The sequence below is a fragment of the Sminthopsis crassicaudata genome, chromosome 2 (genome assembly GCF_048593235.1).
Source record: "Sminthopsis crassicaudata isolate SCR6 chromosome 2, ASM4859323v1, whole genome shotgun sequence".
In the NCBI taxonomy this organism is placed as follows: Eukaryota; Metazoa; Chordata; class Mammalia; order Dasyuromorphia; family Dasyuridae; genus Sminthopsis; species Sminthopsis crassicaudata.
Window position 1 is genome coordinate 513,424,698 of NC_133618.1, and position 142,274 is coordinate 513,566,971.

The window sequence follows — 142,274 nt, forward strand, 5'->3', positions numbered from 1 at the left end:
ATCAAAGGGTTGTGGCACTTTGAGAGAATCAGCTTTTTATTTCAGCTGAATTTGTTTTTGACTTTCAAGTCACTCTTCTCTTTTCGTGGTTAAATAATCAAAAAATTTTTTTCAACCATTCTTCTGGGATCAGCCCATTAAGTATTTACTGAGTTCATATTATGGGCCTAATTCTATTCTAGAAAAGGTGGGGTCACAAAGAAAGTATAAATCAGGATCTCTGCCCTCAGTGAGCTTATAATTTCATATAAGTTTACAATTGGGTAAAAACAGAAAACAAGTGAAACACAGTATTGTAATTAAATGCCAACTTGCAGACTACATATCTGTTGTGGGACTTTGAAAGAAGGAGAGCATTGGAGCTAGATTAGTTTGAGAAAGCTTCATGAGGGAAGTGGGTCGCATGAAAATATGGTGGTTTGGAAGGGAGGAAAGGGCCTTGGAGGGAGGCCCCAGAATTAGGAATGAAGGCAGCAAGAATAAATTCACAGAACAATGAAGATGCTAACTTGAATTGAGGGGGAGAGGTAGGAGAGGGGCTATGCTATAGAGGTCCTTGGAAGCTAAACTTGGGGGTTGTCTGGGTGGTTCCTGAGATCCTCCCCTGAGTTCTCATTTTATTTATTATTTAAACTGAGAATTTTAAAGAAAGATGCCTTTAGTCCTCGCAGATATCATTCTTCTGTTTAAATAGCCCAGGACCCTGGCTTACTTTCTCAGGAGCAGGTAAGGTTTTAGAATGGTAGAACTGAAAGGACCTTGGGGTTCATTCAGCACAGTGGCTTCCAAAGGGTTATCTGAGGAGCCCCAGCAGTCCCCAAGAACCTTTCAGATCTGAAAGGGCACAACTCTTTTCATAATGACACGAAGACATTTTGATTTATAATAGGGTTTTTATTGATATCACACACACAAATAAAAGGTCTTTGGGAGGATCCTCAATGATTCTTAAGAGTAGAAAGGGGTCAGAACATTTAAAAAATTTAAGAACCATTGACCTAGCCCAGTCTCCAGACAATGCAAGACTTCCCCTTCCCTCTGGCCCTAATGCCAATCCAACTCCTGCTTCACTAATGGTTAATGGCAGAGTGCTTAGCTTGGAGGCCAAGACCCTTTCCACTGGACCCCTTTTGGTTCCCATTACACCATACATATACATCAGTTTGGGGGGAGCTGTCATGCACATGTAACATCAAGAGTGACTTGGGGAGGGAGTTCAGAGTTAAGTTCTGAGTAGTCTCCAGTTTTGGTAACAGGAAGCAAATCAGCACGATCATTTGGGGAAAGGACGTCAGTCAGTTATTATTCAATGACTTCATTGAACATCCCCACTGACTTCCCTGCCTGAAACATCCCTTCCTGGTCACCAGCTGCCCCATATGTGTTGTCTCCTCCTCTTAGAATATGAAATCCTTCATGGGAAAGGCTGTCTTGCTTTTGGCATTTGTTTCTCTCATCATACTTAGTATGGCACACAGTAAATGCTTAGTAATATTTTTTTTCCACTTTTATTCATTCAAATGAAGCACAAAAACAGAAACATGAGGCTAGGCGGATCAGGGTAAGACTATCTCTGAGGCAGAGGTGGCGGGAGGATTATTTGGTGCAGTCAAACAGAGCAGGATGCCCTGGTGAACGATAAGGGTGAACATAAAATAATCACACTCTGCTGTAGACCAGAATTGGTTGGTACCGAGTGTGGGTCTATCCCTGAGTGAGCCTACCAGCAAGCTCCCAATAAAGGAACTTAGAAATTATGTGTAGAGAGTACTGCTTCTCCCCCCCCCCCATCCCTAGAGGAATCTGGGTGAGGGGTCCATCTGAACTCAATAACAAATCTTAGGGCTGAGGTAGAAGGAGAGAAAGAAGAAAGGAGAGAAAGACTTGGACATTTACAATTTATTAGAATGGGAATGTGGCTGGGAGGAAGATGACCTGGCTGAAGAAACTCTAGTTTGGTGAAAAGTGGCACTGCCAGTCTGGGGAATCACTAGCATCCCCCCTAATATCTGATATCTCTCCTCATACTTCGGGAATGTTACTGCATCTGGCTCCTTGCCCTGTGATTTTATTCCGAATAGATGCTGTACACAAACTAGTCATTGTCCAGAACCAAGTTTAGTATTAACACAAGGAGAAAGGAAGAAAACTTCCAGCTTTATGATAATCTATCACTTCTCCTTCCAGGAAACCTAGAAGCTATAGAACTTGTTTTATCAAAGATAGAATTTGCCACATAGAGGCACAAATCAGGTACCATCTCTTACTGCACATTAGCACCTATGTGCATATGGTGACAACTGGCATTAAGCTTGGAGTGCCTTTGGATCCCCACATGATCTGGTCATATTGGCGTGTAGCAGGAATGAAGTAGGAAGAATTAAAGGGAAAACTGTCCATTTTTATCCACTGCAGGGAAAGGGAAGGTAAAGGCTGAGATAGTGTTCTAGATTGACAAGACTAAGGAGAGAGAGAAAACAAAACTCTGAGACCTCAAAAAGCAGAGCATCTAAGAGAGAACTAGGCCTGATTATTCAACATCATCAATTGTCAGAGTTGGAACTATACTGGTTACATTATTAGTTGGAAGCTAGCTGACCAGCTATCTATTTGAAGAAACTTCTAACAATTAGAACTATCTGAAAAATGGATAGCCTTGAACAGTAGTGAGCTCCCTCACTAAAGGTCTTCAAGAAAAGACTGGATAACTACTTGTCAGGGATATTGTAGTCCGAGATTTCTGTTCAGGTCTAGGTTGGACTAGCTGACCTCTGAGATTCTGTGATTCTCTAGGCTCAAGTGTAGGAAGAAAACTGATCAAATGAAATTTGTTTCAAGAATTAGGCTGGTAGGTAGCCTAGTAATCAACACAAAAGCACATTAAAAAAAAAAAGAAAAAAAAAAACCTTATCATTTGTACAATTACTTCTCTCTCCCACTTAATAGTTAAGTTGGAGAAATCAGGAGGGAAATAAAACCAGCAGACATTCAGAGGAGATGGTGTCTGGAAGATGACACCAAACTCCTATGGAGGCCCCATGTCTCTCCCACAGACTTCAGTGAGCAAGCTGGCTTTTCCCATTCTCTAGTGTTGCAGGTTTGATGGATGCTTTGTTTACAAAAGCTTCTCAGATATTGACTTAGCCTGACAGGTTTCTGATTCCCAAGGTCACCCCTTCTCTTTTAGACATGGGCACTCTCCTGGCACCTTTCCAGTCTTTGGGCACCTCCTCCATTCATTTACCCCATGTATTCAAAAATAACTGCTAATGGCTCTCCAGTAACTTCAGCCAATTCCTTAAGGGCCCTTGAGAGTGGGTCATCAGGGCCAACTGACAAAACATATTCAGCTTTTAAAAATTATCTTTGACTAGTTTCCTCCATTCCTTTCCTACCACAGAATCTAAGGAAGCTAGATGGTATGCTGTCACCTTATCCTCACAAAGTCCCATTCACCATGAACACACTGTGAAATCAGGTTAACTCCTGGGCACCATGGCACAAGATGTTGGGAGGACTGGTGTGGCTTGTCAGACCGAGGAACAAGCACAGCGCACAAGCCCCACTGAGCCTCTCAGCCCCAGGATTCCTTTTCTGGGTCCAGCTCATCATTGTTGACTTCACCTGGTTGCTATGGGAACATCAGTCTCTGGTGGATGGTGAGCAGTACTTTGCAGACAAGGAGTACTGCAGGCAACCATGGTAACACCAAAAAGAACAGAGCCTTATCCTTTCCCCCTGGAGGAGTAAGGGGGGAATGGATGAGATTGGTAAGGAACAGGGTGGAGGTGGCAGCTCAGGAGCCTTAGCTCCCTGGGAGTCTTGATTCAGGTTTTTAATAGGGCCTGCAAACTTCCACAATACCATCAGGAAAACAATAACTATTGTTAACCTGACATTTAAAGATTTGCAAACTGCTTTATAGGCAGTTTATCTCATTAGAGCTTTACAGTGATCCTGTGAAGCTGATGCTACAAGTATTATCCCCAATTTACATAGGAAGAAACTGAGGTTCAGAGAAGTTAAATGATCCGCCCAGAGTCACATAGCTATTAAGTGTCTAAGGTAAAATTTGAACACTTTTTTTCTGCTATTTGGGTCCAAATCCTGAGCCCCTTTTTTTTCCTTTAAAAAGAAAAAATACTTGTGTTGTCCCCTCAGGTAGAACTCTTCCAAAATGACCTACTGGCCAGGTCTAACATCATATGCTTCATTCTTTATCTCAGGTATATTTCATTGATTGTTTTGATTAGTCATTTCATCGATTTGAGGTTGAGATCTGTTTATTAAAATTGTTTTCCTTGATTTTATTATGTATAATTTCTCTCATTCTGCATCAATTCATGCAAGCCTTCCCAAGCTTTTCTAAGTTTTTCATATATTTGTGGTTTCTTACAATGCAATTATGTCTCATTACATTCATATGCCATAATTTACTTGGCTGTGCCCCAAAACATTAGACACCCACTGTTTCCATTTTTTGCTAGCACATACGTTCCGACTTTTTTCTCCATTGCATTAGCTCTATCCTACACTGCCTCTTAAAGAGAAAAATAATTTTCTTCCAGCAACCAAAGGCTCAATATGAATACCTCTTATTGGTGCAATGTTCCAGACTAAGACAGTTATGACATCTCACCATACTCTGACATTTCATTCCCTAGTCTGAGAGATTATAGACGCCCCCCCCCCCAAAAAAAAAATTCAGCCAAGGAAGCTGTGAACTTGAGGACAGGGACTAAACTACGCTACTCAGAGCCAACCCCCTCATTTTATAGAAGCCAAAGTTTATGACTCTAATTTATAAGAAATCAAACCATTCTTCAATTGATAAATGGTCAAAGGATATGAACAGACAATTTTCAGATGATGAAACAGAAACTATTTCCACTCATATGAGTGTTCCAAATCACTATTGATCAGAGAAATGCAAATTAAGACAACTCTGAGATACCACTACATACCTGTGAGTTTGGCTATGATGATAGGAACAAATGATGAATGTTGGAGGGGATGTAGGAAACCTGGGACACTGATGCACTGTTAGAGTTGTGAAAGAATCCAACCATTCTGGAGAGCAATTTGGAATTATGCCCAAAAAGTTATCAAACTGTGCATACCCTTTGATCCAGCAGCTACTACTGGGCTTATATCCCAAGGAAATACTAAAGAGGGGAAAGGGACCTGTATGTGCCAAAATGTTTGTGGCAGCCTTTTTGTAGTGGCTAGAAACTGGAAAATGAATGGATGTCCATCAATTGGAGAATGGTTGGGTAAATTATGGTATATGAATATTATGGAATATTATTGTTCTGTAAGAAATGACCAACAGGATGAACAGAGAGGTTTGGAGAGACTTACATGAACTGATGCTGAGTGAAATGAGCAGAACCAGATCATTATACACTTCAACGATGATACTGTATGAGGATGTATTCTGATGGAAGTGGGTATCTTCAACACAGAGATCTAATTCAGTTCCAGTTGATCAATGATGGACAGAATCAGCTACACCCAGAGAAGGAACACTGGGAACTGAGTGTAAACTGTTTGCACTATTGTCTTTCTTCCCAGGTTACTTTTACCTTCTGAATTCAATTCTTCCTGTGCAACAAGAAATTCGGTTCTGCACACATATATTGTATCTAGGATATACTATAACACATTTAACATGTGTGGGATTGCCTGTCATTTAGGGGAGGGGGTAGAGGGAAGGAGGGGAAAATTCGGAACAGAAGTGAGTACAAGGGATAATGTTGTAAAAAAAAAAAAATTACCCATGCATATGTAACTGTACAAAAAAAAAAATTACAAAATTTTAGAAAAAAAAGAAGCCAAAGTTCACAAAACTAGTAAGGCTCTACAGGCTTATCAGATATCAGAGCCAAAGACAAGGACCTTTAGCTGACTAAAGCAGATTCTATAGGCATGGTGCACCAAGTTTAATACTGAGTAAATGTTTTTGTGTTGATTTCTAATATTAGTTTTCTGGATTATAATTGAAACTATACTTTTTAGTCTTGTTCGAGATGTTTTTTAGGACCTTAAATGCATCTTAACATGGCAATATTAGATTCCTAAAAGTAAGTTTAGGTCCTCAAAAACTAGTCTCCCAGCACCAGCATCATAAACAAGTCTAGAAGGCTAGGTTTAATGCAAGGGAAGTGGTGGTAGCCTAGATGTGAGTTCTGACCTTTATCACCTATTTAAATAGAGATTGAGTTTACTAGGCAATAGCAGTAGCAGACAAAGTTGGGAATGGAGTTTGGGGAGTATCTGTCTGGGGTTCTTCTGTCTTCTCTCATCAATTCTAGATGGCAGTTTGGAAAGGTGTTTAATAATCTAGAGCTGCTAGAAGAGGGCAACAAGGATAGTAAAGAGCTTTGCCATGTAAGGGTATGTTGAAGGAAACTTAATATGTTTAGCCTAGGAAAAAACTCGTGACTGGACAGATTCCTTCAAATACTTAAAGCTACCATATAGATGTACTTTAGACCATAGCAGGCAGAATCAGGATTAATGCTTGGAAATTGTCAAGAAGCAAATTTGGACTCATCAGGAAAAGCTTCCTAAATATTAAGAGCTATCCAGAAGTGAAATGGGTAGTCTCAGTAAGTAGTTCCCCTCTTCCTTTGAAGTCTTTAGGTACAGGCTAGTTAACTAGGTCACTTGTGGAGGAGACTGTAATAGAGATGACTTTTCAGGTGTGGGTTGGCCTGGAAAGCACATGAAGTCCCTTCTGACACCAAGATTCTGTACATCACATTTGTTTAGCACATCCTTCTTAAGTGCTTGATGTTTGTTGAACAAAGGACATCTCTCCTCACTGCCAGAGCCATGGTAGTGCTAAGAGCATGACAATAGAACCTGCAACAGCAATATCAACCAAGGGGATCAATCCCAGGGAAGAGAAGAAAAGAGAAGGCTAAGAGAGTAAAGGGTACATTTGGGAGTAAAGGGCTGACAGAACGGGGAAAATCCTATGTTCAGTCACAGAGGAGGCAGTAGAGTGGGCAAATGTGGTGGTGGATGAGCACCAACTAGGTGCTTTAATTCGGTATAATAAAAATACTAAACTTCCAAACTGAAAGTCCCAGCTTCTAGCTTCAATACCAGCACCAGATGCAAGACATGTCTTTCATCTCTCAACTTGTTTCCCATCTGTAAATATAAACAAAAAAAGCACAACCCACTTGGCAATATTATGAAAGCTAAAAGTACTCACATTATTTATCATAGGGAGGCCCTATTGCCCTATCCACAACCCAGCAGGCACACCAATAACGGGGATTTCTCCCTTCACCTTGTGTGGGGGGCCACCCACCCACCAATGGCTAACCCCAGAAGCAACCTGGTGATAAAGTGCTGAGTCAGAGGCAATGGCAATTGCTGTCATACACTAGATAGCAATCCTGAGTGGAGGGAGGGAAGGAAGCTCTTCTATGATGTTCTTCACCTTCAGTCTTATTCTTTCCAAACAAGGGACAATATGAAGCAAGAGTAAGGAATAACTCAAGTAGGGGTCAAATAGAGACAAGTCCCAAAAGCAGTCACAAGACAGCACTTAATATGTAAGGAGTTAAATTTACATTTAAAAAAAGGAACAGAAAAGTGATTTTTATATTAAATAAGCAATGTCCATGGCATTGTAATGAATAATAGAGCTGACTCCTATAATAGTTCTTTATAATGGATTAGAGATCAAATCAATAATGGAGGACAAACCACAGCCAGCAATTCCTAACTAAAAATAAAGCAGCCTTCTACCCACCCCCAAATCCCCAGGCCACAACCAGCTGAAGCCAGAGGTGGTGGCAATGGATTGAAAGAAGCCTGCCCCAGGGAAAAAGAGTCTGTGCTGATCTCCAATGGTGTTTCTAGAAGCCAGGCACCAAACTGCTACCATTCATTCTAGAAAGCATTTAGCAAATTGGCCTCAGGGACAAATATTACCATTGGAATTCCAAACCAAGAGCTAACAAAGAAATTGAGACACAACAGCAATTACTTGTATTTTTAGGTTGGTGACATGGGGAGTTCAAACATTCTGTTGCCATTGATTAGAAAAAGTGAATTAAGGGATTTCACAAGGCCTTGTCCCCTGACCCTTTTTGTTGGCACCTTAAAGTCCTCATGTTTTATGGAACTATCTCTGTGTATCTCCTTGAAGAAAGGTTCCCTTCCTCAAAAACTGAGGAAAAACTAATTTCTTTCAAACTATATGACTAGAGGCAACAAAGGTGTCAACTGGACCTGAAGTCAGGAAGACCCAAATTCAAATCCAGCTTCAGATACTTACTGTGTGATCCTAGGCAAATTAACTCTTACCTCTGAGCCAATTCCTTTATCTATAAAATGGAGAAAATAGCACCTACTTCTCAACATTATTAAGTTAAAATGAGATAACATTTATAAAGCACTACTTTACATTCCTTAAAGCAGTATGTAAATATTATTTGAAATTCCAAGTTTCTAAGCTATGTTCTTTTATGAATAGCAGAACTAGGAGCATCTAAAAGGATCTAGCTAAGAACATTAGCCACCATGTTAAACTGACCCTGAAAAATAGAGGCAAACTTCCATAATCCCTTTGGTTATTGTTATCAATTCACAGTGCAAGGCAGATATACCATTGACTGGCATGGTGCTGGGATCTATGGAATAAAAGGGCTTTCAGAGGTTTTCCTAGGACCAGGCAGTCTAGACATTTAAAGACATCATGGAGGGAGTGTATATCTGCCTAGGAGGTACTTAGGGAAACACAGTCACACTGCCACCTCGTGGCAGGGGAGGATCCAGCCTAGAGTGCCTGGAAAGGGATCAGATAATTACAGACTAAGAGTATTAAGGTTAGAATACAAGAACAGGAAAAGGCTTAAAAGCCTTTGGAGCTACAACGCGGATACAGATGGGGAGCCCAGCCCGGGCAAGAGCCTTTTGTCTATTTTTATTTCTTTAGAGAAAGCCAAAGGAAAAAAAAAAAAGAAAGAAAAAAGGGAAAAGAAAAAAAAAAAAAAAAACGCAATTGCGTTACAAACTTTTATCCCTAGAACCGTTTGTGGATTTGGCTCATGAGAAGTTAAAATCAGAGACAGACAGACCAACCGACAGAGACAGCAGACGTGCGGGCAGCAGCTGCCGCTACTGGGGGGCTGCCCTTTGTACAAAGTTTATATATATTTATATACACAGACACAGGGGTATAAAATCCAGTGAAAAGGGCTCAAGTGAGCCAGGGTGGGAGTAGGAAGAAGTGGCAGAGATGGGGGCAGTGCCAGCTGTGGAGGCACAGGGGAAGAGGAGGGGAATGGTTGTGCTCACTCCCCTCCCTTCCTCCCTGCCTGGGCCAAAGAGATGAAGATGGACTAGAAGGAAGAGGAGCTGTACATAGGAAGATGGAGGGCATAGGAAAGGCACCCCATATTTCACTCAACTCCTGGGGGGCCCCCCAAGGCATCCAGAATGTCTAGATGGGTAGATGTTTCATGTACCACCCAGCAAGACGCTGAGCCTACAGCAGTCCCGGCCTCAGGTTGCACCAAGCTGAGGTTATAGGCTTCACAAGGTATATACGTCCACCTCCATCTGCCAGGCCCATTTGTTGCATCCCAGAATCTATAAGGTTTTCCCCAAATTCAAAAAGCTTCTTCACCCAGAGGTCCTAAGGGATTTCCCTGGTAGGCCAAGAGGGAGGGAAAGGGGAAAAGGGTGGCACCTTCATTTGTGGCCCCCACACCCCCCAGAATGGGGGACGAGCAGAGGAAAAGAGGATGATAGATGGGAAAAGGGCAATGAAGGGCACCCAGGGAGACGATACACAGAGAGACACTTGTATTCGATGTATGTACAGATTCTGCTCCCCCAGGCTGGGGGCTTTGCTCAGCACAGAGTCCGTCCCCAGTGGGGCCATGGAGCAGCTGCTCTTCCTGGTGTCCAGTGTTGTCCCCAATCACCCCAGAGCCAATGTCCGTGCCCGCAGGCTGGCGTGGTCCGTGGCAGTGGGGAGAAGGGGGCTGTGGAGGGGCAGACACGGAGAAAGGAGGTGACGGAACCCAGAGGCACCGGGAAGCAGCGCTGGGCTCTTACCTGTAGGAAGATGAGCAAAGAGAGGTAAACTACTAACCAAAGAGAACAGAGAATAGAAATGTTTTTTAAAAACAACAAAAATGGCAAGCCTCTAAGAACTTACATAGTCTGGGGAGTAAAGAGGCTGGAGAGCTGGAAGCACTGAGAGGCAATGGCCTGGGAGGCGAGATTCAGGGCTGGACTAAGAGCTAGGCAAAGAATTGAAAGAGTCAGTGCATTGTCAGAGGCTCTTTTCTCTCCTCCCCTTCCCTCTGAACAATTAATATTCACCTGTCAGGGCTGCAGGGTTCAGGGCTCCCAAGGGAACAGCTCCATTCAGTTGCAGGGCAGCAGCCTGGGCAGCAGCAGCTGTGGTTGGGAGCTGAATACCAGAGCCTAAAGGAGTAGAGAATATAGCACCGAGTCCAAAATCTTTGATTAAAAGTTTATTCCCATATTTTGCACCCCAGAGTGGTACTCACCCTCAGCCAACTTAGCCATGAGCTGCAGCCGCCCACCAGCAGTACCCAGGTCCAGCTCCTCACCACCATCGGGGAAGGTAATATCTGTGCCACCGTCCAGTCGCTCAGTCACATGACCCACCCTCATAGGTCGCCCTGCAAGCTCAAAGCCATTCAATTGTTCCAATGCCCGCCGAGCACACTCTGAGTCAGAAAACTGCAGGGACCACCAAGACAATGTCAGTAAGCTCCTGGCCACGGACCTGAACCCACACCTTACCCCTGCCAGTTTTGACTCCCACCACCTTAAGACAGTTCCATTTAGGCCTTTATACATATTTTTCTTTCCCAAGAGACTTAACACTTGAAAGTCCCCTTTCTTATTCATGGTATTCTAAGAGAATTATATCAAATAACTGAAAGATTTGATTTTTCCAGGCCTAGAAAAGGATGACCATTCTTATGAAACTTCATCTGACAATGCTCTGGATTCAAGGTTTTCTAAACTTTTTTGTTTATTTATTTTTTATTTCTAAACTTTTTGTTTGCCATGAGGCACAGTTTGGGAAATCTATGGAACCCTTCTCAGTGATTTTAAATGTTTTTTAATATAAAAAATACATAGAACATAACAAGGAAACCAACTACATTAAAATAATTATCAAAATCTCTTAATACCAAATTCACATACGCCCGGTTAAAAACCCCCATTTTAGAGAGAAACAATAAACAAATAATGGGAGAGGATCCAAGATTTTGCATTCTCACTCAGTTCTTACAAGAAGTTCAGGGACTCAAAAGCTAGTAATCTGGGACCACCAAGAGCTATGCTATATTCTGGGATGCTATGATCTAGAACCACAATCTGGGGACAACAAACAATATAGCTAGAATTCCTAATTCTGGTTTTTATTAATTCACTGTTGTGTTGAATAAGGCTCCTCTCTTTTTTTCCCCACTCAGGACAAAAGTTACCATAATGCACGGCCACCAGCAAGCACTACTTGTTTGAGCTGTTTGGAAGGCAGCAATTTAAGGACAAACAGGTTCCAAAAAAGCCATATGACCTGAGCCATCCAGGAAATTGTGCCTGCTACTATGGAGAATTACCACACCTAGAAATCTCCAAAACCAACTGGAATATTGGATTTTTTTTTTTTTTTAATTCTAGTATTACACTCCCTAAAACATATGGAACTGCCGGGGATAGCAGGCTTCTGATTTTCTTAAGATGAGCAATTCCTAAATCATGATAAACTTCCCCATTACCTACCTTAGAGGTAGTTGCAAAGCCTAACAAAGAAAACTAACAAGTAATGTTGAGCAACCAACCAGTCAGTAGCTTGAAACTATGGGACTGGGAAAACTAAAGATCAAAAATAGGAGTCTGTTTGACTGAAAGATGAAAAATGAAACTATCAAGCATCTCACTTCTATTCCTTTTCATAATCCATCTTTGCCTTCATCAAGAACAGCAGCCTCCCTACAAGGCACTAGTCCCAACTCTGCCTTCAAATCATCTACTGTACAATAAAAGCACTATTTTCACCTGATCCTCCATTCCTCTAGAATTACTTAACAAGTGAACATGGTACTTTAAGTTTGCAATGCACTTTACATTTTATCATCTCATTCAATTCAAACCCTAGCACATAATTATCATCTCCATTTTACAAATGAGGAAACAAGCAGACAATGATTAAATAACATGCCTGAGGTCCATACAGCAAGTAAACGTCTGAAAGAGAATTTGAACTCAGGTCTTTCTGACCCTAATATTCACTGCATTGCCTCATTATTAATAACTAATGAGCAAGCTATTACTGAATGACACTAACCAGACTCTAGGATATCACAACATTAAGGCCACTGTTACAGTGTAAGAGCAAACAAAGAATTCCCAAAATTAACCAAGAGTATCAATAAACCATTTATAATCCCTAGAACAGGAGTATGACAAAGAAAATGAATTACATTTCAGAGAAATGGGCCAAATAATAGTACTACTCACGGTTAAGAATCCAAAGCCTTTAGAGCGGCCAGTATCTGGGTCCTTCATGAGGACAATGTTATCAATCTGTCGAGCAAAGAGAGAATGGTTCAGATTATGTTTGCTATGCCTCATCATTGACTCTAACCATCCAAACTGTTCCTGAGATTTGAGACAACTTCATTCCTCCCTCACAAATCACTTGTTTCTTGTCATTTTAGATCAGAGCTAAAAGTCTACTGTTTTCCCAACAAAACCTTTTCCTGATTAACCTTACTCAATCCCCATCAGCTCAAGACCAAAATTACTCCTTTTCTTTGACTTTTAAGGAATATTTCATGTGCATTTTTGAGTGTAGGTTCTACACCTAATACAACCCATTCTAAGTATCTATTTGAATGTATGAACCTTTAGTTGTAATGAAGAACACTGGCTCTTCCCACCCTTTCCAGCTCTGCTCCCTAATATCCCATGAAAGTACATACTTTGCCAAAAGGCTCAAAGATGCCCCGCAACATGTCCTCAGTGATATTGAAGTGCAGGGAGCCAACATAGAGTCGCATGGGACCACCACTGCCCTTCTGTAAGTTGTTGGCCATGGCTGCCAAGCGGTTTTTCTCAGCCTGGAAAAGAAAAATGGTCATTTCCCAAAATAGATTCTTCTCCATATTACTTCAAGTACATTTTATTGTCCTTTGCATACTCACCTGAGAGGCCTGCACAATGATGGGGACACCCAACAGCCGCTGCCCTGTTAGTCCAATTGCTAGTGGCACTGACTGGATCTCACAGAACTCCACATAGGCAATGCCCTTAGAACGACGTGAGTTCCGGTCTGAGATAATACGCACGTCACGTACCTGTATAAGACAATGGGGAAACTTAAGAATTGTAGACTCTAAAAGCCAGAAGGGTCTTCTAGCTCAATTCCTTCTTTTTACAGATGAGAAAATTAAGACTCAAACATGTTACATGACTTTCCCAGGGTCACTCAGCTAGTATCCAAGTCAGGATTTAAATCCAGGACTACCTGACACTAAGTCAGCATTTTATCTACTATACCCATGTTGAGTCTTAGATTGGGTCTACAAGAAATAGAAAGTTTTCCTATCCCTGGGTTGAGTTACACCAAAAGGGCAGGGGATGATAAGCAGTTTACCTTGCCAACAGCAGAAAAAAAATCCTCTAGATCTCGGGGCCGAATGCGGGCAGCCAGCTGCATACAGAAGACTGTGCGAGCATCACGTTCTTCTGGGCTCAGATTGTCAATAGGCTCCCTGAAGAAAAACAAGGGATTAGGGAGATTCCTATTTCCCAATTACTGCTCCCCTTAATGAAGCATATTAATTACTGAAGTAAGTGCAAACAACTTCTGGATTTCAAAATTTATCCAACTCACCGTACAGGGCTCTTCTCTCTGTAATGGGGGCTCTTGCTGTGTCCATATCTGCGCCTAAATAGTATAGTTTTTAAAACAAACAAAAGCAGATAATAAGATTATTTCACCCAAAAAAAAAAAAAAAAAAAAAAAAAAAATTTAATCCATATTGGTCCAGAGATTAGTTTCCTAATCTTTTATGGAGATTCCCAGTGTTTACTCTTTCATTCATTAGTTCTTAACATCAGTCTCTAACAATGAGTTGTCTTACTCCTCACATTGGGCTACTACCTCCAGAAGCAGGGCTGCAAAAAACACACATGCCACTCATATCTCTCTATGTTACTATTATTAAGTAATCAACTGCATAACAAAAGTTGGTACCCAGTAGCAAGGGGTGGACTCCTGTAGCGGACACGCTCCTCACGCCGGCGATCCCGGCTGCGTGACTTGCTACTGCGTCGGCGATCCCGACTGCGGCTTCGGTGACGCCTCTGACGATCCCGGCTCCGGCTCCGACTATTTCTCCGCCTATGTCGGTCCCGGTCTCGGCTGCGGCTAGAGTTGAAGATAACAACTAAATTAGAACACATCTTTCTACTAACTCTTTATGTATTAGCATCATCATCCTTTCCAAATTCCATTCCCAAGACCAGTGATTCCCTTATTTACCTGCGTTTCCGATCCTTGCTTCTGCTATGGCTGCGGCTCCTCTTCTTCCTGTGAAAGACAATAGTTTTAAATCCTCCCACAGGTATCAGAATTTTCACTCATCCCTCTAAAGTGACAAGTTCCATAATAATACACTGGGAAAACAGGGACCATTAAGATAATAGGATGAAAACTGTGGAAGATCTGGCATAAGTGCTTAATACTTGTACACCACCAGCTTATGTTTCTAAATTCCAAAGTTAGGAAACTATTTTTGTCAAAAACAAATGCTGGAACTCTGTCTTCCCAGAAATCAGCCGGAGTCAGGATCACCAAAAATCTTTATTCTTGGTCTTTTGGGGTTGAGGTCAGGGGATTAAATCTAGCAATCTCCACACCACCTTCCTCTCTTCTCCAGGAGAATGCCTCAATTTTCTCCTCCTACTCCACCCACACAAGTCACTTCCCCTTCTTTGTCCCACCAATCAAGCCAGCACAGAATAGTTGGGGAGGGTCAACCTTCAAACATGTTAATAGAGAATTGTCCAATTTATAATTAGTCTCGAGTGCTCCATTATCCAAGTGCTATTTGCTCAGTTTTAGCCCCTTTACAAACAAAAGCCTATAGTTCCAAATGAGGAATCTTCTTATTGTCATATACAAATAAAATGTGTTCACACTAGGACTGACTTGTTGAGTCCACATAGGAAAGGAAAATGGCTTAAGCCAATTACCAGTGTGCCCTTGACAGGATCACAACTGGAACCAAAGGTGTCAAGCAATCTTTAAAGTAGCTTGGATTACCACCTTCCAGGTCTGGCTGTCTCCTCAATTTGAAATAGGCAATTTATTTTCTCCTCCCCTACTTCTAAAACCCACTCCAACCAAAAAATATCTCACACTTACTTGCTTGTCTCCCCACTGGTGCTGCTTCCACTGGTGCCACCTCCTCCACTGTTGCTAGTGCTGCTGGTGCTGGTGCTGGTGCTGGTGCTGGTGCTGGTACTGGTATTGCTCGGGCTATCCTTTTTCACCTCCTTCCTTTGCTGCTCATCCTGGGGGGTTCGCCAGAAGAATGTCCCAAGAGTGCAGGCACCAAACACACAAGTTCCAATGGACAAAAAGAATAGAGGCGAACAAGGAAGAAAACCCCATGAGATCAAGTTCTCTAACCATCTCTTTGAATATAATTCCACTGAGCAATGAAGCACGAAGCACAAAGCACAAAAAAGAAACCAAGCTCAAATCTCCATAGAAAAGGTAGGTTTGACTTTAGAAATTCAGCAAGTATCTTTCTACATGTTTTTCCCAGGCATTTGTCCTCACTAATGAAAAACAAGAGATAGGACTAATGAGATCCACTGCCATTTGTTGGATAGGTCCCATGGCTTGTGAGAATAAAACCAAATTTACAACCACAATCATGTGTGCTAAAAGGAACGGCTCCTACTACCATCCTTTTGCAAAAACAACAGCAGGTAATTAATAAGAAAAGAGGAAGGAACAGTGTCATAGAAGGGTCCCACCTACAACTGGCCATTCTTCTCATTTCCAAGACTCAGATTATACCCACTTCAGAGACAGAAGCCTAAATGAAGAGCCTACAGCTTGGAGACATTACCTCTTCCTTCTTGTAGGGGGCTTCCAGCATGGCTTCAATCACTATGTCAAAGTCATCTGACGCCATCGTGTCAAAATCTAAGGAGAGGAGAGATAGATGAAGCTGATGAAGGCCAAGCCCATCTAGTAGACTCTTTTCAAGTCACTCCCTGGCCCTTGAAAAGACATTTTTTGTGATGCTACAGTTCCCTGTTTTCTTAGGGAACTATCTGTCAAACCTTGGGTTTAGTTCTGTGGCCTAAAAATCACAATTAGTCCTGATCTGTAGCTTGGATATGGAGATAAACAATCTATGTCTAAAATGAAACAGAGTTTTGTTATATGACTACAATAATCTTAATTAGCATAAACTCAAAAGAGTTTGTATAAACACTTTCCTGTGAATATATTATATATTTTATCAAAATTTCCCTTTAAAGGGGATTCACTGTCTTTTTCTTATTGTCTCAAGCAGACTTAGAAATAAACAAGAAAATTATACTAACACAAACCCAAAATTCAATAAAATAAGAAAGTAAGAGAAACAAGGACTTCCCTAAGTTCTTCCCACATACTTAGTCTTACAATACCAGTTAAAAGGGCTCTTATCAATCTATGATTTTATCAAACTATTAATCAACGATTAATGAGTAAATCTATGACTAATGATTAAACTTAATGTAATTAAGAACAGGGACCTGGTTTGTGATTTCAGTGGAATTTAATTCCAAGACTAGGAAACCATCTATATCAGTGCAAGTCAGCACTTTCTCTGTAATTTACAGAACTAGACAGTTGCCTAGGGCACTGAGAAGTTAAGTCTCACAACTAACAGACACACATCAGCCTCAAGACTTGAGCCAAGGCTGCCAGGATCCAAGGTCATTATTGTCAGGGCTGCCTGTTATACAACAAAGTGACAATAAAGAAAAAAAGCACTTTAAATAAACACGACCATTCTTGCTTGGGAAACAAGATGGACAGGGTAAAAATTTTTGCCTCTCCTCCAAACTTCCATATCTACAGCAAGAGTCTTTTGTCTGGATATCTATATGTCTGGCAAATGAAAAAAACAAAAATGCCCTAAATATACGGGGTCAGTTTTTTTTGGACAAATATGAGTACATATCTAATTCCTTTTAAAAGTTGTCACCTGCACAGCTATACATATATATATATATATACATACACACATGCACACACACACACACACACACACACACACACACACATTTACCCAATGACAACTTTTGGACAATCATTCTTACTCAAAAATTTTTTTGGAATTTCTTTTTTTGGAACTGATTTCAGAGCTTGTAACAGTATTCTAAATACCCTAAGAGAGGTAGGCAGTTATTTTTTGAGTCTTAACCAGTGACCAGGGCCTTTGTCAATGCATATTTTCGACATGTTATCATCTTTGTTACTCAACCCAAAAAAATAAGGAGAAAATACAGTGAATAAGATGAGTTTAATTGCTCCTAGTTTTAAGGCTTCTAAAAGACTTTGGAGACTTGAAGATTTTTTTTTTTTAATCAATCAAAATTCATTTGGAGCCAAAACTGGTGAATGAGATATAATACAGTTTGACACCATCTTGAGTAAAAAATATCAACCCTTCCATTTGCATACATTTTACAACCTAACATATATTTACATACACCTCAAATGATCCCTATAAGCAACAATGCCCTGAAATACATTGTCCCCATGAAGAAACTAAAACCAAGAGAAGTTTAGATTTGATTAGATCGTATACGTCTTTAAAAGTGGTGATCTAAATTCCAGTGGGAGTTCTACCACAAAGTTTATAAACTAGCCATTAAGTAAATTCCAAGAGTTCCAAAAATATTCCAAACAATGCCTAGGCACACACGTAGATTCACAAAATTAATATTTTAAGTACCTATTTTTTTATAGCACCAAGGTAAACACCACGAGATAAGTTAAAATGTAAATAAAAATAACTTACTTTAAAAGATAACCTACATTCTGATAATTTTCCTTTTTTTTTTTTTTTAAATATGTCTGGATCAGCCCCATTACTTTATGAGTTCACATCTTGCAAATATGCTTTTTGGTTTTCTGTAGTACATAAGATGTAATTCAAGAGCAGAACTATGTTGACCAATATAAATTATTTAGCTCACTGTTAGAACCAAAAAAAAAAAAAAAAAAAATCTAAAAACTAGAAATAACTTTTCGCTTCTAAAACACTAGTCACACCAGTCATTTTGAACCAAAATTCACATTTCACAAAAAACTCCTCTGTTGTATCAGTTAAGATTTTTGTCCTAAAATGTTTCTGATTTCATGACACCAGTTACTCTTTGTTCATCCAGGGCAGGAGATAGGGATAACTGCCAAAAAAAAAAAAAAAAAAAAGAGAAAAGAAAGAAAGAAATCAAATCCCCTTAAAGGGACAATCCTCTGGACAAGCAAAGTTTTCCCTTGTTCTCAGCCTAAATGAGGAATAGCTGAGTGAATCTTTGTGCACTCTTGCAACATAAATACAACTTTTGTGGAATCTCCCAATCCAAACGGGTATGTGCCAGAGTTGCACCTTTCTTTCTGACCTAAACACTGATTTACAATCTGCATAAAACTGTCAGGCTAGAAATTTCCCAAGTACTTTTTTCCACCCCACTACAAAAGAGATCACCAAAGAAGCCCCATCCAAAGACTGATTTTCCTATTACCCCCCCCCCTCCTCCTGAGAAAAATATGGGAAAAGAAGTTCCATAGCCACCGGGATGCTGGAATCTCAACCAAATGGCCTGCTCCCAGGGAGCACTCAGGCAGGCTACCATGCCCCGATGTGCTTAAGAATCACTGTCAGCCTAGTTCACCAGAATCCAACTCATGATGGAGTCTTAGGGGTGATGGAAGGGGGAACAATCTCTAGGTCTGGTCACTGCTGAGCCCTAACACATCCATACACGAGAACATAATAACAATGTGAACAAATAAGACAATAACAACAATAAAAACTGGCGGAAAGGGCTCGCTCTCCCACTCAAGTGCGGCCCGAGCCAGACTATCCACCTAGGCTTTCCCTCAGTAATCTTTATACTCTCAGCTACCAGAAATGGCCGTGCTACTTCGGGCCACATTTTAGCCCTGGGGCCTATCCAGATCTTATGCCCGGAATTCTGGGTCAGAAAAGGAGCTAAAAAACCCTGACACAAAAACACAGTAAATTCCATGCAGCGTTTTTTTTTGTTGTTGTTTTGTTTTTGGCAGAGGCGTTTCATATCGGAACCCAGGACAGAGAAAAAACAAAGGGAGAGTCCTTAATCCCCTCACCCCTCTTTCTGCGCCGTCGATGACGAAAGTCCGGCTAGGCCATGGATTGTGGCCACCTCGCCCGAGAACGGCAGCGAGGAGGAGCTAACAAAGTGTCATGGCTGCGGGGCTCTGTTATGGGAAGAGATCAAAGTCATAGGACTCTGGGGGGAGGGGGAAAGGGTGGCGCAACGCTACGGTCAAACCAAGGGGAAAGCCATGGTGGGCTCGATGCCTATAAATTATACTAGTGCCCTAAGCCTGTGTCGAGAACACCATTTCCAAACCAAAATAACAAACAAAAAATTAAAAGGTTTGCGTGGTTCTGCTTGCGACATCACTGTCTGCTTGTGACGTCAAGGGGAGGCGCCACGCGGCAACGTCACGGGCGGGTGACGTCTCGATCGGGGGTGGGGGGGAAGATTATTCAGCTTCGGGGGTCTCTCACCAGCTCCGGGTCCCCGCGGGGGGGTCCCGGGTTTCTCCGTTCCTTGAGGTGTGTAAAGGGCTTTGAGCCCAGCTCTTTCTCAGGGTCTCGGCAGAGAAAACGGCGCCGTGGCCGGAGCTGCTCTTCTTCCCGCAAGATGGCGGCAGCTCCGATGTCTTCCAGAACCTTCCCCCAATCTGCGCATGCGTTAAACCTAAGCTAGGGTGGGGTCAAACCTAGTTGTCTCGCGGCAACTCTCCATACTGTACTCTTTCATTGGCTAAAATTAAAACTATGGGTGGAGCCATTCTCCGCTGTTGCCTAGCAACCGTCAATTTTCCTATTGATTGGCTAATGTTTCTGTAGATCAGGGAGAAGGGCCTTACCTGCAACCTTTGTTGACGCCCATCGCTTCCTCATTGGCTACTGAGCCACTGGGGGAGGTGGAGAAAAAAAAAATCCGATGCCAGACGTAGTGTTGGAGTTAGGGAGACCCACATGACCGTTTCTAGTACACTGATTGGCTAGAGCAATGCATTGGGTGGAGACAGTAAGAGCGAGCTGTAGTTGTTTCTTTAGTATATTCTCTATTGATTGGCTGACGGAGTCACGTCCTTTAAATCCTTTCCCTAGTTAAATTTGTCGAGAATAAAAATCTGTCCTTTGACCTCACCTTTGGCACTTAGCGCGCATGCGTCCAAGTCCCCTGCTCGGGTCTCGGGCTCCCGAGGCTTTTTTGTAGCAAACTACTAGGCAGGTGATAGCAGTTAAAAAGGTTTAAGGACGCAGAGGATTCTTTTACCAAATCTCACTCCCACCTCCTTTCTTCACTACTTTAAAGTAACGTCCTATCCTAGTAGAATGCCGGTGCCACACTTGCTTTCAGCGCGGAGCAAGGGCACAAGTCCCTTGACCAGAAGTGAACACCTGACACCCACAGGCCCGTTTTTAGGGTTCTTTATGTCCCGCAGCTTTTACAGTTCCAAGGTCTACTTCCTATAGCAAAGAATTTGGTCGTAAGGGAACTTCTGAACGAACAAATTTCTAGTCTCTGCCTCCAAAAAATAGGAATTGGGGCAGGAGATTGGAGTAATTATCAGTGTGACCACCACAAGGCAAATGTTACAAATAATCCAATCTTCACTCAATCAATCTGTCGAAATTCGATCTTTCACAATTGATCTAAAAATACTTCAACATTAGAGTTGGACCCAAGTCTTACAAGTTTTAGTATGCACCCTTTCGTTACAGACATGGATGTAGATGAGAAACTATACATATGTTCAAACTGTCAAACAGCGTAGGATTGCTAGTTGTTTTGTTTAATTGTTTTCTTTTAAACAAATTTCTCTTGTTAGAATGGTTAGGACGGAATATATTGAGAAATGAATGTGATATAAAAACAGGTATCAAAAATAAAAATTTTTGAAGCTTAAATTTAATAGGGAACAAATATAGGTCATAATTGGGTTCAAAAAATGTTCCCAAGTACAAGATGGAGAGGGTATCAAAACAGCAATTCCTCTTCAAAAACAATGGGATCAAGCTGAATAGATTAATATAGCAGCCAAAAAACCCAAATGTGACCTGAGGTTGTACTGACAGGCACTTTCCAGAACTAAAAAAGGTGAAAGAGCCTGGATACCTACACTTGAATCATACATAGCATACGGGAGTATTACACAATGTTCTAGGTGCTTCATTTTTGTAGATTGCTTGACAACACAGTATCCAGGGAAAAGCAATGAGGATGGATAAACCTTGAGATCATGTACAATGAGAACTGGTTGAAAGAACTTGGAATATTTAAGATTGACTAGAGAAAAAATTCTGGGGAAATCAAAAACTTTCTTCAAGTATTTAAAGAATTGTTCCATGATAGAGGAAATCAATATATAATAGATGACTCTGGTATAGCACTTTAAAATTTGCAAAGCCATTTACAAACATTCTCTCATGTTCATACATTATCTTAATTGGATTCTGCAGATTCCAGAGAGCAGAATTAGGAGTGAATAAGTGAAAGAGTTGTACAGAAGTACATGTTAGGTTTAATGTAAAGAAAAACCATCTAACAAGAATCATCCAAAAAAAAGAAAATCAGTCTATCTGGAGAAGTAATGGATCTTTTCTCAATAAAAGTTTACCAATCAAAAATGCCCACTTGTCTGTCATTAAGGGGAATTATTCTTCAAGCAATAGGATGGCCTAAATGGTTTCAACCCTGAAATTCTTTCCCTGTAGGGTATGAATATAACAGCTCATCCCAACTGACAAGGCAAGGCTTAGCAAAATGTTGGCTCCAAGAGCCAAAAGGGAACACAATTCAGCTTCCTGACTATGACTTCAGGTGATTTCAGTATCAGGGTCCTGGCCTAGATATGAATGTGACTGAGTTTATATATCAGGTCCTGAGAATCAGAGGCAGGGGCAAGGGTGAGTGGGGGCAGGAAGGGCTATAACTTTGCTTTATTTGTTATTTCCTTTGACACAGAAGAACCAAGAAGAACAGAGATGGGCAGGGTTGAAAATCACTCAGTCCAGTGTCCTCAGGGTTTGTCCCAGAAAGCTCTGGAAGCTATGCCGTCCCTGTAGCTTCACATTCTGCAGAGTGTTTCCTAGCCCAGGATCTTTTATCACAGAATGGGACAGAGGGGCACTCTAATTAACTCTGCCCTCTTACCTGCCTTGTATATAAGACAGGAAAAGCAGATGAGGATACCCTGATCTGATGAATGGCAACAGTGATCCTGCCCTAGGGAATAATTATTGGTTCTTTCAGTGCTATAGGGGAACAGGGAGCTGGTTCCTGGTTCCTAGGCTTTGGGCACTAGCAGGCAGCACTAGAGGCCGATGGTATAGGAGCGACCAGTAGGGTTATGAATAGCTGAGCAGATAGGTGCCGTCACTGCCCATTCATACCACACCTTCTTGGCATTGCTGCATCGCCAGAATCGCACACAGATAGTCTGCCCTTCATGCACGGTGATGGGCTGCTGTAGGAACAGAGATACAGATGTTTGGAGAAGCTGGTCATATCACCACAATTGGGACAGGGGTCTAACAGATTTTGGGAGCAGTATCACAATGTTGGAAGGGAAATGGGAAGTACCTCCAAGGGAGATAAGTCAAGGGCAAACAGCAAATATTGGGATCAAGGGAAATGATATCCTACAGGTTTTTAAAGATGCTCACCTTTATAGGAAAGAGAATAGGAAACCAGGAGAACATTCCAGGAGAATGCGTCTCTGGACGGATACCTATGGAGATATAAGAACCAAATGAACTCAAGAGCTTCCCTTATCCTGATCACACCAAGATTGTGTTCCCTCTGCCAAAATTAAAGAGGATTTCTATAAAAGGGAAAGAATGGGCAATACCAATTCCCTTGATCACCTTCTGAAGCAAGCACAAGCAGGGGAATACTCAGATACCACACATTTGCTTCTAGCCAGAAGCACAAGCACTCACTCAGAGTGATGTCCTGATAAAGCACGGTCTCAAAGTAGCCTGCAAACCCATGCAGGACAGTGTTCACCTCTACAGGAAACTCCAATGTGCGATAACGGTTATTGTCAGTCAAAGGATCTGTCAAGAGACAAGCAGTGAGAGAATCCAAAGGAGAATCAGTGAGCTGTCAGAAAGGCAAACCTATAAAAGGAGAGAGCACATTTAACTCTCAAGAGAGGATCAAAAGGAGCCACTCAAGGACCTACCTCGATTGGGATGGCAAAAGGTAAAGCAAGGCTGGGGTTCAGCCAGCTGGTGAAAGTTGTGCAGTCGAACTACATAAGGCATCTCAAACTGGGCCTGTTTAAGAAGAGGAAAGCAGGTGCTGGAAGGGAGAACAGGGACAGTCTCCTCCTTCCCAGGAACCTGAGAGGAAAGTCTCAAGAGCCTGAGGGACACACAGAAATAAAAGGAAAGAGAACTCAACCTAACTCCCAATTTATCATATTTTCTAATGAAATATAAAACAGATGTTTAATGTGTTTAATATTTGCTGACACAATTAGTTAAAACTGTGCATGTGGAAAGGGAAGAAATCTTCTCACCTCAGGGTCCCGGTCCTTTTCTCGACATGCCCGGACTTCATTGTATAGTTTAGATGAGGAGATGGGAGCTAAGAAAGAAGTATACTCCCCTGGGATGCTCACCCCATCATCTGCAAAAACAAGAATGGCAAATGAATTTCTAGTGGAGAAGAAAATTATGTTGATGTCGTAATCCTAGATTCAAGCAGAACCTTTCATCTGAAACCCAATCCTCTTCCCGATTTCTGTGCACACACAGGTAATCCTCAATTCTCCCTCACAATTTATTGCAATACAGTCAACTGCAAAGATATCAATTGTACTTCTTTAAAATCTCTCTATCAGTTTTTCACCCCATAGTCTACTTCAGATCTTTATCATCTTTTGCCTATCACAATGGACTCCCACAATTGTTCTTCTCTCGTTTTTCTTCTCTCCAGTTCACACAGCTGCCAAATTGATATTTTTCAAGTATATCTAAATATCACTGCCTAAACTGTTATCCTCAAATCTACTTATACAATCTTAATTTTTCTGCTGACTCCATTTCCCCTAACCCGTCTTACATTTCCAAGTGACTTTCAAACATTTTAAATTAGATGTCCTGAAGATATCTTAAATTCAACATATCTAAAACTTAATTCCTTAACCTTTCACCAAAATTCCTTCCAATTTCCAAATCTATTATGGCTGAGGGCACCACCATCTTCCAAATCACTCAGGCTGCCAACTGACATAACTGACTATTCACTCTCATTATGCCCTGCTAATTTTTTGCCAAGACTTACTAATTTTATTTTTTTACCTAGTTATCTTTTACATGTACACTATTCCACCCCAAATGCTTCTCTGACATAGACACGTGGTCCAGGATTTTTATCATTTCAAATCTGTACTTTTAAAATAACCCGCTAACTGGTCTCTCTGCTACTAGGATTTCCAATTCTAGTCTACTCTTCATTCAGCTGTCAAAGTGATCTTCCTAAAGAGCAGGCCTGACAACATTACTCTGCTATTCAATAAACCCCAGTAATTTCCTATTACATCCAGAATCAAATATAAAATCCTTTATTTGGCTTTTATTAAAGCCCATAATAACCTACCCAGTCTCCCAACAATTTGTATTATCCCATATATACTATAATATAGTAAAACTGGACTCTGCTATTCCTTAAACTCTACTTGTTCTAAACATTTTTACCCCAGGAAATGAGGCCATTAAAGCCCATCTTTCTCATCTCTACCTTCTGTTCCCCTGGTTTACCTTCAAGCTCTCTAATGCTGTCGTCCTAGTGATTACCTCCTGTTATTTTCTGTGCGTAGCTTGTTTATATATTGATTTGCATATAGTTATTACCCCATTGGACTGAGAGCTTCTTGAGGGCAAGGACTGTCTTTTGTCTATATCCCCATACTTAAAGTGTGTGGCACAAAATAGATACTTAAAAAATGAGAAAAATTATTATTAATAATCAATTACTAATATGAGGGGGAGAGGATATGCAGGTTTCCCCCCCATTTCCTCAAAGTGCAGTTCTTGTGAAGGACAGGGCTGATAATGAGATTTTCAACCACAGGCAGATGACCTTCCACCCAAAACTCAATTACTTAAATGGTCTGGGTGAAGGTAGATCCTTTTGTCTAGACTTCCCAGGTAGGGTGGTCTGAGGAGAGATGAATCTCTTTATCCTAGATTGACAAGATTAAAATCACAGTATCCAGTCCCTCATTAGAATAAATCTACCTCTCATATTTATTTATTCTCTCATTAGTTGATAACCAATCAAAGTTGATCTCTGCCTATAGGGAATACCCTCTTCCAATGATACTTAACCCTGGCTGTTTTCCAGGGGTTGTCTTTGGTCTCCCAAGGGCCACAAATGTCAATTTCATTATCTGCTAACCATAATTAACAAAATTATTATAAATTACCCAAAAACTATGTCTTTAGGACTTTTCATTCATTACAAAAACATTGACTGACCTTCAAGAAGCTTCAGTGGCTCCCTCTTGCCTCTAGAATAAAACACAAACTCCTCCATTTGGCATTTAAAGACTAATCTTTCTAGTTTGGCTAGTTTAGTGTGAAAGGGAGAAACGTGAACCTAATCTGGTTGACTTGCTATAACAGACCACTCCATTTCCTATCTGTAAGCCTTTGTACAAGCTGATCTCCATGTCTGGAATGCTCTTGCCCTTCATTTCTACCTCTTGGAATTCCACCTCCCTTTCAAAGCTCAAATGACATCTCCTAAATTACTTTTTATATATTTTGTATTCACTCATGTATCTACATATTCCTCCCTAGGCCCAGTATCAGATACAAGGTCCTTGAGGGGAAGGAACTGTTTCATTGTATATCCCTGAGACCTTGACAAAGTGCCTGATAAACTATAGATAGTAATAAATGCTGAACTGAATTGTCTTCTAGTTTGCTTGCATTGGTCCTCCCACCCTGTAACCAACTTCTGCCATTCTCTGTCTTCCATCAAAAGGCACCTTTTAGGAAGTTTTGGGCTCCATCCAGGCATTCGGGTGATAGTTCATTATCTGCGAAGGAACCTAAGAGTTCACTAACAATGATGTCTGCCTTCTCGGGTGCCACCCATTCCCGCATGTCTGATGACACCACAGTCACTTGGCTGCCCCACTCTTCAAACTGCCAGTTCTCTAGCCTGTGAATAGAGAAGGCCTTATTAGCATGGTGCTGGTCCTGGTTAGGAGCATCATGCTCTTAATAGGCTGCATCAGGAGTTACTCACGTCACCACAGCATTGGGGTTCTTCTCTACAGCATACAGCTTCACTCTCCTATCAGCTTGCTTGGCAGCCCGGAGGGAAGCATTCACTAGGGGACCTCGGCCTGCACCTAAAACCATCAGTACTCTGAGAAGAAAGACAAAGATAAAAATAGAACAATAAATGGAAATAAAAAAGAATAAACAACATGAGTAGTATGGCATAGCAGTAGTACAACAGCAGCAGCAGCAATAGCAGCCTTCACATATTGCCTAATGCCTCACAGACCTTGTGATAAGCACAAATGTGCTAAACAAAATTAATCCTCTATATTGTAACACATTTAATATGTATGGGGTAGCCTGTCATCTAGGGGAGGGAGTTGAGGGAGGGAGGGGAAAATTTGGAAAAGTGAATACAAGGGATAATCTTGTAAAGGAAAAAAAAAAATTACCCATGCATATGTACTGTCGAAAAAAAATTATAATTATAAAATTTAAAAAAAAAATTAATCCTCAACAATACTGGGGATAGATGAGATCATTATCTCCACTTTATAATTGACAAAACTGAAGCAGACAAAAGTTAAATGACTTGCCTAAGATCAAAAATCTAATAAACATTCAAGGCCAAATTTGAACTCAGATATATTCCTGACTCTAGAACTTATACTCAATCCACTGTATCAACTAACAGCCTGAATTAAGAAACACTCACTGCACATTGGTGTCCTTTTCCTCTTCTGGTACACGATCCAAGAGACATTTGTAGATGGCCTGTGAAGGAGAGATATTCTAGCTTTACTTCCACTCTCATGGACATTCCCCCACTTCCACTCCCCAATCCAGACCCCACAGACCTGCTGGTACTGGGAGTATTTGATGGGATCCTTCTCAAACACTTCATAAGTTTGAGACTCCAGATTGTCCATTAGTGGCTCAAGAAGAGAAAGAGAAAATTCAAGTTAAATTAAACAGAGTCCTAGAATCTGATGACACCCCAAACTGAAGGAACATTTTATTTGTCCTTTGGATCTAGCTGGGAGAAAGGAAGCTGGGAGGACAAGTGGAAAGAGAGTTAGATTCTCTCCACACAAAATGCTTCCTTGTTCTCTATCATTCCCACAATTCCTAAATTCACACTCACCTGGAGTGGTGACTGAAGATAGTCTTCATAACCCTTGGCAAAGAGTTCATAGGCATTAGGTGGTGGACGGTTCTGGCTCAGGTATTCCAAATACTGCAGGTAAGTGCAAAATTCCTTTTCTGAGTGATGATTGGCACCAGTAATGATGAATTGTACTTCCAACTGTAAATAAGACAACATATCAAATCCAACCTCTACAGCTTCACAAGAAAGTCCCACTGTCCTAAGATTTAGAACTCTGACTCCCAAACCAAGCATCTATGTCTAATAACAGCTAGAGTAATCTACAAAAGAGTGGTCTAAGTAATTTACTTTATGAATCCTTAATCAATGCCCTTGAGTATATCATCCCCAACAATCAGCATATAGTTTAAATATATGTTTAATGTTCACTGTGCATCTCATGGTACCTTAGAATATCTTGTGCCCTTTTATTATTTCTTTCTCAAATGTATTTCTGGGTTTTAGGAGCCCAAATGTTAAAACTGGGGAGGAAGGAGGGGAAAATAATGATTCCCATGTTGGTGCTTTATGATTTAAAACCCTTGGAAATATTTCTTTTTAAGATGGTTTCCATGAAAAGTGAGCAAGTTTCCTATGTCACATTCTCCCTTTATCTCTGCACCTCAACTTTGCAAAAGTTGCTCTTTAGGGTCAAATATGAAAAAGGAATTAAGCTGTGGGGAAATGTTAAATGCCTATATAAGCAAGGTAGAGGGATCACAGGAATAATACCAGAGATGAACATTACAATTCCTCACTCGACTATATTCCCTTTATTACCTTGAGGAGACGGAAGATTAACCTCTGGTGCACTTTAGAAAGCACAGGAAATCCCTTCTTATTGGTCAGGAAGATGCTGGTTGGAAGGATGGCTGCTTTAATTGGCTCCCCAAGCCACCGGTCAATAATGTGATTAGATGGGAGGTCACAACCAACTTCAATAGCTGAGTATAGAAAGAAAGATCTACTGAAATCCAAACAAATTTTCTTTCTGACAAAGGATAGTCTATTACAATCCTGCTACATAGCAGAATGCTATAAAATAAAAGGGAACAACTGCAAAGTCTCAGCATTAGCAGTGAAGCCAATCTGAAGCTTTAAACCAAGACTATTCATATGAGGTGGGGGGGAAAGAGAATCTAGCTATGACAGCCTGCTACACTCACCCACTGCAATCCTCTTGTTGTAGTCACACAGGGTACGAAAGTTATGCCACCTGCCAGGAAGAAAACACAGCATGGAGTCTACCAATCAATGTACTCCTTCTGGTGGTCCGCCATTCCTCTCACAACTCTGCTTCCTAACCTCATGCTATAACAAGGACAAAATCACATACCACATCCATGTCTTCTCCTCCCCAGTGTATGCCTCTGTTCTTGTAAGAGGTTCATTGACAATGACATCATCTCGAATGTCTTCTGCTGCCATCAAGGGAACACGTATCCAGAACTGCAAGGAAAGAAACTACCTCTCTATCCAGAAAAATCTTCCTTGATTAAAATGAAATTGATCCTAAACCAGTGTTTAACCCCTCAGTGAACAACATTTTCTTAATTCCTACTTCTTCATGGAGACAAATGCTCATTTATATATTTAGATTAATATCTATTAGTCTTACTTTTCAACTCAACTCTACACTCAACTTTTTGGTAACAGTATTTATTTGATCTATCCCAATAACTGATTGGTCATCACTTTTAGGAAAATTAAGAGGAACAGTAGGGCCTTTCCATTACATTATTCTCATAAAATGGATTAAGTGCCCTGGCTTGGGAAATATTCAATACAACTCAACCACAATACAACATTGTCTATTCATCTTCTGGGCTGTCATACCATGGAAGAATGATGGCCCGTGTGAATGTGATTGGTCAGGACTCTGGCCAGATTAGTATTATCTTCTTGAGAGAGAGGTAACAGAAAAGCTGGAAGACCCAGGTATGCTCCAAAATTCAATTCCTGCAACATGGCCTGGAATAGAGACCAATACAGACAGATTAGTACATGGTGCCCAAATGACTTCTATAATAGTGGTGCAAGATGTAACTGACATCCAAGAACACAATGGTCACTGAAATTTGGGCTGCCCAAGGTGGCACATAGAGTTCTATGCTCCATATGAAGCTAAGAAACATGATCCCCCCCTGCCTGAGTTTTAGGGATGGCCACAAGGTATACATCAAGGTGCCTCACCGCTTCTGAATTCCTTCTTATCTTTTCCACTTTGGAATCCGGACGGATCCATGGTGACAGCTTTCCTACAATCAATGTATTCCAGTCTGCATCCCCCAAAGAGAAAACAAAAATTTGATGAAATATGGTTACTTTCCAACTGCTTCTCAACAACTGACCTCCGCCCTCCAGCAGACCAGGTAATGGAGCATGGAGAACAGGGCTTTTCTCATCGTGAGCAGAGAACACTGCTCTGGGACAACACTCATGGAAACAAACTTTGTATAATGGGCGTATCTTATTATTTATTTCAAGAGAATCATATCCCTAATTCAAGGAAGAAGGGGTGGCTGGGGTCTCAAAAATGGGCTGTTCATAGCCTCTAAAGATATGGGGGAGGGGCCTCGAGGAGGTTTTCCTACCCCGTCCTGACAGCAGCAGGTCAGACCGTGTGTGGGGCCCAGGACGACACTTGGCAGGCTCTTGGGTGAACTCCCTCTTGAATCGGGGGTGGAAGACGGGCATGCAGAGGAAATCAAAGCTGAGACAAAGACAGATGCCCCCACCCCACCCCCACCAGATATTATTAGCAAAATAACAGTGCCCTTAGGGCAGGCCACGTGAGGGGCCTCGCCCCACGTGGGCCAGACCAGCATGCAGTCCACGTGCCAGGGCGCACAATGTGCCTCAAAGCCCTCCAAAATTTAGTTTATGGAGAGGAAGAGAAAAAGGAAAGAAGCAGGAACTCCATATCCAGCAGCAGGGCCAGCTTCCCTTAGATTTCACCCTTGGCAGGCCCAAAGTATCCCCAGATTCCCGCACGCCTTCCCACCCAGTTCCCTGCCCCATCCCTGCGGCTGCTTGTGGTCGAGCTTCTCCACCCACCTCCCCCCCAATCTCAGAGACAGTCTGTGGTCGAGCCTCTCCACATCTCCCCCCATCCACAAGAGGAATGGTTTCTCCCAACACTGTCCCCTTCTCCCCCCCCCCGGGGCTGGGAATAGTTTCTCCCACTCCATCTCCCAGAAAGCGCGCGTCCCACCTAAGAGAGGGGAGAAAGGGAAAATGGGGCCCTCACCCTTGTTTCGCCACGGCCCCCAATGTATCAGCCACTTCTGGGACGCAGTTAAGGTCCCGCCCGCTGGACACGCGGCACCCGGGGGCCCCAACTGCCACCGCCGCCATTTTTCCCTTCACGTTGTCCGCGCCGGGACCCCTGGATAACAACAACCAATGGCAAAGCACAGAAAAAGCCGGGTTTCCCCAGTAGGCGGGAGGAGTCTCCTTAACAACCCGAGCGTCTTCTCCCACTCAGAGCTGGCGGGGTGGGCGGGGCGATGTGGGCCTCCCTGCCAATCAGGTGGTGGCGCCGTGACGAAAGACGTGAGACCTAGTGACCTACCAATAAGAGGATTCCGCTTGTGAATAGAGTCTACTTCCCGTATCGTTTAATGTAGAATATTTGAAACTGATCCAAACGAAAACTACATCCCCCATGAAGCCCTGCGGTATCCTCTTGAAGGAGTACTGCTGCAGGAGGTTTCTCGTCCTCGGGCCAGTGGCGCAATGGATAACGCGTCTGACTACGGATCAGAAGATTCCAGGTTCGACTCCTGGCTGGCTCGGTTGGAATGGATGATATTTATTGCTTTCTTTAGTTATTTTTCGGCAATAGCAATCTTTATTTCACATATGCCCCCCTGTTTTCTTCCAGTCCTTTATTATCCATTGATACATTCATTCATCTAGTCCCTCAACATAAATAACCCTGCTACACATAGGACACTTTCCTAAACTCTAAGGTAACTTCACTCTAGAGTATGCACATTTCTTGCTCTCGTGAAACAAGAGTCAAAGAAAAGGAAAAAAGTAGTAGTAATCTCACACAGATTTCTCTACCCAGAACTCTCCCAAAGATGTTGCTTCTTCAAGCAATAAAAAGAATTTACCAAGTACCTACCTGAACGCGATCTCCAGTCTTCCTCTCAGATAGCCGATTGGACATAGCGAGCTGAATGTCCTGTACATAGCTTAAATTCGATGTTTTAAAACAATTCATTATTTCGCCCAAAAAAAAATCTTTCCTGTCCCCCCCTTCCTGACTTCCCTATTACTGTTAAGAGCACCATCCTCCTCCAAATCGTCCCGCTCCCCAATATAGTGTCATTCCCAACTTCATATCCTCATCCCTCAAATACAATCGGCTGCCAAGCCCTGTCGCTTCTACCCTTACTTCTTCCCTTTTCTCTCAGGTGTCTCCTCTGACAGCGCAGCCAGCTTGGTGCAGGCCCGCATCCCTTCACACCTGGATTATTACAATAGCTGCTGGTTGGTCTCTCTACTTCCCGTCTTCCCCATTCCAATCCATCCTCCCCTCGCTGTCCAATTCATCTACCTAGAGACTCAAATGCAACCACGTCACCTCCTCCACTCAGTAAATCCCACTAGCTCCCTGTTACCTCAGGGTACTTAAGCCCTGCATCATCTGCTCCCTTCTCATATCTTCTTATATACTCTATTTACTCTTCTGTATTCCAGAGACACGAGCCTTCTCGCTCTTTCTCTTCTCAACTTCATTTTCACTGACTCTTCCCCATGCCTGCAATTTGCTACCTCCTCCCGTCTGCATCCGGGCTTCCTCCACTCTTACCTCCAGTCCCATCTTTTGTCAGAAGTCTTTCTTTGTCCCTGTTAGCTTTGTGCCTTCCCTCTGAAATTACCCCCCATTTAGCATGTGTGTGTACATACATGTATTTATGTGCATGAATATATACACTCATATAACTATACATATGTATAGTTTATAGTTATCTGCATGTTTCCTCATTAGATTGTGAACTCTTTAAAAACAGGCACTGTTGTTTGCCTTTCACGCATCTCCAGAACTTAGTATGATACCCGGAACAAGATCAGGGCTTACTAAATGCTAGTTAACTGTCTTGATCAATGCATTATCTTCCATTTATACTCTATCTTGTTTACAGATCAGGAGTAAGGCTGGCGAAAATTTCTTATGCAACCTTTATACACTTTTCTTTATTCAAGTATATTCAAATATAATAAGGTATATTCCCTATACCTTATGCTACTCAGGTAACCCTCCTAGGAGTAAAGCATCTGATAAATTACAGACCATTGGGTAAGAATGGCAGTGTGTTACATCTCCCGCTTTAAAAGACTAAGGGAAGGGCATATGAATGTCCCACGAGTAGTGGAATTTCTGGCATTTTGGTATTTGAGTGGGAGGGAAATTTTGAGATAGGAGAATCTTCCTAATACCCTTGAAATCACACCAGTAAGCAATTTCCCAGCCTGCCCACTTTGCCATATCACTGTGTTAGTTTCCAAAGCAGGGACTCAGAGGACCTTGGTTTGAATATGTCACTTTCTACTGTGTGACTTTTGTCAAGTCTCTTCACTTCTGACGGCTTCAGTTTCATTGAAATTAAATGCTAGGTCTGTAGCAGATAGAAAGTTTAGAAAGGATGCAATTAAGTCCTAGTGACACTCACAGTCTATTAGGAGATTAAGAGCCATACTCAGGAAATTTAAATACACAAAAACACTTGACAAAGTTTGCCCAGTGAAATGAGGGGATGAGCAGAGAGAAGGTTATTTCTAGCATGGAGAACAGAGGAAACTGTTTACTTGGACTTTAAAGAATAGGCAAGAATTCAACAAACAAAGGAGGAGAGAGGGTATTTCTTGTCTCGTATTGGTTCAGGCAAAACGCATGGAAATGGGATATCATAGGGCATTTTGGGTATGGGAGACAAAGAGTAATTTGGATTCATTAAAGTAACAGAATTAGATCAGATGACTACCAAAAGTCTTTAACTCTAAATTCTAATCATGACAGGAATATTAGAAGACCATTTAGTTTTATTCTCGATAAAAATAAATACCGTGTTCTATACAAAGTGTATTTTCAGCCTTATTTGTTAAATGATTGCATAAGAGACTGTAGAATTAGTCTAAAACAATACCCCTTACTATCAGCTAAACCTACAGTTCTGAGTCAGAAAGACACAGCAAAGAGCACTAGTTCCTTCCATCTTTGTTTTTTTAATTTTTTGGTGGGTTTTAAAAAAATTAATTCTCAGTTGCTCCTCCTTCTATATTTTGTTTTAAAAGGGTGAGGGGAGGAACCTTTCTTTTTCACTTGAAGAACTGTAAGGAACGTAGGACTTTGAACTCCAAAGGATGCCTGAGATAGAGAGAAACAAGGATATAATATAATGTAATGAAGAGTGCCTTTGGGAAAGAGTTTATTTTCAACTTTACAAAAATGGGTGGCGAAAATGGATGCTTCATCTCCTTCACTGAACAGACACAAAATTCAAAGTTGAAGAAAACAAACAAACAAACAAACAAACCAGCAGGAGCTTACCTAAAAAAGCATTCATTTTATGACTTCTCCAACAAGTAGACATCTGGCTTTTTCTTGGAGACCTGCAATGAGGAAGATTAGATCCACAACTTCCTGAGGCAGATCCTATTTTTGGGTAATTCCAATTGTTAAAAAGTTTTTCTTGTATTTATTGTACCTAAATTTACCTTTGTACAACCTTCCACCCAGGACATTCTTCCTTCTGGAGCTAAACAAAAGATGTTACTTTCTCTTCCATTTGACAGCCTTTTAAATAGTTGACCATAGCAATTTTGTTCCTACTAAAATCTTCTCTTCTTCAAGCTACACCTTTCCAGTTCCTTTAATCCTCATATGGTATTAAACTTAGGGTCTTTACTGGCCTGATTGCCCCCTCTAGATAATCTCCTGAATATTAATATCATTTAAAAAATGTGGCATCACTTAATGAATACAAATACTTTATATATTGTTTCATGACAGCAGAGTAAAAAGGGATTGATATTTCCCAATCCCTGAAAGTCATGGTTTTCTTAATATAGCCTGAGATCATATTCATTTCCTTGGCCACCATTTCATACTGTTGATCCACATTGCAATTGGAGTCCACTAACACTTCTTTCTAGACCTCTTTGATATCCAGTCCTGCCTCCACCATCTTGGATTTGTGAGATTAATTTTTTTTAACTCGAATGTAAGACATTCTGACAAAGATCTGTCCCTATTAAATTTCATCTTATATGATTTGACTCATTTTTCTCACCTATCAACATCCCCTAATGGATTATCTCTCTCTTGGCTTTGTGTCATCTACAAATTTGATAAACATGTATCTCTGCTCCCAAAATACAAGTCATTAATAAAAGTGTTTGATACCATAGGGCCACACACAGATCCTTTATTTATTTATTTTTTTAGTTAATCATCCTTTTACCAACATATATAGAAAATTGCTAGGGATCAAAGTCAGACTCACTAGTTTATAATCCGCAGACTCTTTTCTTTTTCCCTCTTTGAAAATCAAGGCATTTGCCTTTTCCAATTCTTCATTTTTCTTTAAAAACTCACTAAGGGGGGGCAGTTAGATGTAGCAGTGGGTAGAGCACCAGCCCTGAAGTCCGAAGGACCTGAGTTCAAATTGGAGCTCAGACACTCACCAGCTATGTGACCCTGGGCAAGTCACTTAACCCCAATTGCCTCAGCTAAAACAAACAACTCACTAAGGGTGAGTTTATATGAATGTCCCACATATCTATCAAACCAAACACCAAAGGATATGGGCCAGATGTTTTAGATCATTAAGGGAAGGTAGGAATTCCATTTGTATGAGAAACCCTAGTATAGAAATTCCCTTCATAGCTGCAGTTCCACAACTCATCAGTAAGTCAGTCTTAGAGAATTGTCTGACTGAGCTAACACATTAAATGATTCCTCTATTCACACTGTTATTGTGAGTCAAGAATTAATTTCAAATCTTTGTGATTCCAAGTCTGGCCCTATTCCTACACTACTTCTCACTCTTTACCCTATTGGACATATTTGTTCTGCCGTTTCCAGTTCAAAGATAATTGTTCATTACAAATAAAATAGAAGCAATATAAACATTAAGCTCTTCCATCTTTCTATTCCTAGTTATCATTGTCTACTCCCTCACAACAGTCCTATTTTTTTTTTTTACCATTCTCCCCAATAGTTAAAAAATTAATACTTTTTTTGTTGTTATTCTTAAGTTTTCCTTTCCATATGAAGATAGGGTTCACAGGGCCTTTAAATAGATTAATTTTTCTCAAGAGGTAGGAAGAACAAGGAAACCATGTTCCATTAAGCCAGTAGATTCCCTTTATAATAACCTCTCCTATAACCTATCCTTCTGCTGAAAGTCAAATTCTTTTTTTTTTTTTTTTTTCTGGTCTTTCTCAGGATACCAATTCTCCAATCATTCTTTTATTTTCCTTCCCTCCCCCCCCAAATTACTATTACAAATTACTATCTGAAAGCATGTTTTTTAATGTATATTTTCACTTCTACCTCTTCTACCACTTTGGCTAACCTCAATAAACTCTCTGCTTTAGCCAAACTATACTTGTCCTCCACTTCCTAAACATATCCTATGTTTTTTATGCTTGGTGCTTTCTTTTTTCCTCATACCTTGAATGTCTTCTCTCCTCCCTCACCATTCCTTGACATCTTCAATCCTGGTCTTTAATAAAAATTCCTATTCAAGTATCACCATCCTCTATGAAGCTTTCTCAATTCCTCTAATTCCATACTAGAATTTTGAAAATTTCAACACATTTTATTTTTTCTCATAATTAACTGTGTTTGTGCCTTATCCCTTCATCTAGTCAGATGCATACCAGCAGTACTATCTCTTAACTAAACTTTGTATTTTACCCAATGCTTAGAAAAATTGTAATACTTATTATGTGCTTAATAAACAAACATATGTTGCCAAATTAATGAAGTTGGAAATAATGGTTTATTGCTCCTATTACTTCTCCCATCATTTCTAATCCCTCCCTTAAAATCAAGGGAATGCTCTATTAAAAAATAAGGGCTGAATTTTTGTGGTAATAAAGAGCTGGAAGCAAAGTAGATGCCCATGGAGTAGGAGAATGGCTTAAGCAAATTGTAATACATTGATATGATGGAATATTACTATGATGTAAGGAATGATGAATATAATGAACACTGAGATGTAGAAATATTTATGTGAACTAACATGCTAAGTGTACTAATCCAGAGTCAAGAAAACAACACACTTAACTACAATATAAATGAAAAGAACAATCACAAAACAATTGTAAGTGAACATTGCAAAATTATAAAAAAGCAAGCTTAGCTCTTAAGAAGACATATGAGAAGACACTTCCACCTATATTCTTGCAGAGGTAGAGATCCACAAGGTCCACAAGTATGGGAACATTGAATAAACTGATTTTTTTTTCAGTTGTATTGATTGATTTTGCTGATTTTTTCTTTCCTTATTTTTTCTTTAAAATTATATGAGACGACTCTCTGGAAGGTATGAGTTAAATAATATAAAGAGAAACTTAGATGGTATGGAAAAATCTCAATAAAAATTATTTTTTAAAAAAGGTGACAAATCGTACTGTACAAAGCCAAGGACTATATGTAAGATGCTGGGAGAAACTAAAAAAAAAAAAAAAAAAAAAAAAAACTAAACTAAAATGACTTGTCTAAATAGTAAAAACAACAACAACAACAACAAAAAACTAATTTGTGGAAATCAGGTCTTGAATTTGGTTATTTTAATCCCAGTTCTCTCTTTACTAAGCGAACGCTGATGTTGCTTATGTTTTATATTGTACTATATCTGACAAAATAGAAAGCAAAGTCCTGTTCTGATCCTTATTTAGGATTTTTCTTTCTTTCAAAGCCTAATTTCAGTGTTAGCAACTCATCCCAAAAGCTTTCTCCAATCAGCCTGTCTTCAATGACTGCCATTTCTGAACATATGTTGCTCTTATTGCTTATGTGTAGCAGAAGCAAGCATAGCACTAATCTATCATTTAGCCTTTGCAGCGTTGTAATGCAATATGTCATATGTTTACCCATATAATAAATTTTAAAAAGATATCTTAATACCTAGTATAGAGATCTAGTAAATGCTCAATAATGATTAATGCATTCAACAAACATTTTTTAGACAGCATATCCAAGGCAGTATGGGAAATACAAAATCCCTGCCTTCAAGAAGTCTTTAATATGGGAAATAGGACACAGATATAAATAACTACAATATAAAGTGCCATGTGCTATAGTGCCTTTCGGTCTATAAAATGGAAAATATCAAGGAAATAATCAATTCTAGTATGCTTGATCAAGAAAAGCTTCCTGGAAGAAGCAACATCTAACCTAAGCATGGAAACATTAAATAGAATTGGGGGAAGTAAGGTTTGCAGGAGAATAAAGCAGTCTAGGTGAATGGAATGGTATGAGTAAAGACAAAGAAGAAGAAAATAAATCATTTGTTCTGAGCATTGGGTCTGTGTTGAGGATTGATATAAAAGAAGGCTGGAGAGGTAGACTGGAATTAGACTGTGCAGAGCCTTGAATGCCAGATTAAAGAATTAGAACTTTGAAGCTCTTTTAACCAATTCCCATCAGCACTTTCTTTTTAATATTCTTGGACATGTTCTTAGTAACCTGAGACTTATCAAATGGATAAATCAAATTCTGTGAGAAGCAGAATTCAAACCCTTAACTCTGAGACTAGCTCTCTATCCACTATGGCATGTTATGTCTCTTAAGTTCTAGACTTATTCAAAAGGCAAAGAGAAATCATTGAAAATTTTTGAGCATGAAAGTGACAGGATCAGAGTTAATATTTTGGAAAGATTTCTCTAGTAAGTGTGAAGAGATTAGAAGCAGATTTTTGGAAGCTTTTACAGTATCACTGGCATGGAGTGATGAGTCTTGCAGTAGGATAGCAGCAGCAGTGGGAATTAAAGGAAAGAGCAAGATGTAAACTACAACTTGGGAAGAAAAAAAAAAAAAAGGAAACACCTGGCAACTAATTGGATAGGAATAGATGGCATGGGTGGCTGGGAAAACAGTAGGAACATTAACAGAAATAGTTAAGTCAAAAAAGTTACCTGTTTCCTTTTGGGAAAGAAATCTAGAGAGATATTTGTTTTTGAACACTTTGAGTCTAATGTGTTTAATGGGACAAGTAGAAAAATGTTCAATAAGAAGTTAAAAATTCAGAGCTAGAATTCAGAAACGAGACTAGATAAATTTGAGTTATCTGCATACAGATGACATTAAGATTACCAAGGGAGAGAGGAAAGTGCTGAGAATAGAACGTTTAGGGAACATTTTAGGGACAAGGAAAAAGCTGAGCCAGAAAACAGAAATGGTCGAAGTGATAAAAGGTCAAAGCCTCAGAAAACAAATGTGGAGAGGCTTGAAGAGAGGTGGTCAAAGGATCACAGGATTTGTAGCTGGTGGGACCTGAGATCTTCTAGTTAAGCTCTTTCTACAGAGGTCAATGCTACAGAGGCCAAGGAAACCAAGGGTCCTCAGAAAAAGCCACTAATGACTTTCTAGGAATTCGTTTCAATGTAGAACTTTGGAGATGGAAGTCAAATTGAAGAGGGTTAAGGTAAGTGGGATAAGAAATTGAGGAAGTAATTGTTCTGGGAGAAAAGCGTGGGGCCGAAAGAATGGCTGTTAATTACGTAGGAATTCTGTTATGATCCTTCGCCCTGTGGTCTCTAAATTTTATTTTCTCTAGTGTCTCCAACCTTTACTGTTTTCATTAATAGTGAATCTTAGGCAAAGGAATAAGGCTTGTTTTTTTTTTCCCCTGAGGCAATGGGGGTTAAGTAATTTGCCCGGGATCATTAAGTGTCTGAGGGTGGATTTGAACTCAGATCCTCCTGACTTCAGTGCCAGCACTCTCGCCACTTCACCATCTAGCTGACCCGAAAAAAGGGATTTTTAAAAAATGGATTGAAATATTTTGTTTTGATACAATTCACACCCATCCTTATCCCCAATTTATTGGTTAACAGAATGGAGGGATATGCTCTTTCACTTGTGTGTATGTGATACTAATTAGTATTTACATATCTGACCAGATTTTCTTTCATTTCAATGTTGGGGGTTTTTTGCATTGTAGCCATTGTGCACATTCATTCTTTTGACTCTTTCTTTCCTAGACATCACTTTGTACTACTCCGTTTTTCTGAATTTTTTTTTGTCCTTATGACATTGTAATATTCAATCACATTCATATGCCCAATCCAATCACATTCATTTCCCAAATGTCAGGTTTGTTATCGAAAACCATGGGGCTTTAAACATGGGTGGGGAGGAGAAGGCCTTATGACTTCCTGGGGATACAGTCCTTGTGGTAGACTCTCTGAAATTTTTTTTGCATACCAATTGTTTTCCAGAATGGTTGAGCCAACTCAAAGTACCCCTCAGCAATGAATTATCACAGGAATAAGATTCATATTCAGTATTTCACATCGGGTCTATGGTGCGACTTAGACAAATCACTGCAATGATACAAGTCTTTTTTTTTTTTTTTTTCCTGAGGCTGGAGTTAAGTGACTTGCCCAGGGTGACACAGCTAGAAGTGTCTGATACCAGATTTGAACTCTGGTCCTCCTGAATTCAAGGTTGGCGCCACCTAGCTGCCCCAATGATACAAGTCTTTAGTGAAGTCTCAGAGACCAACAGGTAAAGAAGCATTTCATCTTCTTTCCTAAGCTTTTTGGAAATCAGAATGTGAAAACCCTAAATCTTGGTTTGCCAGACTGTCCTAGTCTGAAGCAAAAGGATTTTGATGTGAATTTCTATCCATCTAAATAGAAGTAAAAAGGGTTTTTTAAAATGATTTGTTTTCATTTGTGTCTTCAAATATCCAACTACCCACTCACCCAAAAGTACAAATGCTATTTTTCTATCAGTCATTATCTCTGCCCTTCTCCAAAACTCTAGAATTTACTTTCTCCATAAAGTCTTTCCTAAATCTATAAAATTCAGATCATTACAATAGTACTTCCTTCTCTCAAGATTTATGTATAAAACCTGACTTCACTTTTCCATTTACTTTGTTTCTAAGTGTCCTTGGATTTTTTTTCTCCTGAGGTTTCTTTTCTGTCTCCCAGTGATAGATTACAAACTCCATGAAGGTAGAAATTCTCTTTTATTTTTTTAATTGTAACTTCACAACATACATGTGTAATGAGTGTTTGATTCATAAATGATGATTGTTATAAAACTTAGCAGAAACATCTATTTTTGAGTTTCCATTTCCAGACTTTGGTTTCTAATTTTCCAGGTAATATAGTGACATTTTGCCTTTAATTCCCAACACATTATATTTGTGATCTTGATTAAAAACCTTCCAGCTTCACTTCCTTCTCACTGCTATTATAAGGAGCCAGCCAATACTTGACCTTACCTAGATAGTAATTTGGGTTTGATATATTCTTCTGAATGAGAGTGCTCTTTACTGCTCTATCCTGGTTCTCCGAAAAACAGGGCCCATTTTCTGTTAGGTACTTGTCCTTTGCTATTCTGATTCAGTTCTTGAGGTTAATCTTATCCCATACCTATTGGCTCTACAGACACAATCAGTAGCATACCCTATTTATAATACATACAGTAAAATTAGAAAAAGGCTTGCACTGTTGCTTCTTTTTCAGTAACATCAGTTGATCAGATTTTTTTTTGTTTTTTAAAGAAATGGTTGTATTAAGCAATGGTTCCTACAATCCTTGGAGATGGGTAGGGAGTAGTTCTATTCGCATTTCAATGATTTAGTTTCGTAAAAGCAAAAATCTGCTTTTACGCCTAGTTATACAATCTTCATAATAAAATACTTCAAGATTTCATATAGGAAGATTAATTTTTTCTCTTTCCTACTCTTAAATCTCTCCACAATTGTCAAAACATCTTCCTTACCACCACAGGACAAGTACCCTTTTTTTTTTTTTTTTGAAAGCTGTCACCTTTTTATTTTCTATAATTATTCTAAACCTATGACACTTTAAGTGTGAGGAACTTTCCAGAAGGAAATTTAGTCCTAACCCACGTAGATGGTAATAAGCAACTACTTTGTAATTTATACTGAGAGCTGTCTGGGACACAAATAGTAATAGACCTGGGTACCTACATAACAAGTATGTGTCAAAGTTGGGATTTGAACCAAATTAGTACAAACTCAAAAGTCAGCTAGTTCTTTATTCACTATTTTACACTACCTCTTTTCCATCTTAGCCCCAAAGAAATTACTAGTAGCTCAGGAAACCATATTATCATTTTATTTAGGGAATAATTGGGCAAAAGGCAGGACTGGTTTTCTTAAGAGGCCACAAAATGTGCAAATCTGTTCTTAAGAGGAGGCAAGGACAGGACAGAAACTAGGAGAATGTCTTGTCCATTAGAGTTCTTACTGTATGAGTGGTGTCTCATCCCCCCCTTTGAGAAATGAAAGGCAATACTTGTATAGGAGAAACAGGATATGAACAATGTATGCCACTGAGGCAAAAAGATCCCAGTCCTTAATTTCTGCAAAACTCAATGGTAAGACTTATTAAACTCCTGAAGAGCCCAGCGCTTGTTCTCAGTTGCCTGTTTCAAATGGGTGTACTCCTTCACCAGCTTGTCAAACTCTTCACCTAGCACCTCATAAGTGCTCAAGACCTGGCGTGATTTCTCCATGTCTTGCTCCTGTAGGCGAATGGCCCCCTCCAGACTATCTCTAAGATGAGAAAGGAAAGGAAAAATAGGAGAGATGTAGCATCTGAGAAAACACATACCAAATGGAAAAAAGAAAACATGGCATGCCAAATGCTTATCACTCACCTAATGAGGCGATGAACTTCTACCTTCTCAGCTGTGTAAGTGTCTGACAAAATCTGTAGCTCCTCCATTCTGATGGAAAGAAAGTAACCAAGCAGATCAAAATCAATGACAGCAGCCAATCTAGGAATAGGACAGACAACCTAAATAAAATAGCTCAACTGCCCAGTTTCAGTGCATGAATTGAGCAGAGATAGCATATAGAGCTTCACTCTGGACTCCTATAAAATTTAGCTCCTGGTAAAATATCCATTTTGGAAAAGATTCAAAAGATTTAATGAAGGTGAATGCTCTGGGCAATACAAAGGATAATATTATCTGACACTTATTGAATGCTTACCACATTGCTAGGCACAATGGTGGGCAAAAATACAAAGAAAAAAGCTGATGTGGAATTAGAATTTTTTAGGGCCTTGGTTCTAAAGATTTACCTTAGCTTCAGAATCATGGCACTACACTTGATCTCCAAGTACTGTGCATTAATCTGATCCAGCTCTGATTGTGTTTTTAGCCGGTGTTCCTGAAGAAGTCTCTGTAGCAGTGAAAGACATCTAAGGAGTACCTGAGGCACCATGAATATAAAATAAGTGATTGCTTAATTAGTGAAAAATAAAATGCAAAGTGAAATAAAAAATGTTCTCCTAAAGCTTCACATGAAGGCCAAAGGCATGCTGGGGGTAGAAATAAGGAAAAGACTTTCACAAGTTGTTGTTATAGGAAACAGACAATATACATACATACCTGAGAATAGGTGGAACTTTGCTTTTCAAGTAGTACTGTTTGTTCCTTCTGCTGTTTCTTAGCATTCTGGTTTTCCTGCTTCTCACTTGTCAGCACATCTGCCAGCTGCCATACCTTTGCTGCTTTCAATGTTTCACTATCAGAATCTGGGGAAAAAGAAAAAAGAACAAAGTCAGAGAAAGAAGATTCCTAAGAGTGAATTCTCTATTCTTCTGGTACCAGGGTTTTGAGCACTTTGTAATGGAACCTCTTCTCCTGCCCTAGAGATAACTCTACAAGCTCTTCCTTCCAGGTGGTTTCCTATTCAGTTTACAAAGGTTCCCTTTCCTACATCTTTAACTGGAGATTCAGGATTTGGGGCCTCTGTGGGTGCCTTTTTGATCCTGACTTTCCCTTTCCATGCTTACTATAGCCTTCTAGGAAAATAATACCCAAGGAAGGAGTATATAGAAGAAGACAGAATGCTTTCTGCTAGGAAAACTGGAAGAATTCTATACTCTTTATTACAAAGAATAAAGTGGAGAAACAGTCTTTCCAAAACTTTCTCACTTTTGCCCCTGATTTCAGAAGAGGAGCATGTCAATTTATTTTCTAAAGGATGATGATGGGACATAAGGGGACCACGATGAAGAGGAAGCAGAGATTAAGAGCTCACCTGAACTGGGATCATGGTAGCAGAGCAGAGTGAAACATTTCTTCTTCAGCTGTTCCTCAATTTTTGGCTGCAGACACTCCCTCATTCTCACAAAATCCTACCAATTCAGAAACAAAAGAGACATGAATGTAATATCAAAACTATGGAAATTCACACAAAATAACTTGTACAACAGGAGTATCTTATTTGACTTTAGCTTCAGCCTCACCCCCACCTGACCTCTGAAGGGGGCATCAGTTCTAGCAAGTCTGACTTCTCCAGGCCCAGCAAAGGTGGCTTCTCTTTCTTTTGGCTTGGATCCAAAAGTCGAGTCAGTTCAGTCACTAGTAATCTCTGTTCAAGGGATTCATGAAACTAAAAAGAAATAGAAGTTTTCTCATTCATTCTCATAAACCAGTTCTCTACATAGTCTTCAAGCCTGGGAACATGTCCACTTCAGACAATCCTCATGGCTCCTCTTAGGCTTTCTTTTCAAGTTTTTGGGATCTCCCATCTTCCCCCCAAATTCCATATTCCACTTGTCTTCTCTGATTAATCTCATTAACTACATTCTCCCTGCCTTGGCTTGATCACACATCCCTGGAAAATATCTCCTTAAGGCTAACCTCTCCTCATCTTTCTTAATTCAAACAATACCTTCTTATCCTCTGGGGTGAGATTTGTGTCCTGTGTCTTTACATAATAGTCTACAAGCATTTCTTGTATAAGTCTCTGCAGAATCTCTGACCTTAGCCATGCTGTCTTTTGCAGTCGGACCTCCTTCCATGCCTGAAGGAACAGAGATCATGCTAGGATGATGCCCTCTGGGTATTGTGGCATTTTTTCCCTTCTCCATCCCTTCTCCTTTAGTCCTTACCTCAGCTTGCTCTTCTGCAAGGGTAGTGCTTAAACCACTCTCATCCATGTACTGAGAGAGACTTAGCAGGAGCTTGCTAAAATGAGGGTTCTGCAAGAGGTCTTCTTCAGTCAGGTTACAGGGTGGCAGCTGTTTGCTGCATACTTAATGGTAGATCCACCCCAGGGAAATAAGTAAAATATGCATCATTGGTTAAGTTATGACTTTGCCTTCCGCAGTATCATATTAACTTGATTTAATAAGACAGACACTTAGACATTCTCATCATTTTTTAAAAAGGGGGGTTAGAAATGGGAACAAGTTTTAAAATTCTACTGGAATGATATTAACTAATACTTGAGGTAATACTCCTAGGATGGTGCCAAGGCACTAAAAATGACTTATGTTAAAAGAGATTGAAAAGAAAGCTATAAAAAAAAAGGATGCTTAATAAAGGATTATAGGATGAATCATCAAAGGAAGAAAGTTAAAAGATCTTACAGAAAATGGAAATGAAATTGAGGATTACACACAGTATTAAAAATAAATAAAAGTCAAAAAGATCATCATATGACCCAACATTCTTCTTCATATGGGAATAAATGGTGTTCCTGAAGTATTTTAAATGACAAATTTTTACTGTATTTGCAATTAAAAATTCTTTTAATTTAAAATAACAAAAAAAAAGTTTAGTCATTAAATCCCCACTTCGGTGAACACATTTAAGTAATTCATATTGGTGCTGCAGAACTGTGGTTCTGGTATACTATGTCTTTATTATGCAAGAATGTAAGAAGATACTGAAATTCTAATTTTCTGAATGTTCAATACTTAAGATTCTTTTTTTTTTAATAACATTATCCCTTGTATTCATTTTTCCAAATTTTCCCCTCCCTCCCTCTGCATGTAATACTTAAAATTCTTGTATTCACAAAGAACACATACCTATATTATGCCTGTGAGATCTCTTGTTTTATTCCTATTCAGCTAATAACTGCACTAAGTTTTCTTGCATGGCCATATTCAGAATTTTCTTGTGGCAAAGGGAGTAGTTCAGGACAAGCTCTACTCCTTTTTCTTAGGTAGCTGCCTGAAGAGAGCTTCAACCATTCCTTCTGGAAATATCCTTTAATTCTTCTCAAATTCTAGTTTCCCTCAAAATTACTATAAACACTGAGGTATTTCTGTTATAGCTGACAATTCTCATGAGCACAGAAATCTAGAAGCTAGAAAAATGTCCCCTGAATAATCATAACTCTTTGCAAATAATTAGCTTTACCTTGCTGGAGTAATTCCATACCCTCTCCAGGTAAGCAATAATCTCCTGATGCCATCTTTTTCGTGGGACTTCCACCTGTTTAAAGCAACAGAAAATAAAGGAATGAAATGAATTCAATACATTTCATTCCATAAGTTTAGAAGACCAAGAATGACCTTTGAAGAAAAGGAATGCTTCATGCATACTAGAAACCAAGTTCTTGTATAATTTTCTCTATATGCTGACTAGCAAATGACATAAACTTTCCATAGTGAGTCCTTTAATTGTTCCACTTACTTTCCTGAAAAAAAAAAAAAACTACTCTCAAAGAAAGTTTTCTATTTTCTCATTAAAGTCTGAATAAGTAGTGTTTTTTCCCCATTCAGTTTAAGTTAAAACTGAGTTGCCCCTTCCCAGTTATGAGTGAAATGGAGGGGGGGAGGGAAGAAACATTAAAGTCTGCTTCTTTTTCTAGTCAAATAGCCTGGCTAAATCTCAAATTCCCAAAGTCTTTTTCTGCTTCTCTAGCCATTCCTTTCATCCTGAGGACTGTAGGTATTTTCTGATCATTAACTCTAGAGTTGTCCTCTGGAGTGACAAAACACCCCAAACTCAAAAAATAACAACTGGTTTTCACATAACAGCCTTAGTAAAAGGTACCTGGAGGAAAAAGCAAAACAAGACCGGCAGTAGGTCAGTGCACTCACAGTAACAAAAAGGTATAGTTAATGTTGCTCAGACATGAGCTGTCAGCACTTTGACAGAATATCAAGTGCAAGACTAACAATTACATCACCACCAGACACAGAGCTTGGACTAGAAACTTGGGATTTTCTTCCTTGACAGTTATTTTCCATTCCTTTGATCTCTCCCCCTTTCTTTTGTTAAAAAAATTAAATGTATTTAGCTCACCCAGTGACAACTGAACTTCAAAAGGTTATCATAATTTAGTACTACTTGGTGTTCCCCCAAAGAGTTTGCTTCACTTGGTATTTATTAGTTATATAAAAATAGCCATTCATTTGTTTTGTGGTATAGCCTAGAAGACTTAAATGAAGAGGAGAGATTTTAGGATTTAATTTGTAGCTTTACTGTTTATTCTGTATGTAAACTGAAGAGAAATACTAATCTGTTTCATAATTTTTCTACCTAGGATAATTATTCTTTTAAATATTCATGAAGCCCTTTGGATAAAAGCCACAATTATTAATAACTAATTTTCAAATGGTAATTATTCTTGTTAAATGTAATGGTTAATACTAAACTACTCCAGGGCAGCTAGGTGGCGCAGTGGATAGAGCACCAGCCCTGAATTCCGACCCGAGTTCAAATCTGATCTCAGACAGTTAACACTTCCTGTTTGTGTGATCCTGGGCAAGTCACTTAACCCCAGCCTCAGGAAAAAGCAAAAAGAAATTTTAAAAATGTTAAATTACTCCAAGGACTGAGATTTTGAAAACTATTTTGAAAAAATGCCCATTTTTTTCATTGACTTAACTTTGCTAGACTGACGCACACACGTATAGTTTGCTGTCCAGTCTAAGCTCAGGCCTCTGCAGATTGACCTGGGAAGCCTACAAGAAGCCAGGGTCACCTGCAGGCTCAGAAGAGGCTTTCACTCAGGCCGCACTTCAGTGGAAAGCTTTTAACACTGGTTGACAAAGAGCGGGTCAACAAGGACCTCTGAAGTAAGGACTAAGCTAAACCCTCCTGCTTCCCCTGTGGTCCAGCTGACTGATGTTTGGGAAGGGGAGGGTACTTTTCTTTACCTGGCTTAACTCTGTAAATGCTATAGGGAATGGTTAACAGTGCCTCCGATCCCGGCAATAAGCCTGTGCACCTGCAGAACATAAACAAGTTAGACGCAGCCTCAGAGGCCAAGGGGCTTGTTTAAACGTTCAGACTCGGGCGTCTTTCAAATTCTTAGCGCTGCCTTTGCACGCTGCACGCAAAGTCAAATGGATTTTACAGCTATTTCGCAAGAGGAGACCCAGTCAGGGCCGCCGCAAGAACCAAAATGCGCCGTGAGCATCCGGCCTCTACCTGGCTTCCGCTCAAAGACTAGAGATGCGCCGGGAGTCACGCCAGGGATGACCGCGGGGGGCCGATCCCACCTGGGGCGCGCACGGAGCTGGTGCTGAGCGCGCGCAGCTCCCCGCCACACCGGGCCGTAAGGGCGGGGGAGCCACTGTGAGCGCGCAGCTCGCTAGTGGGATGGGTCCCAGGCTCGAGGACGCGCTGCTCGGGGCGCGCAAAGCGCGACGCGCGATCGACCCAACGCCAGAGAGAATGGCGCGCGCAAAGCAGGGGGAAAACCGTTCTGCTCCGTTCCGCTCCCGCGTCGCCGATTCCCCACCCCCATCCACCACTTCCCTCGGGGAACCCAGCCCCGGTCTTGGAGGCAGGAGTATGACAGGAGTGTCCTCTCACTAGAGGCCTGCCACAGTCTTATGGACCATTTCTCCCCCCCCAAATGCTTTCAAACACACCTCAAAAGCAAAATCCTGCGGCCGCGCCGCTGAGGCGACGAAAGGGGCCGGTTAGGGAAGGCGGTGGCTGCCCCAAGTCCCTCCCACGCCCTCCAATGTACCCCAGGGGCCAGACCGGAACTGTCCTCCAGGAACCCGAGTAGGGAGGGTAAAGTGGGAAAACAGAAAGCCTCCCACCCCGCCACGCCCTTCCAACCACGCTAGGCCCGAAGGAGGCCCACGGAGAGAAGAGAGGAAGCGCGAGCCGCCTACACCCAAGGCGGGAAATCCCCGCCGCCCCACGCAGGCTCCGCCCTCCGGGCCCTGGCCACGCCCTCTTTCAGGCGCGGTATAAAAAGGGGCTGCCGCCGACTCTCACCACCGCTACTTGGAGTATTATTGTGTCGCTATTTATCGTGTGCTTTAACCTGGTCATTCTGGTTCGTTTTACGGAGTAGGAAATTGGGCCCCATGCCCGAGAGAACGGTATTGAATTTAGGATAAAAGGATGAGAAAGCAAAATCTATTTACAAAATTAGTGTAGAGCCTTAGGAACGTGATTTGAAGTGTTTCCTCACCTGAAAAATCTTTAAATTTATAAAGCACCTACTATGTGTCAGGCACCGTGCTAAGGGCTGAAGATAGAAAAAGAGACAAAAGATAGTAAGCTCCAGGAGGAAAGGGACTATCTAAAGGAAGGAGCTGTGTTCTTAATGAGGTCCTTTTCAATGCTAAAATAATTGCTTCACTTTAATGAAAGGGCCACTGTAGCTTGGAAATTAAATAGCCTGAACAAGTAACCAAAGTCTTAAGTAGCAGGCAGGCCTGAAGATAAGCTTAAATTTAGGGAGAAAAGTCTAGTTGTCTCCCTACTTCCTGCTTAAGACTTTTCATCCTTCTGTTCCTCTCCTTTTCATCTCTCACTTTTAATCCATTGTATTTTTTCTTCAAAGTAGGTTGTATAGTCAGAGTTGAATTATTCTTTTGCAGTTGTTGGGAAAATATTGTCTGCCCTAACAAAAATAAATCAAGTCTCTTTGCATCTGAGAATAAGCTGATAGCCTGAGGTGATCTGGAAAGAATCTTTATAATGCAAAACTGGTTGGGAGAAGGGTCACCTTTCCCAGATTTTCTCAGGATTTTGTTAAAGGTAAAGTATGAATTATTTGGGACAAGCAATACTTTTGATATAGTTTCATCCTGTAAAGAAGCTCTTTGAGAGGAGAGATTGTGTCATTCTTTGTCTTTGTAGTCCTATCATCTAGCACTGTGCCTGGCACATAGGTGCTTTAACAAATGATTGACAGCAACTGTCAGTATAGCTGGTTTGGCTGATTTAGAATGGGTGAACTTGACCAAGTGAAACTGGATTGAGCTGATTTCACCAACTTTAATTACTTCTGTCAGATTTTCTGCCGTACACCTATTTCATTGCTTTAATTCTAAAAACTGTACTTCTTAAAAAGCATACTTCAATGATTTTTAGAGATACTGTAATAACTCTCAAATTTTGGAAGGTTCTCCTCTCCCTGCACTGCTGTGCTTCCCATTAAAAACTAGCCAGTCAAGGCAATCAGATAGTGCAGTGGATAGAGCACCACTCCTAGATTCAGAAGGGCCTGATTTCAAGCCCAGCCCCAGACACTTAATATTTACCAGCACTTAAACCCCAATGCCTGGCAAATAAAAAAAATCAGCTAATCAATTCAGGGTTACAGAGCTGTAGAAAGAGGGCAGGGCCACTGGGAGCCCCTCAAGAGGAAAAGGAGGTACTCAGAGCGTCTTTTTACCTTTGAGAACTATACAATACAAAATAAAGACTACTGTACTAAAGATTAGAAAAGATAATTTTTGCTGATGAAATCTACTTTTTCATCTACTTAAACCATCAGAAAAAGAAATCCAAATAAACTTTTAAATTTTGAATGTCTACATCATCCTGTAAAACATCGACTCAAAAATATTTGGGGGATTATTATTATTATCATTATTTATTTATTTATTTTTTGCTTTCCAATGGTGCTGGAATCCTTGTCTTCATTTAAGGAATAATGAACTCTGATCAAATATGTTGATATAGAAGTAGCTAGGTGGTGCAATGGATAGAGTAATGGGGGTGAACCCTGAAACTGTCCAAACTCTCCTCTGGAAGAGACCCAAGGGAGGATGACATAAACTGAGCTCTTTTGGGGAGACTCTCAAACCCTGGGAAAAGCATACCTTTCCCAGACAAGCCCTTCCCCAAGTTAAGTGGTTTCATTCAATGGGAGCTCTTAGTCAATCACCCTCTTGTGGGGGGCCCGAAACTGTACCCCCTTCAAAGAGTTCCCAGATCCTGAGAAAAACCTTCAGATTTCCAGTTAAGTGATTTTATTCAATTGGAGATCTCTGTCTGATAATCCTCTGTTGATTAGCCCAGACATCTCCCAGCCCCAGACCAACATTTACCCATATAATCAAGGTCTGTTAACCCACCTTTGCCAAATTCCTAATTAGGAGTTTTGACCGCTTAGAAAGCTTCCTTCTTAGTGAACAATAAATCCCCCTTTTGCCATACAGATTTCAAGTTTGCTATTCGAATTGGACTTGCACCTACCAAAGGAGATTTCCCACACCAATCCTCACACCTCTTCACTACCACTAACTTCATCATTTGCACCTCATCAAGAGTACTGGACTTGGAATTAGAAAAATCTGAAATACTTTCTCATTCAAATCCCCTGGAGAAGTCAATTATTCTTTCAAAGCCTCAGTCTCCTTATCTGTAAAATGGAGATAACACCTATCTCATGGGGTTGTTGTGAGAATCTACTGGGATAAACATGTAAAGCTCTACTGAATAAATGTTAGCAATTATTACTGAGAAGAGAAATCATTCTGAAATTATAGAAATTCTCAAATGTATTTGGCATACTGAAACATGCCATACATCATTAAAGGTTAAAACATTTAAGAGATAAACATGCTTCTGTAGCTTGCCCAATTTAAACCTCATTGAAAACATGTAGGCTATGATGAAAGCTAGACTCAGAGACTGTCAACGTTATATATATATATATATATATATATATATATATATATATATATATATATATATATATATATATATATATATATATATATATATATAATTTTTTTTTTCCCTGAGGCCGGGGTTAAGTGACTTGCCCAGGGTCACACAGCTAGGAAGTGTTAAGTGTCTGAGACCACATCTGAACTCGGGTCCTCCTGAATTCAAGGCTGGTGCTCTATCCACTGCGCCACCTAGCTGCTCCATCAACGTTATATTTAATATCCATTGTGATAAAAATATAGTTTCAGGATGAATAAAAGAATATCTGTCAAAATCTTGTGAACTCAGTGCCAAATTACATAAAGTAAATGATGACAATAAAAACTTAAATTTTGTAAGATATAAAAAGTTGTAAGATTTGTTTGTATGTCAATTTCCCCCCCCAGTTATTTCACATAGCACTGGATACCAGGTAGATTAATAGTAAGATCAGATACAAAATTCCTATGGTTTCAATTATTTTGTCATTAAAAAAAATCTCTCATATTTTAGTAATAAATATTTTAATACTTAAAAATTGTGTGCCCTTCACAATATTACAACAGGATATTATTAAACACAAGGCAAAAATTTCCCATGAGAAAGTCCATCCCCAAGTAACAAAAATGCTTTGGTAACCAGTGTACCAGTCAAGATTGGCCTTTTTTATTAAGATTTTTCACCCTCTCAGATCTTTCAAGTTTCATAAAACAAGTTGTGGGACACCTCTTTAGAATTGATCCAATTGAAATATATGAATTATAAACAAGTTAGAAGACAGAGTAATAGCAAGTCAATTTAATGCTGTACAGGAGTCATGATGAAGTTAACAGGAAGAAATCAGTACTCCCATTTATTGAATTCAGCAGTTATTTCTTGAGCACCTGACTTTGAGCAAAGATAAATAAGTCCAGGAGATTTTAAAGTAGTAGGAGATAAGATCTCTCTACAAACAATTATAAAAAAAATGCATGAAAAAGTTACAGATCCTTTTAAGAACAAATTTAACTATTCAACATTCTTTTCTCTCTACCTTATGCCTTATGTTCTTTATCCTATCAAAGATCTTGACACAGCTAAGCCTCAGCTTTGGACTGCTGATCCAACATGTGCATTTCAACCTTTATTCCTATTCAGATATAGTTTAGTTCACCATTTCCTCACCCCCCCAGTCTTTGCCTCACATTTTAGTGGAAAAAAAAAATTCCCTCTTCTCCCCTTCTCATCTTTCATTACCTAGATGCCGTCTGCCATTTTCTCCACCTTCATTCCTGTCTTACATGAAGAGATGACCCTTCAATAGCCCAAATTTACTTACTCATCTTTGATCTCTTCCTATTTACCATCTGCTTTTCCCTACAGCCTACAATAATTTCCATGTCACCACCTTTCAACTCTATTAATTCTATATCCTTCTTTTTGTAGTCTTAACAAGACCAAAAACAATTTAGGTGCCAATACCTTTCTTCTCATCCAACAGTTTAGTTTCCAACCCCTTAAACTGAACTTGTTCCCTCCAAAGCTAATAATGATCACTTAATTGCCTTTTCACAATCCTCACCTTCTTGGACTCATTGTAGCCTTTGGCACAATCACTTTCTCCTGGGTACCATCTTTAGTCTAGATTTCCATGAGAATATTATTCTGCCACTTGTTGTGGATTTTACTTTCCTAACATCTCATATGTGTATCTTTATCTGAAACTTCCACCACACTATCATCTCATACCTAGACCATAACTAAAGCCTCTAGTTTGGTCTCCCAGTTTCATCTCTAATCTACTCTTCTACTTCTTTGAACAAATTAATCTTCCTAAAGCTTGAGACAGACTTTGTCACCCTGACAAATTCCATTGACTCCCTAACCCCTCCAGGATCAACTATAAAATTCTTTCTTTGGTATTCAAAGTGCCTTTCACAACCAGATCTCTTCCAAGCCTTCCAGTCTTCTTACAATTTACCTCTGCATAATTTATATTAGCTTCTTCTGTTCACACAAGACATGCCATCTCCTGACTCCATTAGTTCTCCCCCAAGCCTGAAATTCTCTCCCTCTTCATCTCTACTTCCTAGCTTCCCCATGATTCCAAACCTCCTTCAAGTTGCAGATAAAATCCTACTTTCTTCAAGAAACCTTCCTCATTTCCTTAATGCAGGTGCCTTTCCTCTCTTGATTATCTACAATTTATTCTGAAAAATCTTATTTTTACATAGTTGTTTTCATGTTGTTTCCCTTCTTAAGGGACTGTTTTGCCTTTTTTTCTGTATCCTCACCTTTAGCATAGTTGCTGTTAATAAATATTTATTGACTAAACAAAATGATTCTCTTTTTCTCTCTCTGTGAATCTGTGAGTCTATGAGTGGGTGTTATCTTCACAGAGGAGGTATTTAAGCTAGAATTTCAAAATGCAGAGATGTGTAGGGAATGCTATTCTGAGTAAAACAAAGAAGTTGGAGAATATGGCATCTGTTTGAAAATAGTGAATCTTGCTGGTTAAATTTACTGTTAACTAGTTACAACCCTATTTCCTCATTTTTATTTTATTTTATTTTTTTGTCCTACTATGTCAATCCCCAATGCAACCCCAGATTATTTCTACCTTCTGTTCCCTTGCTGAATGACATCGAAAGAAAACATGCAACCATTTTGACTAGGTATTCTCCAGATTTGAGTTATCTAATCTCAACTGGATGCTCACTGAAGCAAGACAATTCTTCCACCCCTCTTTGATTCTTTTTTTTTTTGGGAGGGAGGACAATCAGGGTTAAGTGACTTGCCCAGGGTCATATAGCCAATAAGTGACTAAGGGAAATTGGAACTCAAATTCTCCTGACTCCAGAGTCAGTGTCCTTTCCACTGTGCCACCTAGTTTGCTTCTCTAATTGATTCTTTATCACACTCCTTACAGGAACTATTTCATAGTTCTAACTTCAATCTTCTTCCTACTCATTCACTTTAAGTTCTCTCTCTGCATCTCAAAACCTCTTAACATCATTTCCACTTGTTCTCTACTTTAATCTGATTAAGAGAAGGGCTCCCACCAAGGCTAGGATCTCTATGTGTATCCACTTGATCACATTCTCTTTCTGTATCTTCTGACAGATTTCTTCCTTTTCTTCTCCCCCATCATTCTTTCCTTAAATCTTAATCTCTGTCTATTGGCTCATTCTCTACTATCTATAAACTTACCCTCTCAGAGTCCAAGACAGTTACGATTTTAAATTGCAGACAAGTTGCTGATAAGTAGTTTCAACATTGATAAAATCACAGATCCAGACTAACAAAAAAAAAAAAAAAAAAAAAAAAAACCCATAATACCTGAAATTAAGCATATCACAAGATTGTGAAGAAAGTGATAAATTGTGTATCACTAAGTAAAAATGAGCAATTATTATGAAGGACTCAAAAGAATATTTCAGTGTCAATGAAAGGGAGGTCATCAGTAGAATGCCACCAATCTCTGTTCCTTGGTCTGATTCTATTCAATATTTTTATCAATGACTCATGATAACATACTTGTTGAAACTGTAGGCATAAAACTGAGAGGGATAGTTAATATATTGTATAATCAAATTTGGATCTAAAAAAAAGGTCTTAAGTCACTTGGAGTGGAAGATTGAAGTAGATAAGATGAAACAATTGGGATAAATATTGTTTTCCACTTGAGTTCCAAAAAAATCAATTTACAAATACAGAATGGGAGAGATATGGTTAGTGTTAGAGGTGGACCTAATGGCAACTCTCTTAATTAAAATTTGATTTGGGGATGAAATGTACTCACATTGTCACCAAACAATTAGCAAAAAGATTTATTTTGCCCTAATATTCCAAGGTTATACACAAAGATACAGAAGCAGTTTCAATTTTAGTAAAGGTAGCCTGCTTCCGTCCCTAATGTAAATTCATTGGGTTTGGCTCGTCATGTGATCTCAGGTATCCACTAAATCTAAGAGGCTCAGACTCTATCTGAGTAGGATATTTTATGTCCTTAGGTGACCAGGAAGCTACATACGAGGGAAGTTGGGGCCAATCAGGTCCAGGGATATTTTTGTCTCCTTTTAGGGAAACATCCCTGTAGTAGTAGAGGGAAGGTAGAATTTGTGGGGAGATGCTGGTACATGTTAGTACTAGTAAGTACTAGAAAGTAATTTATATATTTAAAAAAAAAAAAAGACCTGGAGATTTTTATGTACCACAAATTCAGTATTGGCTTGATGTAGATCTGTTTTAAAAGTCAAAAAAAGCTAAGGCTGATTAGGTTGCACTATAGAAGTATTTAGACCTGGAGGGGCAGGGTGTTTCTATTTTATTCAGCTCTCTCTAGTCAGAACACATCTGCAGTAATTATTTCTTATTCTGAGAATCACATATATCTGATGAGCTGGAGCCCATACAACAGTAGGCCAATGAAGCCTAAAACCCATGCCATCTATTAAAAGAACTAGGAGAGTTTAGGTTGTTTAGCCTGGAGAAAAGAAAATATAGTAGAGAAGGATATTATAGCAATAATTTTCGAATGTTTGAAGAGTAGCCATGTAAAATAATAGCCAGATTTGCAAAGCACTCTATATTTGATCCTCAAGAGGTCCGGTGAAATAGATACTATTATCTTTATTTGTAAAATGAGGCAACTGAGAGTCAAAGAGATTAAGAAACTTATCCAGGATAACAGTAAGTAGATAAGACAGCATTCAAACTCAGGGTCTTCCTCACCCTATGTCCAAGGCTCTTTTCACCATTCCACCTAGTTGCTCACTAAGGAGAAATTAAGACTTATTCTACTTACTCATGTGAGAGCAGAAGTAAGAGGAGTGTTTAGAAAATACATAGAAACAGAGTTTGAGGTAAAGAAAACTTTCTTTATAAATAGAGTTTTCTACAAAGGTTATGTGCGGTTTTGGGGTGTAGTGAGTACTCTGTAGATCTTCAAGTGGGAAAAAAAAATAATACTCTTTGGATAGTTGTGAAGAGGATTAATCATTTGAGCATTGGTTGGCTGATTTAGAATCACAGATTCTCAGTTGGAAGAGCCCAGAGTCAGTCCAGTCAGACATGTCCTTGAACAGGATTCTCCTTTACAATATCCCTGACAAGCACTCATTCAGTCTGTGCTTATAAACCACTAGCAATGGGCAAAACACTGCCCTCCAAGGCACTCCATTCTACTTTTTATGACTGTTAGGAAGTTTTTCTTTATAGCAAGTTTAGGTTTAAACCTGCCTCTCAGTAAATTCTATCCATTGTTACTAGTTCTGCTCTTTGGGTTTAAGAACAAATTGAATCAATCTCTTTTCTATAATCCTTTAAACTGCAACTTTGATGTTCTTTCTGCCTCCCAAGGAAGATCTCTCACTATGAGTCACCTGATGTTCCTAATAAGGAAAGGAGTAGCAATAGGAGCTGGACCTGTAATTTCATTGTTATAGGGAGCTTCCAGATGAGGAAATTCATCTAGTTTGCACATCAGGAACTATTTCACAATTTACAGTTTTTGAGTTATATTCTTAGGGAATATAAGATTAAATGTCTTGTCCAGGACTACAGAGCTAGTACTTATCAGGGACAGGACTTAAATCCAGTACTTTCTGACTTTAAATACAGCTATCTATACTATACTGACATATGGAATTTCTACCAACCTGATTTTAAATTTGTTTATGAAAAGCTCACATTTGTGTGGCACTACATAGTATTTTCTTCATAAACATTTTTGAGGTCAGTGGTATAAGAATCATGACTCCTATTTTGTTGAGGAAGAAACTGAGACACAAAGAAATAGTCCTTTGTCTAATAGCACATAACTAACACGCCAAAAGATAAACCAAAACCAACAAGAGGAAGGGGAAATTTGGAACACAAGTTTTTTCAAGGGCCAGTGTTGAGAAATTATCCATGAATATGTTTGCAAAATAAAAAAGCTATAATAATAAAAATAAAAAATAAAATCAATAACAAAAATAATCCAGGTCCCCTGACAGAAAAGAAGATGGAAAAAAGAAGAAAAGGGCGACAGGTATAGCAGTGGGCACAGCACCAGCCCTGAAGTCAGAAGGACCTAAGTTCAAATTTGATTCCAGACACTTAACACCACCTTCCTAGCTGTGTGACCTTGGGGAAGTCACTTAACCTCAATTGCCTCAGCAAAAAACAAATAAAAGGGAAGAGGGGTAAGAGAAGAGGTAGGAGGGGGTAGGGAAGGGTGAGGGGAAGAAGAAAAAGAAAGGAGAGAAAAAAAAGTCTATGTTGTTCATAGCAAGTTTTATTTTCATTCCATAGATAAATTTATTAATTTTATTTATTTATTTTCTGAGGCAGTTGGGGTTAAGTGACTTGCCCAGGGTCACACAGCTAGGAAGTATTAACTGTCTGAGGTCAAATTTGAACTCAGGTCCTCCTGACTTCTGGGCTGGTGCTCTATCCACTGCGACACCTCGCTGCCTCAAATTTATTAACCTTAAATCTTTTTCTTTATCATATTTTCCATCTTCTGATTCTTGCTCTAAACTACCAACCTTCAGGACATTTTCTTTCTTCAAAGCTCAGTGCCTAGCTCAGTTTTTCTTTCCCTCCCCAACTTCTTTTCTCACATCAGTGGTACTTTAGCATATATTGACACTCCATAAAACCAGGCTTCTTAAACTTTTTTCTACTCATGACCCCTTTTGGTTCAAGACATTTTTACTAGATTCCTTCTTGAATCTGAGCCAATTTGTTTCTGGCATCATTCATGTATGTGCAATACAAAGTTTGCTTGTTGTATGTTCAGAACCAAAACTGGAGTGAAGTTGATACAATGCAGGCAAATGCTGCCAGAAGCCCCTCAGATTCATTACACATCTGAATTTAAATTAATTTTTGATCATTGCATTTGAAAATCTTTTACTGTTGCCAAATTTTTCATGACTCCACACATTCAGTTACATGACTCCATATGGGATCTTGATTCACAGTTTAAGCTGCTTTGCCATAGCACATCCTTATACCCCAGTGCCTCAACTTACTCATTTCCCATAATGTACTCTTCCATTTCACCTTGGCCACACACAAGAATGGACATACCCTTGATCTTGCCATTACCCATGAATGTACAACTCTTCATATTCATGAACTTAGAAATTTCCTTATTTGATCACAGTCTATTGTCATTCCCTTTTCCTCATTCTCCAAACTTTGTTCCTTCATCTTCATTGTAACCTATAATCTGGGGGTCATCACCAATTGTCCTGACCTATGTCTTGTGGTTTCTAAGAGCTGGAAGAGAGAATGAGGCTGATAACTTTGCATTATTTGCCTCACTTACATCCAATTTACTAGCAAGTCAAGACATAACAAAACAAAACAAAGTCATTGGTCCTCTGTAAAAATGAAGTACAAAGGACAACCTGTAATCTAATCTAGACCTCTCAGCTCTCTCCCAGGTCATCATCCCTGCACTAGTTATACACTCTCTCCTCCCTTTCCCATCATGACCCCTTGTAAACCAGTTCAAAACGTCATTGTCCTCATTCTTTTGAGTTCCTTGTTTCTTATGATATTGCTGATACTGCCCTCCCAAGCTTCAGGCTTGGATCACTCCCTCTGTCAGCTCCCTTTGCTCCTACATACATTCTGCTGAATAAAAATGGAGAAAATCATGCATGAGACCATGCTGAGTAGGTACATTACAGATTTATGTTACTTAACCCCAACTGTTCTGTCCTTGCTGCAAGGCAGTTCTTTAACCCTTGCCAATCACACTCCTTATTACAGCAGCTCTTCCAAAGCTTCTTATCCTTCCTTAAATACCTCATGCCTTCTTCTTCTCCACCCTTTCAGCTGGATATCATGCTTCATATTTCACTGAAAAAACTGAGGCCTTCCAGGATCAAATATAAGATCTTCTGTTTGGTATTCAAAGAACTTCACAGGCTAGCTCCCTCTTACTTTTTCAGTCTTTGTGTACTTTGCTGCCCACCTCTCTCCATGCTCTCTGGGATCCAATGACACTGAGCCTCATCAGAATATATGCCCTCTCCCTGTACCTGGAATATTCTCCCTCCTCATTTCTTGCTCTTGGCTTTCCCAGCTTCCTCCAAGTGACAACTAAAATCTCATCTGCAAGAAATCCCTTACGTCTTTTTTTCTTTATTATCTCAAATTTATCCTGTATGTGTTTGTACATGCAGTTTATCTCATTAGACTGAACTCTTTGAGAACAGGGACTATCTTTTGCCTTTCTAACTCCAGCACTTAGCACAATGTAGAATATAGTAGATGCTTAATAAATGCTTATTGACTGACTGACTGCTGATGTAGCTGTGAATTGATCCAACTTTTCTGAAAAGTAATTTGGTTGTATTAGATAAAAACCACTAAATTTCATTGCTTTTGACATAATGATCCACATTACCAGGCATAGCCTATGGAAGCTAAAAGATAGAAAGTAAGGTACCATGTATATGAAAATAGTAATAACTAGGATTTTAGTAGTAGCAAAAAATACTCTTACAAATTGCATGTGAAGGTAATAAAAATAATGAATATGAGGAATTCAAAGAAACATGAGAAGGCCTAAATTGTTACAATACAAAGGAAGCAGAACCAGGAAAATATATGTAATTACTACAACATTGTATTTTCCCACACCATTAAAAGATTGCTGAACCTCTAGTTAATTTCATGAGCACTCTTGACAATTAACAATGAAATAGACACTATAGATGTAGAATGTTGCAGACACTATAGATGTAGAATGTTGCATGCAATGTGAGACAATGTGTCTTTACTGGTCAGGTTTCCTTAACTTTTTCCTAGATTGAAGACAAGATCAGAAGGGAAGAAATAAGCTGGGAAAACAGTTTTACATTCAAAGCTTATGAAAAAGGCCTCATTTCTAAAATATATAAAGAATTGACTCAAACTTATAAGAATTGAAGCTGTTCTTCAATTGATAAATGGTCAAAAGATAAATACAATTTTCAGATGAAGAAATTGAAACTATTTCTAGTTATATGAAAGAGTGTTCCAAATCACTATCGATCAGAGAAATGCAAATTAAGACAACCCTGAGATACCACTACATATATCTCAGATTGGCTAAGATGACAGGAAAAGACAAGGATTAATGTTGGAGGGGATGTGGGAAAATTGGGACATTGATGGTCCACTGTTGGTGGAATTGTGAATGGATCCAACTATTCTGGAGAGCAATCTGGAATTAGGCTCAAAAAGTTATCAAACTCTGCATACCATTTGATCCAGCAGTGTTACTACTGGGCTTATATCCCAAAGAGATCTTAAAGGAGAGAAAGGGACCCCACATGTGCAAAAATGTTTGTGCCAGCCTTTTGTGTAGTGGCCAGAAACTGGAAACTGAGTGGATGCCCATCAATTGGAGAATGGTTGGGTAAATTGTGGTATATGAATGTTATGGAATATTCTTGTTCTGTGAGAAATGATCAGGAGCATGATTTTAGAGAGCTCTGGAGAGAGTTACATGAACTGATGAGTAGAACCAGGAGATCATTATACATATCAACAACAAGATTATGCAATGATCAATTTTGATGGACATGGGTCTCTTCAATAATGAGATGATTCAAATCAGTTCAGTCATAAAGAGAGCCATCTACACTCAGAGAGAGGACTGTGGGAACTAAGGGTGGTTCACTACATAGCATTTTTACTCTTGTTTGCTTGCATTTTATTTTGCTTCTTTTTTTTAACTGGTTTGACTGGATTTTTTTTTAATGTGGCACAATAATTGTTATAAATATGTATGCATATATTGGATTTAGCATATACTTCTACCATGTTTAATGTGTATTGGACTACTTGCCATCTAGGGCAAGGCATGGGGGAAGGTGGGGAGGAAATTGGAACACAAGGTTTTGCAAGTGCTAATGTTGAAGAACTGTCCATGCATATGTTTTGAAAAATAAAAAACTTTAATAAAAAAAATCATGGCAGTTAAAAAAAAACAAAAAAAAAACCTTTTTCCTATATTACAAGGTAGAGCTTGAAATGATTGTACTATATGTATATAACAGGTAAACTTCCCTGCTTGCTTCTACCCGATGCTAGTACTCCTTACTGACCACTAAGCAGAAGAGCTAATGACTTAGTAGACTTTTAAAAAGGGATTGATTATACCCTTGAGTCTCTTTTCTTTTTATGTTGTTGATAGTGTCATGTAACTCTTGAGTCTTCCTATGAAGGCAGCAGGTTATTTGTTCTTAAACCCAAGTTATAGCCTATATTTTACAGGAAGCCTTAGCTTATAATTCCAGTATCTTCCTTTTGTTAATTATTTCCTTTTTATCCTGTATGTAACTTGTTTGTATATTTGTTTTCATATTGTCTCCTACATTATATTGCAAGTTTCTTGATAGACTGTCTTTTCCCTATTTTTGTATCTTCAGTGCTTAGTATAGTGCCCTGGCAAATAGTAGGAGTTTAATAAATACTTACTGATTGATAATTTATGGGAACTAGAGCTTAGACAAACAACTTGATCCTAGGCTCCTGCTGCTTCTCATCCTTTATATATATATATATATTTTTTTTTTTTGCCTAATCTTAGGTAACTAAACACAGATCTTGAGAAGCTTGAAGTAACATTATGAATTAAATTGTAAATTTAGAAATTCTGAGTTTTTAACTCAGTGTTGGCTGTAATCAGAAGGAATACCCTGAAATAGCTGTAGGATTTATTTTATTTTTTATTTTTTAATAATAGTTTTTATTTACCAGATATTTGCATGGGTAATTTTACAATGTTGACAATTGCCAAAACTTTTTTTCCCCAATTTTTCCCCTCCTTCCCTCCCCTCCCAGATGGCAGGTCGACCAATATATGTTAAATATGTTAGATTATAAATTAAATATAATATATGTATACATGACCAAACAGTTGTTTTGCTGAGCAAAAAGAATCGGACTTTGAAATAGTGTACATTTAATAGCTGTAGGATTTTAGAGCAGTGACTGTAGTATTAGAGTACAGGGCCTAGATGAAATATAAAATACCTAGTGAATAATTTTGGCAAATGGTTTATGTTTTGAATAAATTCATAGTTTAATTATTACTGAGGTTTTTTTTTTTTTTTTGTAAAATTTAAATTCAAACTTGTGAGAATCTTTTGTGTTGAGCATTTCTTTCATGTTTAGGAAATAAATCCTCCATCCCCCAACCTTGATTTATACTTTACATTGAGTATCTTTCTGATTCCCCAATTCAGAAAACTCTAGACAAAAACCAAGAGTTAAACTTTAAGTAAATCCTTACTCTCTCTTACTCCATATATATACAACAAATATATATGGAACTGATAGTTGTTTGTTTCTAAAATCATATTTATATCTATCCATCTCTATTTTAATCTCCACTCATAGCCACAAACCTATTTCAAGCCCTAGTTCTTCTAAATTATTGCTTGGTCTCATCAGTAGTTATAATCATTAGGGTTTTATTAAGTATCAATAAAACTTTAAAATATAGAAAAGGGGAATGGGTGAAGAAAGGAAATGGGAGAAATGTTGATTTTGACAATGATGATAATTACCTATGCCTAGATTTTGGTACCTCTGATCTATAGTCTCTCCTCAGTGAAAATATAGAACAACAAAACATTCTCACACATTTGAATAAAGAATGAGGTACTAAACTCTTAAGATAACCCTACCTTCAGGAGTCACATGGTACTCTGGACAAAGCAAAAATAGTAAAGTAAGAAAAGCCAAAACTAACAAGAAAATCCTTTCTTGTTCTTTAAAACTTGAGATTGTAACTAAGAAGACACCTCCTCCATAAATCCTTTACTAATATTAGGATTGAGGCAATGAACTCTCCCAAGCTCATCCTGTCTAGACTTGTGACTCTCATGATTGCTCCTACACTTACCACCTAAAGGTATGCACTTCGCCCTTTCCTGGTACATGATGTTGATACATTAATTGATGTTCAGTGATTTTTTTTTTTTTAAGGTTGGCTGCTTGATCTTTGTCTCTGCTGTCTACCAGTGTCTATTCACCTTATCTTGCACAATGCTAACGCAAAATACAAGTACTTATTAAATAGTTTGAGGGTGATGATAAAGGCTAAGGGTATGTTCAGAATGCTTATGATCCTACATTTGCCCCAACCTTCCTCTCCCACCAATATTTAGCACCCTCAGCTCCCTTCCTAGGTAATATCTAGCTCTCATTTTTCTTATCCCCTACTCCATCCAACAATTAAAGGATAATCACATTTTTATATATAGTTGTGAAAGCCTCTCAGCTACTAGGCAATCTGGGATAATGGTAAGGGCAATGGTTCTGGAACTTGGAACTTGGAACTTGGAACTTTGAGCAAGTCTTCTAGTCACCTTGGACCTCTAGCTCTTCATTTAGAATGAAAGATTTGATCTAAAATGCTTCTAAATTCCCTTTAGGTCTATGAGCCATATGGTCCCATATATTTTTCTCCAAATGACTTCTTTTAAACAGCATCCCTAGATTTAGGATATAGCTAGACCCACACAAATTACAACCTTAGCAAAGGCCTGCTGAAAGCAGAACACTGAGAGACTTTACCATAGTTTTGAATTTGATAATAAATATAATTTGAGTGCCAGAAGACTTTGCTTAACTATTTGGACTGTTACATTCCTACATCATATTTTCCTGAAAGTTAGGGGGGAAAAAAAAAAAGAGTTAAGACCAGTTGTGAATGTTTAAGGCATCGATAGACACTCTGATACTCTTTCCCTGAAGAAACACACCAAAGAATGTTTCAAGACAATTATTTGGTTGCTTTTAAGGAGTCATCTTGTTCATTATTCCTGATAATAATAGAAACTTTGAAGAGATGAGTTCCTACCATGAAGACTTGGATTTAGATAATTGTGTACAAAGCTAGGACATTAGAGATTGAAGATTTAGTATTCTACTTGCTACTAGTTTTAGAAAAATGTTTCAAAATCTCTGTAGAGAAGTGGCAAACCATGTTATAGTCCAACATATTGGTTTAAAAAAATAATGTTATAGGCAAAATTTAGTAATTCTAGAACTATTTTAGAGTGAGTTCATAGAAAAATAACATATTTAGATGCCCGAAGTCCAATGATTTATTCTACTAGAAAAATTCCCTGCCCAAAGTAAATATAGGACTTAAGAAAAAACAAAATAGTTGGAGAAAATGTTTAATCAACCTACAGCCTCAAATACCAAATTCAGACTGTCCATGAAATGATATTGAATATAATTATTCAACACCTCCTAGAGATTTTTAAAAATACACCCTTGCGAGTTCAAATATGGAAACTTTTGTCATCAAAGAAGCTAGAATGAATTGGATTTCACTTTAATAAACTACTGTGAACAAATAAGCGAGATTGGTAGAAAATACTAGCTTAGAGAGTCAGTTTAGCAGTGGGACATATTGAAACAATTTCTGTAAAAGAATAATGGTATTGAAAAGATTGTTTTTGAAGAGGGAAAGATTGGTATTACCCTGTAGAGCTAAAGATGAACAAGGGATATAATACTTGTTATAAATGGAACAAATGAATATGCTGCTATCATAAAAACATCATAAATTTTTGGCTTAGGATCTGATTTTTTTTAATTTTTCAATAATAAAAATTTGCTTTTTCTCCCTCCCACCTCCCATTTCTCATCCCCACCTTGAAAAACAAATTCTCATATTAGCCATGTCCAAAAAAAAAAAAAAAAAAAAAAAAAAATCTGTGCTCTGAGTTCATCACTTTTCCATCAACAGATAGGTAGCATGTTTCCTCATGATTCTTTTGAAATCTTGGTTAGTCTAATTACATTGATTAGAATTCCCTAGTCTTCTAAAGTTTGTATTATACTGTTATCATATAAATTATTCTCCTTGTTCAGTTCAACTTAAATTGCATCAGGTCATATAAATTTTTTCAAATAAAGTTTCTCTGAAATTATTCCTTTCATTTCTCATAGCATAACAGTATTCCATTATATTCACATACCAAAACTTAATCTGCCATTTGATGGGTACTCCTGCAAGCTTGCAACCCTTTGCCACTGCAAAATAGCTTTTTATGTTTCAACTCCTGTGTTTGCACATCAAAGTTTCCATGCAGCTTTGATTTTTTTTTTATCAGAAATACTTGGAATCCTTTATTAAAGGTCCATTTTTTTCCTTTGTAAGATTACTTAGTTTTTCTCAGAAGTTATTCTTGACTACAAGCAGTGTCCTTTGTCTTCTAGACAATCTTATTCCAAGCTTTCTACTCCTTAATAATAGTACCTTCTAAATCTTGTGATACTGACTGTGGCTTTGTGGTACTTGAATTCTTTGTCTTGGAAGCTCTGGATTTTGGCTATAAAATTCCTTAGATTTTTCCTTTTGTAATTTAGTTTCAAGAGTTAATAGATGGAATAATTTTCAGAGAGTTTGTTGCTTGGGTAAAGCTGTGTTTTTTTGGAATTTTTTGGAAGCATTGCTTATGTTTTGGAGTCATTCTCTTCTAGATTTGTGTCTTGATCCTCTCTGTTACTATAATGATTTTTTAAAATGATGATATATTCTTTTTTTGTTGTTGCTTTTTTGGTTTATTCTTGCAGACTAATTCCTAACTTTAAACTTAATGGTAGGCCAAGCTTTGAGTACTTCTGGAAGAAATGGCTATTGCAAATTTTGGGGGGTATTACATATTGTTATGCTCAGAAACAGCTCGGGTTGAGGATCTACAAGTTTTTAATGTTCACAAAATGGTATGGTTTAGGACAAAGTCTGATTGCTATCCTTCTAGTCTGCAAATTCCTGACCTGGATTTGCATCTTAGCAACATACCTATGGACTTGCACTGGTTTCCAGTAGATTGCTGCTGGACTAAATTATTATCAGTGAGCTGAAAAGTTCTGCTGCTTCAGAGTAAAGGTTCCCTTTTGTCTGGAATTCTTGCTCTAGTTATTCCAACGTGGTTTTTAGATGGCTCCAGGGAACTGACATCTTCCTCAACTCTTGGGATTAGAGCATACAACAGTTGTTTTTTCCTTTTGAACTTGCTTCTTGGTCAGTACATAATCTAGGACCCATTATTTTTCCTTACCTGGGATCAGCACCCTAGGTGATACAGGTCCCCAATTTAGTTGATTCTGAATTTCTGACACAAAATTAGGTAGCAAGTGACAGAGAAGCCAAATGTTCCCTGTTTCTGTGCTCTGCACAAGGTTAGACCCCCTTTGTGCTTTGCCTTTGACCTCACAGTGTCTCCTTGCACTGTTATTCTTGAATAGTCCTGGATCTGTATACCTTTCTATCTATCTGTCCCCTATGCTGACCTGTGCTAGAAAACAGAATCGCCGATTTTTTTTTCCCTTGAATTTCCAAATCAGGACATAGGTATGGTATGCTTTTAAATCTGGATTGTGCTTTAGAACTTGACTATGTTTCTTTTGACTATCTCAGGACTGATTTTGGCAGATGACAGAAAAAAGGAAAGAAGTTGCCTGAGCTCTACTCAATTTCTTTTGACAGCTTTAAATCACACATCACAATGAATCCTGGAGCAAAAGAACCCACAAAAGGACAAGGTGAAACCATTTTCCAGGCCAAGGTAACTTAGAAGGACTGCAGGAAAGATAAGAGCACCAGCCCTGAAGTCAGGAGGACTTGAGTTCAAATTTGACCTCAGACACTTAACACCTCCTGGCGTGTGACCCTGGGCAAGTCACTTAACCCCAATTGCCTCAGCAAAAAAAAAAAGAAAGAATTATTGGATTACTTGAAAGCTATGATCCAAAAAGAGTCTCTTTCAATAAATTTATCAAGGAAATAGAACCAAAGAGTAAAATAGTCATTGAAAAAATCCACCAATCTCTTGCTGAAAGAGATTTTAAAACAAAAACTCTCAGGAATATTACAGACAAATTCCAGAACTCTCAGAACAAGAAGAAAATACTGCAAGCAACCAGAAACAAACAAATCAAATATAAAGGGTGTCATTCAGGATAATAAAGAATTGGAGGACTTGGGATATTCCAGAAGGCAAAGATACAACCAAGAATCAATCATTCAGCAATATTCAGCATAATCTTTCAGGAGAAAGAAAAAACAAAACAAAACAAAACAAAACAGACATTCAGTGAATAAGGGTACTTTCAAAGCTTCCTGAGGAAAAGACAAAAGCAAAACAGAAAATTTTATTTTCAAGTATAATACTCAAGAAAAGCATAAAAATGTAAATGGAAAAGAAAAAACACAAATTTTCAATAAGGTTAGTGTTTATATCTTTATATGGGAAAATGAGACGTGTACCTTTTAAGAACTTAGAACATTTATTAGGATCTCTAATAGACTAGTTAGAAGGAGTATATGTAAACTGAGGGTGCAGGTTTAACTTGATTTTGATGGGATAACATTAAAAAAAAGGGATGAGAAAGAAGATCACATTGGGAGAAGAGAAAATAGAGGGGCAGAATGGGGTAAATTATAGTTCATGAAGAGGAGAGAAAGACCTGTTACAATGGAAGAAACAAGGGAGTGGGGTGAGGACTACTTGAACCTTACTCTAATCAGATTTAGCTCAAAGAGGGAAGAACACACACTTAAATTGGGCACAAAAAAAATCTATTTTACCCTATAGGGAAGGAAGGAGGAGAGGAGAGGGGACAAGAAATAGGGGAGGTGATGATACAATGTAGGGTAGATCAAGGGAGCTAATAGTCAAAAGGAACTAATTTTGATTCCTACCCAGATTACACATGAGTGTTTTTCTCTGTTTACACTAGCACATTTATATAGTATTTTATGTTTTTGCAAAGTGATTTCCTCACAATTATGTGAGGTAAGTTGTATAAATATTCATAGAATCTCAGTTAATAGGATTCTCAGAATCTCATTAAAAGTCTTCTAGTTCAACTCAACCCTTAACTGAGTAGGAATCTTTTCTACAAGAACAAATGGTGCTAGTCATCTCTGAACACCCAGTAGAAAATATAAGGATTAGCCTTAACTGGGGAAGGGCCAACCCTTTTTTAGAAGCTGACGTGAATGTGGGGGTCAATGAAAATATGCACGAAATGAAGGAATTTCTGATGAATTGCCTTGAATTTTCTCAGTAAAAAAGAAAGTAAAACTATCTTCTGAGAAACTGGGGTCCAGTAGGAATGCTGCTTGGGGATAGATAATTAGGAGTGGCTACTGAATAGAGACTGATTAAAAGTCAACCAGAGAAGAATAAAATAATTTCTATGCAATAGACCCCATGCAGGGTGAACACTCCTGTGGATAACTAGAATGGTAGAGATCATAGGATCACAATATCATAGATTTAGAATTATAAGGAATTTAAGAAGGGTTCATCTTGTTTAACACCTTCATTTTATAGATGAAAAAACTGTAACCAAAAAGGGGAAAGATCTAACTCAGAGAAGTCAAGGTTGATGAAACAGGGTGACCAAAGTATCCAAGAGATCTTCAATTTGATGATTTAAGGACCCAAATATGAGATCAGTGTGGGATTGGAAGATTTTTATGTTAAGGATATTTTCAACAATCCCATTTAGTAAATCCTTTCAGTAGTAAACTCAGACCTGATTATTTGAAGTTACTGGTGAATGGTAGATGGTCTCTTACCATTTTCTTCCTTAATGTGGGTTTCAAATCTATATTACCTATTTTTGTTTCATATTTTCCTCTCTGAACATCACTCTCTTTGGTAGAGAAGATAAAAGAAAATAACAGTTGAGTGGTTTTTTTCTTCTTTTATTATTTTTTATGCCATCAACCCCAAGCAGTAGTATTATGCCCTAATTCCAATAAATTTTGGATGAAAAATGCCATCTGTATACCTAAAGAGAACTATGAAGATGAAATGCAGATTGAAGCACACTATTTTCATCTTTTTTTCCCCTTTGGCTCTGATTTTTCTCTCCAATATGACTTATATGAAAATGTATTAAAAATGAATGTACATAATCTATAAAAATAAAATAAATGCTAAAAAAAAGTCATATTCTCTTTGATTTTCATATTAATGCCAACATACTTAAAAAACAACAACAACAACAACCACCTTGTGTTATTCTTAGCATTCCTGGAAAACCTATCGTGATCTAATATTTATCAGTGTTCTTTTTTTTTTTTTTTGTATCCTTTAAATTTTAATTTATATATTCATCTATCTATAGACTGCATCCTTCTTAGGAAAACTTAAATTCTTTGAGGGAAGTGGTTGATTCTCATTTAAGTTTGTAACTCCAACAACAGGTAGAATAGTGCCTTGGGCAGCTAGGAAGCACGGTGGATAGAATGCCAGGCTTGGAGTAGGGAAGACAATTTAAAAATGGCTTCAGACATTTCCTAACTGTGTGTTCTTGGGCAAGTCACTTAACCTCTGCTAGTTCTCAAATTTCCTCATTTATAAAATGAGGATAACAATAGCACTTATCTCACGGGGAATTGTGAGATACTATTTGTAAAGTTCCCGGGGAATTGGTAGATCTTGTATAAATGCTTATTCTCTTCCCTTCCTTGCATAAAGGATTGCTTCTTGTTTTTAGCTTGGATTCAACATAAACTTTAGCTGATTCTGGACTTTTGCATTCCAATATTTTCCAGATAAGACCATGCTACTCTTTTGTATCCATCCTCAGTTGTCTGTCTATGCTTTCATCAATTGTACATATCTTGTAAACATCTGAATTGTCTGATGAGTTCCCTATGTAGTTACATCAGTCTCTTCAGACAGCTCCCCCTTTTCTTCCTCATTGGAATCATTTATATTTGTGTCATCAGAATTTAGTTCTCGAGAATTTTTCATCCATTTTAATCTGACTTCTCCTGTAGGATTTAGGCAGTGGAATTCAATCTGTTCTTTTTGTTAATTCTGAAATCTGTTCTCCTAAAGTTTGTCAGAAAAACCCTACCATTTCCTTTCTTATCTATCATGAACTCTGTCTCACCCTGGAAGATCCTTTTGTCCCAGTGGTCCCTTCCTCCAACTGATGACTTTCTCCCAGAACCTTCATTGTAAGAAAATACCCAGATTAACCAGCTCTTTTCGAGGCTTTACCAGGTTAGGAGACTTGTCCAAAGTCATGCATATAATAAAAGCAGAGCCCAGGCTCAAATCTGAGACTTCTAAGACCATATCAATGGCTCTTCCCATTATCTTTTTATCACTTCCATTGTGGTTTCAATATATCTCAGGTCGGTATAACAAATTAAATGGGAGCTTTGCAAAAGCTACAAGACAATTCACAAAAACCATCAGATGACACAGAAAAAGTTTAAAAACTCAAAAATTCATAAAATATATGTATAGAATTGTTATATCATCAACATATTTCATCTTTTAATTCCATAATAATTCAGACTTCTCTAATACAAAGGGAGGGCTAAAAGTTTTTACTCAAAGTTTCCAAATTGCAAGGGCCCTATACCTCTAACCACTATGAGGTGGAAAGGATAACTGAACTCTGATGTTTCTCTAAAGAATATAATCAGGACTGAGAAACGCGTGTGAAAAATGCTGAAAAGTTGCATTTCCACAGTGTTGCAAGCTTTGAGGTAGTGTGGGATTGGGATAGTGGGTATCACTGATCTAGAGGTTTTCAGAAAGTAAGAGGTTAAGGAAGATTAGGATTCACAGAACAATTAAGTGATCAATAGAAGCCTTGAGCAAACAAGAAATTGGGGGGGGGGCTATTGGGGGAGGCTAGAAGGCACAGGTGGATTCAGCCAATCAGAAAGAGTTTTGTGGTTTTCAGAAAACCACAAACTTAAGATCATCCAGCCCAAACTGGTTGGGGTCACTGACCTGACTTGACCAAATCACTATAGCTGCCTGCTTAATAGATTAATTGAATATTAAACAACACACCCCAGAGGAGGAGTTTTCTGCCATTTTTGAACATGGCATGTATGAGGGGGGGAACATGTTTTATACATTTTAAGGGGAAACATGTAGTGGGAGTATCAGAAAGACTGCAACCTAGATAAAACAGACCAATCGAGGGCTGCATCACACCAGCAAGTATAAAGGTTCCCCCATTTCTATACTCAGTGCTCCCCCTTTCCCTAAGAGGAATGAGGGTCCTGCCTGCTTCTGGCCAGAAACGTTAAGATGATTCCTTAAGATTCTTCTTTAATAATTTTTCCTTGATATCTGATTTTCAGCATCAAGAGTATTATTTTTAACATATATAAACTAAAGAACAATCTTCATTTAACCTTAGTGACCAACTGAAGTATGTATGTTGGTTTTGTTTAAATGCTTACGATAAGACACCCTAGAAGTAAGCAAAAGCCTAGAAAAATGATTAACAATTTAGCAAATCCCCAAGATCTCATTTGTCCAAAAGGATTTATATATAAAACTATAGTAGCAGAATAAATTAGACACATTTCCTCTGGGTTTCCCTTAGCTTCATACCTTGCAAAGATGAACACAGACATAGGTCATTTTGAAACATAAGGTGTTTTTCTAAGGGGACATCATCTTAAGTGTTTGGGGTTTTTTGTTTTGTTTTTCAATTTTGATTGCTCAGAATCAGCTGCCTCAGTGGAGGAATGTCTAGATAGGGAGCCAACCATAAATAATGCTCAGAGAAATAGAAAGTAATGAATTCAAAATCATTTCAACACCCTGCCAGGCTCTGTATCCCTCTTACATTTTAGGTCTGTCCATTATTTCACACTTACAATCGTGCTCCTTATGGTTATTCTCAAATTCTTGTGGAAATTTCTCTCCCTAACTAAACTGCAAGTTAGTCAAGGGTGGGTCCCATGTTTTCTACTTCTTTTGCTTCCCAAGATGGTGATTGCCAAATATATATTAACTGACAGAGAACATTGGAGGACATGACAGTTTTTGATGCTAAATTTTGTCTCTTAACTACCAATCATCTCAATTCATTTTTCATTACAAAAAAAGTATTTAATTCTATTTCGATATGTCCTTTCCTATCTTCATGAATTCATGCCCGGAAGTAGATAGCTAATTTTTGCACCCAGGGCAAGAGTGAGATCATGGGGTCTTGCCAGATTGCTGGGGAGGAAATGGACTCAGGAAAGACTACTCTAATGGTTATTCAGGTGGAAGTTGGGTTAGCGGAGAAATTTGATGGCAATCTGAAGTGAGGCCATACTTGCCTTTTCTTCCCTTTCCCAGCTTACCACCCTCCCAAAGACAGCCTCAACTTGGGAAATGTTTCCTTCCTATAGTGGCTGGGAAATTTAGAGAGCACTGACAGCATCCTCCACCCACCCTATTTTAATTATCTCCTTTTCCTTTCTCCCAGTGGGAGGCTCAAGGCATCCGTCCAGCTACTCACACTTCAGATGATTGCCACTAATGTTCTGCCCTTGGAACAAAACCCTAGATAAAGAAAACCAAAAAAGATATAGACTCTGCTCTAAAGGAGTTTACTATCTGATATGAAGAATAAAAACTTTAGAGCAGGGTCTATCTTTTTGGGCGCATTTGCCTAGTACAATACTTGTTTAATCCTTTTGATGGGAACAATTAAATCTTTGAGAATTTCTCTGGTTAATTTTCAATTTTCATTAATCAGAATCTTCAGAGCTAACATTCAATGTTCCTAACATCCTAACTAATGTATCCCTCATTGAGTATTTCTCATCTCCTCTTGCCCATATAGATATCCTTCCTGGGTGAACGAACCTTTTAAATTGTCATAGTCTTTTTTTTTTTTTTTTTTCCTTCCCAGACTTTCCAAAAACCAGGTTTTATCACAATCTCCAAGTGGAATTCACAGATGCTTTCCTCTCTCCTTTTATCCTGAGTTAAATAAGAGACTTGCAAAAGCCCAAAAGTATAGACTAATTCAAACCCATCCTTCCATTTTGTTTCTTATTCTAGAGGAGAGAAATGGAGTATTTAGTGACTTCTCTCCCATCTCCCTTTCTCCTGTTCCCCACTAGCTAGCAGGTTTGCAACTGATAATCTCTTCCCCAAAACTATGTATCTCTTCCTGCTTCTTTTAATAATCTGTTCAGTTATGTCTGACTCTTTGCAACCCTGTATGAGATACTGGAGTGATTTGCCATTTCCTTCTCCAGTGGATTAAAGCAGAGGTTAGGTGATAAAGCTAGTAAGTGTCTAAGGTCAAATTTTATGCAGGTCTTCCTGACTGCAGGTTCATCCTCTATTCACTGAGCTATCTAACTGCCTCTTTTTAATAATAGCAGCTAGCATTTATATATAGCACCTTAAGCTTTTCAAAGCACTTTACAATTATCACCTCTTAGAACTCTCACAAGATCTCAGGGAGCTTGGTGCTATTATCCCCATTTTATAGATGTGAAGACAAAGAGACAGGTAGTGGTTAAGTGACTTCTAACTCCAGGTCCAGTGTTCTATCCACCCTGACTTCTTTTCACCCTCTTTATTCAATCCTATTGGTTTTCTCTACTTCATCTCCATTTCTCATTTCCTTTTTCCATAGCCCATTTCAGATGAGGAAACGGAAGGAAATTTGATAGAATATAAGCTCAAGTGTGCCATGGCTGTCAAAAAAGGTAATATGATTTTGGGTCACACTAAGAAACACAGTTTAACAAGGTGATGGTACTATTATATTCTGCCTTGGTCATATATATATATATATATATATATATATATATATATATATACACATTATACATGAGCGTTTATAATATATAGTTTATAATATAAACTGTTGCTTTATATTCAGGTTTGGGGCCAGATTTTAGGAAAGAAGCTAAGTTGGGGAGCAGAGAGAAAGCAAGCAAGATGGTAAAGGACCCCAAGTTCATTCCATGACTCAGTTGCACTAACTGGGGATGTTTAGTTTAGAAAAAGATTTTGGAAGGGACCCCATATGTGCGAAAATGCTTGTGGCCCTTTTTATAGTGACAAGAAACTGGAAACTGAGTGGATGCCCATCAGTTGGATAATGGCTGAATAAACTATGATATATGAATGTTATGGAATATTATTGTTCTGTAAGAAATGACCAGCAGGATGATTTCAGAGAGGCCTGGAGAGACTTATATGAACTGATGCTGGGTGAAGTGAGCAGAACCAGATCATTATATACTGCAACAATTCTGATAGACATGGCTCTCTTCAACAATGAGACAATTCAATAATTCCCATGATCTTATGAAGAGATCCATCTACATCCAGAGAGAGGACTATGGGAACTGAGTGTGCATCACAATTTTTGTGCAGCAAGATAATTGTGTAAATATACATGCCTATATTGGACTTGCATATAAATTGTCCTTGCATATTTTGAAAATAAAAGCTTCAAAGCAAAAAGAGAAAAGGGGCAGGTAGTGATTATCCCCTTCAGGAGGACCTGAGTTCAAATATGACCTCAGACACTTACTTCCTAGCTGTGTGCCCCTGGGCAAGTCACTTAACCCCAATTGCCTCAGGGAGGAAACAAAAGAAAATAAAGCTTCAATTAAAAAAAAAAAAAAAAAAAGAAAGAACAAATTTGGGTGAGGACTTATGACAACTGATTCCAAGTATCTGAAGGGTTTTCACTAGAAGAGGGATTAGCCTTGCTGCTTTGATCCAGAAGGCACAACTAAGAGCCACAATTGGCAGAAGTTGCAGAGACACAGACTCAATGTCAGGAAAAACTTCCCAGCAATGAGAGCTCTTGTAAAACTGGACTCTTCTCTGGCAGTTTTTAAGCAAAGGCTGGATGAATGAGGTGTGTCGTAGCTGGAACTGTTTGGGGAATGAGTCGGCCCAGAAGGTCAGCTCTAAAATTCTGTTAGTCCTCTACCAAGAGATTCTGCATGCCTAGAATAGCATCAGCTTCCGCCTCACGCCAAAGTGTCCAGCCATTTTTATAAGTTGTTACCTTTTCATCTCCTTGATATCACTAGGTGATGGAAAAGAGCAATTCATTGTCAATGTATCAAAGTTCTTGATCAATCTGGGAAAAAAGCATCACTAAGATCTCTTCTCTGATAGAAATCCCAGGAACAGAAGCAAGGTACCAACCAGCTATTGTAGGAATCTTGTGTTTGTCTGCTTCCGAGAGCCACATTTTTGTCTTCTGGATGTACTCGCGTGGCAAGCTGACCAGACAGGACCTATTTTGTGTTCTGGTCAGCCTCCCATGCTTTCCCGTGTTACAATAGAGCTAATGAGGACAAGAGACCTCCTAGCAACCAAGGGAAAGGACAGGCATGGGACTGCAGGAAACGTCGGGAAACCGTCAGCAGTGACGCATCTGTGACTGCTTCTCTGCCTCAGGCTGCCCTTCATTTGGCTCTCTGGCCCAGATGTGCCAACCTGTCTTCTTTGCTCAAGAAGGATAGAGGACCAAGTTAGAGGCAAGGATATAGAACTAGAGAATGGTCTGACTGGGAAAAGAAGGCACAAAGGTCAGCATAGCGCCCTGGAAAGCCAAACTCTTCCTTGTCAGGGAATGGACTGCTTAGGGCCAGAAAAGATTAAAGAGAGACATAGGAAACCAAAAATGAAGAGACAGGAGAAAAGACTGAGAGAGTAAGAAATTGTGAATCTATCTTTTAGCCTGCCTCATGTCAAAAGCTGTTAAGCCAGTGTCTCTAAGCCATGAGTCTTTTTTTGTTTGTTTTTATTCTTATTTTTCAGTTAACAAAAGACACAGAACAGATCTTAATTTGATGCATTTCCAAAAAGTGCATTTTGCCCATCCTGCCACTTCTTGGAGCGTGGAGTTTTAGGGCAAGAAGAGGAAAAAATGAAATTGAAAGAATCATCTAAAAAATATAAACAGCCTCTTTGAAAGGTGATAAGATTTGTGTCCCAGTTGCCTAGGGGAAAGACAGGGCCTCTTTATTGTTGGGCACAGAAGACTTGTTCTCCAAGCCTGGAGGTCCCTGGCACTCATGACCATACAGTCAAGCTTGTTGCCCTCTCATTCCCAGTCATTGAAAAAAATCCTTACCAACGGTGTCCCTCCCCCTCCTTAATCCCTTGTTCAGCTGGCCTGGGTGTCTTGAGTTTGGGGAAACATGCGGTTTTTAGCTGGAGAGTCATCATTCTGAGAGTGAATCACGACTAAGTGGAGGCCAGGTCTCAAAGTGCTTGCTTCCCTGTGGCTCCCTGGAACCCAGGCCAGGGTCTGGGGTAGGGTACCAGTGTATGTAGGCCTGGGTTTGTGAATCATCAGTAGAGTGACAGTCACTGGCGATGGGAGACCATGAGACGGATGAGAGGGCACAGGAGCACAAGGGCAGGTATCAGGCTTTCTGGGACAGCAGTTTACGGGGCTTAACTACCAGCCACCCTGACATGTCTTCATCGGGCGGTTTCCCTAAGTCCCCCAGCCTTTGGAGGGGGAATCAAGGAGCAGATAAATCCGTGCCTCCCAGCTCCCCAGAGCCTGCACCATGGACTCCCTGAGAACAGGCAGGGGCTGGCACCAACATCAAACCTTACAGGGGCAATGCCAGGAGGCATAAAGTCCCATAATCTGAGAACTTTCTTCTCTTCCACTGGCTAAGAGGTTTACTGTGTCCCCTGGCTGGCCCTGTAGCTTTGGGGGTGGGAACACAGGTCCCACTCCCCTTTCCCCCAGGAGCAGTTAACACCCCGCTCAAGGGACTAAGGTAAGAGTCTGAGCCCTTAGCAGGTCTTTGCTTTCTCCTAGTTTTTCTGAACAGGAATTCTGCTTGGGTTTTGCAGGTACATCCACAAGGGAAACTGGGAAGCTCTGAAGGAAGCAGCGTGTGCAGGGACATGACTGTGTGTGTAGTTGTTAATCTGTCATACTGTTGTTCTCAGACCTGACAGGGGGACTAATTCTTGGCTCTGAGGTTCTGTAGTTTAGTTGTCACTGCATGAGAATTCTTCTAGTACTGAGAAAGGTCCCTCTCCAACCCAAATAGGGGCCATCCTCTCTGGGGCTTTACATCTCCAGTTATCCTCCACCTGCCCTGCGGAGCACCCACCTGCCCTGCCTTCTTTCCTGTATCCCTCACTTCCACCCCAGTGGGCTCTCCACTGCCCGCTGCCCGGGAGGGGTCTGACTGCTGGAGTTTGGGAGCCAGAAGGAACTGATGGAAGTGGCAGCTCAGACGTAGTTGGCAGTGCCCTGGTGAGCATTGATCCTCTGCATGTGGCAGGAATGGCAGAGCAGGTGTCCATCCAGGGGGAAGCAGCAGCAGCCTTCCTCATCACTCAGCTGCATCCGACAGTCCTGGGGAACAAGGGCAGAGGTCACGTCTGTCCAGGAGACTCGGTTCCCAGTGATCCCCAGAGCTCCCAAGCTCTCATCCATCCCCAGGGAGTGAGGCTTTGTGACTTCTCAGATTCAGCCTGGGGCAGTGCTCCCGCTGGACACCAGGTGTCGCTGCAGCAGCAGAAATGCTGGGGTGGGTATCTCCCTGGAGCTGAGTCTCCCTCCCCCATTACTCCAGAGGGCGGAGGGGGGGGGAGGGGGTGTCAGAAAAACAAGGAAGAAGCCTGGGCTGTTAGAGTCCTGGTGATGAGCTCCTGGGTCTGACCCGAGTTCATGTCCAAACTCAGTACTGGCTGTTGTGCCTTTGGAGAAATACTCTACCTGTCCAAGACTCAGTTTCCTCATCTATAAAATGGGGATTAAGCAACTGTACTTATTCCACCTAGCTTGTTGAGGGGGACTCTACACTCTCCCCAAGTCATTTTGCTGTTTCCCCCACCCCGCACTCACCTCGCAGTGATAGCATTCAAAATGGTAATCTCGGTCCATGGATATCACCCTCACAATCTCCTCGCAGCCCTGAAACAAAAGGCAACCCCCCCAACCACACAGGTAGGAATGAGGCTATTGGGCCCACCCACCCATACACAGCTACACAGACTGTGAGGTCACACAAGTGCTGGCTGCCCTCAGCACTGTGAGGTGCAACACACCTGGGGGGCTGCTGCACCCCCACCCCCACCTTGGGGTCTGCCCCCTCTGGCACCCTGAGACTGCCCCCTCAGACAGTCCTGCCTTGCCTACACCAGGAAGACTGAGGAAGGGGAGACAAAAAGGCAGCTCAGCCTGAAGGGGAGGAGCAAGAGAACCCCTGCCATGGGTCCGAATTTCTCTAGGAGTTTTCTTGTTTGTGACTCAATTCTTTCTGTGCCACATGGCATCTAAGATCTGAGTTCAAGAACGCTCTCCTCCCAGGCCTCTTCCTGAACCTACTTCAGTTTGGCCAGATCAAGGTTTCTGTGACATATTCCCTCATAAAGAGGGAAGGGGGTGTTAGCTGAAACAGTTTCCAGGAAAGAAAACATTTATAAGTGAGTGTTTTGTGCTTTTAAATATGAAATGCAAAGCTACCAAGGAATCACCATGAAGTCTTTCTGATTCCACCGAATGAGGGCTTGCAGAAGATGTTTGGGGTCTGGGGAGAGGAGATGGAGGGAGATAGCCTAAGTAAGAGGCCTTTTTAAACACTGACATTAGCTCTACCTACGTGTTGCACATAAACCCAGACATACTGACCTCAGATGGGAGGATGGGTTGGCCACAAGCAGCACATTTTGGGGCATAATTTCTGGAATAGATAAGGTAGAGGCAAGTTCAAATTGGAAGCACATCTTCGGCCTCCGAGAACCGATCCTAAATCAGTCCCTGGTTCTGTCTCCCCCAGCTTCCCACATAGAACTCACTTGTGATAGTCGGTGACACAGTACACCTGGTTGGAGAAGTCCACAGTGAAAGGTACGCCATCCAAACACTTGTTGCAGACAATACAGCGGAAGCAGCCTGGGTGATAAGACTTTCCCATTGCCTGCAGGATCTGACTCAGTGGTGGGAGGAGGGGAAAGGAATGTATTAGTGTGGATGTGAGCCCAGTTTTATACCATTCCATCCTACCAGTTACCAGCTTCCTTTAGCTGCAGTCTTCAATACTTTCCCTCTAGTTCTTCCCTAACCTCTTCTGTTTGTTCCCATAAGCATTTGTTAAGGATCAGCACCGTGCCCTTCTCTCTCTTTCTCACATACACACACAGTAAAGCACAGTGGAAAGATATGATAAAAGTCATAGAATATGAAGCTTGAATGAGATCCTTATAAACCACCAGATTCAATATCCTCATTTTACAGAAGAAGAAACTAAGGTTTAGAAAGATTCATTTAGTGACTTGTCCAAGATCCCAGAAGTCTCCTGATTGTCATCTTAGTGTGCTTTTCATTATACTACAGGATTGAGTTTTTAAAATAAATTTCTGAGTTGTATCTTTTTTTTTTTTTTTTTTTTTTTTTTAAACAATTTTTATTTATTTAGCAAGGCAACTGGAGTTGAATGACTTGCCCAGGATCATGGAGCTAGTAACTGTTACGGGTCAGAGGCTGTATCTGATCTCAGGTCTTCCTGACTGCAGGACTAGTGCTCTAACCACTGCATCACCTCAAACCCAGGAATTATTCTTAAGCTTCTCCCTTGAAAAGCTAACTTTGTGTTACCTGAATGTGTTTTACACCTCTACAAGATTTATAATGTAAAATGTCAAAGAACAGGGAAAGAGTACCAGACACCAGGAAGAGCACTTTTGCACATAATAGGAGTTTAATAAGTTTGCTAAGTAAATGACCTCAAAGAATTTATAAAGTTTTCATATATATAGAAACCCTACAGAATGTTAGGAAATCAAATTTGCATATTATGTTGCAAAGACTACAAAGCCACCAGAGATTAGGGAAGGAAAAATCAGTGTGAGTTGAGGTTAGAGAAGGTTTCATAGAGGAAAGGTCTCGATTTACACCAGGAAGAATGGAGTTGGACATAAGGGCTGGAAAAAGAGGAGAGAAAAGGGGAAGTTATTGCAGATGGGAAGAAACAGGTCCAAAGATGCACATAGTGTACCTTCAGAGTCCAAGAAAAAGATAAGCCTAAAAAAGATCATGTTTTCATATTGAAGAATAGGGAAAGATAAGATTAGATAAAGTCTGGTCAAGTCCTGGAGGATTTTTAAGGACCATGCAAAAGGTAACTATGATAGGCTTTGGAGAATTGGAGTGAAATGGAAATTAGTTTTTAGAACTACAAAGGACCTTAGAGGCCAGCTATTCATTTTGCAGACAAGGAAATTAAGTAGTAGAGGGGTTCAGTGGTTTGCCTCCAGTCACAGCTAGTAAGTATCAGAGCAGGATTTGAATCTAGGTCCTTTGATTCCCAATCCAACATTTTTTTCCATTGTACCACATTGAATTACAGGAAAGTTTATACTGTCTGCACCATGACTTTCCATGTTATCCCTGACTCTTCAGTCTCCCTTTGCCCTTGATTCTATCTTGCCTCCTCCTAAAATATTCTAGGGGCAGCTAGGTGGCACAGTGGATAGAGCACTAGCCCTGAATTCAGGAGGACCCGAGTTCAAATCTGGTCTCAGACACTTAACACTTCCTAGCTGTGTGACCCTGGGCAAGTCACTTAAGGCCAGCCTCAGGAAAAAAGAAAAACAAAACAACAACAAAAAAAAAATTCTACCTGTAACGGCTTACTCTTCAGTTAAATTTTCCTTACCTTCTCCAAGATCAAGTGCCCACAGACACAACATTTTTCTGCCGCTTCCTGGAACCCTGAAAACTAGAAGAGTGGGAGCAGGAGGGGGGGAGAAAGAGAAAAGGCTGTCATCAAACCAAAACTGATGTGAGCACAAGGTGAAAGGGACTTAATGAAGGGAACCCCTTTCATGGGCAAAGAGGAAGGGATGCCAGTGGGGGCTAATTCTAGGTACAATGAATTAAAAAAAACAGTCCAGACTCACCAAGTAATCCTCCTCACAGTAGACAGAGCCATTGACACTGTAGAAGGCTTTGCATCGAAGTGTCCTCCCTGGAGTTCAATGAGAACAGAGGTAAGGGGGAATGGAAAGTTACTCTACAATCCCAACTTTCCTCAGGACCCAAAAGGCATCTACAACTACCTCTCCCAGAAAACAAAGAAAAAGACTTTCAGTCTTTTACTCCCTCCCCCACAGCTATAACCCATATATTTCATGATCTAATTTTTAGTTGCCTTGCTAGGCTCAAGCAAAGCCACCGACCCAACTCCTAAACCAACAAAAACAGCATTATCCCTTTCCCTTCCACGAAATCCCACTCTTCCCTCAGTCCACTTCTCACCTATGCTCCCTAAAGATATCCAGATGGCATATCTAAATACAGCAAAAAAGACCGAGGGTCGGAAAGGCATGAGTTCAAATCCAGTCTCTGTGTGACCCTTGTCAAATCACTTAACCTGTTTGTCTAGGAATCCTGTGTGTAAAATGGGGACGACCTCATCGACTTTCCCAGGACTGTTGTGAGGATCAAATAACAGGAGGCCTGTGAAATGCTTAACACAGTGCCCTGCACACAGCAAGTGCTTAATAAAGTGCTTGCTTCCCTTCTTCCCTTGGTCAATACCAGACTCTTTGAACAATCCCTTCTTGAAATCTCTCCCAACCCTCGCTTTCTTGGGCAGCAGCATCACCATGTCAGCTCGAGATACTTTTAAAAGTACCTATAGCACTTTATACTGTGTTGGGAGTTGTATAAAAAAGAATGACAAAGTTCTCATCTTCTGCTCCCGTGAATAGCTCGGTCCAGTGCCCATCCCCTTAGTTAACTCTCTCCTGGGGCTGTTGGAGGATCCAGGGATACTGGAAGCAGGACAAAATGCTTTGGCAGCAAAGCAGAGAGTTCCTGATATCCTGGGCAGTGCCCTTGATCTCAGCAACCTCAGTTTCCCTGGAGATCAGGTACAGCCCCAGGAGGCGCCCGGAACTCGCATGATTTCCTTTAGCTCCATCAGCTTCCCAGGGGTGGGGGAAAATGGGGGGAAGGGGGCTAAGACAACTGAGAGACCCGAAAGCAATAATGAGCATATTTTTTGTTGTCTTCCCATTAGTTTCCATTCATAGGTCATTGTAAAAACATCTGAAAATTAAAGAGAAAAACAAAGGGGGACGAGAGTTGCAGGCAAAAGTACAAGCTGAAAATAAGCTACAGTCTGAAAAAGAACTGAGAGTCAAATGGGAGAAGAAAGGGAGAAGAAAAAAGAGGGGAAAAAAGAGGGGGAGTCAGAGCATCAGACAGACAGAGATAGGAGATTAAAGGTTTAGCAAAGGAATCAGAATAGGAGACCAGCAGTGGAGGGGGTGGCGAGGGAGGGCCGGGGGAGTCAGTGCCGCCAGGGAGCCCCTGCATAGCCTCCTGAGCTAACAGTGGGCATTCCTGCAGCGTGATGTCATCAGCTTGGCACGGCCCAGTGGCCTGCGCTCCAGAGAGGTGGCTGAACTCTGACCAGCCAAGAGAAAACCCCTCTCCCCGCTCCCCCACAGCTCCCCATTCCCCAGGCCCGCCCCCTCCCCTTCCACATTCCTGTCTTTCACCGTCGCCCCAGGCAACTTGGCTGCCCAAGACTAAACCCCACCAAGCACAGGGCTGCAGGCCTGGACCCAGAGCTCAGAGCCCAGGGCCCAGAGCCTAGGCTATGCAGGCAGGGAACACAACAGAGAAAGAGGGAGGGAGGGAGGGAAGAAGAGAAAAGGAGACAGACATGAGAAAGGAGGGAAAAGAAAAGGAGGATGGCTGCCTGAAGGAGAGGGGGGAACAGCAGGAAAGGAATGGAGGGAAGGGGAAGCAAACCACCTGATGCAGTGAAAGAACAGAAAAAGAGAGAGAAATAAGGAAGACCTGCAGCAGAAGAAAAAGAACCAGTGCTAGATATTTGGTGGCTGCCCCAAACGCTTTCCACAGAGAAATTCACTGCTCAGAAGCTCTCCTCCATGCCCTGCCCCAGATGCTGCCATTCCTTCTGAGACCCTGCTACCTGCCCGGTCCATACTTGTTGGGGGGAGGGCTTCACTCACCACAAGAACAGCAAACAAAGCACTGGGTATGATACAGACTGTCCAGGGCCTGGCAGGCATTGCTTTGCCCATAGATGCCCTTGTTACACTTTATACATGTGCCTGTGAGGAGAAGGGAAAAGACAAGTCGTTACCCCAGCATCCTTTCTCCTCTGATATTCAAATAACAGGCCCTTCTCCCCTTTCCTCTACCTGTTGGACAAAGGGAAAGACTTGAGAGAAAAGGGGGGGAATTAATTTTACAGGTTCTTCTTCCTGGGAAAGAGGGCAGAAAGTCCTGCAAACGCTGAGGAAAAGCAGAGCCTGCCACGCGCGCGAGGACTATTCGCTTATTAAATACATCGCTGAGTTTTGACATGCCCAGCCCTGGCTAAGCTTCACGAGAAGAGACAGAGAGATCTTCAAGGAGTACTGTCAGCCTCCTTGGGAAGAAAAGGCCGAGATGTAAGACAACTCCATACAATGCCGGTACATACAGTGGAGGGTACCGACAAGATGGTGAACTCTTGGGACAATTCAGAAGGGCTGGAGCAGAAGAGCAGGGAAGGTTCCAGCAAGCATTTGAGGCATAAGTTGTCTCCTAATAGTTTATCCGGGTCTCAGTTTCCTCATTTGTAAAATAACCAGTTGTGTCCAAGGCCTCTCATATTCTTCAGGGTGGGTAGAATTTTTTTGGCTAAGGAGGAGGGCACAAAGGCTGGAAGACAAGAAGCGGCATGGTGGGTAGGTGGGGTAGACTGTGAGATATGCCTGTGTGCTTCGGAGAAGGAAAAGATTAGGGAGTAGTAGAAAGCAGGGCTGGAAAGTCAGGATGGGGCTAAGTTTACAGAGACCTCCCTGCCTTTTTCCATTTTCTTTTTTCGGATGAGAAAAAGGGGTCGAATTGCCTGCAGCCTCCTGGGCATGGGGGAAATCTTATTCTAGTTCTTTCTCACCCATGTCCCATCTCCATGCCAAGCCTATGGAAAGCCTAGGGCCCCCCACCCCCTTCAGAGTCAGCCCTAGGAAGAGACCAGCTCTGAATGGGACCTGGGCCTGCTCCTCCCCCTGTGATGTGGCGTGCTCCTGCCCAAGCACAGTCCTGCGACCTGCAAGTTGAGGCCCATCCCAGCCCGAGCCCAGAGGCTTGGGAGCCTCGTGCTGCAGCTGCAGCAACTGATGGGCCTGGACCTGTTTTGCCTCCACCCTATAGCAGCTGGGCAAGGATACAGCTAGGGAAAAATGGGCCAGGACCAGCTATGGGGGAGAGGGGGGCTCCTCCATAGGGGTGATCTTACAAGGTGTGTGGGGAAGGGGGGAATGGGGGTCCTCAGGGGGGAAAGTAGATCAAATGCCCAGTGTAAAGAGAGAGATGAGCCACAGCCTCAGGGCTCTGAATACCTCCCTCCCCGTCATACCAGTGCAGCCATGCCTCAAGGGGCCATGTGTCAGAGCCACCTCACCAGGAAGCCTGGGAGATTATGGGAAAACAGGGAGTGCACTCAGGCTTGTTCACTTCTCTAGGCATCGCACTCCTAACCCACCGCTACCCACCCCTCAGTCCTTTCAGACTCATCACATCCTTTCTGGGTTCTTCCATAATTTTCTAGGATCTTTCTACCTCACATCCACCTTCCCTGGGCCCCAAAAGCAATACCCCAAGAGGCCCTGCCAGGTGATTTCTGCCTGCTTGCTGTACAGCACTCTGCAGATCAGGAATCAGATCCTTTGCTTTCCTCTCAGCCCTGGCTTGGAGTGGGGGCTGGGGATGAACTCTGTAATGCCCTCCAAGCCAGCTAGGCTTCAAGTTATCCCTGGAACCCTTCTCTGGATCTCTTTCCCCCTGTGGTGGTAGAACCCTCATAGTTCTAATTGGGGCTGGGGGCGGGTGGAGAGAGCTTTGGGTCAATGACAATGGAGGGCAGGTGAGAAGAGAAAAAGACCGAATTCACTGGACCAAGAATAAAACCTTTAAGAAAAATTGCTAGGGGACAAACCTCGAAGTAGATAAGAATGCAAGCAAATCATATGCAAATTCAAGGATTCAACATCTGAATGTGATCCCCGGGCCAGGGTCTAACTGGTTTAGGCGTTTGCTAGCAAGGTCTAACGTTTTCTAGTAGCATCCTCCACGCAAGTGTTTTTCTTAGCAGTAGACAAGCTCCTTGAGGACAGGTTCCACACTAGTGGGTTTTTCCTCAGCTACGCAGAACATAGTCACAATCAATACCTATTTGCTAAATTAAACTGGACGGAAAATCTTGAAGGAAACTAATGGGTCCCCTAAGCACTTGGGAAGTCTAGGGGCTCAGGCTCAGCCCTGGGGATGGGGGCGGAAGGTGGAGAATGGAGACCTTCTGGTCTTCGGGTCCAGCTGCAAATAGAGAGCAGTACCCAGGGTCACTGCCAAGCTAGTAGTTGCTAGCAGTCACTCCAGGTCGCTCCCTCAAGGATGAAGGTGTAACCGTCCTAGGCAGCAGTCCCCGAGGTTCTCTGCTCTTGCCCTGACCTCTGCAAGGTGGGGACAGATGGGGGGAAGTATGTATGAAGCTGGCACTGCCAGGGCTACTTACTAGTAAATGCTTCAAGTCTGAAAGCAGGCTGGGTGGGGTGGGGCAGGCACCTGGGTCCCCGTTCCCTCCCCCAGGCACTCCCTCCAGCTTCCCTGGCTCCATTTCCCCGACGGGCCGCGAGGCGTGTGCGGAGGAAGGCACCCCCCCCTCCCGATCCGCCCCGCCTTGCGGGCACCTGGAGCGGGCCGGGCAGGAGCCAGCACGCAGCCTGCCCTCCCCACCCCCACCCCCCCTGCATTCCCCGCATTCCTGCGGGCGGAGACAGGGGATGGGGTGGGGGCAAGGCGGGCAGGCGCCTGCTCGGGCACGGCCTGAAAAAGGGGAACCAGGATGGAGGGGGTGGAGGTGTCCGTCTACCCCACTCCTGCCCGCTTTCCCCGAAGCGCCTCGGGCGGCCTAGAGTCCGCGGTGCGACCGCTCGGCGGGTGGGGGTGGAGGGGGCTCACTGGATGACCTGGGGACCTGGAGATGTAAAGACTTCTGGTCCATCAGAAACGGGACTAAGGAAGAGGCCTCTGCGCCCCACTGCCAGTCTCTTCAGCTTACTCGGGAGACTCAGCCCCCCTCCCCGTGCTGGCCCTGGGGCACCTCATCCCTCCAACCCCAGCGCAGCCTCCCCCGCCCTCACTCACCGAAGTAATCCTCCTTAGACTCCGGTTCCCGAGCCCGACCCCGGCCTGCCTCCAGGGGGAAGGGGCCAGGCGGCTCTTCAGGCCCCGAGGATTCGAGAGCGGGGGGCTCCCCGTGGGCGCCTGCTTCCCGCCCTCCGGTTCCCACGGCGAGCCGCAGCAACGCTGCTAGCTCCTCCGGGTAGCGGACGCCCGCCGCGCAGTCCCCGTAGCCGGTCACAGAATGCCGTCCAGGCTGCGCCCCGCGCCTCTCTAAGGGCCCAGCCGCTCCTATGCCGGCCCCGGCCAGGGCCCCGGGACTGCCGAGGGCCGGCGGGTACGAGTGACGGCTTTCTTGAAAGCCAAAGCCGGTGGGTCGGTGAGCGCAAAGCCGGTCTAAAGCAGCGTGGAGGTCGGGGTAGGCGGAGGGAACCCCTCCCGAAGGGAAGCCTGCGGGAGCGCCTGCGAAGGGAGGGCCGAAGGAGCCCGGCCCGGTGGGCAGGGGGCTGCCGTGGCGCTGGTCGTAGCCCATGCTGATGCCGCTGGTTCGGTTGCTGCAGGGCCGGCTGCCCCCCGCTCCGCAGCTCCCCGCCCCGTCCAGGAGGAGACTGCCTCGGGGGCTGGACGGCTTGCTGGCGTCGCTGGCCGAGCTGCTGGCGAAGCTGGAGCGCGGGCTTAAGGCAGGGGCCAGTGACTCCAGGCGCAAGTCGGGGAGCAGCGACTGGGGCAGAGGCAAGGCCCGGGGCTGGGGCGCCCCGCCGGGGAAGGGGACTTCGTAGCGCGGCGCCTCAAAGGAGTAGCGTCGGATCCGCTCAGCCTCCAGGGGGCCTGGCTCGCGGGTAGCTTCCAGCGGTTCATCCCCAGGTTCTCCGAGAGTTCCCCGGCTCCCCGGCTTCCTGGGGCCCCCGGACCCGCTCGATCGCCCCTTTCCGGGAGAAGGGGTTCCATCGGACCCCGACCGGCTTGACTCCCCTTTTCTGCGGCCAAACTTGGCGCTGCCGGAGTCGGAGAGCTTCAGCTTTTCCAGCAGGCGGCTAGCTTTCTCTCCCAGGCGCTCCATGCCCTCGGGTCCGAGGCTTCGAGCCCCCTCCTAGCCCCGGCCCCTGACTGGGTTTGGGCTGCTTCCCCTCTCCCTGGCCACGGAATCCAGATCCCCGGGAGCACTGGACCGGCACGGGGGCTCAGCTGGCGGCCCGGGTGCCCGGCGCCCAGGAGCCCACAGCATCCCCCAGGGAGAGGGGTACAGCTCCCTGACCCATCAGGGAGTAATCGGGGTTGGGGGAAATCTAAGCCCGCAGCTGTTCTATCCGCCAGTCTATCTGTTCATCAGTCTGCGGGCTGGTCCTGCCTCCCCCAGCTCCCGGATCCCTTTGGCCCCCGCCCCCCTAGCTACACCCCCCTCCCCTTCAGCTTCCACACTTAAGCACCGACTCGAACTTCTCTCCTAAACTTTTGTCTGCCCGGCCGGATCTACTTTCATAGAAGGGCGGAGCGCGGTGTGTCCGTAGGAAGGGAAAGAGGTGGGGGTATCAGCGCAGGAATCCTTGGTTCACGCTTTCTGAGAGAAGGGAGATGGGTTAACTCTCTCTTAGGGACGTAGTGAAGGCTTTGATAGAGGAGACGGGAGAGATGGGACAGTTAATGAGTCATTAGTGCACCTCCTCTGACGCAGTTGAGGAAAGAGTGGACGGGGCCAGTGGGAGGACTCTTTGTTTGCAGTTGGAATGCGCGGAGGGGCACGGTGGAAGCCAAGGATGAGGAGTGAAAGCGACTAGAGAGAAGAGGCATGTCCTGCATGTAACATGGTCACTTTGTTCCTAGAGTGAAGACGGTGAGATGGGAAAACAGAGGGAACTGGAACAGAAAAAGCAGAAACAGGAGAGCTCCCAGAGATACAAAAAGGAGGGATAAGAGACACAGGCAAGATAGACGTATAAAAGAAGGAAATGAGGGTCTGCTCTCTAAGAAAAAGGCCAGGTGAGAGAGCCAGACGCACAGGAACAGATGCATCTGCGGAAGGAATAGAAAGGATGAGGCAGCTGTGGGAAAGAGTTTGGCTCTGGAGCCAAGGAGCCTGGTTCTCATTTTGGCTCTGCCACATGGTACCTGTGCATCATTGAACAAAGCACTTAATCTCTCTGGGTTCTTTATCTTTAGAATGATGGGATTGGACTGGAGCAAGTTGGAAGGTGTTCTTTTTCAGCCCTAAATCTATTACTGTTAGATGGCGCAGTGGATAGATAGAGTGCCGTATTGGAAGGAGGACCAGAGTTCAAATTCAGACTTGGATACTTAAACACTTCCTAGTATCGAGACATGAGAAATGAGGGGTGAGAGATACCCTAAGAAGAGATTATTATGGGAGTTTCCTTTGTGAATGGGAGGGTGGGTTTGCTCTCAAAGGTCGGGAGGGGTTGAGATTTAGGGTTTTTCCAACCCAGGTCCATCCCCTCAAAGATAAGGGGGACTCAGTTCCTATTACATCACTAGTTTTGTGATCCTGGGTAAGTCACTAAGCCCAATTACCTCACATATTTAAAAATTACTAACAATAAATAAATCTAAGACATATAGTCAACATATCCATATATATTAAATTATATATAGTCAACAAGCACTCAGAGGATGTGAGCTCTTTTATGTGTGCATGCATGCACACACTCTCTCCAAATGGAGAGAGATGGGAAAAGGAAAGTAGCCACAGAAAGGAGCAAAAAGGGAGAGTGGAGGCAGGTGGAGGCAGATGCAGTCGAAACATACCCCACCTGGTGTTTAGAAATGGAATTTCTTAAGACATTTTCAGGTTGTTGTGTCGGGAAGAGCAATCAGAAGCAGGATACCATTTTAGATAGCCCATAGCAGATTGCCAATAAAGAATAAAAATGACCCAGGTGAAGGAAAGTGATCAAAATGGACATAAAGGAGGAATAACCAGATTAGCAGGTCCAGAAGTGAGGAGAAAAGGTAATAATAGCCAAGGATGAATATACCTAACTGGATATTAGCCAGTGGTTTCTTCCAGAATTATTTTTAAATTAGCATATTAGAAGGTGGAGGAAAGGATATATGGAGGGCTGATTTATTTGCAATTGATATTAAATGACTATGCAAATTATACACAGGTACCAGAATATGATTCCTGTCAACATTTTGGGTACTTTTTTATTATAGTACAGTTAAATAGCCCCAGGGAATGGAGAAGGAAAATTGTCTGATAACTTCCTTTTTAGGCAATTAATTTGTTATAACCTAATCCTACTAAATAACCTGTCTCCTTCCTCTTGTAGTCTCTTGTTAGACCTCCTATTTCCTTGGTCAGATTTTGGGATATTTCCCTGAGCTTGGTGGTACTTTAATAACAGAAAATAAGTGGTGGTCAGGAAGGGTCTGAGACTTGAGAATCAGGACAGGAAACTGGGAGGGCTAACCAATTAAGTGTTCTAACCCTAACCCTAACCCATTCAGTTTTAACCCATGTCATCTAAAGTTTAAACTATTCCGAGAGCAGTTTTGGAGTGAAGAAAATGTGGGATTAAATCCTGCCTATGGTCCAGTGTAGTAGGACATACCTGTAATCCTTGCTTTGGGGGAGCTTGACTTTGTTGGATCCCTGGAGATCAGAAAATAGCTCTAAGCTGCTGTGAGCTAGGGCAGTATGGGGTGCCCACTAAGTCAAGCACCAGTATAGTGAGACCCCATGACCAAGGAGGCACCAGGCTGCCTAAGAAGGGGCAAACTGACCCAGGTTAGAAACAGCTAGTCAAAGTTCTAGAGGATAAGTGATGGGAGCAATATGAGAGTGACCACTACAGCTCTAATCTGGGAGAGACAGGAAGACTTAATCTCCAAAAATAAAATGATTGAGATGTGCACAAATGGTAGGCAATCAGAGTAAGAAACATAGATAGGAATAAATCTTGTGGTGAATATTAACAAATGACTGGCCTGAGAAGTAGCAAAGATTTTCTGAATGAGGCTACTCACATTTTTCAGTCTAGGGGATGCAGCAAAATGTATCAAAAAGAGGGCTGAGCTTTGAATCAAAAGATCTGGGTTCTATTGTGAGTTTTGCCTTTTATTAGTTCTCTAAACTTGGTCGTGGAGCTGTTCCTAATCTCTTTGAACCAGTTTCCTCATCTGTAAAATAGAAATGATGATACTTATGTACCTTAATGAGTGGTTATAGCATGAGATCCAAATGAAAGCATATGGATGCACTTTGTCGTAGCTATATGATCCCCTATGAGCTATCAGGAGTTAAACTGCCTTGAACTAGTCTGGGACTTTTACATTGCAAAGATATCCTCACCCCAGAAAGCTTGAATGACAGATCATGGAACACGTTTCTGGAAATTATAAGGAGTAGTAGTAGCCACTCATGTAGTGTGGGAAACCCTAGTTGCCCTATAGAAGAAGCAAGACTGTTTTTTTCAATCACAGATGTGATTTTGCCCACCAGGGTGGCGGCATTAGCCTGGGCTGACCCCTATCTTGCTCCCACGACAGAACAAGACCAGGGGAACCAGTGCTGTTCTTCAGAATTAGAGGTGAAATCAAAAAAGAGAAACTCAGAGAAGCTTAGACAAGTAACAAAAAGGCCTCTTGTTTTGTGGACCCATCACATTCCTGTTTAGAAACCTCCCTCCCTTCCTTCCTTTCTCTCCTGTTGCCTCACCCTTATCTCAATTTCCGGGCACTGTTTATCAAAAAAAAAAAAAAAAAAAAAAAAAAGGCATTTTCGTGCTTGCCCTTTCCAAGTATTACTTTTTTCATTCAATATAAATTTTTCTCATCATTTTGTCCCATATACCACCCTCACCCCCATCCCCATCTGCTGTCCACTTTATCCAATGAGCAGTTCCCACTTTCATTAGAGATGAAGGATGAATTTGCAAAAATCTCTTTCTCAAAAGGAGGGAATATCCAGTTAACCTAGGAATCCCAATTACCCCAATTCCAGGGAATAAGGATTGGTAGGAGCCAGAATTTTTTCTTTTGGTCATAGTGCTCATTCATCCTTTTCTACTTTGATTTCAATGAATGAGTTCAAGTCAGGGCAAAAGGTTTTGTGGGATTGGTCAAAAGGTGAAGAAACAGGTGCATCTTCATCCCCGCCTTCTTCTTCTTCTTCTTCTTCCTGGAAGTTGGGATTATAGAGTTCTGGGGGAAGAAGCTGAGCCTCAGCAGAAGGCAGTCGTTCTGAAGGAGGCCCATATATTCGGTTGGCTTTGGTGCCATGCTTAGAATTGGCGTCCAGGTGGTAACAAAGTTGAGTGAGGCGCTGAGCCCTGAATCGAGGGGGGCGGGCCACCCAAACCCCTGGCTCATTAAGACTGTCCTCCTCATCCGACATTAGTTCCTCGGTCACATCCTTCCACAGGCGCTGTTCCTCTGCTCCAAAGTGCCTCATGATACTGGATCGGTTAGCAAAGAGCTACACAGGATCATGGGACAGAAGTTAGAATGGGAGACAAGAATGTGGATGAAATTTTAGGAAATATCAAGGGGAACAAGAAATTCTGGGAAAGAATGAGTGAGATCTGTGTGAAAGACTGAACTGGAAGAAGAAGACACTTAAAGAAAGTTTTAGAAAGTAATACCTCCTGTTTTGTCTACCAGAGGCTCTGAGCCTTTTCTGTAGCATAGAGGCTCTGGCCAATAGGGCCCAATCCTCAGATCATTTTTAGAGGGGGAAGCTTTACCCTCCTTCTCTCCTAGTGGCTCTTAGCCTTATTTTTCCTGGGCCTCAGCCCTATTCCCAGTTCCTTTTCCCTCTAACTCCACAGTATAGTAGTATCAGGGGTTTGGCACCCAGAATGGAGAACATGGGGACTTCTTACCCGGTATCGGCGACTTCTTAATTTCTTCTCCTCTTTCTCCTTCAGGCCCTTAAAGGGGTTCAGGGAGTTTCGGTACTCACGTCTTTTGGTGAGGAAGTAGGCTACACAAGCCCCTACAATGAGAGAAGAGAAGAAGTTCCTGAAGATCTCTGAGTTAGAATATATACAAGATCCTTTAGAAGCTGTATTCCTCAAATGGCCAAAGTTAGTATGTACTTATTCCTTTTTTATCTGGCCTTTCTCCTTCATCACAACTATGCCTATGCCCCTGGGCTAGCCACTTGCTGCATGCTGCTAGTGGGAGCCCTAAGAAGAAAAAAGATTTACAAGCCACCCTTTGGCAGAATTTTCTGATTCATAAGCCTGGGGTATTAGCTGCAGGTGAAGAAGAGAAGAAACAAAGAGGTAAAAGTCTGGATTGCTGTCTAGAATCTGTAAAATGAGGGACTTGGACTGGACATCTTCACTAATCCCTCTCAGCTTTAAATCTTTGATCCTCTGATCCTGTGACAAAGGGTCAGACCTCTGCCAGAGGACTTTCTGATTATTTCCTCTGTATTACTCCCCCACCCCCAACTTTGATTTCTGCCCTATACAAAATTACGTTTGGTGCTCTTCTGGCTCTTCCACCTCCTAATGTCACTTTCACTTCTGAGAAAGGGTGATAAATAGACATTTGGGAGCTAATTGTGTGAGCCTAGGTGGGAAGAGGGTAAAAGGAAACCTAATTCCTGACATCATTCTAATACCAAAGCTACCAGCTCATATCTTAGCTATGCTCCTCTGCTGCCTCCAGGAGTGGTAAACAGAGGGGTCAGAGATGGAGATTTCCCCAAGCTTCCTTTACCTTTTAATTCCTTATCAGTGTAATTGTGGGGACTGGTCACCAGCTCCTGCTTGAGTTTCTCTAGGAGGAATTTCACCACTGAAATGTTCCAAGAGGACTTGATACTGCCACATTTAAAAAAAAAAAAAAAAGTAAGTTTTCAGTGTATGCTGGATAAAGCAAACAACCCAGTCCTCAATGGACATCAAAGTAATTTCTTTTAGGCCTCCAAGGGATCCATGGATTCCAAATGGACATTTTTATACAGGACTTTCTACTTTCTTCACCTTCCTGTTAGGGAGTAGTGGTCCCAATCCTTCAGACTTTCTTCACTCCTCCTTTCCTATCTGTCCCCCTCCCCCACCAGATTTACTTTAGAAGAGTTACCTCTTCCTGGTGCCATCTATTTAGAAGGAACTCACCTTTCTGACCCATTAAACCTCTTGTCATTTGTTATGTGATTATGTACATTGTGGACCAATTTCTAGAAATGAGAAAAAATAGAATCACAACAAGTATGGTGAATATTAACATGTAAAATGCTTTACAAATCCTAAAGCACTATGTAAATGTTAGCTATTATTAGCTGATATTGTTGGTAATATAATTAATATGTTACTATCCACTCAGGGAAGACCACTTTAAGACTGGCCTCCTTCTGGGTCTTCTGTATGAACCTTACTGCAGCTTTAGTATTATTTATTACATAGGTGTCCTTTCTTGGTAGGAAAACCTCTCTGGTCCAAAGTTTCCAATTGAGATTTTTTTTTCCTAACTGGAGAGAGGATAGGGAAGGAAAAAAGGAATCAGCTAGAGCTCCCAAATCACCTCTCAGGTATTGTTACCCCAAGCCTAAATCCGAGAACCTTGAGTTATATGGGAACTCCGAGACTATTTGATTCAAACTCCTCCTCTCTCTCCTCATACCCCTTTTATAACACTCTTAACATCCAGCCCCTGCTTGAAAACTTTTAGTGAGGGATCTCACTATTGTTCAACTTGGTAATAATAATAATAATAGCTAGTATTTATTAAATGCCTACTGTGTCAGGCACTGTGCTATTAATTTATAAATATTATTTCATGTGATCCTCACAACACACCTGGGAGGTAGATGCTGTTAGTATCCGAATTTTACAACTGAGGAAACAAGCAAACAAACACTTGCCCAAAGTCACACAGCTAGTAAGTATATGGGGCCAGATAGGAATTTGGACCTTTCTGACTCCATTTCCATTCTCTGCTTTGCCACATAGCTTCCTGGCTACAAGTTCAATGTAGGGGCTGGATGTGTGAATGTCTTAAACACACACACACACACAATTTCAATATAATTGATTTCCTTTGTAAATTCTCTATATTTTCATTATGTATTTAAAAATATAACTCTGAAAGGGGAGCCAAGGCATCACCAGAATGCTAACGGGTCCAGGAGCCACTGTTATATCATAACTTTAATGCTCTCCTATACTGTTTTCTTTCCACCATACACATTAATGCATTTCTGAGTCCCTTTGCTCCTTAATTCAGTCAGGAATAATAGTTGTATTAGGTCAGAAACTCACATGGAAGAGACTAAACATATCTGACCTTGGCAGGAAAGACCCTGAAAGTTCACTGATTTTTGTCCCCACCAAGTGCAGAGTTGCGATTCCAAAGGAACAGAAACCCTAAGTAACTTCATCTGAAGTGTAAGACCATGTTCTAATGCCCCATTTGAGAGAAGTGGTAAAAATAAGAGTCACAGATAATTGAAGGGTTGAAAAATAGGTTTTCTGAGAAAAAGCAAATGACACTAAAATTAAGCCTAAAGGAGTATTTCCTGGGGATTTAGAGATGGGAGGTGGAGAATGTGGGAGAATGGATTTTTACTGCCATAAGAATTTAAGGTAGACATAAAGGAGAGAGGTAAAGGCTAGGATTTCTCCATTAAGGAAGAGACCATAATGACAAGGGTTTAGAAGCCACTCCCACTACCAGGTAGAGGATCCAGGATCCTGGCAATAGGAGCAGAGCAATAGAAGGGTACCAGTTGAACTAGGAACTGACTTCTCTTGTGTCTAGCTAATTTAAGATATCTTTACTAACCTATAACCAGCTGCTAATCTAGAGGACATTCAAGTGGATAATCCTTCCCCCTTTGGGGTTTGAGACTTTTTTTTTTTTTTTTTTTTTGCTGAGGCAGTTGGGGGTAAGTGACTTGCCCAGGGTCACACAGCCAGGAAGTGTTAAGTGTCTGACCGGTCCTCCTGACTTCTGGGCTGGTGCTCTCTCCACTTCGCCACTTAGCTGCCCCTTGAGACCATTTTTTAGGAGGAAGCTCTGAAAGACCTGCTTCAAAAAAAAATTCTTTAAGAGTCTCCTAAAGCTGATAGGCATTTCTGAAGCTGAGGTTCCCCTTTTGGAGTTACTTCAGGTCTAAATAAGCCTGTGTGGGCCCTTCCTGAGCAATGGCGATATTCTGAGAAGCCCTGGCACCTACCCAGAGCTACCACGTAAATCTGCAGACCAATTCCAGTGAATTCTTGGAGAGTACCAACTAGCCATAATCCCATGAGGAATATTATCCTGCCAGGGACATATAAGATCATTGAAAAAGGTGGTATAATTTGCTGCCCTTTCAGATCAATCCATCTACTCCCTGCCCTTTCAGGTTTAAGGAGAATCATTCAGCCCACTCACAGAGAGCACCAGATCCCGCTTGCGCCTGGAATTCTTCTGCCCCCCACCCCTGGCCCTGCCAGGAGAAGCTGCGAACCCCAAGGATAATCTCAGCTCCCCAGTCCCAGCAGGGACTGACTCCTCCAAGGCGCTGTCCAAGGCAGCTGCAGCACTGAGCACATCCTCCGGGCGGGGCGGGGGCAGCTTGGTCCCGTTCTCCAAGCTAGTCTCCGAGGATGCCCGCTGGATGGCCAGTTGTGTGGCTGGAGAGAGCTGCTTGGCATAAGCAGGGACTAGCACCCGCTGCACCGCCCCCTCAGAGGCCACGTAGTCATCCAGCTAAGAACAGAAAAACACAGCTTGTTAGATAGACAGGCCCAGAGCAAGAGGGTCGGGGAGGGGAGGGATGGGCAGGGAGCTGGGTTCATCACCTGTCATTCCCCGGTCAAGGATAATGAACATACAGTGTAATGGAGGAGACCTTGGCACAGAGAAACCTCACAGGGCTGGCTTCTCCTGGGACTTCAGTAGAAGCAGGTTGGCAAATGCCTTTTGTGTGTTCAGGGTCTCTCCTGTTACATGGTTGTCATATGACCGATTATATGGATGGAGTACATTTTAGAGTATTTACTTGTACTTACTCATTTGTGAATGGTTGCTCTTGAGCACAAGAATGCATTTAGGTTTTGTCTAGAGGGTGGGGTGGTAGGAGACAGAGACTAAGCAGGAGAGGAGGGAGCAAGAGAAGACAGAAACAGACAGGGAAAAATAAGATGAACGAGACAGAAAAAGGGAGGGCTAGAGACAGAAATCTCTGGAGGAGATATACACTGAACTGCGCTGAAGCTGTTTGAATGTTCTCTCTTGCCCTCCATTCTCACTGTTAGGCCAGCATTGTGTTCTCACCTGGATCCTGACCTGGCAGCACCTGAATGTCATTGCCTTGACATCCATTTAACTAGCCTGTGCTCTCACTCAAGGACATACAGAACCGGGAGGGAGGCAGGGGGAAGGAGAAAGGAGGAAGGAGAAAGGAGGGGAGTTTTCTGCAGCCAAGAAAACAAAACAGTGAAAGTGAGGGGAAAAAAGCACAGAAAGAAGCGGGGGAGGAGGCTGAGATTTATAGACCTGTGAGCTGCTTTCTGCGCTGTGAAATCTAATTCCATCCTGTCGGCTTGGAAGCCTTCCCTGCCTGAAAGAAAACACACAGCTTGGGGCACTGCCTGGTCTGGCCCCCTCCCATCTTCCCACCTCCCCACCTCCCTGATTCTCCCAGCTCAGTCCCTCACTATCTTCCCACTTTATTGGTGGTCATGATCAGGCTCAGGTAACTGACCATTACCCATAATTCCATACTTAGGACAAAGCTGTGACCAGGGAGCTGGCCAGTGGCAGTGTGATGCAGGAGGGGATGAAGAGAGTTTATATATTCATTTCTCAGAACCAGCAGATGGTCTGGGAGTTCCATTCTTCCCATCTAGCCTGTATATTTTGTTCCTTCACCCTCACTCATTATTGAATGTATAAGCTGAGAATGGACAGAGAGGAGAACAGTTTTATGTATCTCTTCTCTCAGTACAATAAGGTGACATTTCTTTTTTTTTTTTTTTTTTCCCTTTACCTAGGCCAGATTTACCAATATATAACTATGAGCAGTGGAGAAGGAAAAAAGAAATCTGGACCAATCTCCCTCCCCCCCTTCCATGTTTCTTTCTTTAGGTCATTAAACTATCCTTCCCTTCTCTCTTCCTATACCTGTTGATGATTCCCACTGTCTCCTCATCTCTTTTCCTCAATATTTCCTTTTCTTTTCCAATTCTACTTCTACCTGTCCTCCCTCAATCCCTCTCTTCTTCCCATCTAAATTTTTCTCTCCATTTTTCTAATGTCTTCACTATTTCCTTTTACTTAACTCTCATCTATTTTCAACTTTCCCCATTTCCTCATTCTGTCTTCCTTTAACATGTACTTCTCCCTCTCCTTTTTCTATCTTCCCTCCCCAGCTCTGTCTCCCTCTCCTCTTCTTTACATCCCCCTCTCTCAACTGAACTCTTGGCAAGCAGAGGGCCCGTGATAAAATATGAATGAGCCGTCTGTGCATGGCAGGCACTCTCGCCAGGAAAGGCAGAGCCTATGGAGCAGCAGAGACAGCTGCTGAGGAGAATGTGCCATGTGGAGCTATTGAGAGGGAGGGAAGGACACCCTCATCACCATGCACACACCAAAAATGCCTCCTGCCAAAGCCATCATGGTTCAGGAAGAAGAAAGAGCTCTAGGGATGACTTTCTCTGGGAGTAAGGGAAACTTGATACTGTTCTCAGTTCTATTGCAGTCACAACCAGAAGAAAGGTTTGGGATTAGAAAAAAGAGAAAGAAGGAATGAGAGAAATGAGGCATGGAAAGTGTGCAGGGGAATTATGATATCGTCCCTTCCCTCGTTGCCATACATACAGGATTGAGCAGTGGGGCAACCTCACTGGAAGTCAGAGCACAGCCAGGAAGCCGAATGTCCCTCTGGGTGGACGGGAAGCCCAGGTGTCCAGTCCCAATAGCAGAGGCTGCTCCCAGTTGCCTTAGCTCCTCAATCACCACCTGCACGCCGCTGCCCACACTGTCACACTCCTCTTCGACTGCAGAGAGTGACTTGCAGGCTTCTCCAGGACTCCCCTTGAGAGACCCTGGCTCCTCAGGTGGGGTACCATGGGCCCCATCTGACCCGCCCTCATCAGTGGAAGGGCCTTTCTCCTGTCTCAGCTCGCCCACCTCCTCCTGGAGCCGCTTCAGCAGCTCATTGTTGGCTTTTGCCAGGCTCAGGGCAGCTTCAGCCAATCCCACGGCCTTGTCTACCCGCTGATAGATGATGTGCAGGAGCTGCTCCGAGTTCTGCACGGCAAGGCCGTGCCCTGTCACAGTGATTGGGGTGCAGGGCTGGGGGTCAGCTCCTGAAGGCCCTGTGTGGCCGCCGTTTGGCTCACTCTTACAGGCACAACAGCAGCACTTGGCTTCGTTGCCATTGGGTGGGGAAAACAAGATGGTGGCACTGAAGGACATGTCTGCCTGGGTCAGCAAAGCTTCTTTGGATTCACACCAGTAGGGCTTTACAGAGTGCGTGCAGGGCCAGACCTGGCAGTTTCCCAGGGCTGAGAACAAGCATTGGACTCTGGAGAGGCTCCCTCTTTTCCCTTAGGGGCAGCCAGCAGGAGATCTGTGAAGAAAGCTGGTAAGGAGGCCCATGGCGGGAGAGCGCTCCCCCCAGCCCTCTGCCAGCTGTCCGTGGCCACCTCCCTAAGCCCCGGCGGCCTGCACTTGGGCCACTTTACAACTTCAGAGCCCACTACGGTGCATCATAGTCACGGATTACTATGAGGATAAATGGCTTGCAGGAACTTTTCTGATGAATTCACTTTTCAGAAGATGAGAGAGATTCTTCCTGGACCCAGTCATGGAAGACTGCCAAAAAACCTGACTACAGAATAGAAAAGAGGATCCACCATCATCTGAAAAATTGGAAGATTAAGGAAAAAAATATAGGACTGTCTCTTTACTATCATCACTATAATAACAGCCGTAATACCTCCTATAGCTATGGTTCCATTCTTTAAATAGTTCAAAATGCTTCACAAAGGTTATTTTATCTTCACAGTCCTGGCTGTAAGACACATTTTCCCCAAATCCAGATAAATGAGGCAAAAAGAAATTAAGTGTCTTTTGAAGGTCATTGCTTGGCCAACAGAAATCTGGTTTTGTTACTCAATCCAGAACATTCTTTCCCAACCTTAAACCTTAAAATGATTAATAAATGTTCATTACTTGTATTAATTATTATTCTTATTATTACTGTTTATTACTGCTTCCTATTTACATGGAAAGTCAGGAACATTACCCCCTTTATAAATATTACAGGTATATTTAGCCATTAAAAGAATACTCAGATTTTACTAAAGGAGTTCCATAGACATATACTGTTTCTCATGTCATAAAAAGCATATCATGCTATTTTTTTTTTTCAGGAATGGAGATGTGAAGATAGCAAAAGAATGAAATGAGGAACTGGTTAAAGAGACAGCATTGTCTTATGAGCCCTGAGCACTTGGCTTTTTTTTTTTTTTAAATTACTTTTACTTTTTCCTCCAAACCTTTCAAAAGTGATTTGATGAGACAAAAATCTAGACAACCAAAGCAGAATTTGTGCATCTTAAGCAAGGCTTGAAAATCACACCCACTGCATGTCACTGTTTCTATCTAGAAGCTTCTCTATATCTTGGAATTCTTCCTTATTCTGCCAGTTGTTCACACTTCCCATTGCTACCACCAAAAACATGTATTTAATATTTACTTTTTTTGCATACATGTGCTTCTCTTCCCATCCCTCCTCCCTCTCTCCCACAGTGAAAGGAAGTTCCTTGAAGGCAAGGAGTTTCTTCATTTTTATGTATTTGTAGCTCTAGTAGCTAGCACATAATATGAGCTTGATGAATACTGGTTGAATTGAATTGAATTACCATTTACCAAAGGCTTGGATTCTTCATTGAAACACATGCAGCATGATTTATCACAAAACTAATAAAAATATGTCATGAGGAAAAAACTTTTCAGGAAGTTAAAATGAAGTAAGTAGCACCAAGAAAACAATACACACAGTAACTACAACATTGTAATTGGAAAGAACAACCAGGCACCAAAAAAATCAAAAGTAAATGTAACCAAATTATCAAGATCAAGTGGGATTTGAATAAAAGAGATATGAGAAGGCAGACCCATCCTACCCCTTTGTGGAGATGTCACACATTGCATATGTTTTCAGACTTTTTCAATATATCGATCAGTTGTGCTAACTTTTTTTTTCATCTCCAATAAATACTATGTTATATGGGATGACTTTGGAATAGGGAATGGGAAGAATACATGTGATTCTACAGCAATGTAAGAAACAGAAAGTATAAACAAAACTTATTTTTAAAAAGCAGAACATATGCATTTTTAAAAAATATTTTTAAAAAGGTCTATCCTTCTTGCCCATGTATGTTATATCTAGATAGCTGTCTATTTTTCCTACCATTAATTCCAGCACCACAGAGAACTAATGTTCATGAATTCCTCAATCCCAATATCAATCCTTGCTGGAGGAAGGGGCAATATCAGTTTCCTTCTTTCACACAATCCTTGACCCCTCTGAAAAAAGACTAATATATTATCAAAAAATCATATTATAGTCTTTTAATTATGGTACTTAACTAGTTAAACCTCTCCCTCAAACCCCCCAAAATCCCAGGCCCATGACTGGGAAAACTTCAAAGAACATTATAAATATTATTGTTTTCTATATGATACTGGGTTATAGTTAAGAAAAAAATCCTACCTGAACCCAGTGAGAAACTCAGTGAACTAAATGAGAAAAATTTAAGCAGGTTTAGAATTTCCTCCAGAGATATATTTTTATCTTATTCTTGTTAATTTTATCATAAAATCACAATTAAAAGCACACAAGACAATTTGGCTCATATTTGGTAGATGTAGTTTTCTAGAATCCACAAACCCATCTCTGAAACAGCCAACATATCTATGCCTCTGAGGTACTGAAATTTAATTTGATGACTCCTTTTAATTACATTTGGTTATTAAAGAATAGCTTTTAATTTGCTCTTTTCTACCTCCATATCAAAAAAAAAAAAAAAAAAAAAAAAAAAAAAAAAAACAGCCTCTGCACATTTGAAAGAGCTTACCCCAAATCCAGTACAGTTTCCTTTGTCATTAAAGTCTGTTAGGATTTTACTAGGTGCTAAGTCTGATACTTAACAATTCTCTAGTTCAGAGTTCACACCTTTAGAAGGAGTTTATACCTTTAGACTTGTGAATCTGCTGGACTTGCAAATCCAAGGGAATTCTTCTCCTCTAAAGAAGTATCGTTGTTTAGTCCCCATATAATTCTTTTGCAAGTCTCATTGGCATTCTCCATTGCCAGATGTCTGGTCATTATTTCTGTAGCTGCATTTTCCAAGTGGTTCTTGTGATAACAGTTTGCAGACATCCCACAAAATCCGCAAAAGGTTCATTGAGACCTTGCTCTATTTTAGTGAAAGCCTCCCCTCAATCTTTCTGTCCAGGGAGGGAACCCCAAGCTTTTATTGCAGCCTTAGAAATTTACACATACACTGTTATGGGATAATAAATCTGTTCTGAATTCTCTCCATACTGACTTTCACCTGGTAGTTAGTCAAAAGTGATTTGTATATTAATTCCTGTTCTCTTGGGGGCAGGTTTCTTGGGAAGCTTCAGGTAAGGCAGCCTTCCTTTCAGTTCAGTTCCAGTAATCTCCAAAATGCAGCCAGGAGTTAAAAGTCCTCTTATATTGTGTCCTTCAAAGTCTTGAATCTTTTCCTGTCAGAATATCTCCAGCCAGCTTCAGTCTCTAGCTCCCTCTGAATCTAAAGCCTCCACCCAGCACGAAAGTGATCCAATCCAGAGACTCTTCTTCCAGACTGACCCTCCCCACTGAGTCTTGGCTCCTTTTATCCTCCCAGAGAATGGGCTTGTGGGAACTCCTTAAGGGGCCAATGAGCTAACTCCTTTAAAGGTGTGAACTCTGAACTAGAGAATTGTTAAATATCAGACAACCGACTTAGCACCTTGTAAAATCCTAACAAAAGTCATTGAAAGATTCAACTAAATCTAAAACAAAAGATTAAAGTAAAATTAAAACTAAAGGTTAAAACAGAATTATATGATTTTTTTGGTCAGTTTCTATAATAGTCATTGTTATCTTTTTCCTACTAAATAACTTCTTTCCACTATTCTCTCGGGATTTTTATGACATATACTATGACAAGAGAAACCCCTTGAACACAAATGCTATGAGAAAAAAAAAACTGCATTTTGGGAGAGTAAAGGGTGGCTTCAAAATGCTGTGTTGGCTGTGTACAGCCTTGATAGAACTAGGAATTAAAATTCAATCAACTCAGACTACCACGTGGCTCCTAGTTTCCAGCTGGCTTCATGGGCTGTCAACCCCCTTTGTGGTCCCAACCTGACAGTTGTAACATCTGGTGATTCTGCTTCTTACCCCAGAGTATTTCTAGCTTTTCCAGTATTGTCCCTCCAGTTCTTGCCCTCAGTAACAGTGGCCTTCCTTACCTCCCTATCTTACAGCACTTCTCCCACTCTTGATCCCCATAAATTCTTCTCTCTTCTGGTTCTGCATCTTGAGTTGAGTTCACCCTTTGAATTTCTCATGGTCATTTTAACTGTCTTCCTCGCCTATTGAAGGTAGTTTGATAATACCAACACAAACACATCTATCATATCTATCTGTCTATTTATATACATAGAGATACAAACATCTATACATATATATGTATGTATATTATATTCTCTGGGTATCCTCATTAAAGGTTGGGCAAATTAAATAACATAAGGATTGATGAATTTCTGGTCCTTTCTTACAAGACTATTACAAAGTGAGCTTCAACTCTGATGCTTCATAGAAATTGATCCTAGGATCTCAAAGACTACCCCAGGAACATAAATTCTGGAAGATCCTACTGAGTGCAAGTCCCAGTGATGGAGTACATGTTTGATCTCCAAGAATCAGCCTAGCTCAGTCTAGAGAATCTCAAAAAGTTGACCACTAGTGACTCAGGAAACCATATATTATGCCAGTTAATTATCCCCACAATGACAAAGTGTTTTGACATAGGGGATTAGGAATTATGACCTGTATTGGTGGAGTGATACATTAAGCAATGGATCCACTGAAGAACTAAGAAAGGAAAGGTGTATATATACATAGTGGCATATTGACTGGATTTTTCAACAAGCATTTAAAAAGTACCTTGAGTATTAAGGAAATAGAAAACAAAGTTTCACTCAAGGTTATCTTTTGTAATTGTGAAAATTTTAGATGGATACTTTATAAGTGCATGTAGGCAGATAAATAGATAGATTGATCAATCTGGTTTTGCTAGGTAATTGTGAAAGAATGAAATGGGCAGATAAGTAAGATAGAATAAGAAGGTGGAACACCTTAAACTTGAATATAATCTAATAAGTCAATAGGCCATCCTTGTGGGTTTTTTGAGCTAGGAGATGTAGTAAAAACTATTTTAGGAAGATTAATCTTGTAGCAATTCAAAGAATGAAATAAGAGAAAGATGCTGGAGACCAGAAAAATAGCTAGTCAATGACTGCAAGTAATTTAGATAGAGGTGGCAAGGCACTAGATTTGGGCACATGTGAAAGATCTGGATTTAATGAAATAAGGATCAACAGAGACATTATGGGAAAAGAAATGGTGGAATTTGGTGATTTTAGGACATTGGAGAAGAGGATAAGAAAAGGCAGGAATAAAAATAGAAGAAGGCAAGACAGCTTCAAGACTGAGAGCCAGGACAGGAGAAAGTCATGTCATTGACAGAAATGAACAAATGCTAGTGTTCTAGAGAGTATAGTGTTCTATACATTCTGCCTTTATATTTTGTTTTAAGTGATAACAAGATGTTCAAGGGGATATATATGCTACAGACAGTTATGGATAAAAGACTAATAACAAGTGACAGATCAGAATTAGAGATGTAGTTCTGAAATCAATTCAATAAACATTTACAAATCACCTATTGTATGTGCTAAATGTTATAGGATATAAAGATGAAGAAAATATCCTAGAAAGTTTATAATCTGATAGGGGAGAAACGGCACATAGACTAGTAACTATAATACAAAATATAAGAATAAAGTGTCTATTGTGGAAGAGGAAGGAATTTGTGACTAAAGGAGAACTAGAGATCATTATTGATCATAAAATAGAAAATTTTGATTACATCAAATTAAACAGCTTTTGTACAAACAAAACTAATGCAAACAAGATTAGAAGGGAAGTAACAAATTGGGACAACATTTTTACAGTTAAAGGTTCTGAAATATTTCCAAAATATATAGAGAATTGACTCTAATTTATAAGAAATCAAGCCATTCTCCAATTGATAAATGGTCAAAGGATATGAACAGACAATTTTCAGATGATGAAATTGAAACTATTTCCACTTATATGAAAGGGTGTTCCAAATCACTATTGATCAGAGAAATGTAAATTAAGACAACTCTGAGATACCACTACACACCTGTCAGATTGGATAAGATGACAGGAACAAATAATGATGAATGTTGGAGGGGCTGTGGGAAAACTGGGACACTGATGCATTGTTGGTGGAGTTGTGAAACAATCCAACCATTCTGGAGAGCAATCTGGAATTATGCCCAAAAAGTTATCAAACTGTGCATACCCTTTGACCCAGCAGTGATACTACTGGGCTTATATCCCAAGGAAATACTAAAGAAGGGAAAGGGACCTGTATGTGCCAAAATGCTCGTGGCAGTCCTTTTTGTAGTGGCTAGAAACTGGAAAATGTATGGATGCCCACCAATTGGAGAATGCTTGGGTAAATTATGGTATATGAAGGTTATAGAATATTATTGTTCTGTAAGAAATGACTAACAGGATGAATACAGAGAGGCTTAGAGAGACTTACATCAACTGATGCTGAGTGAAATGAGCAGAAGTAGGAGATCATTATACAACAACAATACTATATAAGGATGTATTCTGATGGAAGTGGATATCTTCAACATAGAGAAGAGCTAATCCAATTCCAACTGATCAGTGATGGACAGAATCAGCTACATCCAGAAAAGGAACACTGGGAAATGAGTGTAAACTGTGAGCATTTTTTGTTTTTCTCCCCAGGTTATTTTTACCTTCCAAATCCAATTCTTCCTTTGCAACAACAACAAAATTCGGTTCTGTACATATATATTGTACCTAGGATATACTATAACATATTTAATATGTATGGGAATGCCTGCCATCTAGGGGAGGGGGTGGAAGGAAGGAAGGGAAAAATTCGGAACAGAAAGGAGTACAAGGGATAATGTTGTAAAAAATTACCTATGCATATGTACTGTCAAAAAATGTTATAATTATAACATTAATAAAAAAAGTCTAAGAGTGGGTTAAGAGCTATGAGAGGTTTTTCTGTTATTTATTTGTTTACAAAATAAGGTTTTACTAAAAAGCAGAAAACAAAATAGAAATTCTGGAATGAACAAGCTATTAGTCAATTAATCAATCAATATATTTGATAGTAGTGACTCCTCGACAGCACTTCAGTAGGTGTTGAGGATACATTTACAAGAGTGAGTTATTCCCAACTCTGAAGTAGCTAAGTTATATAATAGGTTCAGAGATGAATAAATACAGGATAATAAAAAATAAAATCAGTCATGGGATGGGGTTGGGGAATACTGAGACCCAACTCATCTCACTCTTTAGCCTGCTCCACAACTTCAGCAATATTTTCCTCAGCTAGAATTTAAATTCCTTTAGAGTTTATATTAAGAATACGGAATTTTCTTGTATTTTCATCTTCAGCACTTAGCACAGTACTGTGAGTAAAGAAAAAATATCAGAACATGATATTAAGGAGGTAGGACAACAAAATTTGTTGGTTGTGGTAAGAGAGAATGAACAGTTGAGGACAATTCATAGATTATAAATTTTGGAAATTGAAGAATAGTGCTGCCCTCAACAGAAATAGGAAATAATAATCACCATATTGACATCTATACAGTGCTTTAAGATTTGCAAAATACTTTACAATTATCTCAGTGTGCCACCTACACCCAGAGAAAGGACTTTGGGAATTGAGTGTGGATCATAACATAGCATTCTCACTCTTTTTGTTGTTTTTCATTTGCCTTTTGTTTTCTTATTCATTTTCTTTCCTTTTTGATCTGATCTTTCTTGTGCAGCAAGATAATTGTACAAGTATTTCCATATATTGGAGTTAACATATATTTTAACATATATAACATATATTGGATTATTTGCCATCTAGGGGAGGGAGTGGATAATTTGAAACACAAAGCTATGCGAGGATCAATATTGAAAAATTATCTATGCATATGTTTTAAAAATAAAAAGCTTTAATAATAATTTTTAGAATCACACACACACATACAAAACTAATATTATCTCATGTTATCCTCACAACATTCTTGGGAAATTGGTGTTATTAGTATAATGTTTTGCACACGTTGAGTTTTGACACATCTAAAGGAAATCCAAGTTGCAATGTCTGGTAGGCAGATAGAGACATCAAACTAGTGCTGAAGAGGGAGTTGAGGATTGGATTATGTAGATTGATTTTGGAGTCATCTGCATAGAGTAGATTAGATCGCTTAGAGCCCAGGTGAGGAACTTTTTTTTCCTGCCAAGGGCCATTTGGATATTTATAACATCATTTGAGGGCCAAAGAAAATTATCAACTTACAGAACTCAAGCAGTGGGAGGTTGTTGTACCTAGCTTTCAGCTCATCATCACCTGCAGTTGATTATACAAATAGTTTTGTGGGCCCTTCCCCATCTCTGACTTATAAAGAGAAAAAGAAAAGGTCCAGGAGAGCTTTGGGATATAACTATAAAGAGGGTAAGACATGGATAATGATTTTCAAAGAAAATGGAAAAGGATCAGTTTTCTGGGTAGGAAATGGCCCATGATAGAAAAATGTCATGAAAACTCAGGGAGAAGGGAATCAACAAAGACAAATATTGAAGAAAAATCAAGGATGAGGACTTGGATTTGGCAGAAAAGACATTGGTCTGGAGAGAGTAGTTTCCATCAAGCTTTGGAAGCTAGACAGAATTGAGTGGCAGGGTAGAAAGTGGAGACAACCTATAAACAGCTTCTTCTAATTAAACAATACAAAGGAAGAGAGCCAGTGAGTGACAGCTCAAAGGAGTAAAGTCAAATGAAGATACATATATTTTGAAAAACGGGAGAGATCTGGACATGGATGAAATTGCACCAGAGGAATCAGTAGATAAGAAATTGAATATTGAGTGTAATGTTCTCTTCTCTAAAACTGATATTTTAGCTAAGCACTGAAAGATGAATAGGATTTCAACAAGTCAAGATGGCTGGAGGGGAGTGGGAAGAAGTGAGATCAACATAGTGGATGTCAAGAACAAAAATACAGGAAGGTAGGAAAGGGCAAGAAATTTTGAGAAAAATGGTGAGAAGTCCAATTTAGTAGAAATATAGAGTATGTGAGTATAGGAGTATAGAGTAATGTCAGCTGAAAGCTGGATTGGAACCAGATTGTGAAGTACATTCAATGCTAGACTTGAAGATGTAAATTGAAACTGTGAGAACGAATGTGGTCTCCAAAAGAAAACAGCAAAAGAAGAACTGTTCTTTGAGTGACAGAAAGGTGAAAAAGAAGAATTGTGATAACAGATTTACATAGGGCCTATTATGTGCCAGGTACTGTGTTAAGCATTTACAAATATTATTTTATTTGATACTCAGAACAATTCTGTGAGGTAGGTAATATCTCCATTTTACAGTTGAGCAAACTAAGACAAACAGAGGTTAAATGACTTGCTTAGGGTATAAGTATGTAATGATTTGAACTCTGGTTTTTTTCTCACTCTTATCTACTGTGCTGTAGGAAGAGGAACTAATAAGAGAGAAAAACAATGGTGGGGGTAGGAGAAAAATGTAATGAGGTAAGTCAGTGGAGAAAAAGTCTCATGAATCAAGGGCTAATGAATGATAACAAATACAACAGAGATACTGAAATGTATTAAAATGTCTAAGGAGAGGGTCTTGAAGGCTTTACAGAGAAGTTTCTATGACGTTAAAGTGTATTCTAATGAATTTTAGAAGGAATCAATGGTAAAGAAACAGGGGCAGGAAGTATAGATGACTTATTCAACAATTATGAAAAGGGCAGAAGTTGAAAGTATTTGAAAGAGGCAGGATAATTAAAGTTAAAGAGAATTTTAGAGCTGAAAGTGATCCTAGGGATAATGTAATCTAGCTTCTTTATTTTACAGTTGAGTAATCCAATCCCAGAGAGGTTTGTTAATGATGGAATCAGTAATAGAGCTCTATTTAACAATGTCACTAATTTAAACATGGTTAAAAGCAGAAGAAAATAGAGTCAGTGAGAGAAGCTGAATAAAAACATCTGAGAGGAGATAAACATGGGATCAAGATTCCTTCAGACATAGGAAGGGATAAGATCTAATGCAAAGAAACTTGTGACTATGAATGTAACTCATGATGACCATGAGTTCTTCTTCAGATAATGGAGGTAAAGAGGAGAGGATGGATTCAGGGGCAAAGAGATAGGTTGAGATGGAAAGAGGGAGGAAAAGTTATTCTACACATTTTCTCTTCCTGGAAAAAAAATATATATACATACATACATATATATATATTATATATATATATATGGATGAAGATGCCCTTCCTTGATATGTATGCTTATTTTTATACTATATTACCAGATATTATCTTTTAATGTATCTTCTTGAATTTTTCCTTACATCTCAATACAATAAATCTAACCTAATTCCTCTTGTTTTCTATACTAAATTTAAAGGTTTTCTAGTTAATGTCATCTTTCCAATATAAGAAGGAATAGAGAAAGGACTTATGATAGCAGTGGATTAGGGAATTATTAGGGGAAGGAACTCCCTCTAGCAATGCAATCTCTATCTCCTACATTTTATCCAGCTAATTTATTTTTTAAATTTGTATGGGATCTCTATATATGTATAATAATAGCCTATATTTATATACCACTATGAGGTTTACAAAGCACTTTATAAATATTACTTCATTTGATCCTAACAGTGACATTCTAACATTCCTCCTTTGTGTGTTAAGTGCTATTATTATTTTATAGATTAGAAAACTGAAAAATTAAATGATTTCTTCATGGTCACACATGCCACAAATATCTTAAGAGAGGATTTGAATTCAGGTCTTCCTGACTCCAAGTACTGTATTCTCTCCATTCTGTCACTTCAGCATATCTATGTCAGAGTTGTTACAACATAGGAGATAGTGCTGGTTTTGGAATTGAGAAAGACCACTTCTGACAATTACCTCTTTGACAACTGGGCAAGTCACAACCTATGTGCTTCAAACAGTTCCCTACAGTCCATAATGGTTGCTATCTGCTTGCATTGGCAAGGAGAGCTCCTATACTAGGAATGGCTCCACACTGACAAACTCACCAACCTCTGTGGGCATGTGTGTGTGTGTGTGTGTGTGTGTGTGTGTGTGTGTGTGTGTGTGTTTACAGTTGAGGAAACTTAACAGAGGTTAAATGACTTGCTTAGGGTCTGTGTAAGGTATTGCCCTCTTGTCTATGGACATTTTGATTACTTAGAGGAGCAGAAAAAGCACATTTGTATAACGAAGGCTGATAAACTGTAAAGAAACTAATAAAATATAGCCTAGACATAGGTTTTGAGGACAAGGTACAGTTCCTTCTCAAATGAATGCATTGAGAGGACCTCTTTAAAGGTAGAGCAATCTCTGCATTAATAATGGCTCCAAGGATTGTGGTCCATTGATTAATTTGCATGTGATTGCTTTGAGGATTTTGAAATTTGTACCTGAGAAACTGTAATTAAGATAACCTTTTGGGGGGATATGGGAAGATTATGTAGTGACAGAAAGATGGATTTCTTGATTTACCTCATAAAATAAAGATGAGTTACAAAACAATGGAAGATTATGGGAAGCAAAAGAAGATATATGCTAAAACAGGAGAGTGAGCTCAAAACAGGGAGAACTACAAGAAGCCCAGCACAGAAGACTTAAAAGACCATTAGAGAAACTGCTTCCAACTGAGAAAGCTGACTCTTCAGTTATTTTGGAGGGAGCTGCTGAAATAGAAACATTGCTGACCCAACTGCTATCCCCATCTGAGGGCAAAATCCAACGGCTGGGTAGATGTCCTGCTTATTGCTCTCCAGTGCCATCTAGAGCCTGAGTGGGGAAAACCTTCTCAGGGTGCCTGATTGCTCAATATGATTCTACTCACTGTATGAGGAAGAAATATAAAGGAAAAGGACAACTTTTATATCTGTTTTGCTATGAGCCGCACTTTTTAGAAAGGCTTGACTTTGCTAGAAGCTACTAGCCAAAAGAGAATCTTGTGGAACAAAGAACTAGTTGAGCTTGTCTGCATTGCCCAGAATCAACTTGAGGAACTTTGCAGTTGTCTGGCTTAAGGGAACTGCTTGTTACGGGATGAGTTCAATCTTGAGATATCTTTTGATTTTAAAATGTTAACACTTTCTTAGCACCCTGCTAAGGGAGACTGTGAGCTAAAAAACTAAATTGTAATTGATTCATCTAAGCTCTTTGCTTAGAAAGTAATGGGGACTAGAAAGGGATAAAAGCAAACAAAAGGTGAAGTCCAGGGTTAAAGATATCCCAGGCATGAGTTTCCCTATTCATATGTCCCCCTCCTAAATTTCTAAATTTATACTCATTTCCTCTGCAGAACTTGTACGCATAGATGGAACATTTTAAACAAAGTTTGTGTGTTGTGACATTTTGATTCCTTTTTTTTTTTTGGACTTCTGAATAACCGTGATATCTACTATTGCTTTTGTCTTCAACTGAATAGATGTTATTATTGTTTTTGCCTTATAGTTTAGTAAATGTTTTATGTTTGAGTCAAAGTTATTAATACCGTATAAATAGGAAGTACACTAATAGAAACTCAGGAGCTAGTGTTAGGAATAGGAATGAATTCTCTACTCTTTCAAAAACACATAATTTAGTCATAGCCACATGACCATTTTGAGAGGGGATCAGCCAGGCCATCTCTCCATTTTATAAAAATATCATACATCTGCTAATGCAAGGGCAGGTTAGAGTGCATGAGAGAGCTTTTTTTATGCCACATTTGACATGGATCCTCACTGCAGAGGACCAATGGATATGCTTAGGATATATCTATATATCTATATCTATCTATCTATCTATCTATCTATGCATATATATATATACACATACACACATATATGTATATGTGTATACACACATATTTATTTAGGTATGAGGAACTAGGTGGTATGATTGATAGAGCAGTGGACCTAGAGTCAAGAAGATCTCAGTTTAAAGCTTACCTCATAAACTTACTAGCTGTGTGAATCTTATCAGGTCACTTAACCTCTCTCACCCTCAATTTTCTCATCTGTAAAATGGAAATAATAATACCGACCTCACCTACCTGTGAAGATAAAATGAGATAATATATGTCAAGTCCCTCGAAAACCTTAATTCAGTTGTTTTTCAGTCATGTGTGAATCTTTGTGACTTTAAGGTTTTCTTAGCAAAAATATTGTCAATGGGATAATTTGTCATTTCCTTTTCTAGCTCATTTTACAGATGAGAAATTAAGGCAAACAAGATTAAGTGACTTGCTGAGGGTCTATATACTGTCTATATACTATAACTGTGTAAATTCAGATTTGAATTTAGATGTCTTCCTGACTCCGGGAGAGGTATTTTGTCCACTGCACTACTTAGCTGCTATTATTAATGTATGTACATATACGTTCATGCATGGGTGTGTGTATATAAAATTTATGACATATGGCTTGTTTTAGGTAGAGAGAGCGATGTAGCATAGTCAATTCACCCACACTTTACCATCCATGGTATGTTTGTAAGACAATGGTAAGGCTAGTTATTGAGACAACGTCTGGATCCCTTAGTTAACATTTAAAATATTAATTTCTGTACTCACTGATTTTATAGATAATTTAAGAGCAATAATTCTAAGATATACTTTGTTTTAAGAAAAAAAAAAAAGAGTGAATTAAGAAAACTAATCACCCTGAAGTCATATATTTGTCTTTAGCTTAAAAGCAACGGGAAAAGATCTCCATCTACTATAATACTTTACATCTGCACAGTATTTTACAATTTTCAAGACATCTCTACATAAATTGACCCCAACTAGGTACTAACAACCCTGTTAAGAAGGTGAGATAGGGATTATTTTTCCTCTTTTATAGATGAAGAAACTGAGATTAAGTTCCAAATTAATAAAATTACAATCAGGACTGAAGGACTTCTGACTCCTATTTCAATTCTCTTTCCATGAACTTCACATAGTTCCCTAAATACGGGTAGTATTTTTTTTCTTTTTTTAAAAATTCTGGACCTGTGATTTCATCAGTGTAGTGAGCTCCCTATAGGAGACTCCCTTCACAGAGCAGCCTTAGCAACTCAATATATTTTTCAATATTTTATTTTTATATTTTCTCATAAACACTTTAGATAAAAAGAAAAACAAAAATTCATCTTTTTTAGGTGATTCAGGGTCTAACTGCCCCTAACCTTAACCATCCTTTTCCACCAGTCACATGTTTTGTATTAGAACTAAATATATCACATTCTTGGCAGCTCCCTCACTTTTTTCCCCATTTTGAGTCTGCATTTTCTGCACCAATGATTTCACCTCCAAACTATGAAAAATAAAAAGTTTTCAAGCCATGATAATATATCTCAGGTCCTTTAGTCATTCAGGGTCAAGTTGGCAATGGACTTTCTTAAATGTACCGAGAACATTTATACCTCCAGCCTTATTAAAATAAGCAAATAGGCATTGGAGTCTGCAGACTTTTTTTTGAGCTCCTGCTGCTGCTCCATTTACAGGTGCAAAATGACTCAATAGATTACACCGAGACAGCTCCGAGGGCATTTCCGGTTAGAATGGAGCCGCTAACACCCCCAGTGTCGTTGCACGACAACCTTCCCCAGTGTACAGGTGCTTAGGAATGAGTTTCTCTGTTTCTGTGCTCAGTGGTTAGCACGGTGCTGGCACGGAGTACGCACCTAATAAATGTTTAGTGGACTGAAATTATTGAAAAAAGTATTTGGGATTAGGGAAAAGACAAAGAAAATAAGAGGAGAATCGCGGTTTTGATTTGTGGAGGTTTTTGGAGAATATTTAACTGATACACTATTGGGCTCACTGCAATACAAGATTCCGCCAAAAAAAAGGAAAAATCAGGATTTGCTAAAAGTACAGTCACTCAGGATTCACTCAAGTTTGTTCTAAGAATTTTCTACCCGTGTGCCTTTTGGGGGTTTAGCACAAAACTGAAGCGCTAGTTCCCGGAGCATCGCGCAGAATACCACAGTCCCCGGGGGAGACGCGGAGAGTGTTCGAAGATTAAATAGTAGGCGCTTGACTGCAGCGAGCCCGGAGCCACCTCGGGGACGGGGAGGGACGGGCACGACGTAAGCCCTTCCGGGAAGGTCTGGCCCGGAGCCGGAGGGTCCAGAGATCCCGTTACGGCTACACACGGGGATGGAGGGCAGAACCGCCGGGCTGTGGGCCAGCGGATCCCTCGCCTAGGTCAGGCCGTTGCTAAAAGCCTCAGTTTCAGCGCCGGCCGCAAGGGACCCGGGGCAGCTCCCGTTCCCTCAGTGTTCCACGGCGTGTGCCGGGGAAAGCTGCGCGCGCACACCAACCCAGGCGCGCGCCGGCTCCGCTAGGCCAAGGAGAAGGGCTCTGGGCCCGCGCGCGCCACTAACTGCCGCCGCAGCCGGCGGCGGCTCGTGTACCTAGGCGCGCACACGGGAAAGCCCCTCCTTTTGTTTCCCTCTGGTTGGCGGTTAGGTAACTGGGAGCGAGGGAGAGGGAAAGGAAGAAGGCAGGAACGTATTCAATTGGCTGCAATTGGCAGTCACTCAACAGGCCAGGGAGGGAGGGGGGCCTCTTCAGGGAGGCGTGCGAGGACTGCGTCTTTTTCATGGCCGCTCGGCGCCATCTTGAATCGGCATGTTTGTTTACACGCTTAATTCTCTGTAACTCCCCAGACAAAGGGGAGGAGGGTCGTGGTTGGAGAACACCATTAATCATTCCTGGCGGAATGCAGTGAAATAATTTGGGTCCCTGTACGGATGCGATCGCTCAGCTCCCTAATAATTCCCCAACAAAGAGGCAAGCCTCCCCGGGAGCACAAAGAGCTCTGGGCACCGCGGGGGTCCCCTGGGAGAATCGGCTCGCCTTCAGGCAATAAAGCCTTGGGTAGAGAGGCCCCGGCGGGGGGCTCTAGTTGTCCAGAAGGAAGGCCGGGCGGCCCCCTGACTGACCACTCAAGGGACAGGCTGCAAGTGCCCGTCTGTGCAGAGCCCTCCTTTCTCACAGCTCCTTCCGCCGAGCCTTGGCAAAGCTCATGTCAGCCCTGGGCTTAATGTGGTGAGCTGACAGGCCGCGCTGAGGCCGGGGAGAGAAGGAACTGGAGACACGTGCAACCGAGTCCGCCACAAAAGAGATCCCCCGAGCGGTGACAGCAGTGATGAGAGCCACAGACAGAGGGGCTCTCCAAGCCAGTCAGGCCCAGGCTGACCCGCACTGATCTGCTTTTCAAATACTACTCAGGCAGGCCCCATGTGATGGGGGCAGTGGCAAAGAAGCCGATTTTTAAATGCTGACTTGCCCCAGGAGGCTATGGGAAAATGAAGTTTGGGAAAAGTCATACAGGTCAAATTCCATCACAAACCCTAAGGGCTTGTCCAGATTCTTGGAGGTCCTCCTTAAATTTAGTTGCATTAAACTTTAACGAGGCCATTAGTGTGGTCTTGGAAACCTTTTTCCCTTGTGATGAGATCTGACCTGTACATCTGCTTTTGCCTACTGGCTTTCCTGCAACTGTGACATCTCAATTTCTTCTCATCACCCAGAAGATACATAGTATCTCTTCTCAGGCTTGTGAATTCTCTAATTCAGGAGGTGTTTTTTACTGCTTAACTAGGAGCAGTGGCTGCTTTTTGCTTAAAAGCATTATGCCCTCTTAGTTCTAACAGTGATATGGATAAGGCTCTTGTGATACCTAGAAGGCTGGGTACATTTTCCATCTTGCCAATATTACACTGATTTGCCAGTCCCTCTTCCCAAATTCACATATTTCTCATTGGGGATATTCAACATAGGAAGAATTTTCATTCCAAAAATGTGACACCACAACTAAAGTACATTTCTCACCCCTCCCATTATGTTGCCTTGGTTCTTTCTATCCATATGAGAAATTTTTGAAAATTGGACCTGCCTGGATTATTTTCCTGAAACTTTGCCAAATGCAGAGCCTTTCAAACTAAATTCCAATCTATAAAGGACCATTTCGTCAAATCACCAGAGAGTACTTTGTTCATAACATACCACTAAACCACACATAAAGGCCAAAATATGCACAGCTGAACATTTCAAAGAAAGAAATAAAAGGAAAAAAAAAATTTTAAAGCAAAACAATTTCTTAAAGAAGGTTTTGAACCATAGATTCGATTGCTTAATTACAATTGAATCATTGGTAACCTTCCCTTTCCCCCAATTATTTACTTACTAATCAAATCCTTTAGAAAATGGAAAGAAAAGACATAACATTCACATGAAACAACATATGAAGTTCCAATTCACAGAGGGGTCTTTGTATATGAAACATACAATTTCTTAGCCCACTGAAATCCTGTTATGGTTATATACTTGGGATCATCACAACATGGACAATTGTGTATTCCTAAGTCAATCTGTAAACAGAAAACCAAAAGATGGACACTTCTGAAAATAAAATATTCTCCATGTAACACATATACACAGACTGAACACATATACATATACACAAGTACACATAACCTCAAAATGTTACTGCTCCAAAAAATCCACAGAAACAACTGTCCCAAAGAAAACACAAATGCAGCACTCCCATTCTAAGAAGCAGTTACCTCACCTTTTCCCAAAGGATAAAGGAAGGGTACCTCTCATGATATAACAATATTCCAATATTTTAAACCAGTTAACTTTGGACAATTGCCACTTAATTTTGCTGCTAGGGGACTGGGGAGTGTGTTAAGAGGCACACCAATCAGCTTTGGAAGTTAGGGAACTTCACATCTCTGCATTTGACTTCACCTGGGATGGAAACTGAGATAATTTTCCATAGACTATAAATTATATATATATTACATATGTTACATATGTAATATATATAGATAGATGCATATACACTTCAACTGAATTTTTGTCTTCCCTTTAACCAGGAAAAAAAAAAATCCTCAACCCTAAGGTGTGATAGTTTAAGAGGAAAAAATGCCTCCAAATTTGACTGCAAACAGTTGTACACGGTAGTCCTGCTTCTCTCAACTTACTGGTATATTTAAAACCTCCACCAGGAAAGAGAAGAAAGGATAAGAGAGAGGAAAAGAGAGAAAGAGAAATGGGGAGAAGAGCAAATTCCCCCTAACAACAAGTTCCTCACCCCAGCATTGGCAAAACTTTCTATTTTTTTTCTTTTAATTTTGAATACACACACACAAGATTAAGAAGGGGAAAAAATGGAAAAAGGATACCCGAAGGTCGTATGGCTCTTTGTATTCGTGTGTGTGCAAAAAGGAGGACTCGCAGAGCGCAGACCAGCAAGCCCCGCCTCACTCCGCCCCCTCTGCAGAGCCCCGATTGGATGGCGGGGCTGCGAGCCGGGGATCTCGGCCCGCGAGCACACGCACCAGCCGGGAGGGGCTTTCCCGAAGAGGGCTCCTTTAGGGGCCGTCCCAGGCTGCGTGCTGGCTGGCCCTGCCCCCTGCTGCACCGCCCCTCTTCACTCTCTGGACTCGGATATCCCCTCGACCTCCTGAAATCCATTCCCTTTTCCCCTTCAATTCTCTCACCTTAAAAACAAAAACAAAACAGAAAAAACTAATCTATTTTTCTTCATTAAAAGTAACTAGGCCTCCTCAGTCACCAACTAATCAACTGGAGCTATTCCCACTGCCAAAACACCCTAAATTGGTTGACTGGTCAAATAGAGTTATGACCAGATATTGAGTGGGAAGACCTGATGCATGTTCATATTTATTACTGATTGGATTGCATGACTCTGAGTCACCTCTGTGCTATAACATTTTAAATTATAAAAGGGAGATAATCTACTTGATCATGTTTCTTATCTAAATAGGCAATGTTGCAAATCCTCAGATGTAATGAAGGGAAGACGGCTCATGAACTTCTCTCACAATCTGTGATGGGTCTGTTTTCAGACTTCCCCACTCCTCACAATGGCTGTATCTTCTATTAAAATAAGTCCAAACTTATGCAAGTTTGGCTATGGTTTGACCTGACCCTGTCTATTCAGTTTAATTTCCTAATACTGACATACCTTAGATATATTACAGATTTGTTTCCAGAATAAAGCAAATAATTGAATAAAGTGAATCACAAATTTTGTTTCCCAGTGCCTATAAAAATTTTGTTTACATCATACTGTTGTCCGTTAAGTGTACAATAGTATTATATCTAAAAAAATAGATAACTTAATTTAAAAATACTTTATTGCAAAAAAATGCTAATCACTATCTGAGCTTCAGGGAGTCATAATCTTTTTTGCTACTGAAGGGACTGGCTCAGTGTTAACTGCTGCTCCCTGATCAGAATGGTGATAGCTGAAGGTAGATTATGGTAGCCATGACAGTTTGTTAAAATAAGACAACAGTGAAATTTGTCACATGGATTGACTCTTCCTTTCATTTGAACTCTTAAGGGCTTCTATAGATTTATTAATTGCCCAATTTCAATATTGTTGTATCTCAGGGAATAAGGAAGCCTGAGAAGAAGAGAAACCGGAAAACAGCCTTTAATAGAAGAGGCTGAACACACATTTATTGATTAGGTTCATTGTCTTATATGGGTACAGTTTGTGATATCCCAAAACAATTACAATAATAGCAACAAAGATCACTGATCATAGATCACCATAATAAGTATAATAATGATGAAAAAGTTTGAAATCTTGTAGGAATTACCAAAATGTGACATACAATATGAGCCCATGCTGTAGAAAAAATAGCATAGACTTGATCAGATACTCTTGGTCACAAACCTTCAATTTGTAAAAATGTAATATTGGTGAAGCTCAATAAAGTGAAGCCCAATAAAACAAGGAATGCCTATATGTTTTAATTCAGTGAGGATGGTCTCATTGTCTCCTTAGAAGACTCTTCCTCTATTGTACTTCTTATCAAAGTCTTATCTTAAGGTCCAGTTCATATCCTCCAGCTACTCTGACTCATAGTGAGCTATTCCTTCTTTGAACTTATATTATATATCCTATATTATAATCTATCCCTTGATTTCATTCTGATTATTTCATATGTGTTAGAGCTGCTTTTCTCAAAATATATTTATTTGATTTAATTATTTTTCATTCTCCCAAAATTCCTAACATAATACTGGGCACATATAGTAGAGTGACCAATAAATCTTTGTTGATTAAATAATCATTTTCTCAGTCCAAAATCCCAAACTGTGTCCAAAAGGTATACAAAGGAGGAAAACAAACTTCATCTTTCTATATTAGCATCCAGTCCTTCTTAGTCCAGATATGTATATATAGATAGATATAGATACATATACATATATATTTAGGATATATATTTTTATATATGTGTGTATATATTTATATATACAATATATATTTTTATATCATGAAATATCAAAGAAGCCAGAAAACTCTATCCATCTCACTCAATTAGAACTAAATGAACGTATTGCTTTTATTATTATTTTTTAATGTGACAGTAACCATAATTCATGGTAAAATCTATATAGGTCCTATTTTTTACCTGAAACAAGTGGCATTTGTATTTTCTCTGTTTCTTAAATTTGTAGACTTTCTAATTCTTTTCTGAATGATTTAGAATTTTTAAAAATCTCATAACAAATCTGGCCATGAATTGTAATATAGGCTATGTTGTGCACATTTACTTAATAAATAGCAATTAATAGTATATACCAAGATATTAGAAGTCCTAAAAATTAAGGCACAAAGAAATGTTAAGATGAAAAGAGAAAACGAAAAAAATTAAAATCAGTTATGCTTTGTTGTGCTGCTGCTCACTTGTCCTTTTTCTTGTTACAAGTTCACACACCATATACTAAGAAAAGCTTTGTCTTCGCTCTGGTGACTAAGAGAGAGAAAGTCTATAAGCTCCATTTCAAGGATTCCTAGGATGTAATTTAATTATAGTCCCATGACAGCAGAAGTCACAGTTTAAGTTTGCAAAGCTATTTCTTTTCCAAGTTTTTTTTACTCCTTTGAATCTCAAGAGTTGGACAGAACCCAAGGGGAATCTTTGGTAGAAAGTTTGAGCAATGATCTTTCATCCTAATAAGATAATGAGAATATCTTATTCCATTTTTAAAATTACTGGATTTCTGTTCCAAAGAGTCTGAGATTTTAAATGTTAAGTTTCACAGATGATTTCTTGAGTAAGAAAAAGCTGTTTAGTCAACTTTGAATAAACCAGGTTTTTTTCATTTTAAGCTGCCTCTGTTCAGTACAATCCCAAAGGACTTTCCTTTACTGTGAAATGAAATTTAGATTAAGACTAGGACTGACAGTCACTCAAAAGCAGACACTGAGAGCACTTTTGAACTTTTAGTGGAGGGGAATCCCGGAGCCTGCTGAGGATTTGCCCCAGAGACTTGGGAGAGGAAATCAGATGAGAGAATTGAGATTTGGAGAGATGGGAAAGGTCAGAGAATAGTATTCTTGTGAAGAGTATTGCAGAGAAAAGAGAGATAATGATAGATTTCTAAGGAAAGAAGAAAGGAAGGAGGATAAGAAAGGCTCTCTGCTGAGGAAAGTTGATGATAAGGACTCAAATTTCAGTAGGAGAAGATTAGGTTGAATATAATTAAGAACTTCTGACATTAAAGAGCAATTAATACTAATAACATTCAATGAAGATCTGGGAGATCTCTTTCCTTGAAGGTATTTAACAATAGGAAAGATTCCTATCCTAGATTTAAATAGTCTTTCCTGGAAGGAAGAGGATGGGTTTAAGCTTTATGATCATATCTTATCTACATTTTTGTATGGGTTCCCCATCACCTATCACAGTGTTTTGAACAACATGTGTATGTAATAAATATATGTTCTGTGAATGAATTAATTTCTTAAGGTTTTTTTCAGTTCTAGGATTCTTTAATGGTAATGTGCTAGCTACTCAAACATTATGAAGCCCCAGAAAATATCAAAATGCAAACTGATATAACAAAAGGATTTTTAAATAACTGATATTGGGCAGTGTAGCTTAATGGATAGTTGACTTCAAATTCAGGAAGACCTTGGTTCCAGTCCAACTTTGACAGATAATGGCTGTGGAATTGAACCTAAGGAAAGTCAGTTTCGATATCCTTATTGTCCCTCAAAAAGTAGGGGACAGAGAAGGTGCTTATCTGCAATGGTAGAAAAAGTTTCAGGAGGAAACCAATTATTCCATTGCATTCATGGGAGAGAGGCAAGTGTAAGTATCTTCTAATAAAGAAGGAAATTGAAGCACAAAAAAAGGAACAGCTTGCCAAAGATCAGATAGTGTGAGACTCAGAATATAGATCCCTGGCTTTCACCAAGCCTTAAAATCTCTCCTGCACATGAGGGAGAATCCAGATTCCCATTCTCCTAGTTTGTCCACCAGCTAAGATTTCTCTTCATGAAACTGTAAGAAAAAACATGCCATAAGCCACAGCCCACAGAGCTACACTCTTGAGAGCTTAGTACTTCAAAAGCTAACTTATATTTTGTATGAGGACAAGCTTGCTCCTTAAACAGCAACTGTTCAAGAGAAACATTGATGGCAGAATAGTAGCAACAGCAGAAATCCCTTTAGCAAAACCCTCACAATCTGGGTGAGGGTGTGTGTTTGTGTGTGTGTGTGTGTGTTTGTGTGTGTGTGTGTGTGTGTGTGTGTGTGTGTGTGTGTGTGTGTGTATTTAAGTGTAGTACTCATTCCTGATTCTGTGATACCATTATGTCTTCAATAATCAACAGGGATGGAGTAACACTTCCCCCAAACTTTCACAAAACAAAATTAATTTTAAATTTTTTTGAAGCATGTTCCATAACACTTGTAGGAGGCAGAAAGAACAGTGTCACAAAATCATATAGTGATAAGGGATTGCTCCAAGAAGGCTGAGAATCCCTATTAGAATTTTAAAAGCATATATGTACCAGTATCCCTGCCAAGAAAACCCCAGATAGGATCACAAAGAATTAAACTGAAAAACAACTTAAGAACAACACAAATATATATCTCTATATTGTGTAGGCATCGTGGGGGATAGAAAGGGAAGGAAACATGAATTTATTAAGTCCCTACTATATGTCAGAGACCATGCTAAATGCTTTACAAATATCTCATTTCGTAGAGAATTAGAAAATGCAACTGAGGTGCAAGTTATCTGACTAGAGAGGCAAGGTAGGTGTGCATAGAACAAAGAAGTCCTTTCTGATGTTGCAGGAAAACCACAGTAAAATAAAGTAAGAATTTGGAATATAGCTGTCACCCAGCAAAGAGGCTCAAACTCTGTCCCACATATTAGGAGGTTTTCCCCTTTGAAAAGTGCATGCAAATTTAGGGTGATGCTTAATCTGTGGTGCTCAATTTAAATGCGTCACTGCCTTCTTTTTCTTTTCTTTCTTTCTTTTTTTTTTTTTTTTTTTTTTTTTTGAGCTAAAACATCCATTTATTTAATAGCAGTAATAATTTAAAATTATAAAACTCTTTCCATTGTTGAGCATTAGAGGGCAAGGTTATAAGGACTAACAGGGGACTAGTGAGGTAGAGGATAGCTGAAGGGGGAGTGGACAGTTCCTATGTTGGATGGCAATGAAACAGCCACACTCCCCCGCCTTGCCACCTGGGAACATTGTCTATATTTCTTTTGAGAGGATTACAGAGGTGGGAAGGAGGGGTATTGGGGAGAAAAGGGAAAATGAAAAGCATCTCAAATCCACAGCCCTATGATACTGATGGCCTGGCCACTGCCATCCTTTATTTCACATGGCTGGTACCTGTTAGGATCCAGCCTCATGAAATGCAGTCAATGTGACCTAGAGGGTGGTCACCATCATTTGGCAGGAGAGAGAACTTCCCTGGAACCATCAGATGAGTTGGGGGCTGGTGGATAGAGGAGGAAGGTATCTAAAAGCCTTTGGTGTTTCCAAAGTTGGTTAAAAAAACAACTACAACCAAAACAGGGGAAAAAAAGAGATGCTGGAGGGTTAGAGGTCTTCCTTCCCCATGGCCTCTTTTTCTAAAAGGAAAATACCCTCAAGATCCAAGGAAGACTGAAGGATTACCAGCCCTTTTACACAATCCCAGTGTTTGGAACAGTTTGATGATCAGACATTTTATGCTAATACATAGGAGATAAATTGTAGTAAATGAGAGATGCATGTATCTTTCAATAGTTGGATGCTTGGAATTCTCCAAGGTTTCCTGGATAGTGATATAACTGGAGGAGGGAAGAAAAACCAGCCATATTAGAGCACAGACTATACTCCCTTAATTAACATGTTTCTTTTTTAGCTTTCACATGTTACCCCAAAGTCTGTATGTCTTGCCTCTTAAGAACACCAATAATTCTCATTCTTTTCTCTCTGGGAATGGCACAGTCATCCCAATGCTCCATCTCCAATATATCCAACTCTGATCTATATACTCCCCTTCTCCCATCACTCTATCACCCCCATGACAGAGTAGATTTGGGAAAGAGGGGAGTGGCAATGCGCCCAGGGAACAAGAAAGGTATCAGACAAGGGTTTACTTGTTAATTTCTTGTCCTCATGCCCATGAAAAAATAAATCTAGATCTAAAAATGTGAAATTACTGGATAGATGATGCTGTTTCTTTTTTTTTTTTTTTTTTTTTCCTACTATATATTTTTTTTTTATTATATATATATATTTTATAATATTATCCCTTGTATTCATTTTTCCAATTTACCCCCCCCCTCTATTCCCTCCCCCCGACGACAGGCAATACCATACATTTTACATGTGTTACAATATAGTCTAGGTACAATACATGTGTGCGAATATCATTTTCTTGTTGCACAATAAACATTAGAATCCGAAGGTACATGCAACCTGGGCAGACAGATATTAGTGCTAACAATTTTCATTCCCCTCCCAGTGTTTCTTCTCTGGGTGCAGCTACCTCTGTCCATCATTGATCAACTGGAAGTGAGTTGGATCTTCTTTATGTTGAAGATTTCCACTTCCATCAGAATACATCCCCATATAGTATTGTTGTTGAAGTGTACAGTGATCTTCTGGTTCTGCTCATTTCACTCGATGATGCTGTTTCTTACAGAATTTGACCTTTATTTTTAAAGGAAAAGGCTTCCACATACTTTATTCTGTAGATCACAGTAAGATTAAGAAAATCATTATGGGAGAGCTCAAATCTTTCCAGTTTTGGACAGTTTTGAACAGACAGTGTAGATAGAAAGGCATTCTTAGAAATGTTTGCCACTCTAACAGTGTGGGAACAGTACCGAGGAAGGCACGAGACCATCAGATAGAGCTGGGAAAATGATCTCTCTCAGGGGAAACATGTTTCACTCTATATTCGTAATTGGCTGCTTCTTTCCTGCCTATTTCAGGGTTTTCTGTCCTTCTCAGTTTCCTTTTCTGGCTGGTTCCTTTTTTGCACACAGTCCAGCTGCGTCCATCAATGTCTTCATCCATCTTTCTGTCTCTTCCATCTTCACATTTCCCTGTCCAGTCAGCTCAGTCACATACTAGGTTTCATCATTCCTGGCTCCCCCATTTTATTCTCCCTTTCTGTATCTCTTATCTCATCATTTCTTTTTTGATTTCTCTATTGCTTGATCTCTCCTACCTTATTTGTTTCCCTCCTTTTGTATCTGCTTTTCAGGTGTCCCACAGCTGGCAATAACCTTTTTTGGTTACAAAGACCATAAGCTGCTTTATTGATTGATTGTTTTTTATTTAAATTTTGCAGAGGAAAGTAAAAGGAATTTTACAAAATTAGAGTGCAAGAGAGAACACAAAAAGAAAGGAAAAGAGAAGAAAAAAGTCCAAGAACCAATGAAAAGGACAAGATGGGCCATGATAATGTTTCCTATTAAAGTAGGGCAAGTCATCAATGATTTTTACAATTCAAATGCATCATAAAGGGTTAAGCACCAGTTTTTGTTTGGCACTTAACTTGGCAGGGCAAAAGCTTCAGGGAGAATCAAGTTGGGTTAAATAAATCCAAGAAGCTGACATAGCTGGAATTTCTTCTGCTTGACCCACTAACAACTGCAAATGGGACATTTTAGAAATGGCTTTCACTGAAATACTTCAAGGAGGCTTAGCCCCAGGATCTGAGAGCTTGGCTCTGAGGCCAATATTAGCTAGAGAAGAGAGAGGGATATAGGGACAAGGACAGACTAACCTGACTAGGTGGGGGAGGAGAGAAAGGGTCTTGGACCTGGTGGGAGGGTACAGGCAGTCGCTGATCCAGCACAGATCTGACTGCTGTGTTTGCTCCCTCCTCCTGCCCTCTATAATTAAACCTTTCCCATCACAATCCCTGCTTCCTGAGGGGAAACTAGATAAAAATTAAAAAAAAAAAAAAAAAAAAAAAAAAAAAAGCAGAGATGCTTCATTGTAATATTTGTGGGTTAGGAGAAAGAGATAAAGAATTTAAATAACATTTTTTTGTTGATAACTGCTGCTTAGTAGCAGGATTCCTAATCTCAGCAGTACCCCTCAAAAAGGATGATCAGTCATTCCTTTCATCCCCAACTCCCACCCTCTACCTCTCCCATCAAAATAATTTTCTTTTTCCTTTCTCTCTATCCCTCTTCTTACTCCTCTACCCTAATAAGTCCAATGGAATCCTTAGCCTCAAGTAAATTGTTTTAGGTTTTTTTTTTTTTATTTCCCCTCAAATAAGGTGACCTTCCACCGCCCCAAATGGTCTTGACAGGTTTCTCTTTGCTAGCTGAGGATACCAAGACACTGCCCTCTAGTTTTGCCCAAAAAAGGAATACTCAGTAACTATCAGTTTCTGTCCTTGTTTTAACTGTTTTAACTATTGGTCCTTTCCTCTGGATTTCCTACAAATATATGTGACGTTGCTCTGTTCCTTACGGCTTTTGCTGTTAAGCCTAAACAGGTATAGATGGTTACCTTATTTAACCTCCTCTGCCTTCTTTTTCCTTCCAGGCCTTTCTTCCAAGGAGAAGGTGAAGAACTTCCAGGCTCTCTCTGCTCTCTGCCTAATGAGATTGGCCCCATTATGTACCCGAGGAGCTAAGGTTTGGTGTTATTGAACAAGAGGAAGGAGGGATAGTTATCAGTTATCATTTGATGAGCCTAGTTGCTTTGCTGCCTGGGAACAGCAGTGAGAAATTAATCTTCCAGCTATTTAAGGCAATTTCCTTTCCATCATCCTTTGTCAAAAGGCCTGCACTGGGAAATGGATCTGATGGGAGTCCCTGAACTGGTACATTCCATCCAACAATGTTACCCCAAGTGCTGAGCAGCATCCATCATCCCCATGCAAACTGCATAGGACATTGCCATGAGATGATGATCCTCAAATACATAGTTGCAGAGTAAAGTTATCATTGAGCCAATATATGGGCAAGAGGCCTTTGTGTCTTTCACTGTTCCTTTTCTTTCATATTCCCTACTATACCTCTATCTATATAAATTTGCTCCTTTCACTAAAAATATGAATGCAAAGAAATAGGGACATTGCAGGAAAGCATATAGGACTTCAGATTATAGTTTTTCCAGCCTCAGATCCAGTGCTAGATTATCCAATAGGGATGTGCCCATTAGGGTTTCCCACTGAAAAAAGGGTTAATCTTGATACTTCTCCACTTACAAGGTTGTCCTTGGTTATTTTAGGGAAGGTGTGGGGAGGTGGGTTTGGAAAAGGCCAGTCAGATTGTACCACTACAATATTCACAAGAGCCAGGACTGGGGAAAAAACAGAAGGGATCGTCATTTCTTTGTTGTCTGTCAAGTCTTTCAGATAATTAAAAAAACTTACAGTATGAATTAAAAGATAAAAAAAATCTTGTAAAATAGAATTATATCTTACAATATTTAAAAAAAAAAAGTGTACCATGGTGCTGATGTTTTTCTTTAAAAATGAACTCTTGCAATGATCATTGTAATCTAATCCCAAAACTCCAGCTTTTAGGATAAAAACTCACTATTTGATAAAAACTGCTGGGAAAATTAGAAACTAGTATGGCAGAAACCAGGCACTGACCCACCCTATACCAAGATAAGGTCGAAATGGGTTCATGATTTAGACATAAAGAATGATAGTACAAGCAAATTAGGATAAAGTATAGTTTATCTCTCAGATCTGTGGAGAAGGAACACTTTTGTGGCCAAAAAACTGTTAATCATTATTGAACATCAAATATATAATTTTGATTATATTAAGTTAAAAAGTTTTTGTATAAACAAAACTAATACAGACAAGGTAAGAAAGGAAGCAATAGAGAAAATATTTTTACATTCATGGTTCTGATAAAGGCCTCATTTCTAAAATATACAGAGAATTGACTCAAATTTATAATAATTCAAGCCATTCTTCAATTGACAAATGGTTAAAGGATATGAACAATTTTCAGATGAAGAAATGAAATGCATTTCAAATCATGATAAAATGTTCTGGGCAGCTAGGTGGCGTAGTTGATAAAATACCAGCCCTGAAGTCAGGAGGACTTGAGTTCAAATTTGATCTCAGGCACTTAACACCTAGGAAGCTGTGTAACACTTGGGCAAGTCACTTAACCCTCAGCAAAAAAAAAAGAAAAAGAAAAAATATTCTAAATCACTATTGATCAGAGAAATGCAAATTAAGACAACTCTTAGATACCACTACCTACCTCTCATATTGGCTAGGATGACAGGAAAGATAATGATGAATGTTGAGGAATGTGGGAAAACTGGAAGACTAATATATTGTTGGTAGAGTTGTGAATTGATACAACAGTTCTGGAAAGCAATTTGGAACTATGCTCAAAGGACTAGCAAACTGCATACCTTTTGATCCAGCAGCGTTTCTATTACTTATGTCTCAAAGAGATCTTAAAGGGACCACATGTGCAAAAATGTTTGTGGCTGCCCTTTTTGTAGTGGCAAGAAACTGGAAACTGAGTGGATTCTGTTGGAGAATGGCTGAATAAATTATTGTATATGAATGTTATGGAATATTATTGTGCCATAAGAAATGATCAGCAAGATGACTTTAGAGAAGACAGGAGAGACTTACATGAATTGAGCCGAGTGAAGTGAGCAGAATCAGGAGATTATTGTACATGGTAACAAGATTATACAATGATCAATTCTGATGGATGTGGCTCTTTTCAACAATGAGATGATTCAGGCCAGTTCCAATAATCTTGTGATAAAGAGAGCCATCTGCACCCAGAGAGAGGGCTGTGGGAACTCAAGTGTGGATCACAACATAGCATTTTCACTCTTTGTTGTTTGCTTGCATTTTATTATTTTCTTTCTCATTTTTTTTCCTTTTTGATTTTTCTTGTGCAGCAAGATAACTGTATAAATGTTTGCATATATTGGATTACTTGCTATCTAGGGGAGAAGGTGGGAGAAGGGGTGGAAAAATTGGAACACAAGGTTTTGCAAGGGTCAATATTGAAAAATTATCCATGCATATATTTTGAAAATTAAAAAGCTTTAATAAAAAAATTTAAAGTAGGTTATTTCCTCAGAAAAGAAAAATGCATTACTTTAAACACGAACTAGCTGTTCATACATACCAATAGTCTGGGAATGATTGTAATGAAACTGCAATGTATACCTATAAGGGAATTGTCTGCCTCTTTAATTGGTTTTTTCCTTTATTTGCTTGTTTTTGATACTGTATTTGTAATTTTAATATTAAAGGAATCATAATTTATAGTATAATTTCCCTTGCAAATTTGATATGGTCTAAAATCCATAACCCTGAAATAAATATGTTGAAAAAAAAAACAAAATAAAAAAAAATAAAAATGAACTCTTGGTATCTAGAGATGTCATAGGATCACTTGCAGACTCACTAAGAACAAAACAGATACAAGCAGAAAGCTCTTTGGTAACAAAAGTCCCTGGATTTTTTTCTCTTCATCTCCAGATCAGGGGAGACCTTGCTGATTTTCAGCATTCTTCTTTGCAGGCCCAAGGGAGTATTTTCTTCTTTACCCTATCTACCACTGGCCAGGCATAATTCTACCCTTACCACCCCCACAGAAAGATGAATGGAAATGTGCCTTGAGCTAGAAGCAATAATTTGCTGTTCCTCCATGCCCACAGAACCCCAGGACACAACTCCTGCCAAGAGAAGCTGTAGACTTACTCCAGACCCATCCAAGCAGTTCCCCCCACTGCTAGGGGTTCCTCAGGCACTTTTCATCAAGATGAATCTCCTTAGCACCAGTCGTTTGTTTTCCAAACTCACTTCTCCCAATCTCACTAATTCCCAATTTCCTTGCATTTGACAAATGCAATTAACAAGCCTCGATCAGTTCCTGGCGGACAGCTCTCATAAATCAATACAGACTACACAGGGCTAAGAAAGGGGAGGAGGGAGTGAAAGAGCAATAAGGGGAGAGGAAGCAGCTGCAGTGTGGATGGATGGGGGCCTTATTAGTCTTTTCTTCTAGGAGCCTTCCTTTTGGATTAATGATACTGGTGTTAGCATTCTTACCTGGTGCTTTTCCTTCTCCCTGCTAAGTAAGCATAGGTATTGCGCTACTGATGTCTTCCAAGTGCACTCTAGCATAGCAAACAGAGAAAACTGCCCGATTTCTTTGTTCTCTCCTCTCCAGTTGTTTATGGTTTTTCCCTTCAAAAGTCTCTTCCTATCTTTCCTACCAGAAGGCTTTGCCATCTGCTGCCATCATAGCTTGGGGACACCCTCAGTGTTCACTGTGATCAGTCATCTCTGCTCAAAGTGGGGCTTCTTTCCCACTCAAATGCAGCTTCAGGTAGGCCCTACCCCAACCTATTCCCAAGATAGAGTATAGCTGAGTACCACAATAGTAGGAAGCATTCTGAGGGACCTGAGGTCAGTACCTTTATACTCAATTATTTGTCTTATTTTTTTTTAAGGCCCAAATCTACACCCCTTCTACTTTCAAAATCTAAGAACATTTACCCTTAGATTTCATTTCCCCAATACTTTTAAGTACCAGCCTCCCCTCCCCAATTGTGGGGTAAAAGCCTTCTCCTCTGCTGCCTTGCCTGGCACAGTCTCTTGCGTATCTTTCCACCTCATCAACTTTTCATCTCTTTACAAACCACACTGGAGTGTCTTTCTCCTCCCTGCCTCTCTTTCTTCTCCTTTGTTATTAGCCTCCTGAGCAGGGATGTTAATGCATTCACTACACAAACCTTCACAACACTGTTTCCTGTAATTACAGTGCATCCCTCCCACTGTCCAGGCTTGTTTGACTGTAAAGTGCTTGGAGGAGGCATGATGTGGACAAAAGACATGGACAAAAAACACGACACTAGCTGGGGTTAAGCTATATAATGTTAATAACAAAGTAAAATGAACATTTGCTTCTGTAGCAGCTTAGTAACTAATCAGTAACATACAGAGGTCAGTGAATAGTTGTTTTAAAAAACAATCAAGTCCTAGACAAGGAAAAAAGCCAGGTCCCTTTCCAGTTCCGTATGGTGAACTTTGTATCCCTGGCATCAAATATCAGTCACCCCAAAAAAGCCAGAAAGCGACACCTCCACCTCCTTCAGAGGGCCGATCCCTGATACTTGTCATTGAGATCAGCTACGTTGTCACTGGAGACACGGATCCAGCCATCTTCTCGGACATGGTAGAGATTGACCACACCTCCTGAGTAGGCATCCCGATAGGTAGCCTGATAGATAGCTCTTCTGGCCAGGTCATAGGCCTCTTCCACAGTTAGGTCAAATGAGTAGCCCCGATCCATAACCCCATAAGCATAGACAGAACCAGAACCTACAGAAAAGGTGACTCCAGAGATACGGTTTCCCTCACTGTCCACGTAGTACAGGCCTAGAGGAGTAAAAGAAAGTAAGGAGGTTCACAGATTTGTTAAGACTATAGCACCTCCCATTCTGGTTCAAACTCCCAGTCATAATTATAGCAAAGAATAACAGAAATGATAGATTGAAAAATGAGGCAAACAGGAAAAAATCACATTTAAAATCCTAAATATATCTCCATAAATGCAGAAAAGCATTTGACAAAATACAGCACCTATGCTTAATTCTTTAAAAAGCACAGGAATAAATGGAGCTTTCCTTAAAATGCTAAATAGCATGCATCTACTTAAAACCATTAGCGAACATTATATGTAATGGGGGTAAAAAGAAGGCTTCCCAGTAAGATCAGGAGTGAAACAAGGATGTCCATTATCAACACTGAATATTAACATATTCAATATTGTTCTAGAATATTAGCTTTAGCAAAAGGAAAAAGAAATGGAAGGAATCAGAGTAGGCAATGAGGAATCAAACATTAAAAAAAAATCTTAAATTTGGGTTCCTAAGCTCTATAGAAAGCTACTTATTCCTAGCTTGTAATGAAAAATAAAGACTTTAAGTGTTCTCTCCACTTAAATAAGTGAAGGCCCCATTATCCTTGGGGAGAATCTAACTGAGGAACCATGAGATAATTAGAGAATACTTTTAGCACTTCAGCTGCCACAAGCATTCAGGGGAAAGAGGAAGAGACTGGCCGGGATGGAGTCAGAGAGAAGCCATCCCAGCCATGCAGCTTCACTCCCTGCATGGTCTCAAATACTGCCCTTCCTGACCAATTCAAACCTGGACTACCCTTCCTCACTCCAATGACTAATTATTGAACTATTCAAAGCCCAGCTTTTCTAAGCTAGTAAAAGGAGCAAAACTTTCTGTTCTCCATCTCCGCAGAGGTACGGGAAAGAGTGGCTAGCAGTTTTGTCAGAGAGGAAACCCTCCCTACCGGCTGTTACACATCACAAAAGATTCCCAAACTATTCTGTGCAATCTGTTATGTGAAAACTTATGAGGAATGATTAGGAAAATGAGCAAAGCATTCCCCAGAGGCTCCTTTCGGTCTGAAGAGGCTAACCAAAACCTAATCAAGAGATGCAGCCCGTGGATCGGACTATTGCTCTCCACCCCCATTCAGCAACTCCAGGGATGCGTCACTCACCGGGCCCCCGCTTGTCCCAGCCACAGATCATGGTGCCCATGGACAGCCCCATGCCTTTGTACTGATACACCATGTTGGCCAGCAGCTTGGAGGCGGCTGCCACGGAGATGCGCTCCTTGTTCCGGAGCTCGTAGATGCGGCACTGCCGGGCCAGGAGGCGCTCCCAGAAGCTGCAGTCCGCAGCTCCCCCAGCCATGGTGCCTAGCAGGTAAGGGTTGATCTCGATCACCTTCTTCACTGTCTGGGAGGCGATGTAAGCTCCAGCTGTGGCCCGGGAGTCCACGGCAACAATGACGCCATGCCGAAACTGCACAGAGGGGAAAAGGAAGGCACCCGGCTAACATTAGGTTCCACTCGTTCACGGGCCCAGTCGCTTTCGGTTGCCCCTCTGCACCTTCCTCACCAGAAGAGCATCCCCCGACTTTCTATCCTTGCCTGGCAACGGGACTTCGGCAAGTCACTGCTCTGGAGCTGTGGCAACGCCAGTTCTGTGCTGCTGGGATCGCCTCCCCCTGCCTCCCACTGAGGGTTTTCACCTGGATTAGCTCATCGCACCCACACCAGCTGGAGACCCGCTTTGAGTGGAGGGCAGTAAGGCTCGGAGACGTTAACTACCTTGTGGGAGGCCACACAGCCAGCTGTTCATAGAGCTCAGACTTAGGGACGATCTCCCGGCTCCAGGATCTGGGGCACTGGTGCTCATCACAGTGACACAGCATTTTGGATAGCCCCAAGCCCTCGGGACTGCATCCCGGTGCTGCCGGCCCTTACTGCCCCAGGTTACAATCCTCCATGACCCCCCACCTTCCACCCCAGCCCCCGACCCCCGTTTCCCAGGCCGGCGCAGGCGTCCCGGGCAGCGGCATCATCCCCATCCGAGGCCTAGGCCCGGAGCTCGAGCTTAGGAGTGGCTGGGACTTTGCAAAGGGCGGCGCAGGGTCGGTCCAGGTTTGCTCCCGGAGGTCTCCTCGGCCACAGAGCGGCGAAGCAGAGACCTCGGGGGCAGACTCGGGGGGGGGGGGGGGGGGGTGGGCCCACCCAGGCCGCAAAGCGGCATCAGCACCTTGAAGGCCAGAGTGGTGGTTCCGTGAAGAAGCTCGATCCCCGGCTCGTCCGGGGCACCCCAGCTGGGGGCCGCCAGGCTCAGCCCATCTCCGGGAGCCCCTGGACCCAGGTCCAGAAGGTCTGAGCGACCCCCGAGCCCGAAAAACCCGACTCCGTTCACAGGCAGCGGACTCTCCAACACGCTGGCGAGCGCCATGTTTACTAAGGGAAAGCGGAAGTCGTGCGAGCGGCTTCACGTTGCTCACTATATAGGGATCGGCGGCCTTTTTGGAAGAGGGCAACCTGGCAAAGCCTGGCTGTCCGAGCTTCGCTTATATCGCGACAATGGAGGTGGCCAGCCATCTTGGGTCCGGGCAGCCTGGGGCCCGCCCCCAGAGAAGCCAAAGTCCCAACCGGGAAAGCCGCTTTAGCAGAGGGGTAAAAAGTCGACCCGCTTCATTTGTTCAAACTTTGGAGCCATCTTAATTTGGGTCATAGTGCCCTTTAGCCTCCGAGCCACAGCTCCCATATTGAGAGCGGCGGACATCTTGGAAAAGGGAATGACGGGCTGAAAAGTTGCTTTGCCCTTTCTTAAGTTCTCCCAGCTCCTCCCCACCTTCTCTTTTGTTTCTTCCCCTCCAGTAAACCTCCCATCGAAGCCTACCGTTCCACCGTTTTGAATAAGGACGGAACCTAATTCTGAGTGAAATCTTGTGGTGGGAAGTAAAAGCACACTTCGGCAGTCTGTGATAATAGAATGGCATGTAATGAGACCTCATAATTAGCTGTAAAAACTAAGGGCCTTCCTAGCCACTGGTGTTAATAGTGTTGTTTACAAAACTGCGAGGAAAACTGGAAACCGGTGTGGTAGAAACGAGGCCTTGACCCACACCTAACACCCAATACCAAGATAAGGTCAAAATGGGCCCGTGATTTGGACGTAAAGAGTGATAGTTTAAGCAAATTAGAAGAACACAGGACAGTTTACCTCTCAGTCTGTGGAGAAGGAAGGAACCTGTGGCCAAGGGAGAACTGGAACTCATAATCCAATACCAAATAGATAATTTTGATTATATTAAGTTGAAAAGTTTCTGTACAAACAAAACTAATGCAGACAAGATTATAAGGGAAGCAGTAAACTGGGAAAACATTTTTACATTTAAGGGTTTTGATAAAGGCTAATTTCTAAAATATATAGTGAACTGAGTCAAATTTATAAGAATTCAAGCCATTCTCCAACTGATAAATGGGCAATGGATATGAACAGACAATTTTCAGATGAAAAAGTTAAAACCATTTCTAGTCGTATGAGAAGGTACTCCAAATCACTATTGCTCAGAGAAATGCAAATTAGACAGCTCTGAGATAACATTACAAGTCTTTCACATTGGCTAAGACAGGAAAAGATAATGATGAATGTTGGAGGGCATGTGGGAAAACTGGGACACTGGTGCATTGTTGGTGCAGTTGGTGGATCCAGCCATTCTGGAGAACAATTTGGAACTGTGCTCAAGGACATCAAACTGTGGAGTTTTTCTACTGGGCTTGTATCCCAAAGAGATCTTAAAGGAGGAAAAGGGACCCACATGTGGAAAAATGTTTGTGGCAGCCCTCTTTGTAGTGGCTACGAACTGGAAACTATGAGTGCATGTCCATCAATTGGAGAATGGCTGACTAAATTGTGGTTTGTGAATGTTATAGAATATTATTGCTCTGTAAGAAATGACCAGCAGGAGGAATACAGAGAGGCTTGGAGAGACTTACATCAACTGATGCTGAGTGAAATGAGCAGAACCAGGAGAACATTATACACAGCAACAACAAGACTATATGAGGATCCATTCTGATGGACGTGGCTCTTTCCAACAATGAGATGACTGATGCCAGTTCCACTGACCTTGTGATGAAGAGAGCCATTTACATCTAGAGAGAGGACTATGGGGACTGAGAGTGGATCACAACACAACATTCTCATTCTTTTTGTTAGTGTGCGCTTGAATTTTGTTTTCTTACTCATTTTCTTTCCTTTTTGATTTGACTTTTCTTTTGCAGTAAGATAATTATATAAATGTTTACATATATTGGATTTAACATATATTTTAACATGTTTAACATATATTGGATTGCTTGGCATCTAGGAGAGGGAGTGGGGAGGAGGGGAGAATTTGAAACACAAGGCTATGCAAGGATCAATGTTGAAAAATTATCCATACATATGTTTTAAAAATAAAAAGCTTTTAAAAAAATAGTGTTGTTTAAAAGTAGCACAATTAGCACATTTGAGATTCTTTTCACTCTTATTCTTTGGTAAAGATTCTATTAGATAATGAACTATCTAAATGTCAAATGCTAGGAACTCAAAAGTGGAAAAAAAGGTACTTGGATAATCTATCATCCAGCCCTAAACAATGGAAGCAACAGTAATTTGCCAACAGGGAACATACATATACACACTGGATACTGAAGGATCTCCAGAAATATAAAGGGGTAGTGGAAAGAGTAGAAATACATACTATTTGTTTTTTTAAATATAATTTTATTTTTAATTATAGCTTTTTATATATAAAACGTGCATGGGTAATTTTTCTTTCTTTTTTAATTATAGCTTTTTATTGACAGTACATATGCATGTGTAATTTTTACAACATTCTCCCTTGCACTCACTTCTTTTTTTTTTTAATTATATATTTTTTTATAATATTATCCCTTGTATTCATTTTTCCAAATTATCCCCTCCCTCCCTCCACTCCCTCCCCCCGATGACAGGCAATCCCATACATTTTACATGTGTTACAATATAACCTAGATACAATACATGTGTGTAAATACCATTTTCTTGTTGCACAATAAGCATTAGATTCCGAAGGTACATGTAACCTGGGCAGACAGATATTAGTGCTAACAATTTACATTCACTTCCCAGTGTTTCTTCTCTGGGTGTAGCTCCCTCTGTCCATCATTGATCAACTGGAAGTGAGTCGGATCTTCTTTATGTTGAAGATTTCCACTTCCATCAGAATACATCCTCATACAGTATTGAAGTGTACAGCGATCTTCTGGTTCTGCTCATTTCGCTCTGCATCAGTTGATGTAAGTCTCTCCAAGCCTCTCTGTATTCCTCCTGCTGGTCATTTCTTACAGAGCAATAATATTCCATAACCTTCATATACCACAATTTACCCAACCATTCTCCAACTGATGGACATCCATTCATCTTCCAGTTTCTAGCTACAACAAAAAGAGCTGCCACAAACATTTTGGCACATACAGGTCTCTTTCTGCTCTTTACTATTTCTTTGGGATATAAGCCCAGTAGTAGCGCTGCTGGGTCAAAGGGTATGCACAGTTTGATAACTTTTTGGGCATAATTCCAGATTGCTCTCCAGAATGGCTGGATTCTTTCACAACTCCACCAGCAATGTATCAGTGTCCCAGTTTTCCCACATCCCCTTCAACATTCATCATTATTTGTTCCTGTCATCTTAGCCAGTCTGACAAGTGTGTAGTGGTATCTCAGAGTTGTCTTAATTTGCATTTCTCTGATCAGTAGTGATTTGGAACCCTCTTTCATATGAGTGGAAATAGTTTTAATTTCATCATTTGAGAATTGTCTGCTCATATCCTTTGACCATTTATCAATTGGAGAATGGTTCGGTTTCTTATAAATTAGGGTCAGTTCTCTATATATTTTGGAAATGAGACCTTTGTCAGAACCTTTGCTTTTAAAAATATTTTCCCAATTTGTTACTTCCCTTCTAATCTTGTTTGCATTAGTATTGTTTGTACAAAAACTTTTTAGTTTGATGTAATCAAAATCTTCTATTTTGTGATCAATAATGATCTCTAGTTCTCCTCTGGTCATAAATTCCTTCCTCCTCCACAAGTCTGAGAGGTAGACTATCCTCAGTTCCTCTAATCTATTTATTATCTCATTCTTTATGCCTAAATCATGGACCCATTTTGATCTTATCTTGGTATATGGTGTTAAGTGTGGATCCATATCTAATTTCTGCCATACTAATTTCCAGTTTTCCCAACAGTTTTTTCCAAATAATGAATTTTTATCCCTAATGTTGGTATCTCCTTGCACTCACTTCTGTTCCAACTTTTCCCTTCCCTCCCTCCACCTCCTCCCCAAGATGGCAGGCAGTCCCATACATGTTAAACATGTTAGAGTATATCCTAGATACAATATATGTGTGTAGATCCACCTAGTTCTCTTGTTGCACAAGAAAAATTGGATTCAGAAGGTAAAAATAACCTGGGAAGAAAAACAAAGATGCAAGTAGTTCACAGTCATTTCCCAGTGTTCCTTCTCTGCATGTAGCTGATTCTGTTCATCATTGATCAATTGGAACTGAATTAGATCTTCTCTATGTTGAAGATATCCACTTCCGTCAGAATACATTCTCATACAGTGTCATTGTTGAAGTGTATAATGATCTCCTGGTTCTGTTCCTTTCACTTAGCATCAGTTCATTTAAATCTCTCCTGGTCTCTCTGAAATCATCCTGCTGGTCATTTCTTATAGAACAATAATATTCCATAACATACATATACTACAATTTATTCAGCCATTCTCCAATTGATGGGCTCAATTTCCAGTTTCTAGCCACTGCAAAAAGGGCTGCCACAAACATAGAAATATGTACTATTAGCAGCTCTGATACTAACTACTTGTATGACTTTGGCCAAGTCCCTTCATCTCTCTGGTCCTAAATATTTATTAAGCTATACAATGAGGGATTGGCCTATAACATACCTAAAGAAAAGATTGTTTTAAGTTTGCAATTCAAATAGGATTGTTATAATATGTGGAACAGGGCAATGAAATATGTCACGGAATCATATGATTTAGATTTGGAAGAGAACCTCAGGGATATGAAAGGTTGTCATGTAGAAGAATTAAGAGCTGTTATATTTGGCCCTATAGATCAATGGATGAAAGTAGCAAGGTAACAAAATTAGGCTTTCTGTCAGGCAAAACTTCTATTAGACCTATCCAGAAGTGGAACAAAATGCCCCAGAGAAGCAGCAGGACAGGCTGTAGGTCTGTAGATTATGGTGGGCATTCCTTTTGGCTGTGGATTTGATTAGATGGTTAATAAGTCCCTCTTCCAAATCAAAATTCTGTGATTCTATGACATATTTCATTTCCTTGTTCTCAATTTTTAATTAAGTTCAAAGGACAGATAAAAACCAGAAAGTAGACATGTATCTTTCATGATGTACCCATTTCTGGATATATATCATGTAAGTGCCTGAAATTTCAGTCAGCACCATTCCTTCTATGGCAGTTGCTAGCTCCTTTTTCTCACCTCCCAAACACATACCTTTATCCTTTTCTCACACTACATGTGTTGAATTCTCAAATCTGAAATCTAGTAACCTTCTTTAAACTCTACTCTTAGACTGAAAAGAAGAAATGTATTTTCCCCCACTCTTGGATCATATAAGGAATTTCAGAATTCATCTAATCAATTATCTTTCCAGTGTCTACTATTCTCCTTCACTTTCTTATTTCTACAAGTAGTGCCGTTATTCTTCCAGTCACCCAGATCAGAAATCAACTTTGACTACTCTTATCATATTCTGTCAATTCCTCTCTCAGTTCTATTGTTTCCATTCTATTTCTTCTTCAACCATTCTAAGTAAGCACTTTATTCCTCATTCTTAGATTATAGTGTACCTCCTAACTGGTCTCCCTGCCTCTAGTCCCTACCGTCTTCCAATTCCTTTTTTTTAACAATTAATTCTCAGTAATAATAATAGCTATCATGCATATAGTGCTTACTATGTTCCAGGCACTATGACTAAGCACTTTACAATTATCTCATTTGATCTTCACACAACCCTGGAAGATAGGTGCTATTATTAGCTCCATTTTATAGTTGAGGAAAGTGTGGGAAACATCGAATAAATGACTTTTCCAGAGTCACATAGCAGTAAGTATTTGAAGTCTTCCTGAGTCCAGGCCCAGTGCTCTATTCACAGTGCCATCAATTACCTCTTAAGCGTGACTTTGATTATAGATCCTACTCAGAAAATATCTGGTGACTTTCTATTGTAGTAGAATAAACTCCAAACTCCCTAACCTGGCTTTCATGGACTTTTCCCCCTGGTATTCCTGGTTCCTTTCCTCTGTGCTCCCATAGCTCTTTGTATATCTTTATGACTGAAATACCAACTCAATTCCCTCCTTCCCTACCTCCCTTGTTAAATCTTACTCATCCTTAAGGTCTAGCTCAAATGCTACCTCTATCATGAATTTTTCCTTGATTCTACTTCCTGGTGTACTTCCCCTGCTCCATTTCTATACCTTATTAGCGATGATCATTGTGTAGATTTTTGGCTAGGGAGACCAGGGGAGTCATCATGGACAAGGTAGCACTTGATCTGAGCCTTGAATGATGAGAAAGGAAGGGAAGGGAAGGGAAGTTGCTATAGGGATATGAAGAAGTATAAGATTTTGTTCCTTCCCTTAGGAAGTTTGCAGTCTGATTGTGGAGACAAGATAAAGACATATCCAAGTCTCAGATATTCAAAACAATGTATAGGGAGTGTCAAATAAACATTATACATAAGTACATCAGGAGATTCTAAGTGGGAAAAGAGGTTGTAACAGAATAGTCAGAGAAGGCTCAGGAAGGAGGTGGGATCTGAATTGGGCTTTGGGTAAAGATTCAGATACTGAAGAAGAGAAAAGGAAGGGTAATCCAGATATAAAGTGGAAGAGATAGTAAGTAGTTGATGGTGCTAAGAATGAGATTAACAAAGGCAAAAATAGACCTGTTTTGAGAGAACACAATGATTAGGCCCAACTATCTGTAGCAGAAGGGTCTTGTAAGGCAAAATGGGAAATACAAAGAAACAGCTTGTAGCCAAATTATAAAGGGCCATAAATATAGTAGGCTAAAGTGTGTGGGCTTTGTTTTATAGGCAATGGGACCCACTGAAAGTTTTTGAGTAGGAGAATAATATGAAAATACCAAATGTTTTGAAAGATGAATGTGTCTATGAGGTTCAGGACTGGTTAAAAGAGACTGGGGGATGGGGGGCCAGTTAAATAATAAGGCCTGTAATTATCCAGGTGAGAGGTGATAAGGAAAAGGGCATGAAGACCGAGGGAATGGAAAGGCAAGTATCTAATCAAGAAACTCTGTAAAGAGAGAATATAGAACTAATCATAGTCAGAGAAGCTTTGTCTTGTACTTTGAAACACAATTCTGGTTCTTTAGACTTCCTAACGTAGGAATAGGAACTAAAAAGCCTTGAGAGATCCAGTTAAAATATAGTTTGTGACATATTTTTGCACCATTAAGAGTGTATCGCTCTATGACCTAGGTTAGCACATAATACTCAATAATACTTAATAAAAGGGACCGCTTAGCTTTATTCTGTTCTATGGCTATGGACTATAGCCTAGGCCCGAAGAGCTGTCTTGGAAATGTTTGCTATTTGTCACAGGATAAATGAGAGTATGAATGAATAGATTAGTGCAAATCTTTCCCCAGTGTTGGAAAAACAACTTATAGAATAGTTCCTTCTGCTGATAGGTCAGTATTGTTTGGTTTGTTTTTTAAATGGGAAGAATGGACTCTGGCAAATTAATGCTAGAGCAGGGAGGGGCAGTTACAAATTATAATTTCTTTTCAGTTTATCTCTACTTAAGGCTGCCTTTTATGGGAGGGATTTGAACTCCCCACCCCCACCTCCCCACCCCCCTGCCCCTTTTCCTCTATTAATTGTTCACTTTTCTGTGACATAAGCTTTCTCACTTTCTTGGGCTAAATATATGAACTAGCCTAAGTCACTAGGAAGGAAGGAAAGAAGGAAGGACAAAGGGAAGGAAGAAAGGTATGGAAGGAGGAAGGAAAGGAAGATGAGAAGAAGAGAATAATAGCAAAAACTGTCAAGTGTGTGATGCTTTAAGGTTTGCAAAGTTTCCTTGATCCACACAATAGGGCTATAACATAGGTTCTACATGTATCATAATCCTCATTTTACAGATAAAGAAGGGAGAAAAAGAAGGCAAGACATTACACAGATCACCTTCCATATCTTCCTCCAAGAAATCCCCTACTCCTCCATGCTTCCCGGGGGTTACATGGAGTGTGACAAAGAGGCGATTCCATGGGTCACTCTCAGGGACAACATGGGCCACAGAGAAAGGCGGCACCCCCTGGCCACGGGACTCCTCCTGCCCCACCTGACGCGTCCAGTCTCAGCGCTCTCACCCAGCTCTGGCTACAATCCAGCTTTTCAGTAGCGTCCCGTGTTCCCCATATAACCCTGCCCAGTTCCATCTAGTCCTCACTTGCTGCCTGAGATGGCTCTGGAGAATGTGTGCAGCTGGCAGGCGCCCAAAGCCCTGTGGCCTCGCCTGCCTGGGGCCGGGGACTGGGCTCTCCCTAGGGGCTGTGAGCCTCATGTTTTTCTGCAGACACAGGGCCCAGAACTGGCCCACGGCACCACCACCCTAGCCTTCCGATTCCGCCATGGGGTCATTGCTGCAGCAGATACCCGCTCTTCCTGCGGTTCCTATGTGGCCTGCCCTGCTTCCCAGAAAGTCATCCCTGTGCACCAGCACCTTGTGGGTACCACCTCGGGCACCTCCGCTGACTGTGCCACCTGGTACCGAATACTACAGCGGGAACTGCGCCTTCGGGCTCTGAGGGAGGGCCGGCTGCCCTCTGTGGCAGGGGCTGCCAAGCTGCTCTCCAGCATGCTCTTCCGTTACCGGGGCCTGGGGCTGTGTGTGGCCACAGCTCTGTGTGGCTGGGACCAGGCCGGCCCTGCCCTCTTTTATGTCTACAGTGATGGGACCCTCCTGGCTGGTGATGTCTTCTCCGTGGGATCTGGCTCGCCCTATGCCTACGGGGTGATGGACCGGGGCTACCGCTATGACATGAGCATCCAAGAGGCCTATTCTCTGGCTCGCCGAGCCGTGGCCCATGCCACCCGCAGGGACGCCTACTCTGGGGGCTCTGTGGACCTGTACCACGTGAAGGAGAGTGGCTGGGAGCGAGTGTCCCGAGAGGACGCCTGCGTGCTGTATGCGAGCCTGCAGGAGACCGGGGACTCGGGAGAAGAGACCGCCCCTCCGTCCCCCTGAGCCTTCTCCTCTGTCCCCCACTTGTACTTGGCGCTCACTGAACCAACCGGCCAAAGGGCGCAGCACGAGGCTCCAGGAGAAGGGGCTCCTGGAGGCAAAGAAGACTGAGAAATGCTGGGAGGAGCCAGCAATACATGGCAAGCATGCTGACAAGGGGGCCAAGTGAATGAAGACCATCATGTGATTCTATCCTCTCCAGATCTCCCTCCATCCAGACTGGAAGCTGCCTTCCCGACTAAATGACTTCTGTCCTCGTCCTCCCATCCCTCCCATAGATCCTTCAAGCCTT

At 40.7% G+C, this 142,274-nt stretch overlaps 7 protein-coding genes, 1 long non-coding RNA gene and 1 other non-coding gene across 17 annotated transcripts; 3 read left to right on the forward strand and 6 right to left on the reverse strand.

Annotated features, from left to right (window-relative positions):
* Positions 1-9,816: 9,816 nt before the first annotated feature.
* Positions 9,817-20,121, reverse strand: RBM23 (RNA binding motif protein 23). Of its 6 annotated transcripts, none has more exons than XM_074294243.1 (14): positions 19,878-20,121; positions 16,167-16,243; positions 15,452-15,591; positions 14,567-14,614; positions 14,279-14,452; positions 13,916-13,969; positions 13,676-13,793; positions 13,224-13,376; positions 13,002-13,139; positions 12,538-12,603; positions 10,548-10,743; positions 10,357-10,461; positions 10,190-10,274; positions 9,817-10,086 (listed from the first exon to the last, which is right to left on the reverse strand). In XM_074294243.1, the coding sequence occupies exons 2-14, from the start codon at positions 16,230-16,232 to the stop codon at positions 10,083-10,085; spliced, it is 1,347 nt and encodes a 448-aa protein (XP_074150344.1). In that variant the 5' UTR covers positions 16,233-16,243; positions 19,878-20,121; the 3' UTR covers positions 9,817-10,082. The 6 variants fall into 6 exon arrangements, with proteins under 6 accessions (XP_074150344.1, XP_074150341.1, XP_074150345.1 ...); XM_074294240.1 differs by having other exon boundaries at positions 15,452-15,600; positions 19,878-20,072; XM_074294244.1 differs by lacking the exon at positions 19,878-20,121 and adding an exon at positions 19,451-19,697.
* Positions 20,122-22,297: 2,176 nt separating this feature from the next.
* PRMT5 (protein arginine methyltransferase 5) lies at positions 22,298-32,329 on the reverse strand. 2 transcript variants are annotated; one of them, XM_074294239.1, is made up of 18 exons: positions 31,910-32,329; positions 31,028-31,347; positions 30,372-30,490; positions 29,971-30,056; positions 29,614-29,748; positions 29,114-29,226; positions 28,944-28,993; positions 28,558-28,721; positions 27,775-27,936; positions 27,488-27,565; positions 27,346-27,404; positions 26,653-26,775; positions 26,390-26,565; positions 23,912-24,021; positions 23,573-23,666; positions 23,328-23,444; positions 23,052-23,116; positions 22,298-22,852 (listed from the first exon to the last, which is right to left on the reverse strand). In XM_074294239.1, exons 2-18 carry the CDS (start codon positions 31,132-31,134, stop codon positions 22,700-22,702), a joined length of 1,911 nt encoding a protein of 636 aa, XP_074150340.1. In that variant the 5' UTR covers positions 31,135-31,347; positions 31,910-32,329; the 3' UTR covers positions 22,298-22,699. The 2 variants fall into 2 exon arrangements, with proteins under 2 accessions (XP_074150340.1, XP_074150339.1); XM_074294238.1 differs by lacking the exon at positions 31,910-32,329 and adding an exon at positions 31,352-31,531 and having other exon boundaries at positions 31,028-31,165.
* On the forward strand, positions 31,502-31,574 carry TRNAR-ACG (transfer RNA arginine (anticodon ACG)). The gene has a single exon. It is a non-coding gene; the product is annotated as a tRNA-Arg (tRNA).
* Positions 32,330-42,098: 9,769 nt separating the features above from the next.
* On the reverse strand, positions 42,099-77,815 carry HAUS4 (HAUS augmin like complex subunit 4). Of its 3 annotated transcripts, none has more exons than XM_074294252.1 (11): positions 77,571-77,815; positions 54,860-54,947; positions 46,172-46,246; positions 44,914-45,056; positions 44,694-44,825; positions 44,277-44,411; positions 44,058-44,154; positions 43,403-43,548; positions 43,093-43,223; positions 42,665-42,733; positions 42,099-42,560 (listed from the first exon to the last, which is right to left on the reverse strand). In XM_074294252.1, the coding sequence occupies exons 3-11, from the start codon at positions 46,224-46,226 to the stop codon at positions 42,377-42,379; spliced, it is 1,092 nt and encodes a 363-aa protein (XP_074150353.1). In that variant the 5' UTR covers positions 46,227-46,246; positions 54,860-54,947; positions 77,571-77,815; the 3' UTR covers positions 42,099-42,376. The 3 variants fall into 3 exon arrangements, with proteins under 3 accessions (XP_074150353.1, XP_074150350.1, XP_074150351.1); XM_074294249.1 differs by lacking the exons at positions 54,860-54,947; positions 77,571-77,815 and adding exons at positions 47,920-47,990; positions 48,640-48,940; XM_074294250.1 differs by lacking the exons at positions 54,860-54,947; positions 77,571-77,815 and adding an exon at positions 48,194-48,261.
* Positions 42,099-87,951, reverse strand: AJUBA (ajuba LIM protein). Its single transcript, XM_074294247.1, has 18 exons — positions 86,639-87,951; positions 83,455-83,556; positions 81,367-81,434; positions 81,123-81,185; positions 79,264-79,394; positions 79,097-79,148; positions 78,311-78,379; positions 77,571-77,818; positions 54,860-54,947; positions 46,172-46,246; positions 44,914-45,056; positions 44,694-44,825; positions 44,277-44,411; positions 44,058-44,154; positions 43,403-43,548; positions 43,093-43,223; positions 42,665-42,733; positions 42,099-42,560 (listed from the first exon to the last, which is right to left on the reverse strand). The coding sequence occupies exons 1-8, from the start codon at positions 87,672-87,674 to the stop codon at positions 77,693-77,695; spliced, it is 1,647 nt and encodes a 548-aa protein (XP_074150348.1). The 5' UTR covers positions 87,675-87,951; the 3' UTR covers positions 42,099-42,560; positions 42,665-42,733; positions 43,093-43,223; positions 43,403-43,548; positions 44,058-44,154; positions 44,277-44,411; positions 44,694-44,825; positions 44,914-45,056; positions 46,172-46,246; positions 54,860-54,947; positions 77,571-77,692.
* Positions 85,863-99,756, forward strand: LOC141557897 (uncharacterized). The gene is made up of 2 exons (XR_012486917.1): positions 85,863-85,951; positions 97,567-99,756. It is a non-coding gene; the product is annotated as an uncharacterized LOC141557897 (long non-coding RNA).
* Positions 89,751-98,992, reverse strand: C2H14orf93 (chromosome 2 C14orf93 homolog). Its single transcript, XM_074294248.1, has 6 exons — positions 98,393-98,992; positions 95,963-96,280; positions 93,703-93,764; positions 93,302-93,405; positions 92,455-92,567; positions 89,751-92,048 (listed from the first exon to the last, which is right to left on the reverse strand). The coding sequence occupies exons 1-6, from the start codon at positions 98,990-98,992 to the stop codon at positions 91,623-91,625; spliced, it is 1,623 nt and encodes a 540-aa protein (XP_074150349.1). The 3' UTR covers positions 89,751-91,622.
* A 30,405-nt stretch (positions 99,757-130,161) lies between the features above and the next one.
* PSMB5 (proteasome 20S subunit beta 5) lies at positions 130,162-133,120 on the reverse strand. Its single transcript, XM_074294232.1, has 3 exons — positions 132,890-133,120; positions 131,827-132,133; positions 130,162-130,683 (listed from the first exon to the last, which is right to left on the reverse strand). The coding sequence occupies exons 1-3, from the start codon at positions 133,085-133,087 to the stop codon at positions 130,397-130,399; spliced, it is 792 nt and encodes a 263-aa protein (XP_074150333.1). The 5' UTR covers positions 133,088-133,120; the 3' UTR covers positions 130,162-130,396.
* Positions 133,121-141,199: 8,079 nt separating this feature from the next.
* PSMB11 (proteasome subunit beta 11) lies at positions 141,200-142,151 on the forward strand. Its single transcript, XM_074284853.1, is given in 2 exon segments — positions 141,200-141,979; positions 141,981-142,151. Coding segments are annotated over 2 exon segments (951 nt in total).
* The last annotated feature ends 123 nt before the right edge of the window (positions 142,152-142,274 follow it).

Excerpts from the sequence above, each read along its gene's own strand:
- C2H14orf93 (XM_074294248.1), bottom strand. The coding sequence starts at position 98,992 with ATGTCCTTCAGTGCCACCATCTTGTTTTCCCCACCCAATGGCAACGAA. Across the intron at positions 96,281-98,392 it reads TTGCCCCACTGCTCAATCCT|CTGGATGACTACGTGGCCTC; the intron begins GTATGTATGGCA and ends TTCTGTTCTTAG. Across the intron at positions 93,765-95,962 it reads AGCGGGATCTGGTGCTCTCT|AAATTGGTCCACAATGTACA; the intron begins GTGAGTGGGCTG and ends TCTCATTTCTAG.
- HAUS4 (XM_074294252.1), bottom strand. The coding sequence starts at position 46,226 with ATGGCATCAGGAGATTATTGCTTACCTGGAGAGGGTATGGAATTACTC. Across the intron at positions 43,224-43,402 it reads AAAGTTCCACCTATTCTCAG|GTACTCCTTAGATGTCTTTC; the intron begins GTATGTATGTAT and ends ATGGTGCCTCAG. Across the intron at positions 42,734-43,092 it reads GCCATGATTCTGAAGCTAAG|AATGGAGGAGCTACAGATTT; the intron begins GTAAATCTTTAG and ends TCTTTCCATCAG.
- RBM23 (XM_074294240.1), bottom strand. The coding sequence starts at position 16,232 with ATGGCGTCAGATGACTTTGACATAGTGATTGAAGCCATGCTGGAAGCC. Across the intron at positions 15,601-16,166 it reads CCCCCTACAAGAAGGAAGAG|GATGAGCAGCAAAGGAAGGA; the intron begins GTAATGTCTCCA and ends CGAACCCCCCAG. Across the intron at positions 12,604-13,001 it reads TCTTTGAGCCTTTTGGCAAA|ATTGATAACATTGTCCTCAT; the intron begins GTATGTACTTTC and ends TTTGCTCGACAG.
- AJUBA (XM_074294247.1), bottom strand. The coding sequence starts at position 87,674 with ATGGAGCGCCTGGGAGAGAAAGCTAGCCGCCTGCTGGAAAAGCTGAAG. Across the intron at positions 81,186-81,366 it reads ACTGTGAGGAGGATTACTTG|TTTTCAGGGTTCCAGGAAGC; the intron begins GTGAGTCTGGAC and ends CCACTCTTCTAG. Across the intron at positions 78,380-79,096 it reads AACCCATCCTCCCATCTGAG|GGCTGCGAGGAGATTGTGAG; the intron begins GTCAGTATGTCT and ends CTTTTGTTTCAG.
- PRMT5 (XM_074294238.1), bottom strand. The coding sequence starts at position 31,446 with ATGGGGGATGTAGTTTTCGTTTGGATCAGTTTCAAATATTCTACATTA. Across the intron at positions 29,749-29,970 it reads TAAGAAGGAATTCAGAAGCG|GCCATGTTGCAGGAATTGAA; the intron begins GTGAGGCACCTT and ends TCTCTATTCCAG. Across the intron at positions 23,445-23,572 it reads CTTTTGCCATCCCAATCGAG|ATCCTTTGACTGACAATAAC; the intron begins GTAGGTCCTTGA and ends GTCTCTTGACAG.
- PSMB5 (XM_074294232.1), bottom strand. The coding sequence starts at position 133,087 with ATGGCGCTCGCCAGCGTGTTGGAGAGTCCGCTGCCTGTGAACGGAGTC. Across the intron at positions 132,134-132,889 it reads CCACCACTCTGGCCTTCAAG|TTTCGGCATGGCGTCATTGT; the intron begins GTGCTGATGCCG and ends CCCTCTGTGCAG. Across the intron at positions 130,684-131,826 it reads CTGGGACAAGCGGGGGCCCG|GCCTGTACTACGTGGACAGT; the intron begins GTGAGTGACGCA and ends TTACTCCTCTAG.